Source organism: Mytilus trossulus, chromosome 7, assembly GCF_036588685.1.
Source record: "Mytilus trossulus isolate FHL-02 chromosome 7, PNRI_Mtr1.1.1.hap1, whole genome shotgun sequence".
NCBI classification, from domain to species: Eukaryota; Metazoa; Mollusca; class Bivalvia; order Mytilida; family Mytilidae; genus Mytilus; species Mytilus trossulus.
This window is the reverse complement of record NC_086379.1, coordinates 57020382-57163284: the sequence shown is the minus strand read 5'-3', so window position 1 is coordinate 57163284 and position 142903 is coordinate 57020382. Positions and strand designations below refer to the sequence as shown.

General features: G+C 31.8%; 7 protein-coding genes across 16 annotated transcripts; 5 read left to right on the top strand and 2 right to left on the bottom strand.

The window, feature by feature from the left end:
- Positions 1-696: 696 nt before the first annotated feature.
- Positions 697-19725, bottom strand: LOC134725389 (ras GTPase-activating protein-binding protein 2-like). Of its 3 annotated transcripts, none has more exons than XM_063589175.1 (12): positions 19605-19725; positions 16221-16336; positions 15457-15538; positions 9531-9632; positions 8878-9061; positions 8322-8406; positions 7608-7792; positions 6945-7125; positions 6431-6606; positions 5901-5974; positions 4173-4232; positions 697-3078 (listed from the first exon to the last, which is right to left on the bottom strand). In XM_063589175.1, the coding sequence occupies exons 2-12, from the start codon at positions 16313-16315 to the stop codon at positions 2836-2838; spliced, it is 1467 nt and encodes a 488-aa protein (XP_063445245.1). In that variant the 5' UTR covers positions 16316-16336; positions 19605-19725; the 3' UTR covers positions 697-2835. The 3 variants fall into 3 exon arrangements, with proteins under 3 accessions (XP_063445245.1, XP_063445244.1, XP_063445246.1); XM_063589174.1 differs by lacking the exon at positions 19605-19725 and adding an exon at positions 19260-19486; XM_063589176.1 differs by lacking the exon at positions 19605-19725 and adding an exon at positions 19260-19486 and having other exon boundaries at positions 5916-5974.
- An 8820-nt stretch (positions 19726-28545) lies between these two features.
- LOC134725388 (uncharacterized) lies at positions 28546-38266 on the top strand. 7 transcript variants are annotated; one of them, XM_063589167.1, is made up of 4 exons: positions 28546-28756; positions 32043-32125; positions 33762-33930; positions 37367-38266. In XM_063589167.1, the coding sequence occupies exons 1-4, from the start codon at positions 28661-28663 to the stop codon at positions 37400-37402; spliced, it is 384 nt and encodes a 127-aa protein (XP_063445237.1). In that variant the 5' UTR covers positions 28546-28660; the 3' UTR covers positions 37403-38266. The 7 variants fall into 7 exon arrangements, with proteins under 7 accessions (XP_063445237.1, XP_063445240.1, XP_063445243.1 ...); XM_063589170.1 differs by having other exon boundaries at positions 35930-38266; XM_063589173.1 differs by lacking the exon at positions 37367-38266 and adding an exon at positions 36835-36965.
- Positions 38267-45920: 7654 nt separating this feature from the next.
- On the top strand, positions 45921-77363 carry LOC134725387 (protein flightless-1 homolog). The gene is made up of 35 exons (XM_063589165.1): positions 45921-46017; positions 50151-50261; positions 50816-50968; positions 52401-52486; positions 53229-53305; positions 53925-54009; positions 54405-54508; positions 55152-55268; positions 56029-56087; positions 56680-56837; positions 57066-57150; positions 58245-58398; positions 58834-58916; positions 59333-59400; positions 60225-60307; positions 60708-60758; positions 63541-63653; positions 64269-64454; positions 64919-64975; positions 65266-65381; positions 65989-66115; positions 67015-67099; positions 67670-67757; positions 68068-68181; positions 68577-68685; positions 69194-69277; positions 69668-69764; positions 70086-70266; positions 71907-72123; positions 72586-72623; positions 73084-73207; positions 73460-73549; positions 73931-74023; positions 74645-74758; positions 75356-77363. The coding sequence occupies exons 1-35, from the start codon at positions 45943-45945 to the stop codon at positions 75488-75490; spliced, it is 3717 nt and encodes a 1238-aa protein (XP_063445235.1). The 5' UTR covers positions 45921-45942; the 3' UTR covers positions 75491-77363.
- Positions 77364-81978: 4615 nt separating this feature from the next.
- On the top strand, positions 81979-114800 carry LOC134725385 (gigasin-6-like). Of its 2 annotated transcripts, none has more exons than XM_063589162.1 (5): positions 81979-82354; positions 84102-84272; positions 85299-85559; positions 112585-112844; positions 114005-114800. In XM_063589162.1, exons 1-5 carry the CDS (start codon positions 82059-82061, stop codon positions 114637-114639), a joined length of 1623 nt encoding a protein of 540 aa, XP_063445232.1. In that variant the 5' UTR covers positions 81979-82058; the 3' UTR covers positions 114640-114800. The 2 variants fall into 2 exon arrangements, with proteins under 2 accessions (XP_063445232.1, XP_063445233.1); XM_063589163.1 differs by lacking the exons at positions 112585-112844; positions 114005-114800 and adding exons at positions 86306-86565; positions 89135-91615.
- LOC134726068 (uncharacterized) lies at positions 95167-111276 on the top strand. The gene is made up of 14 exons (XM_063590464.1): positions 95167-95459; positions 97667-97837; positions 98314-98428; positions 98530-98627; positions 100835-101005; positions 101482-101596; positions 101698-101795; positions 104003-104173; positions 104650-104764; positions 104866-104963; positions 107171-107341; positions 107818-107955; positions 110338-110508; positions 110985-111276. The coding sequence occupies exons 1-14, from the start codon at positions 95167-95169 to the stop codon at positions 111274-111276; spliced, it is 2217 nt and encodes a 738-aa protein (XP_063446534.1).
- A 21-nt stretch (positions 114801-114821) lies between the features above and the next one.
- LOC134725386 (uncharacterized) lies at positions 114822-120342 on the bottom strand. Its single transcript, XM_063589164.1, has 6 exons — positions 120140-120342; positions 118253-118366; positions 117349-117418; positions 116390-116522; positions 115739-115847; positions 114822-115021 (listed from the first exon to the last, which is right to left on the bottom strand). The coding sequence occupies exons 1-6, from the start codon at positions 120260-120262 to the stop codon at positions 114905-114907; spliced, it is 666 nt and encodes a 221-aa protein (XP_063445234.1). The 5' UTR covers positions 120263-120342; the 3' UTR covers positions 114822-114904.
- Positions 120343-122182: 1840 nt separating this feature from the next.
- On the top strand, positions 122183-140834 carry LOC134725384 (ubiquitin conjugation factor E4 A-like). Its single transcript, XM_063589161.1, has 19 exons — positions 122183-122292; positions 124656-124789; positions 125676-125780; positions 126367-126470; positions 127059-127226; positions 127654-127801; positions 128035-128246; positions 128720-128905; positions 129120-129237; positions 129730-129948; positions 130402-130659; positions 131029-131285; positions 131589-131746; positions 132208-132400; positions 136983-137096; positions 137528-137779; positions 139065-139316; positions 139826-139983; positions 140555-140834. Exons 2-19 carry the CDS (start codon positions 124672-124674, stop codon positions 140667-140669), a joined length of 3135 nt encoding a protein of 1044 aa, XP_063445231.1. The 5' UTR covers positions 122183-122292; positions 124656-124671; the 3' UTR covers positions 140670-140834.
- The last annotated feature ends 2069 nt before the right edge of the window (positions 140835-142903 follow it).

Genomic DNA, 142903 nt, shown 5'->3' with positions numbered 1-142903 from the left:
TGATGTGCTGTAACACTAGATTGTGGTTCAGTGGTTATAGTTGTAATATTATCAATTCATCCATATAGAAGTTCAAGATGAAATTCATCCAACTACATTTCATGTCCAGAATGGATGGATTTTAAAAGATGTTAATTTGACGGAAATTAACAGTTTTGTACTTTCTGACGTTCTTAGCTATATTTCTTGTGTGTTTAGTTTACAGGGTAAGATTGTATGAAGACGTGCATGGCCTCTCACAAAGACGGATTACAAATCCAAGATCAGTTTTACTGCAACTCTGTAATGCAACTTGCTTAGTTGAGAATTTCAAATATATCAACTTTTAAGTCTTTTGTTTGGCTTAGCCATGGTTCTCCAATAACATTGTGTATTCAAGGTGATTATGCTATGTGCTAGATGGTAGGGATGTATTAACTCTTTAAAAGTGAGAGTTTTAGCTAGCTATAAAACCAGGTTTAATCTCATTTTTTTTTTTACACAAAAATGCCTGTACCAAGTTAGGAATATGACACTTGTTATCCGCATCCATTTGTTTAATGTGTTGAGGCTTTGGATTTTGCCATTTGATTGGAGACTTTTTATTTCGAATTTTCCTCTGGGTTCTGTATTTTTGTGATTTTACTTTTTTCATTGTGATTCAAAAATAACTGTACAAATCATAAGAATATATTTATATTTATAAAGAAAACACAGTTTTAAAAATCCTAGGAATTTTTCAGTTTTATTTTGAAAACATGTGCAGGGAGACAATACAAATGAAACTTTACAAGTAAATTTGGAACCTATGATGTCATCTGTACATACAATCACAAAGCAGCTATACTGCTGCCATATGGTCATTATTTTATCTAGAGCAATAAGCTAGTAACACCACTTAACTAATTCTCACAGGTAAATGCATAAAAATCAAATAAATGCTAGTTGACACTGGCCAAATATTTAATTTAACTGAAAATTTAAATTGGTTAACTATTATGAATCTACATTTTTAATCTAGTATTAACTGTTAACTTTTTGAAAATCGGTTTCGTAAGCATATAAACATGGGTCTTGATATTTTAGGCAATTTATAACATGAACTACTGATCTTTAAAATACATGTACATGGTTAAATTTATAAATTTTTGCAGAAAACTTTTAAATCCAAATTTGAATGTTAGATGTTAGAAATCTACTTGCTCTAGATAAGTACTATATATATTCATTAAATAATGAGATTTTCAACATGAAAGACTAATGGCATCTGTTTGTTAAACGTAAAAAATATTGTTCCATTTATTGTTTGAAGAAGTCTTTGGCAAACACTGGTATCAGAAAAAACAGCTTATTTGCTGGTAGCACTATGTTACTATCGTAAGTTTTGAGTCTCATAAATAATTTGGGACTGAATATCACACACAGCTACCCTGCTGATAGATGTACAAAACATAAAAAATAGTTATAGGATTCCTGATAAGTATCCCAGTATGTAAAGTAGAACAGAACAAACAAAAACTATTGAGCCAGATTAAGCAATAAACCCGGTACACCCCCAACCCTGCACGTGTTGGGACTAGACAACCAGGAATGTAGCCATTTATACAATAATAAATTACAATAGGTATTAAAATACTGTGAACAGTTAATGATTATTTACATGTGATGTTAGATGGAGGTCAATGACTACTGTTTTATCCAAAGTACCAAATATATGTCTTCATGCTACCTACAGGCCCAACACTCAAAGATTGCAAGATTCCATCAGATCTGAAAGAATTACTATAAAAGACCAATAGAATCTGTACATTTTTAATGAATGTTAGTCCTGTGGCTGCAGGTGTTTATCAAGAGATCTGTTTAATATGTGAACAATACAGTCATATGTTTAAACCATAAAAATATACTTATTAGTATGACTATCTGGTTTAATGTGATATGGAATAAAATTTGTTATCTGAACCTGATTAATATAAAAAGATAAAAAAAAAATCCACCACAAACATTTTATTCAAAAATAAATCAGAATAATATGAATATGGAAGTGTTTGAATCTTTTACATTTCATGTTCTGACATCACACTATTCCATTATCTCAATACACATAAAACTGTACTATTCACAAGAGTATTTTACAGTATCTGCTAAAACCAAGATCTATATAACAATTCTATAACTAAAAACATAAATTATTGCTGCTACAATCATAAGACCTAGTCTCCTGATGTTAAACAGTCATCAGCTGTTCACAGAATTTTTCACCCAATTTCTAGTCCTTTTTCTGTTGTAAACAAGTTATGAACAAACCCATGATTCACTGAATATAAAATTTTGCATAGTTCTTGCTCTGCTATTGAAAAAACTAAACAAAATTGCAACTGAAATTTCTTCATATAAAATGAACAAATAAATAAAAAAAAAATAGAACAGAGAAAAGGATTTACGACAATCTTGATTTACACTTCAATGTCTGCATTGAATACACTTTCAGCAAGTCATACTCTTAGAACACTTAGAAAATATGCAATTCTGTAAATACAAAATAAATGATGGCATTACCAATGTTTGTTTCACCAACTGAGACCCGTTCTGTGCTCACGTATGTACAATAAGTCAATAAATTGGATATAACATTGATGAGACCATTTACAGGAATGATATAAATATATAAAGTCAAGGTCATGGGAACCCCAGCCCAACATTATCATTACAATAATGCATCTTCACGATTCTATAAATAAACACAACCAGTCACAAATATGACTAATCACACAATTAAGTGTAATTTTACTATGTTTTTGTGTGTTGTCAGAATTGCATACCTTCTGTAAGCACCAATGGACAAATTACAAATGTTCATCGCCTAGGGCCTGACATACCCCCTCTACCCCCCATGCTGCCTCTGTCTGACCTAGGACCAGGCCCAGGTCCACCTCCACTGCCTCGAATACCACCACGTCCACCACTACCAAAGCTTGTTCCTCCTCTTCCTCCACCCATTCCTCCTCGTGGTGGGCCTCCTCTTCCACCTCCTAGAGCTCCCCCTCTTGGCTTCTTTTCTTCTACATTAAGTCTGTGTTCACCATTAAATTTGATTGGCTATATAACAAAAAGAATACTACAGTTAGGACTTGCAAATCAATTGTTTCAAAGTTGTAACAATTTGTCTAAATACCTTTGGTACAAGATATTTCATACTTTCTACGGCATACTTTTAAGATCATACATATTTCTTAATCAAACCTTCTTGTAATTTACAATCTATTTAAATACAACCTCCCAAGTTTTGTACATTTTCTCATGTTCGTTGGACCCCAATTTCTTTAAAAATCTTATGTATTCTTGTGAGTATAGAGGAAGTGAAGATTGCTTTTAAATTAATTGAATTGTAAAATTAAATTATTTTGTAATTTAGTGTTTTAACTGGAATTCCATTTTATTTCATGACATTATGTACTTTCAAAGATAGTATCACAACGCAAAGAAAGAAACCACAAATTACTTTGGACTGTAAAGACTTTGTGAGACAAGACAATGCCACTACAGTTCGTTTTTGTTAATGGAATTGGGAAAATTGCACTAATATCGAAAGACCAAGTTCACAAATTCTGTTTATCTTAAAACTTTCTATAGTAAAAAAAAATCCAGTCAGAAAAGAATCATGCTATGGAATCTTAGATAGTCAAGACTTTTCTGCATTTTCTTGAATTTCAATGGACATTCCTCATTTAGAATGACTGTAAAAAAAAAAACTCCTATCAGGCTTTTTTCTTGTAAATTAAGCAATTATATTGGCAATAGTGTGAATTAAGTTATTTCCCTTTGTTCATAAAATAGTTAGATATAACATTTTTTGCAATTTGTGCAACAATTTATATTCTTGTACAATTAATGCAATAAATTGCTGGATTTTACTACGGATAAAATGTTAAGTATGTACCCACAAAAGTGGTGTGCATGAAATATAGTAACACAGCCAGTGCTCCTAAAAATAACTTGCCCATTCTATAACTATGCTTCACTTTTTCCAAACTGATTTACTCGAGTGCACATGAATTTGAAGATATGGAAAACTACAAATTGCTCAATAATGAATTTCTACAGTATATTCAAGAAAATGCAATATTCTGAAATGTTGGGAAAAACCCGGTGTTTACCATTTTGATATTATAAACATTACATATATTACCTACCTTTTGACTAAGAATACTTTGAACTGGCTCTGGACTATCAAATATCACAAATCCAAAATTCTATAATAACCAGAAATATGATTAGCTATCCTGAAAATCTAATTTATCACCAATCAACAATTAACTGAAACATTTTAAATTGAAATAGAAATCCCATTGGCTTTTTTTCTCTCTCAAATTTAACTCTTTAGTAACAATTACATTATTTATCTTTAAAACTGAACACTTCATGAGATAACATTAAAAACAAATCAAAATAATGAAATTGTCATGGAAAGTAAATGTAAAATAAATTATATCAAAATAAGGTCATATAAAATTAATTCTCTGGATCTTAAGATCGCTAGTATCGCAGTATTTTAAGTATCTATATGACTTTTATTTATTACGAAAAATCAGTTGTTTTTTTATAATTTTAATTCAAAATGACAATTCTGGAGAATGGAAGCTCAAATACATCAAAATTCAGAGCATCTAAATTTACAGTTTAGATAACAAGAGTTATCCCTAATGTGAAATTCCAACAAGCAGTTGTGATTGTAATTTGCATTATCACCATTTTTATGAATTTTTCCTTTGATCTTGCTGAATTGATCTCAGATGAGTCGAGTGATATGAAAATGATCGCTAGAAACTAAGGAACACATGCCATTGTCAAGGAAATTAACAACGTCTTCATAGGTAAAATAGTGATAAATAGATTATCATTGGTCATCTCAATTCGATTGCTATTCTCACTTTCACGGTATTGACAAGAAAATCAATCTCGTTGAGATACCCAATGATAATCTATAATTCCAGGGAGTCATTTCACAATATAAATACCTGAGAACCAGAGAATTAACTTTATATGACCTGACACATAAATGATGATGATGAATGAATGGACTGAAGGGAAGTGGTCGAAAATAAAAAGCAAAATGATCAGATATTCATTCTTTCAACATCTAATATAGCAAATACTTTGATCAATTTCTCTACTACTGTGAAAGTACTTTTATTCATGGGTACCAATTTTCATGGTTTTCGTGGATGACTTTATCCACGAATTTAAGTGTCCAACGAAATAAAACAACCTTTGTCCAAATCAAGACATATAAAGATCCCCATTCATGCCATGTATTGTGTTTCACAACTGATATGCTCTAGTTCGTATATTGAATATGGCCGAACTGAGAATACTACAATACATGTAGTAGTCACAGGGCAAATGTACTATAACTACAACTGCAGGCAGGATTGTACCCATTAAATCTTTAAAAACGTAAACTGTCCAACCTTTGACCTTTTAATTCTGATAAAATAATACTTTTGATCAATGAAAGTCAGATTCCCGGCATTAATATTCTATTATAAAGTGTTTATTTCATAAATTGTCGTAGGTATTATAAAAAATAATTGCATGCTGGGCTTGCTTTTGATAACTGTTTTACAATTCAAGATTCAAGAATTAAAAGTGGGCAAACCAGGAGTAAACCATTGTAACTTTCCTTTCTAACGCGTTAATTTTTTCATATTTCTTTTTCAAGAAAACTTAAATCTATGAATTTAAAGACCCACAAACATGTAAATGTTGCTCAAACCACGAAAAATAATACCCACAAATGTAAGTACTTTCACAGTATTTCCATTTATATGTATGACAGACATTGTATGCATCAATACACCATTGTTTAAAGACTGGAATGGATTGGGCTGGAGGTAATGAAGTATAATAATGTGATGTACCTTCTGGTTACTTACAGGAAGTTTTCCACCACTACTTTTGGTATTAATACGTAATTCTACAACATGACCGAATTCTGAAACAAGAGGTATATGTTATAATATACAATGATTAAAAAGTGTCAAAACATTAAGTTTACAATGCTAGATCTAAATGAGAAAATTTTGAAATACACAATGTACTTTCCAGATTACTGATGGTTATGATAGAAGAAAAGAGATTTGATAGCAACATTTATACAAACCCAAATCATGAATAATATTTATTTTGACAATTCTATATAATTCTTAGAAGATTTTGCAAGAAAAACACAAATACTATTTGATAAGACCCCACACAATAATTCTGGAACAGCCTTATAGTAGGTCCATCATAATCTGATAATATTTATATTTTTAAGTCAAGGAAGGGATATAAAACCATTGATTATATATAGTTCTGACATCAGTATCTTGACAAAGTAATCAAGATTCTGATTCTGTTTATGACACTTGCCAAGTAAGGAAATGAACTGAATCTTATAACAACTTACTTGTGAAAAATTCCTCTAATTCTTTTTCAGTTATATTATGCGGTAAGTTCCCAACAAACAATTGATGACTGTCTGGGTAACGAGATCTTGGACGCCCACTTTGACTATCACTATCACCATCATCACGTGACATGCTGACTCTTTCTCTCTCTCTTGGTCGATTATCTCTAGTTGGCCTGAAATTCAAAGTTAAAATATATTTAATGATAACAGTATAAACTGGAGCTATCAAACTCTGCATAAATGATTCATACAATCATTAATAAATGACTGAGCTGCTCCCTTCAACCTGTACATTTTTTTTTCATGATTTAAAATTAATTCTTCTTCTCAAAGTATCATTTAAATTAATACTGGGAAAATCTGTATAGCCCTAAATAATATTAATTCTGAAGAAGACATATTTTTTTTTAAATCTTTACATATAAGAAACAATAATGTTCCCTGCATCCTTAAATTGTAACACTTGATCCTTAAATCCAAGATAAAACACTGAACTAAATAAAAGTTGTACCTTGTTTGTCTCTGTGGTTGTGGTCCTGAACCAGGTGCTGAAGCTCCAATGTCTGTCTTCTCCTGTCGGTTTGGTATAGATTGTGGAACTTTACCAAATGGAGGGGATGTAGTATTTGACGGTACAGAGCTTGATGTAGCATTCTTACTGGCAATACCAGCCCAGGAGAAAGTCTTTGTTTCTGTTAAGCAAATAAGTAAATATTTAAAAATCAAGTACACATTTACAACTGACAATGCTCTCAGGGGTTTTAATGATTATAAATTTGGAAAAAAAACAGGATTCTGTTCAAGTTTTTGTATAGCCAATAAATACTATTTATAATACGACTGGTATAAAAAAATAAGTTCATCTATAATTATGGACAAAGGAAGATAACACCAATTTTAAAACTTAATTTAACAATGATAACATTGATATTGTAAAAAAGATCAGATTCATGTGCCATGAATGACTTCTTGTATGGTTCAACACATACACATCTTTAGTAATTTGAATATAAATAATTGTTTGTTGTTGAATTCTGTAAATTCTCTTTTTAGAGTGATAAAACTACAATCTGTTTTCAAAAATAAGCTAATTTGTTTGACTTCTAAACAGGAAAACAACAGAATAATGTGGGAGAAATACAAACAACATAAAAGTGAGAGAAGATGTTTATACCCATAAATTGGATGGTCATTTGTCCGGATGGATCAGGTTCAACATCTTCTGTCTGTGTTTCTAATGTTTCCTCTTCCTTCAGGTCAAATATTTCCTCTGTTTGTGTGTTGATGGGTTCTTCTTTCACATCTTCCTCTTCAGGAGATGGTGATGGGGTATCAACTCGATCATCATGTGTGCCATTGCTGTAATAAACAAATAAAAATATTGTTCAAGAACTTTTTAGGGGGATTTTAATCATTTTCTCAAGATGCTTAGATTAAAATTGTGTCCACAACTTTCACTTGAGAGAAAATTTTGGGACAAAAACCATAATTAATTTATAGTGGGAATGTCTACATCTGGATTCCTGCCATGTTCCTCGGACATGGAAGTGGGATGGAAGGAAGTGGAAATGATGGGGGTTGAAATGTTTTTGACATCTGTTGTTTATGGTTGTACGTATAGATATTCAAAGAAAGTATGTTGGTATGAGTTTTGAAATTATTCCTACTCGCACATATCTATCATGTCTATTTAATTGAATATTCTTCAGAACTGTTCATGGTCTTCTTGATATTCAACATTTTTCATAATTTTGTGTATTTTGTTGATGCTCAACTTGTAACTTTTGTTTGCCTTTCTTCTATAAAGAAAAAAAATTACTTGCTGAATCACTAAAAATGTAATTTGAACACTTAAGTTATTCATATGCAATTTTCATTCATTAATTACCTTAATTGTGGACTGGCATCAAAGAACTGTTGTACAGGTTCCTGACTATGATCCTGGGTTAGATCAACTGGGTCTAAGTCAGAATCTATAATAAAAATTTATAATGATTAATGTCAATGCTCATTATACCTTATTTACATTTAAAGAAGTATTCATAACATGTTGGAAAAAAAATTAAAATTTCTGTGATCATGGTAAGGAAATTAAAGAATAGACATATGGACAATAAAATGACTGAAATATCATGATCCTTTTTTTAAAAGGCAATAACAAACTTGACACATGTTCATTGTTTCAAGCAAGATGCCTGCCGTTTTGTAGTTCAATGATTTAAATTCGATATAAGTCCTTTACCAGTTCTCTTCACTCCAAAACCATAGTTCTCCAAAGATTGCAGAATCAACTAGCAATAAAACTTGAAAATTGTTTTCTGTGGCATAATTCTTTGTTTGGTAAGTGAAAAACAAATATATGTGCCCATAGACAATTACTTAATGCTCATTTTTTCTCAAGACCTTCCTCAATATCCTCTACTCTTTATGGAAATATTACTAACCAATTTCATCACCAAGGCCCTCTTCAAGATTTTCCATATCACTATCATTATCATGGAATACTTCATCCTGGTACCGGAAAATATCATTATGGACATAATATTTCTTTGGTGACTGTGGTGCTAGAACAAATGTCTGCATGAATCTCCTCATTGGCTGACCGCTATTTGATAGCTCTCCTGTAACCTGAGTCAATAATAATGGATGTCAGTTTTGTCTGAACTCCTTTCAGAATAAAATTTCTGATTTGTTTGTTCAATCTTTGAAGATGATAGAAATAAGAAGGTGTGGTATGAGTGCCAAAGAGACAACTCTCTATCCAAGTCAAAATTTCTTTTTTTCATTTTAGAATGTGGACTGGATTCATAATTAGATCTATATTCATAGAGCATTAACATTCAAATATCACTTAAAATATAAACATTGTCTTTGAAACATAAAATTAAGTACATTTCTACTATCATTTTTATCCAAAAAAAATTAAAGCCCAGAGGACAAGAATAAATCTAAACTCAACACAAAAAGGCTACTACTACTTTAACTGATAAACAGGTGTTCAACTGTGATTGAAATGGAATTAAAAGAACTGAAACTCTGGATCAATGCAAAAGCTGCCAAAAGATAAAACTGTGAGTTTTCTATGTCAACTACTTACCTGGACAACAACTGCATTACCGACAGTAGCTTGGCTGTCAACCTGTCGGATCTTGGCATGGCAATCTCTGAAGTTTAAAGACATTATCTTTTTGTGTATTTCCTGCAAAACAAACCAGTATTAGTTCAAAAAGTGCACAAGTTTAATTTAATCAAGTGGAAAGATACACATTGAAGTAAAATTTTAAATTAGGAGTTATCCTCCTTTGTTCATAATTCTAGCTAATATTGGTGCAGATTGAGTGTAGGCATGCACAACTTGATGTAATTTATAACTAATCATTTACTAATATACTGTGTATTCATTTCAGGTATCAGTCATCCTTATTATTAAAGCTATAAACCTAGGAAGATGTTGACTCTCATTTATGACTGATACTCAACTAACAGCTTAACCACAGTGAATTTACAATGCCAGTTCTACAGTGCCCTATTGACGGCTGTAATTGGAAATCTCAGGACCTGGATGAAGCATTTGCTGCTGCTCTAACCACTGCTCTACAGATTCATGACAGAACCGTCCACCCACCTCTGGCTCAACCGTCAACGCACAAGTTAAAATTAGACCCACCGTCTATAGCCACAGGATGTGATCCAGATCAATGGTCTGCATTCACCAGACAGTGGAAGATGTATAAAACAGGGATGGCGATCACAGACAATGTCTTGCCTACAGCCCTTTTCTACTGCTGTGACACTAATCTGCGTACAGATATTATGCGTGACCTTCAAGGTGATGTTGCTAGTATGCTAGAGACAGATCTTTTAAAGGCAATCAAAAGGCTGGCTGTCAAAGAAGAAAGCACACTAGTCCAACGCATAAAATTGAACAGGATGACTCAATCACCTGGTTCAAATATCAGAACTTTTTTGGCCAGTCTCAGAGGCCAAGCATCACTGTGCCAGTATAAAGCAACGTGTAAAGAATTAGGTTGCAACCATATATTTGACTATAGTGATGAGATTATAAAAGACAATTTAGTAAGAGGTATTGCAGACCCAGAAATTATGTCTGACCTGCTAGGTGACTCCAAGACAGATAGAACATTAGAAGAGACTGTGTCATTTATTGCTCAGAAAGAGCAGGGTAAAGTCACAAGGAGTGCAGTAGGAGATTCAGCTAGTGCTATGAGTGCCACATGTAATACTCAGAAGCGACCGCAAGCAGCTGGAGCCAAATGTTGGGCTTGTGGTGGTCCTGCTCATGGACAGAGGAATGATCGCAAGGCCAGGTCTAGATTCTGTGAAGCTTGGACATTCACATGTTCTAAATGTACAGTCAAAGGTCATTACACCAAATCTTGCAGCAAGTGCACTACCTGTGGCGTATGGGGCCACCGTGATGCATCTTCTAGAATCTGCACTCAAGGTAAGGGCCACAGGAACGTGTCCAATCAAGGGAAATCAACTAAAGATCAAGAACAAGAACAAGTTGGTTATATCTATGAGCAGCTGTGCACTACATCTGAACAGACGAACCAAGTATCACGTCTTGAACATCACATATTTGATGGACACTGGGTGGCTAGACCCTCAAAACCCCACCCAATGCTCCTGGTGAACATGACACCCCTACCTGAGGACCATTCATCGTTTGGACATCCCATTCAAGACACTTCTCAGCTTAAGACAATCACTATGTCCATGGTGGCTGATACAGGATGCCAGAGTTCAATCATACCTTTACAATCTGCAAACAGTCTTGGCATAACAGAAAAGGATCTCCTTCCAGTAACACTTGTGATGCGTGGAGCTATAAAGGAAGACCTCGGTGTAATTGGAGCAGTCGCAGTAAGTGTTACTACAAAAGACACTACTAGCAGTGCCATGTCAACACGTTTATTGTGTTATGTCTCTGATACCATGGAAAGAGCTTTCATTTGCAGAGAAGCACTCATATCTCTGGGAATTATTCACACCAACTTTCCTAATGTATCAACAGTCACATCTCCAAACATTGCTGCATCTATGGAAAGCTCTGAAGATGTAACCTGCTCTTGTCCTAGACGTCGACCTTCACCACCACCTATTCCCACATCTTTACCACCCCGTCTGAAGGCCACAGAGGAACATGTAGAGTCACTAAAAGAGTGGCTTCTTGATTACTATGGTGCTACAACATTTAATGTATGTGAACATCAACCTCTACCACTTATGAATTGTGAGCCTCTTCAACTCCATGTTGATCCTAATGCCACACCCGTAGCTGTCCACAAACCAGCACTTGTTCCTATCCATTGGCAGGATAAAGTTTATGCTGATCTTGAGAGGGATGTTCGCATTGGTGTACTGGAACAAGTAAGTCAAAACACACCTACAACTTGGTGCTCAAGAATGGTTGTAACCAGCAAGTCGGATGGCACTCCAAGGCGGACAGTAGACCTACAACCACAAAATCGACATTCTGTTCGGCAAACACATCATGTTCCAAGTCCTTTTCATCTAGCTGACCGTGTCCCTCAAGGTATGAAAAAAACAGTGACAGACGCTTGGAATGGGTACCACTCAGTGCCTATTCGTGAAGAAGATCGCCATTTCACAACATTCATCACACCATGGGGGCGCTACAGGTACAAGGTTGCTCCACAGGGATTTATGGCCAGCGGTGACGCTTACAATCAACGATTTGATGCTATAATATCAAACTTCAACGACAAGGTAAAATGTGTGGATGACACATGTATGTGGGCGAACTCCATTGAAGCAGCATTTTTTCAGGCATGTGAATGGTTCGACCTGTGTGCTCGTAACGGCATTACATTAAACCCAAAGAAGTTTCAATTTGCTCAAGACACTGTCAATTTTGCAGGACTTACAATCACCCCAACAAACATACGACCAAGTACTAAGTTCCTAGATGCAATTAGCAACTTCCCAACACCAACTGACATTACTGGTGCAAGAGCTTGGTTTGGGCTCATAAACCAAGGAGCATATGCATTTGCAATGGCAAGACAAATGAAACCTTTTCGTGCTCTATTGAAACCATCCACCACATTCTGCTGGACAAATGAATTAGACGAAGTATTTCACAAGTCAAAAGAGATCATTATCCAGGAGATGAAGGAAGGTGTTCGTCTTTTTGACCCTGCTCGTATGACATGCCTAGCTACCGACTGGTCTGTTGACGGAATTGGATTCTTTTTGATGCAGAAGTACTGTCAGTGCTCAAGTAAAACTCCTACCTGCTGTAATGACGGTTGGAAACTATGTCTAGTTGGCAGCAGATTCACACATCCAGCAGAAAGTAGATATGCTCCTATTGAAGGTGAGGCCTTGGCTGTTGTGTATGCACTTCACCAAACACGCTACTATGTTCTTGGCTGCAAAGACCTTCTTGTTGCAACTGACCACAAGCCACTACTACAGATTCTGAACGATCGATCACTCACAGACATCGACAACAGGCGACTTCTCAACCTCAAAGAGAAAACTTTAGGGTACAGATTTACAATTCTTCATGTACCAGGCAGAAAGAACCTTGGGCCAGATGCAGCGTCACGGTATCCTGTTGGACCACCAGATCGTCTGAACTTACCTGGTGAAGCACCTGAACTTGATTCCCTAGTTAACATGACTGCTCATTATCATTCAGATACACTTACCAGTCTATGTCTACATACAGAGGATAATGATACAGCTAATGACGCCTCCACAGTCGCTGCTGCCACTTGTGCCTTGAATGCTGTTATCACAGTTGTTACTTGGAACATGGTTCGTGAGGCCACTGCATCAGACCCTACATTTGTAAATCTAATCAGGCAGCTGGAAGCAGGGTTCCCAGAAGACCACAAGGAGCTACCAACAGACTTGCGTCCTTACCATCGCTTTGCATCCAGTTTATGCACCGTGGATGGTGTAGTTCTTATGGGCCAACGAATTGTTATACCTCCAGCTCTTCGCAAACCAGTACTCAATGCTTTACATGCAGCCCACCAAGGAGTCAGCGCTATGCGTGCGAGGGCCATGGACTCTGTATATTGGCCTGAGATCACAGTAGATATTGCCCAGGTGAGAGACCAATGTGTTCACTGCCATCAGATGGCTAAGTCAAACCCTATGCAGCCACCATCTGATATAACACCTCCAGATTATCCATTCCAGATGATTTGCAGTGACTACTTCACATATAACAGTAATGACTATGTAGTTATTGTTGACAGGTATTCAAACTGGCCAATGGTATACAAGTCTGAATCAGGTGCCGAAGGACTTGTCAAGAGACTTCGTGAGACGTTCGTGACATTTGGAATCCCAGAAGAATTGACGTCTGATGGAGGTCCACAGTTCACAGCAGGGAAGACTCAAGAGTTTTTAAAGGCCTGGGGAGTTCGTCATAGACTTTCATCAGTTGCAAACCCACACGCTAACTGCAGGGCTGAGATAGCGGTAAAAACAGTAAAACGCATGCTGGTGGACAACATTACTGCTGTTGGATCTCTGGATGTTGACAAATTCCAGAGAGCCTTACTAATGTACAGAAATTCTATTGACCCAGAGACAAAAGCATCACCAGCATTGATTCTGTTTGGACGACCCATTCGTGATGCCATTCCCATACTGATGGGTAGATATTCTCCACATGGAACATGGACTGAGTTAACGTCTCACCGAGAGATGGCTCTTGCCAAACGTCATTCAAGGGAACATGAACGGTGGAATGAACACACTCATCACCTGCCAACACTACAGGTTGGAGATCATGTATACATACAGAACTTGGTAGGCAACCATCCCAGAAGATGGGAACGTACAGGAACAGTTGTTGAAGTACGCCAATACCACCAGTATGTTATACGTGTAGATGGCACAGGCCGAGTAACTATCCGCAACCGCCAACACCTTCGAAAGTTCACTCCTTTTCAAACCAACCAAACACATGGTACTTTGATGGCACCTACTGCAGTTCAACATCCAGAAGTGATCTTGAGCTCTCCATCTACACTCAAGACAACACAGCCACAAGTACCCAAGATTCCAGTGTCTTTATCACCAACAAGAATCTTAAGTCAACCAGCTGCATTGAATGAGACACCAATTATAGTCCCTACTCAAAAACAGGGTACACAGACTCAGACAATTCAACAGCCTTCACAAATAGATTTGGACCAGTCATTCCACCAGACCCCTGAACCAGATGTACCTTCAATGTCTAGAGTACCACGTGCTCTATCCCGTCTTCAGCCACATAATAAAGCTGGAGAAAAGGAACTATTGACACCACGAAGACCGAGCCGCCGCAACACAACAGAACATAATATTGATGAATCAGGAACTGATTAATGAGATATGCAAAGACATTTATAATGTGAATCTAGAGACTTTGCGTTTAAAATTGTGAAAGGACACCATACACTTAAAATTGTGAAAGGACACTATATGTTTCAAATTGTGAAAGGACACCATACGTTTAAAATTGTGAAAGGACACCATACATTTAAAATTGTGAAAGGACACCATACGATTAATCTTGTTCGCTTCCGGATGACTTTAACAGAACATTCCTGAAGATCTATTTTCTAATAGACTTGACTTGGTTTAAGTTTTTTTTTTCGTATACAAAAAACTTGTCCCCCGGGGAGGAGATAACTAATCATTTACTAATATACTGTGTATTCATTTCAGGTATCAGTCATCCTTATTATTAAAGCTATAAACCTAGGAAGATGTTGACTCTCATTTAATTTAAAATAATATTGTTATATCACATGGTAACACACAAACACATACACTTTGTTAAAGTTAGCACCTGACTCAAATAAGGGGTTCAGCATACATGAGCTAATAATGTTGATCTGTGAAAAAAAATGCTATTGACAATTTACTGAATGTTTTACAATAACTATTTTAATACTCAAATAGATCTGACAAAATCTTTATCCATGCAACATCAATTAAACCCCAATGATCATAAATATATAACTCACAGCTTGTCCCATGACAGGTGGTTGTTCTTCTCCTGGTTTTTCAACACCTCCATGAACAAAACTAGAATTGTGACTGTAGAATCTGTAAAATACAATGCATATAAACTGTTAACAGAGATATGTTCCTTTTTTTTTTTTATTCAAAATGTTGAAATTAATTGCAAGAATGCGGAATTATTACATAGTTGAACCGTATCCGATTCGTGATTCTTATATTTATAAATGGCGGACAAAATTTACAAAAACAAACGTTGTTTGGCAAGCAATTTGTAAAGGAATATGACGTATTTGATCCTACAAATGGATAAAACATTGATAAAAGGCAATTTGCAACACGTTCTAATGAAGCAAAGAAATTATTTTGTGTAAAATCAGAATGATTTGTACGTTCTCAAGTAACAAATACCAGTATTGAAAGGAAGTATTTCATACAAAGTTATTAATCTTAAATAACATTCCATCAACCTGCAAATATTTATAGTCAATGCTTTTGTCACGTTTGTGAAGAAGGAAATTGTTTGTTTTTAATTATAGGATGTTTGACATTGTAATTGTCATCGACTGATATTTTTTGTAATTATTTGTTTGACTGGGCATATAAAACGCAAACGGTAAACAGACCAGAAGTTGATAAGCTAAAAGTTCAGAAAATTTAACGACAATCGATTATCCACATCGCCAGGCCCAACCAACTGATTTCTGACTTATTCCGATCATTGGAACAACACTAGCCATTTGACATGATTTCTACTTTGGATATTTACCTGTGAAGATGCAGTGGGGCCTCGTTTAGCAAGGTATAATATTGCCTAACGAATTCGCGGCCAACGCACTGTGGACTTGGGGTTTCCATAACCATGACTTTGTATTATCAAGTAATCTGAAAGATATAATTTATAATATTAAGTATATTTTTTCATTATTTCAGGTCTCTTTCATTTGATTTTTCTGACATAACCTTAACACTATTTTCCTAATGCAGCTTAATATTACTACACCTACAATAATATTAGGAAAATGTTAGGCCATAATAAATAATAGGTTTGTTTGCCCAAACGCTACCTACCCAGAAAAAAGCTGCCTACTCAAAATTCTTTTATTGTCCTGATTTGAAGAAGTTTTTTTATAATCAAATAGGCATGAAGACTAATAAACATCTGATACTTCAATTTCTTTTTTAGAAAAAAAAAAAGAAAATGCCTACCTACCTACCCACTGTCTCAACCTTGGGTAGGGTTTGGGCAAACCAAAATATTTTTAAGTGTGGCCTTATCAAAGAATAAATTATAAATGTTGCTGTACTTCTATAATTTCATTGTCATATATTTTTGTTCCTACTAGTAGTCTTAGTTTAAACATATTTATTTATAGTGGATTGGGAAACAAGTTTTGCAAGGCCACGTTTTTTTAATTTGTTGGTTTACGGATTTTCTACATGAAAAGTCGAGTCGGTCGGTCGGAAAAAAAAAGAAAAAAAAAAGATCTTTCAAGACAGAAAACTGATATGCAAAATAAAAATATATTTCATCTTTCTAATAATATGTATGTCATACTATTTTGTCATCGTTCTTGAATTTTAGTTTGATAAATTATTGCTCAGCTGTAAACATTGCATGCCATTGTCTAATAATTTCCCGTAATTTCCCGTTAAAAAAAGGGGGGTACACGGACAAAGACGAAATTAAATCGTCATTTCACAAACAAGAAAAACAGATTCACGTCAGTTAGTTGACTTAGCTTTTAATCAAAACTTGGTGAAAAATAATAAGCACGAAATCTGTCATTCAGATGAAGAAAAAAAAAGTAAAAACGTCGTACAAAATGTTGCAACACACGTGGAAAAAACGTAATAGACTCGTCCACTGGAAAAACGAGAATATCAGATTAAATAATCTGTTGTCATGCATTCCCGTTTTTTATCCAAATGGGCGATATTTTTTTAATATTTATGAAACAAGAAAATATCAAATGATTTGTTAAAATTCAGTACTTTAACTTGATGTCTTGAACTTCCACCTATCCACATTTGGACAAGTCTATTTCTATGAGAACATGCATCTTACGGACTGGTGACAAATAAGGGAAACGAACTTATTGTGTAATTGGTTTAAACACAGGTTTCGTTCCGCAAAATTATTTGCGCAAACAACATTTCAAGGTCATTAAAAATTGATTTGTCTATTTTTTGAAACGTAAACTGGAAGTTTCATTTTTTCACAACAGAAAGTGTCATCACTTCTGTTAGTGATTAATGCATTTCATTTCATTAAAAAAGGATATTTTAATTATTTTTCAGGGATAATGCATTTGTTAGGGTCAGCGAGAATAAAAAAAAGCCTGAAAATTCGATTTTATTTTTATTCTCGAAATCGGAAAAATCGGGTCGGCCGATCCGTAAACCAACAAATTAAAAAATCCTGGCCCAACTTCTATTAATCCTTTCCACTTAGAGGATGCGAGTGCTGCCTTGTAGCGGCATTAGCCTGCCTTTTTTTCGAAAATCTACAAGGGTGTCTTTAACATGCAAGAGATATGGCTCTCTCTTAACACTAGTCAGCTGTTTATCATCCCCTTCGGACAGACCATCATCGTTTCCTCAAGACCATACCTGCAAATAGTGTCAAGGGAGAGTAGAAAAGTGTTCCTTCTATGAACTTGAACTGTGAATCATTTGCAAAAAGTTGCAAACATGAAGGCACATAAACATGAATGAACCATTTTTAAATTAAAAAAAATCATAATTAGTTATGCCTGTTGAACCCAGTATTGTCACTATAGGTTAAACAAGACATCACTGAACAATACACCACTTCCTCGAATGTCTTATATATCAGAAAAGATCATCAATTTTTCATGCCTTCATGATGTCGTTAACCAGTAGTATCCCTGTCTAACCAAAAGTTCAAGCACTTTCGGAATCGCCATTCTGCAGGGAAATCTGTTTATAATTGATGTTTCCAAATACAGGATTTTCATTTCTGTACAACTTAGGGAAGGTGACCAACTTATTAAATTTCCCAAATATTTAAAAGAGGGACAAAAGATACCAAAGGGACAGTCAAACTCATAAATCTAAAACAAACTGACAACGCCATGGCTAAAAATGAAAAAGACAAAGAAACCAACAATAGTACACATCATCGTCACATGACACAACATAGAAAACTAAAGCATAAACCCCATGAACCCCACCAAAAACTAGTTTAACTTATAAGTTACAACTATAAGATCAACCTTTGTTCGCCTCATCCCTCCATATATGTTGGAAGTGACAATGTCTAGTTTGGTTACTACCTTATCCTGAAATATACTTTTTTCCCTTATATTAATATACATTATTGGCATCAGAATGTTCTGGAAAATGCACCAAATTATGTGAAAGTAACTATCCAACAAAATAAAAGTTAAATGGGAAAATTAATTTCAAAATAATCTCTAAACAAAACAAGAGAAGACTTAATTAAATCAATTTCAGTCGGCATAAAACTGTTTTTTATATATAAGATATACCTTTAATAAAATTAAATTTGTAGTTTCATGGAAACACTACAACAAAATAATTTGTATCATGCCAATAAACCACAAAATTCTGTTAAAGAATTTCTCCAAATCTGACAATAAAGTTTTTACTTATTTATTTCAATGGATCAAGGATATATTACAAAAAAGGAATATACATTCAACCGCTAACAAGATGTATATCTGAAAGTGAAAATAATCACGGAAGCCATGTCTGAACACACGAGGAAAAATACCGGTTCATAATTTCACTGTAAAATATCAAATTTTTGACGTAAACTTACCTCAAAAATGGTGAATTTTGGGTGATATGTGAATAAAATATTTACAAATACATTAGAATACTAAATATATGGATCTTAAAATGATAAAATATTGGATTTGACGTCCGTAAAAACTACGAAGAATTGCACATGCAGTGTGCGCAGTGAGTCCTAAATTTGTCAAAATTTGCGCACATAACGGGGACACCCTGTGTGCCAAATTGTATCCCCCAAATCGGAATAACTATGGTCAAAATTTCAATTTCTTCAAAGAACATACACTATTTTGTCATTTTAAACTTAAAATTCCTATTTAAAAAGTATAGTTCGCTTCTAAAAACTCAAAAACGACCACCGAAGTCTTACCTTTAACCTTCAATGAGAATGCATTTCTTTGTTTCTCTGCTAATAAGGATCGGAATGGGCACATAAAAAATAAAATCAGATTTAAAGAACGGTTTACATAGCGAAATTCCTGTAGTAACAAATCAGGTTATAAGATGGATAGCTTCATACTCTGACTTCTGATTTTGTTATTTGATAAAAGATCATAAAGGGCTGTCTGTTTTTAAAATTTCCTGCAGTTAGGTATTTTTGTTATTTCACTTTTTTGTACCTTCAAGTTGACGAATATCAGAGACATATTATAAGAATTGTACTACGTCTGACTCTCTGCAAATATCAAGGAGGGGGGATAGGCTCAGAGGTCCTGATCCCGAAATCCCGGGCTTAAAAACACGTTATCCCGAAATCCCGGATTTAAAAACACAAAATCCCGAGGTCCCGAAATTCAAACTTTTAAAATACTAAACCTAACGCGCAATTTTGATTATTTCACTTTTTGAAAGTTTGATTTTTTAAATGTTTGCTTAAAATATCAAAACAGAAAAGGGGCAATAAGAGGGATACCTGTAAAAAGCGAAACGAAATAAAAGCGGAACGAAACGAAACAATATGAATAAAAAACATACTGATACTTAAAAGTTTATGTATGAAATAAAACGGACATTTGTAAGCGGTGAAAAATTGGATGACAAAATTAATATTTCTTAAAAGAAGATAATCTATTTAAAAAACAGACGTACGGCTCTGATATTGACCATTTTACCTTCTGGTTTTATGATACTGAATGATGGTGTCCTAATTAAGGTTCTGCTAGTCCACAGCGTGGGAGGTTTTTAATATAATCTTATTTACGCTGAAATTAAGACGGTACTAAGATCCAATATCAGCAAATTGGAACCAAGATACTGTTACAAGGTATCTACAAAAACTCATCATAGATGGATACCAGAATATAAATTCTGCCGGTTTTTGCGCCAGACGCGCGTTTCGTCTACAGAAGACTTATCATTGACACTCGAACCGAATGAAGTTAAAAAGGCAAATAAAGTCAAATAAAATTGAAAAGGTCAAATAAAGTAAACTTTTAAATCCAAAGAATAGCTCTGGTTTTGTAAAAGTTGAAACCTTTCATATCATATATAAACGTATACCATAAACATTATTTTCACGAGCATTCATATTTATGTAATAGTTACCGCTGTACTACATCAAGCACCCAACTTGCATTCGTGTTTATGTAATAGTTGTCGCTGTACTACATTAAGCACCCATCTATCCAGTTGTAGGTGCCGGCATTTTGAAAGTTGAAAATTGTGTTCAAAAGTTTCTATCAGCGAAAAATGGTAATCTTCTGGGGAACCAATATTTAGATAGTCCCTGTTTTTTTACTTGATATTACCACTAGGGGCTTCGATGGTAATGGTACATTAAACTATTATGATCCCTAATTTGATGATATAATATTCTGTGCCAGCAGAGAACAACAGAAAAATTATCCATGCCTTTTAGTGTTAAATTTTGAACCAGACTGTCAGCTGCATGATGGATTTTTTCCATTTTTGGCCGTACACTTATGTTGCTCTCGAAAAAACAGTGCAATGTAAAACGCTGAATTTTTAGTAAAGAATTCACCTACAGAACGCTGAAACTGAAATTTGAAATTCAAGAAAAATAAGAACGAAACAATTAAAGAGGTGTTTGACCAATGTGAAGTTGATACATATTTAAATCCATCTATAAGAGAAACTTTGTCCTCGGAAGTTGAATCTTACGTTTCTTCGTAATTTGTATGTTAACAACCTATTTAAAAATTATCGATTTTTGTTGTTGCCAGTGAGAAATATTTCATGAATGTTCCGGAACAAATTAGCAATAAATGCAACAGGGAGAGAGTGTGCATAATGAAGACATATAAAACCTTTCAATTAGTTTATAAGTTGAGGTCTGAAGCTGGCGTATGATAGTAACTGCTAGCCTTATATAGTAGTCCTTTGTTATTTTATTATCATTGTCATGTTGATTAGTTTCTTAGTTTGTTTCCTATTTTGACATAGGACTTGTATTTCCTATTAAAGTGCGTTTTACTGTTCGTATTACTGTGTGTTTTTCATTCTTTATTGGCTAGAGGTATAGGGGGAGGGTTGTGATCTCACGAAGCATGTTAAACCCCGCCTCATCTGTGCGCCTGTCCCAATCCAGGAGCCTCTGTCCTTCTAAGTCTAGTATGATTTTGATTTTAGTTCATTGTTATATATTTCGGAGTTTAGTATTACGTCTATAATCACTGAACCAGTACATTTTTTGTCTAGGGGCAAGCTGAAACACACCTAGCACAACTTTCATTGCAACGCTATATATTAAGTATTCCTTCCGTATCATTTCTTGGAACTGAAATAAATCATAAAAGACAATATATTATCACCATGGCTTTTGTAATCGATAAACAAGAAAGGAAAACGTTTTAAGTTGTATACGACCGAAGCGCTTTTTCTGGATCTACCTTCATCAGGAACGTCAAAAAGGCGAATAATACTATATGGTTTACTTCGAGTTGGTCATTTTTCACTGATACTTCTAAATGTTGGGCACTGGGAACACAAAATAGCTTTGAATTATTTATCTCAAACGCTAAACCTTATATAAGAGATTTAAATCAACGTAGTTGATTCCGGTTTAAATAGGTTTAATTATATTTTTTTTTGATAGATGCACAACCTTAAAATTTCAGGATACTTTTATCCCATGTGATGTCTAATATGTTTCATAAAAAAAACCCGACTTCTTCTTTTCATTATTTATTTTGTTATTAAGAATGATTTGATATATTTCATGCTATTAATTTATAACTAAGAATAGTTCTTATCAGAGCCGTGTTAACATCAGTGATTACAGGTACCCCTCTTGTCGCCCCTTTATACTTTTGATATTTTAAGCAAACACTTAAAAAATTAAACTTTCAAAAAGTGAAATAATCAAAGTTGCGAGTAAGGTTTAGTATTTTAAAAGTTTGATCAAGTTTCTAAAATATCAAATTTATAAACGATATTTAGAACTTTGATATTTTAATAATTTGGTTAAAATTTCAAAATTTCAAAACTTAAACACAATTTGAAATTTTGATATTTTAAAACTTTGATCAAAATTCCAAAAATCTAAAATTTCAAAACTTTTTAAAACTTTGAATTGATAAGTGTTACACGGACCTGCTCCAATAGAATTAAGAAAGATTAATCAAAACTGAGACTACTATAACACATGTGTTATAGTAGTCTCAGATCAAAGTACTGAAATACTGAACATCAGATGCCGCAATTTCTTGTGAATGCGGGTCACAACGCACGTATTGTCTCAGAAATACCTGAAAGTACGGTAAAATTAAAATACAGATATTAAAAAAAAAAATCTGAGACAAGTTCGTGCGTGGATGGTGGATAAATGACAGGGAATTTAATTGATCTCACCGTAATAACTATATATTGTAGCGATACAAATCAGTATATAAAAAAGAAGATGTGGTATGATTGCCAATGAGTCCTTACAGTCTCACAGAAGAAAAATCCTTTTAAACATGACTATATCCTCCACAATCACAAACTGGAACTTGTCTCTTCGGCTAAATATCTGACACTCAAGCAAACTGGCCTAAAATGGCCAAAACATACAGACAACATCATAGCTAATCAGTGGCAACAAATCTCTAGGGCTTTTTAAAAAGAACTTAAACATATCATGTCAGAACATCAAAACTCAGACCGAAGAAAATAATCCTTAATTATTTTTTTTTAAAAGCAGTTATAAATTGTGCAAAAGACATTGTATAGCACTGAACACATTATTTCCCGTAGAACAATACCAAGATTTAGAAATACAATCATATTGCATTAGTGCTATACGGGAGGGATTGTGACTCAGTGGCGGATCCAGAACTTTCCTAAAGGGGGTGGGGGCGCTGACTGACCAAAGGGGGCGCTGACTGACCAAAGGGGGCCCGCTCCAGGCATGCTTCAATGATTCCTTATATAATCAACCAAATTTTTCCGCCCCCAGGCCCCCTGGATCCGCCTATGTGACTAATATTCATATGATAAAGACATAATTTTTCAATCAGTGTAATTGAAGTCTGGAGCTGGCATGTCAGTTAACTGCTAGTAGTCTGCTGTTAATTATGTATTATTGTCATTTTGTTTAGTTTCGTTTATTACATCTTCTGACATCCGACTCGGACTTCTCTTGAACTGAATTTTAATGTGCGTATTGTTATATGCGTTTACTTTTTTCACATTGGCTAGAGGTATAGCGTATATTTGTATATTTGTTCCATCTAACAGAAGTTCCAAAGGTAACTTTGTTATAAACATTGCCATAATATTTATTTCTATTGGAAAAAATATTCTATACCATTTATTCCGTTAGGAACATATACGGTTACTGTAATGTTTATTCCTATGGAAATAATATTCCAGAATATTTTTGTCTTTTTGGAACTTGTATTATGAGGGAACTTCTATTCCGTGACAGGTTGAGATCTTATAAACATTTTTAACCTCGCCTCATTTTTGTGCCTGTATCAATTCAAGAGCCTCTGGCCTTTGTTCGTCTTGTATTATTTTTAACTTTAGTTTCTTGTGTATAATTTGGAGTTAAGTATGGCGTTCATTATCACTGAACTAGTATGTATATCACCAGCTCTCTCCCAAAGTCCTGCGATAACAGTCAAATTTAACTTACCCTCAATTCTGTGATAACCCTGTTACGGCCAGAAATCGCCTTTAAATTATAGCCAACAAAAGACACAAATCAATAGTAAAATTTAACAATATTTAATATACAAAAGTTTACAAAAGGTATTACACAAATAATACTGTTAACTTAACTGTCAAAATATGAGTCCAATCTGTTATCTTTATCTGTATCCGGAAATCTTTCGGAATCCAATTTGAATATTACGTTCACTACTAATGTCACAATCCAGTATGATGTTGTTTGTAGAATAAAAGTGTCAATCCAAATGCTGTGAATACTAATGTCTATCAATGTCTATGTCCAAGTTTAATTCATGAGAGTTTAACTTTAGTGTCTGTATATATAGTGTTGTCATGGAAAATTCTAGAACACTCTATAATGGAACATTGTGGAAAATCCTGGAAAGTTACAACGGAAGTTTCTGGAATAACTGCACAGTTATAAGATTATTTGGTAAACAACTATCAGGCCATACAACACAAATTAGGCCAACATAAATAAACATAATAATTACAATATCATAACAACCCCAAGACTTGATACATCATGAGTTGTACCCTGTACAGCCAGGGAAGCTTTATAACAGTATCTTAAAACACCCAACTATAAATCATTGTTTAAATTTTTTTCTGCACGTGACACCTTTACAGCATAATGCATTGAGTATGTAGGTAAAGGTAATGAGTAGTCTAGTTTAACAAAAGGTAGATCGGTTATCTGTTGGACTAGTCTACTCTTAAAGGAGGGCAGTATATACGGGGCGCCGAATGGAACTCTTGTGGTTTTGTACAAAACTCGATTCTGTCATAACAAAATAATTTTTGTCTTACAAAACTATGTGATACAGACTTGTTTTATGAGAACTTCAATTTTGTAATAACAAAATTCATTTCTGTAGACAAAATTCATTTCTGTCATGACAAAACTCAATTTTGTCAAAAAGGTATGTAAATATAAACTTTTTTGCATACAAAATTGACCTTTGTTACCTGATATGGAAATTAAAACACAAAAGTCAATTTTGTTTCACAAAAGTCAATTTTGTCTCACAAAATTGAATTTCGAGTACAAAACTACAAGAGTCCCATTCGGCGCCCTGTAACGTATATACATGTATACCTAACATAATAAAGAGAAAATATAGCATTTATTTTATGTTTAGATTTATGTATTGTAACCAGGTGTGGACCCATGATTTGATGGTTGGAGCGCTCTTTAGAATTGTGAGATATTGAAACATATTTCTTTCGTACTTCAATCGGTATTTAAAAATATACGTTTATATAAATTGCATCCAACTCTATGGTCGCTATAGTCTGCATGCAAAATGCTCAATGAAACATCTCCCAATATCACACACGTATGTTCCTTCTGTATTTAAAAGTTTGCATGTCACGCGTAAAAAATACGATACCATGATAGTATATACACGAGTAACATCCCTCCACAATCTAATTAAAATATTGATCTCCGATTACGTTATACTTCATATGTATTTATAACGTAATCGGAGATCAATATTTTAATTAGATTGCATCCCTCCACAGCACTTTGGTCATTATCAGTTTTTTAATACAGTTGTATGATACTGAATTATTCAAATTTCGTGTGCAATATTTGGTGGTATATATGTTTTGTTTGTCTTTTCTTCGTTACTTTTCTTTTTGTCTGCTTTTTTCATAGCTTTGTTCTCGTCTATATTCTTCCAACTAGAATGCCATTTCTTATTAAGGAGAAAAATTTTACTAATATATTTTAAAACATTTACAAAACACGAATGAAAAAAACTCTTCATTAAGCACCCTCCAATTTGGGTCTAATCATAGTTTATTGAATTTTTGAATGTTCTGTAAAGTTTACATGTTAAAGTATTGCCAATTTTAATTTCAGCATTTGCATTATACATGTACTATCAAATTTACATAACGGTGATACATATATCTTTGTCAAAAATTTATCAAATGCCTTTACTGACATCTGACTCAAATTATTGATAAACTTTATTCATCATGTATTGATATGATTATATCTATTACATTTAATGTCTCAGCTATATAATTTTTTTTTATCATGGTTAAGTTCTTCGACAGTCAAATCTTAAATATTTTTGTTTTAAGTGTTTGCTTTTTGTACATAAAAAAATATACTGTCACAACTGGGGTGTTCCCCATACATTATGATATTGTAAAGTCAATTGGTATGGCTATGAAATCTTCAGTCTGAATGCAGCATTTTTTAAGATGCTAATATATACAGCAAAGAGCTTCACAAATCTAACTTCTTGGTTCTCATTTGTAAAGAAATTATTAGATTTATTTTTTAAAATTACACTAAAGTTAAACAAGTAGTAAAACATCTCGGACAATATACATTGTTGAATATATCTATAGAGGGTTCCAGATCTATGACATAATCCGAGTAAATATGACGACATACTATCCACTGATACTATCCTAAATGTATGGCAGATTTTTAAAAATCCTAATCTATTGCAGATTCTTGTTTTTTCCAAATCTATATGGCAGGTTTTGTGCAAATAAATAACAAGGCAATACAAATATGATCACTGACTTATCTTAAATACGTTGAATTGTACAACGGGAGCAGGTCTATTAATATTTTTGAAATAAATATTCCATATTGGTCAACCAAATCGTGATGTCAGAGAAGAGATATACCGTAATACAGAAACCAGGATTAAATCAGTGACCTTCAGATTTGAAATGTTTGGTGTTGGCAGAGACATATAATACATATATTGTATTTTATTTCATATCGGTTGAGAATAAGATTCTCTTATTGGATAAAAAGGGGTCACATGACATTCATTAACCTTCAGTAATAAATTTCATCGGTCATTAACAGAACAATACGGACCAGAAAACCGGTCGTTAATGAATTTTTACATGATATGGACCGGTGGGGCGTGGTTTACGTCTGATAATGACCGTTGGGGGGGCGTGGTTTCCGTTTGATAATGACTGTTGGGCGTGGTTTCTCTGTTAATGACCGGTGGGGCGTGGTTTCTCTGTTTAGAAAGATGTACCTTTTATAAAACATGTTACAGTTTTTAATATTACATTTAAGTTGTTGAATTGTTTATTACATTTTTTCGTAAATTGTGAAATTAAAGAGAACTTAATTAAGAATTTATATACTGAACAGTTGTGCTAAAATAAATGGAAATATTACTACGACTGGTCTTAACTCTTTGCTATAGAAATCGTACAACTACTCGAGTACGCTTTAGGCGTTTTGAATTTATGAGAATTTTCAAAAACATTGTTTCTCAATGAAATAAACATAATAGTTCTTGAAAAACTGGTCATTATCGTGATACATGGACTGCCCGTAGGACCGTCAGTCCATATATCACGCTAATGGATAACGACCAGTTTTTCAAACACTATTATATATAAATATATGTCTCTGGTGTTGGTAACGTCATATTTGCTATAGATTCGGAATTTGCCATAGATTTGGAACCCGCCATAAATTTGAGTCCTACATAAACTACATATCTAACAAATCATGTAACGGTCACTATAAATATATTAACAATTGGTAAGTTAGCCTAACAAATGCTTCTGATGGAAAATTGTTCGATTATTTCAAATTTAAACAAAATTTTGGCTATGAGAAATATATCTCTCTTCGGTTGAGAAGTTTGATTTTAGAAGAGCTATTTGGAAATTACGTGTATCTGATCATAAGCTTCAAATTAAATTAAGTCGTTTTTCTTATTTTCCATGAAATCAAAGATTCAGCCTCTTGTAAAAAATTCTCCTCTGACTGTTTTGAACCCAGGCACTCGTCTCAGATTCCCCCATATACGGCTTTTTACCTTTGTTATATTAAGGTAAATAGGAAAAAAAGTCTGAGATAAATGCCTGTGGTGTTGAAGATGACATCCTTTTTAAAGTTCAGTGACAAGAATTTGTATAGTGTGACTGTCGCTTTGTTTGCCATAAAAAACTGACTTTACTTTACCAAACAATCAGCAAAAAAATAACGTTTCATGTGTAACAATTTTAAGGACATATGTCCTGTTTGATTTCAAGTACATTTGATTTTCGCATAAATTCTGTTCTATCTTTTTTCCGTATTCTTTTTAAAAAAAATGGTTTAATATTGCATAGCCGGATTCAGATCAAACAAACAAATTATGCTACCCAGTATTAATCAAAGTTTTAGTAGCGTTTGAAAGATAGCCATAAACAATGAAATAAGTGAGCAGCTTTTGATTGAGAATGAATTGTCGCGCATGTGCGTTTCTTTGACAACACTAGAAGCCACTTTTCGTTCTTATTTTCATTTGAGGGCAGAATAACAGAATGGCAGAATCTGCATATCATAACGAGGCATTGAGACGGCAGAGAATTATAGAAAGGAAGAGAGATGCCCAAGTGCGCCTTTTAGAGGGACCTCAGGTAACAACTATATTTATATTTGAAGGTCGCAATTCCTTTTCAAGTTTTTGGTACGGTATCGGAGCCGTTCGATCCCAAAACACAATCGCACCCTACGGCTATACGTTCGCATGACAGCGGTCGTCAACTAAATGGAAATAGGTTAATGGGTAAGCTTAAATTAGAGACATATAATATATCTCTAAATGTAAGAAATCAGTTACGTCTTACGATGTTGAGTTTATCGTATATTGCATTTACCAAGAATTTGTATAGTAAGAAGGATAGAGTAGTCCTGTTGAAATTTGAGACTTCAATTAAGTTCATTACACATATTTACAATATTGATATTAAGCTCAATTTTGTCTACTGAATGACCTTAGATCTGCCTCCAAATAACCTGACACCAACTTCCTAGCATGGGTTGTATTCTTTATTTATTTTTATATATACTTTTCCAAGTGCTAATGCTAACAGAGACAAATAATACATATGTATTTTTTGTCTTTTATGGTAATAAGACCTGTCACGACCTGGCAGGGGGATTGGGTAGGCAAAAGCTCACATTAATCTTTGCTGATACAGGCTCCAATTTGTCCTAAATAGTAAATACATCATAACTTATGGAGGTGCTCCTAATTTAAGGAGGCTCATAAGGAAACAAGTGGTTGTAAATTTTGTAATGTTCTAAATGTATACTTATCATATCTGTCTGTCTATACCATGGCTTAAATCCTTGATAACATGGATTACATTACATTAACCTCATCTCTATACATATCCAGAAATCAACGCCACAGATCTCCTGTAGTTCGTGATCGCAATACTGGTAATTTTGTACCAGTATTGTAACTTTAAAAAAAAACAAAAAACAATATATATATATATATATGGAAGTGTTTAACGACCTTGACTGGCTTTTCAGCCCTCGCACGGTCGGTTAAAAAAAAAAAAAGAAATATACCAGTATTGTAGTTGTATTGTTGACTTTAAGGTGAATATAAAAGAAAGGTGAATTTTAAGCAAAATTAGATATTGATGATCAAAAGGTGATTAAATAAACTCAAAAAGATTATAGAGGATAATTGTGAAATCAATTACAACCAGTTAAAAATAATTACTATATACTTGACAAGTTGTACAAATAAACAAAAGATTAATGTATATGTACAAAATGTACCATGATCAACTCATACTATTCAAGCAATTGTAAATTATATAAAATAATTAGTAATAATTTTGTCACATTTCTATAATTTATTTGAATTAATTTACATGTAGATTAAATAGAATAAAAGCAAGCTTATTATTATCTGAGTTATTATTCAATAAATTCAAGCAAATTATTACAATCTTAACACATTAAATTCATCATGTACATGTATGCGCATCATATATTTTTTCAGATATTTTAATACTATGAAAAGATGTATATTAATTCATAGCAATTCTACTGGTACAAATACTAATACTAGACCAGCACTTCAACAGCAGAAATGCCATCTGAAGATGAAATAGACATTTATACCAATGTATTTATCTTGGGGGACGGGGGGACTACAGAAAAAGAAAAAAAAAAACAAAATTTCTAATAAATGCACATGATCTAGAAATTGAAAAAGGTCAACATTCTGGAATTAAATTTAATCAAAGATTATATAAATTATGCTCATTGGAAGTTAAAGATGAAGTTCATTTTCTTCTTACATGTCCTACATGTTTGTCCTATTAAAGCCAGATATAATAAGAACTTCAAATAAGCTTAAAATTTAAAAATTTTGATCTGCTAAAATGTGATGAAAAATTGATATGGTTAATGTTCTCTGAAGATCATTATATACATGTATATGATTAACTATATACAATAAAATGCAACTTAAGAAAGAAATGTTCAAATTGTTGAATACTAAAATTGAATCACTTCACTTGTAATATAAATATTTTATTTATAACTTTCTTTGATGACATTCACAATGTACCATCAATATGTGTTATCAGTTAAACATACATGCAACCATTCCTTGTAAAATTGTCATGTCATAGTGTAATTTCATTATGCATATATATACATGTATGGGACACCTTTGATTAAAATTAATTACCTTTATCAAGTTTATGTATTGTTTATTTAAAAAAACACAATACTGGTACAAAACTGGAATACAATGCTGGTACAAAATTTGTATACCAGTATTGCGATCACCAACTACAGGAGATTCAACGCCACTTTGCTCATTTGAATATAATACTAATAAAATCATATACGAGTCACGGAAATTATATTGAAATGATAGGGATTTTTAAAAAAATGTCTATTTTAACTTTAATTTTAGTGATAGACAGGTTGCCGGGTCAGAAAATAAATATACACAACAATTTACACCATTTAAACGAAACATAATGACTGTCGTTGCAAAAATCAAGGTTCCTGAGCTATTTTGAAAATCAGAGGCTTTTAACATTGCAGTATAAAATACAGGCTAAAATGGCTGAAACGTCAAATTTGCAAACTTCGTGTTGAAAATTGGCTAACAAGGTCATTAGAAAAAAAAGTTGCTGGAATGAAACTTGAAACTTGGATGTCCAAAGAATAAGCAAGTCCAAACCTTGTATGTGTAGTCGTTGAACTCTAGGTTCCCACGTAATGTTAAAATGCCAATATTTTAAGAAGAATAAATTTGACCGCCTGACAACTTTACGGAAATATCAGAATGATTATAAACAAGGACTCTGTGACGGGCAACTTATAATATTTGTGTTTTAAAGATTTTAACGATATCAAGCCAGTCTAGTTCAAACTATAATCACGTGGTACAATTCTCATTTACATATTATGAATATTAATTAGCAAAAGCACTACTAATTTCTGGCTATGAAGTATTTTTCTGCCATTACTGGACATCACAAAAGTTCCAGTAGAATTTTTACGTGGTAAAAGAAAATATTTGACACCACTAAAGTGATTGTTGTTTGATGTCCTAAGCTCAAGCGGGACAGATTCTAGGTCAAGAGTGACAGATTTCCAAAAATTAAAAAAAAATGTCTTCCTATACTAGTAGTGGGCAGTTAGCAAAATTTTGAGATGAGTACAGTTTCAGTTTCTAATAAAGGGGTATGGACATATATGAATGTCATAAAATTTCACTTTATAACTTATTTAAGTTTCTGGTAGTGTTATGATACACATGTTCTCACTTTTGTATATACTATCTCTGATAGAAATGTGATTCAGTGAAAAGTGATAATGTAAGAATAAATTCATCTTTAAGTTGATTGCATGGCTTAAGCTTATTATTGAACATTGCAGAGTAATGAAATGCCAGGATATGGAGGTGCTGATATGAAAGATACAGTTTTATATTCAGGACCTGGTCATTTTGACCAAAGCAGGTTAGTATTGTTATATATTTTCGAAAGTTAAAATTCTATAAATTAAAATTTAATTATTTAGTATTGTTCTGAGCCTTTAAAGAATATGATGAAAATATTCCATTGAATGCAGAAGTAGTTTTGACCATCAAATTTGATGTACTGCTATCTCTTAGGGAACGCCAAAAAATTGTGTGTGCTTTTATTCATGTACTTACAAAATATTTTGAACTTCTTGATATTTGTAAAAATAAAATGTGGCTAGAGGTTTGTATAATGCCTGCAATGCATCTTTCTTGCATGTTTTCTTTTTGCATGCTAAAAAATTAATTTGTTTTATTTAAGCATCAAAATGATCTCCCTGCAATATTATAAAACCAATAAGTATTTGACCAATAAAGTTTGAATTTTAATAATGTAACATACTAAAGACATGTTCAGACAGCTAGCAATAATAAGTGTTTGTCTTGCCTGTGACATTTCTTATGAAGCTTTACATGGATGTTACTTTTCTGTTGTTGGAATCAAGTTTACCAAAGTGTTAAGTTTTCTGACTAGATGGCCATTTCAAAGTTAAGACCTATCATGATTTATTTATGATATATTAATGATATTTGGTATACAGCTGCATTAGAACTGTTTATTCTGCCTTTTAAACTGCATGTGTATATATGTCAGAGGCTTTACTCTTCAATCATGATTTAGCAACGTCATTTTAATATTGTTCAAATACAGTTTCCTGGACTGGTACAGTACATGTGTTTTAAAGACATTTCTACGTTGTTCAGATGCTATTTTCTGGTTCGGTGTTAATGTTAGATAAATTTAGAATCATTGCAAGGTTATTAGGTATTTATGTTGTGTTTGGGTCATTTTAGCTTGTTGTTTAGAAAGAGGCATGGCTCTGAGATTAAGGCCACATATTTTGACCTATAGTTTTTAACTTTACATATTGTGACTTGAATGTAGAGTTGTCTCATGTGAACTCATACCACATCTTATTTCTTTGTCAGTCAGACAGTGTTAATCTGACCTATCATGCTTCAGTAATCAATGCTTTCACGATTAGGTCTGTTTCTAAACTACTAACATATCCAATAGTGACCACTGACCAGTAATAAGTCAACTTTATTGAATGTTCACAATGATTGTAAGATGATTTTTTTTGTCGGAAAGTGTCTATTCATCTTCACTAGCCAAGGGTTAAGCCAAAATTTGTGATTACAATGATGTGCCATCTACCTGTATTTATAAGTCAAGCCCATATATATATGTTAAAATAGAAATGGAAGCTTGCATATGCGATAACTTCTCCTTCAATCTTATTAAAATAAGTTCTCATCACTTGCTCCTCGATTTTTTATATGTCATATAAAAAATATAAAAATGAGATTTAATGCACCATCAATTAATGAACATTACATGAAATGATAAAGTTAATCACTGATTAAAGATGGCTGTCATTTCCCCACTGTCAGTCTACCTTACAACCTGACAGACTGATTGTTTGAATGAAACATTTTTGCTGTTAGACCGATTAATTTGAATGAAAAAAAATATGCTGTCAGGCTAAGTGTTTTGAATGAAACATTTCTTCCAGATGAGTTATTTCATAATTGAAGTAACATAATTATGTTTTATTTGTTATCATTTTTAGAGAGCATACAATGGTGAAAGAACCATTAAAATATCAAGAGGGTGTGGTTTTCAAGGAAGTGGTTCATGACCCCAATTTTGTTTATAGAGTTATGGTAGATCAGGGGAATCCTCCACTGCACGTTGACCCAATTTATCGTATTATGTATCCTGGAGCTGTTGTTAAAAATGTACGTTGATCATGTTTTCATTCATGTACATTTTTTTCTCTCAAAAATTTTCAGTGGAATTGGAATTATTTTGCTTGTTTTGCATTGACCATAAACTTTTATGGAAATTTTCTGTTTCAGAATGTTTCAAAAACAATCGACAATGATTAATTATATTTACCATTATACCTTACCATGCTTACTAGCTAAATGTAATTTTTCACGCATACTATCATTGTCATGGTTATTTAATTGATTTGCACATATTACCAGGACACAAAAAAAAACATGGTTTGAAGTCTGCAAGCTATATATGTGTGTGTGTCTAGGTATAGGTTGAAAAAGTGAATTCAGTATGATTTTAATTTTTTTAAGAGAATTAAAAGATTTTAAATACAACAGCCAAAAGAGAATTGAAGCACTTCACATACATATATAAACATACATTTTATCCTGGATTCATCTTTGATCTCACAGCATGCCAAGTTTTTGCTTGACATGATTCTTAGATATGCCTTTCAATGAGTGGTCTATTATTGTTTTAGGGTGTTTTTTCTCTTTATTTTTTTTGCTTGTTTTTTCTTTTTTGCTTGCTGAGAAGCTTATATACTACTGCTAGTGCAAATATAGATAGAAAAAAACCATTTTGTTATATGATATTCATTTCTGCATAACAATTGTTTCAATTAATCTTATTTTTTATTAGTATCAAAGTTAAACTCTACACTAGTTAGAAACATGACAAAAACTGTTAATCAAACTTACATACTACTACAACTTTGTTTATTCTCCTTCCAATTTTGGTAGAATCTAAAAAGAGGGGGGGGGGGGGGAGAAATCTGCCTAAATTTTGTTCAAAATTGATATACATGTACTACATGCATTTCCTTTTTATGACTTTTAAAAGAACCCCAAGACCAGTAAGAAAGAAGAACATCTCTTGAGGTGATCTCAAATATTTCATCTTCACGGTTGTAATAGCACACTGGTGGGATATACATATTTCATTTATATTGTTTTATTTTTGCTTTTCATGAGGTTGAAATTTGAATATTGAGTGTTTGGTTAAACTTCTTTTGAACTTTGCACTGTTATTTAAGTGTTATACAATTTATAAAAAGATTAAATAAAGGGAAAGCTTGAATATTATTTTCCTTCTTTAATCATGACAGTTTGTGAAGAAATGGGGCATGTCAATTTGTCATGAACTAATGAAAATTAAGAATTCAAGTCATGAATCTTTTTCAATTGACAATATCTGAGATTCTTGTGGATTTGGTAGTAAAATATATGTAGCAAAAATTAAGATGCAAGTTAATGGGGTGTTGTTTCTAGGCCAATCTCATGTTCACAATGTGAGAGTTTAAAAGAAGTTTTCTGACATGGTGTTTGTACGAGTGCGTTAGTTGGTTGTAATATTTATATATATATATAGAAAGTTTAGTTACAAGTCTTTAACTCATTGATAATTTCTTTCTTCTGGTAATGTTAAGTGATTACTAAATTTCTAACTGCTACAAGATCTAGTCCACTTACAATGTTACTAATAAGAGCTGGCTCTAGTTTTTACAAATATAAGTATTAATTTACATTCTAGATTTAATCTTTTATTTAACAATTGCTAAACTTGATATATAGCTTGCACCCTTTGAAAAATGTATAATTGTGCAATTTGGAAATTTCAGGACAAATATTAAGAAATTCAGACTTCATGAGGATGGTTTTAATATTCGATATCGCAATCGTGTTAATCATGCACCTCACTGTGATTTGGCATACAAAGTCATTTATCCACACAAAGAAAATACAACATACACAAGCGATGAAAATAGGAACAATCGTAGGATGAACCTCATGTCTGATAAATATGACATTGTCAAAACTGTCAATGGCGAATTCCCTCATAATCATGTAACGGAATCGGTGGACTAGATCTTGTATAAATACTTGTATTGTAGTTTATGTGGTGTGGGATGTAATTTTTAAAAGACCAATAACAACAACAACCTGATTTTTTCAGAGAAGTCTTACAACCAAATGATCACTTGACCAAGGCGAATAAACCAGCAAAGAAACATCAATTGAAAACTCCTAAACCTTTACCAGATTCAATAAGGAATATTGATAGAGATAACGTCTTTAAAATATTGCATCCATATGACTTTCACTAATGCATTTATCTGTTCAATTATGTAACTGTATTAAGATCAGTAAATAAGAATTAGTCATATTTTTTTAAGGGAAAAAAGGGGGGATATTTTATATGTGTTAGCACCTGTCATAACTTTCACAGATTGTTAAATTAAAGTTTGACCTTTGCACTTTTCAGTTCAGTGGTATCGGTTAACACTATTGTATGTCAATCAAATTGTCTATGCCTTAATATATTATTCATTTGTTCAAATTTACAATTCTAATAAAAATGCATGGTGCTAAGTAGAAGAATCATGTAAAATAATAGCTAGATTAGAAAATACTATTTTTAAAAGTTCAATAGAAGTCAGTTGTTCATTAGATGTCTTGCCTTACTCACAGTTTCCAGTTAAGAATTTTGTTATTCACATAATGTGATTTATGAGTAAAACCATATACTTTACTCGTTGGCTGTCATATTACTTGTATTTTTATTAATTTTTTTATCTATCTGCTTTTATATATATCTTTATTTTTTATAAATGTAAGTATATTTCCTAGTCAATTTTGCCGTTACAGTATTAATGTATTACTAATTTCTAAGGTATTAATATGCATATAATGTAATTTTACTATCATAGTTTTTTGGATGTCCCTTTCACAATGGTTGACACTGTGATGACTGTACCTGTTCCATTGGACTTTTGGTAGCATTTAGAGTAGAGTTATCTCCCTTAGATGCATGGTTAGTGGGTGGTGAATTTATAGAAATAAAACTTATTTCACTTGCAGATCAATTAATGGCGGAGTCCAAAGAATATATCATAGGAGAATTGACAACAATCCAGAAGATAAAGTCCATCCCCTCATCCATCCTAAGGAACGTCCACCAAAACATACTCAACTACCTCCTAGAAAACCACACCTGAAAGTCTGAAGTGTTTCATTTTTATTTTAATGATGTATTTTGAGAGAGAAATATTGCTACTTACTTCATATATTTTGATGTGTTCACCTAAATTTATATCTGATAGATTTTTTGTAAGATTACCAACATTAGTTTTCATAGAAACTGTATCATTTAGGATACAAATATAACCAAGACTATAGCATTCTGAGAAGTAGTTTTCATGCAGTCATTGTTTGTTTAGGATTTTGTTTGAACTATATTCAGCGTCATCATGAAATTCTTTTAAACTTATGTCATATTTCTCTCTTTAAAATATTAGAAAACAAGACGTTGGTCAAAACAATATAAATAAATATTGCTGTATCTATACAGATTGTGATAAGGGTTATATTCATTGTGAAATCTAAATTCTAGGAGCACTTACAACTGGTTAGGAACAAGACGAGATAGAAAACAATTTGATCACAGTAGAAATGGTCCTGTTGTTGCTAGTTCTTGGTATGGTTTGAGGAGTGAGCTGAATGGAATAGGACAGTGTACACCATTGAGTGGAAAGGGACATCCAGTCACATTTAGTGATCTACAACAAATACGTTATATTACACCTAGGCCGTAATTACTTAAAATTTCGTTAAAATTAAATGAGACATATGGTTTTAGGATTATTTTTCTATTGTTGCACTGTTTTTTAATCAAGAGTTATATTTTATTATCATCAGTATTATAAATGTTTGATGCAATAATTGTTTTACTCATGTAATGTTATGCTGTGCACCAAGTATTTTTGTTTATGTCTTAGATATTTATTGTATGATTATATGTTACCAAGCTATTTTTCTGCTGAAATAATCAGAATTGTTGATGGGTAAGAAGATGTCAGTATTATTAAAGAATCTCTTTTTAGTGTCCACACTGGGTTTAAAATTCACGATTGATTTTGTCACAATATAGTATAGGGATTTTAGGAAATCTAAAAAGCAAAAGACTCTTATTTATAACAGGTCATTCAATTCATTTTCAGTTTGGTCTGATTTTGAATTTAAATTCTTATTCTCTGTGAAATTTTGAAATTTGGACTTAAACAAAAACAATTTTCCTCATCGGTTAATATTCTGATTTTGAATTGTATTAAATTTGTCTTTTAAAAAAGCTTTTCAACAGGACTTGGATGTTTATTTTTTCTAAGAAACATATATCTTTGTGTGAATCTTGTTATTGTTTTCAAGATATCTTTATTTGTTATTTCTTGCTCAATGTTTATACATACACTTTATAGCATATTGTGATATTTGCTTAATAAAATATGAAAAATTCTTTTGAAATATCTGGGGTTTTTTTTCAGTATGACCATTGACAAGGACTAAGAATGATCAGTGACAATTGTTTCTGTCATTTTCTGTAAGTCATACTTAATTTAAAGTTATTCTTTGATGGTCAATTAATTAACAGTCACAAGGGAAGTTTGATTTTGTAAAATATTAATTGGCTGGGTTGCAGCTATAAAACCAGATTGGGCTGATCTTTGAAAAAAAAATGATCCCCAGTACTCATATAGGAACATTGACCACATAATATTTGAAATATAAGGGTTTTAGTTATACATGGATATGATTTCTGGACCTTTTCTTTGTGACCTTTTGCCAACTGTAAAGTAAGTTGTAAGCGAATATAAAGATTAGAGATGATGGCAATGGTCCAACAAAATTATCTGTTGTCAAGTTGATGGATTTGAAGTTTACAGAGGTTTTTTTTAAAAAAAAAATCTTTTGAGTCTTGTAAAGTTACTTAATTTTAAATGTCTGTGGATGGTTGGCTTATTGACACATTTCTCAATAGTCTACAATGAATTTTAAATTAATAGTGTCAGTGGTTTGGATTGGAAGATCTTATAGGTCTCTATAATTAATTGAAGACAGTCCAAAATAACAGGCCAAAAAATATATGCAATTTCATATTTATTTGAAATTTAGAAGGATATCTCTAAAATTTGAACTTCTAGACTAGAAAGATTAAATGCCCATATACACGAATAAGTTTAATTTTATTGTCTTGCATGCAATAAAAGTGGCACTTGGCAAGCCGTTATGACCCTAAATGATAAAGGTACAACAATTCAAACCAAAAAACTAATTGTCTGATTTGTAAATGAAATAATTAAAAAAAAGTACGATACAATACAATAAAAGACAACTTGACTTGGAGTCTGGCACTTACAGAAGGTGGTGGGGTCAAACTTGTAAGATGGCACCCATCATATGCCAGTGGTTCAACAGCACAACAACAAACTAACTACAAAATTCCAGAACAATAATTAAAAAAAAAGATAAAGGGGAACAAATGACAACTCAATTACAGGCTCCTGACAAGGGAATGGCACATATAGAATGTGGCCAGCCCATTAAATAACCTGATATACTGCTTTATAATTTCAAAAGGTAGAAAACCTAGATGTTTCATACCTTGTATGCAGATAATTTTATTCCTGGACCAATTTTCATAGATGACTATATCTTTAGAATATGTGTTCCTTGCAAGGTTTACATGTCCATCAGAAAGGGTTCAGTTGAACTAATTTTTATTGTCCATTGGTCAATTATGTTGGGTTTTTTTGTTTGGGGGGGGGGGGGGGTCTATTTTTCATTACTATAAACCAATATAGGACTTATCTTTGTGTGAAATGATAGTAAGATGTATGTTAATTTTGATTTATTTATTTTGTTTATCGTGACATCACTTTCAAGGTCATTGAACGATGTTAAGTGTCAATTTCTCGGATACTATAAGCAAAAGGTCCTCTGATTGGTAATGGGATTATTGTTAGGTCTACATGGACTTCTGTCAGATTTAAACTGATTTTGAGTTTTTTAAGAGTTCATTGGTCAATTTCTTGTCCAAAGTTCATTTTTCAATGTAAGAACTAAAAATAGTGTGTTGACCGAAACATCTGTGCAGTGATGTTGGGTATTCTTCAATTTTAAGCGAGCTTAGCCATATGCACTTGTTAAAAAGAGCAGAGGATCACAGAACAGAGTTTTAAAAACTATGGAGTTTCCAAAAACAGTAAAACTCAGTTTGAAATTAAGAAGTCCGATTCCGATGTCAGAATATAGGTAACAAATTAAGCTAAGCAAAATGGCAAATATTAAATACCATTGACCTAGCATTATTGGCACCTTACTCCATCTTGTTGGTCCCAAAGGAAAATGCATGACTTAGTCTCGCCAGTTTCTTGAGATAAAGCTCTGAGTTCACAGACGACAAAATAGTCGCAGAGGAATAACCTCGAATTTATAATCAACTAGTAACCAATGATCAGTGCAATATTCAACTGCTCATTTGGCTTTTAACTATTTGATTTGGGTGCCACTAAATATAAAAAAAAATATCTAGTATTGTTGTTTGTACTTCGGAGTATATTTCATTCAGAAACGTCATTGAAATTTTAGAAAGAAATATCTGTTATAGATTTTGTTCGTAGAGTAAAAGTGGGTTTCTTTAAGCTTATCAATCCTCTCCTTTTATATTATTTTGTGGAGTTATCAGTTAAGGCACAAAGAGGGGGGCTATACCAAATGGACATTCAGACTCATATATAAGTCGAAAAAAAAGACTGACAATGCAATGGCAACAAAAGAAACACACAAAAAGACAAACATTACTACACAAAACACAACATAGAAAACTAAAAAGTGAGCAATGCAAAGTCCACTAAAAAAACAAGGGTTATCTGATGTGTCCCGGAGAGATAAGATGGTCCTGCTCTGCATGTGTCATCCATCGTGTTGCTCATCTAAGTTCACACCCTGTATATATTTACAATTCAAAGTGTAAAGAGTACATACCAAAAAAATCAGTTTAGAAAAACACTAAACTCAGTAATACCGGTAGATGACGGTATTTAACTTGTTTCAATCCCTTTCCATTTTGCGGGTGAAATTTATGTTATCAAAAAACACATTTGAAGACACGCCTTTTATCTTGCCAAAGTATTATAACATTTGCCTATAGTCTACACTTAACACAAATATTAAACATTCCAAATAAAAGAATAATTGAAGAAGTCGGTTAAGCTTTGTTTCAATAAAAAGAATGACTAACGTTGATAGAAAAATCTTATGGAGGGAGGGATAAACCGTACTTTGCAAACAAATAACTCTGATTCAAACAAAACATTTTCTGAAACATACGCTTACAAAACGCTATATATAAACGACGAGTTCTCAACAAAAAATCGGCATTCCAATGGTAATAAAATTTGCTCCTTTTCTTGTCGACATGTTTTTTTTTCTTCATTTGAGTCTATCTTCATTTAGATGCTTTTTAGGAGGAATAAGTAAATAATGTTCCCTCACTATGGAACTAAAAGTTTTCTGACTATGTTAAACGCATGCATTCCATCAAATTTGAAAAAAATGGTACAACAGTAACAGTTAAGTTAGCAACATACATTGACTAACGTCTCGAACAATGAGGTTCAGTTGAGAAAAAAACTTTACGACGAAAAAGATGAGTTCAATTTCCCGACTGTGAACTGTCCATTTCTATGCAGCAACATTCCATCAGCGCCTGCATATGGAGTATATATATGGAGCACAGTTGCTGCGATATGCCAAGTCATGCATTTCCCATCATTATTTCCTTGACAGGTGTGTGCTGCTCAGTCATCATGACGAAGCTATTAAACATAGAGTTTGCAGTGAGGAGTTGAAGTCATCCCTTCGAAAAATTTACAGACGCCATCACAAGTTGGTTGACCGTTATGGAATATATAGATGTAGGAAGATGTGGTGTGAGGGCCAATGAGACAACTCTCCATCCAAATGACAATTTATAAAAGTAAACCATTATATGTTTCACAGATGATGTCTGAATAATCCTCGTTACGTAACCCCGTCCTCCTTTCCCCCGAAAGTGAATTAGAATTATCACCGGGTTTTACTTAAATGAGCAACGCGACGGGTGACAGCATGTGGAGTAGGATCTAGGACCCAGATCGCTTGCGACCACCCCCTTTTTTAGTGGCGTTCGTGTTGCTGTCTCAATATTTTTTGTGTGCTGTTGTTTGTCCGGCTTTTTGAAGTGTCTTTTGTTTTGTCTTCCTAGGAACGTACATATATTGTTTGATATACTGTTCCGAGGTCTTCCTTTTCCTTCTTGGCAGTGATTATTTTGTCGGCTGCTGCAAAATAGTCTATTAGGTGCTATTTTACCGGCTCCGGCAAAATAACGATTTTCATATAGGGTCATTGTCATTTTGCCGGTCTTTGTATTTTTTAGACTTTATGAAATCAAATGTTTATTTAAACTAAAGTATGCGGTTGATGACATTTTGTTGGTAGAGGAGGATCATCGGTAGAAACCCGCCATGAAATTGTTTCAAATCCATGTCCACACAAACTAGTAAATATAAAATTAATAAAGGGGAAATACCGCAGGTATTGTACAGACAATGCATGCATGGACATCTATCGACAGCACTTTAATCTATGAACGTTAAATATAACAGATATGGTTATATTTATAATAAAGATTGTGACTTAGTTTTGTTAAACTTTGCCCAGTAGTTTCAGAGGAGAAGATTTTTGAAAAGATTACAAAAATTTACGATTTTGTTTTGTTAAAAAAGACTATAAAGGGCAATATCTCCTTCAGGGATCAACTGACCATTATGGTCATGTTGACATATTTGTCGATCTTACTTTGCTGAAAATTATTGCAACCCAACAACCAGTTGTCCCACTCATAAGATCTGGACTTGATAAACAATTTCACCTCAGTCAGAGTTGTTCTAATTGCTTTGGATTGAGAGTTAAAAGCCAAAATCTACATTTCCCCCCTATGTTCTATTTTTAGCCATGGCAACCATCTTGGTTGGTTGACTGGCTCACCGCACACATGTTTTGAACTAGATACCCAAATGATGATTGTGGCCAAGTTTGGTTAAATTTGGCCCAGCAGTTTCAAAGGAGAAGATTTTTGTAAAAGTTACAATGACGACCGGCAACGCTGGTGTTATATAGCCATTCTTCCCCAATGCCAGTTTTCCCCCGGGGGAAAGACTGACATGAGCCAATGTTTCCCCTGTAGAAATTTTGGATCATGGTCATTCTTCCCCTTGGTATAAATTTCACTATATGTATATGCAAGTCTGGAAAGTAAACCGAACTGTGTTAAAATTAGACTTATTCATATACAAATTATGGTTTGTTGTTAGTTTTCATTAACACAAGTCTGTTTACACATTTATCAGTCTGTCTACATGTTTATCAGTCTGTCTACATGTGTATCAGTCTGTCTATAGGTCAACTTGTCTGTCTTTCTGTTCACCAGTCTTTCCATGTGTCCCCTAGTCTTTCTACATTATTAATTATTAATTATCTATAGATATTAGAAGATGTAGTATGAGTGCCAATGAGACAACTCTCCATCCAAGTATCAATTTAAAAACCATTGTAGTTCAAGGTAAGGCCTTTAACATGGAGCCTTAGCTCACACCGACAGCAAAGTATAAAGGGCCCATAAAATTACTATTTTTGTTGGTCAATGATACCAAGGGTTCACACAAGAGAATGGATGTATACGTAATTACCACATCAGAATGTGCTTCACGTGTATAATATAACAGGTATATATCTATTAATGCATATCAAATGTATAATATTGAGCTTTTGTAATATTAAACTAATACAAAAAAGTTACTTTTTTTTCTAAATTCTAGCTGACATCTCCAATGTTATATTACAAGGCAGAAAATAAAGCTTCTCACGCTACTAAAGGGAGAATTGGCCTGGTCCTGTTCCCCCCATACGCTGAGAGGAAAAAGAGGGATCATGTCAATTTTGCAGGGGATTAAAACAATTTTCCAGGGGATTAAAAAGGCTCACTTGGCCCTCTGGGCCAGGTGGGCTAAAACCTAGATATTAAATAAATAACTCTCCTAATGCTCAGATTGGTTGTCATCGTGCAACACAGTTAATAACACCACATAGGAAAAACATATAACTCCTTTTGTCATAAGACACTGTCAAATATCCAAACATGCTATCCACACTTGTAATATTACAAATATATTGTTTCGAATCTAATAAGTTAACAATTTTCACCTTTGAGCATATATCTTTGAAATAATTTAAATATAATGAATTCGAAATGTGACCCCCAAAAAAGTATAAGTGATGATAAAATTGAGAATAGAAACGGGGAATGAGTTAAAGAGACAAAAAAAACGACCATAGAACAGACAACAGTAGAAGGTCGCCAATAGGCCTTCAATGCAGCGAGAAATTCTCGCACCCTTTAACCTTTATGAGCCTTTATGACTAAAAACCGTTTGTAGTAGTAATGAAATGGACCGTCTTGATATGTTTGGAATCTCTTGAATTATATATTGATTTGTATGCTCATATTTGATTTGGAGATGATTTCTAATCTTTGATTGTGTAAACAAACTATCCACACCGATGTGTGTCTGTAACAAAAAATTTGTTCCGGCGTGACATTTGTTCCGCCGGGACTTATTTCATAGAAAATATGTTCCCTCAGAACTTATATCACAGAAAATAAGTTCCATCCCTGTACAATTTGTTCCGGAACAAATTTTTGAACCAAATGTGAAATAAGTTCCGGAACAATTTAAATATCATAGCTCTATAAATTTTGTTCCAATATAAACTGTTTAAAAAAAGTCAAATATATTCTTGTTATAAAAGTTTAAAACTTTGGAATTATCAAATTAGGTCGGCATATCTGTTGTTAGTAGACAATATGATTAAAACAAAAAATGCACAATGAAGATTAACAACGGTGATAAATAATTCAAACACCGTGACTATTTAATTTTCTAGAAATTCTGATACAAATTAACAAATATGTTTAATCGTAATATTCATATATAAAAGATTGGCGTTTAGTAGACATTTTGGCTCTTTTGGGTTTGCGTTGGACAGGAGTTGAGGTTTCAACTTGGCCTGATTCTAGAACATCTATCCTGTCATGATCAACAGATGTGTTGACAACAGACGTATTAGACAATGTTGACAAATTAAAGTATGTGTTCAGAGATTCCTCTGATGACATGTCATCAGTTAACACAAAATTGGCCTGGCCTGATGGAACATCAGCATCGGAATCTGAATAGTTCACATGGTGGACCTCTACTTCAGTGACAAGTGATTTGTTCATGATGGCACTATCATTAACAAGGTTTACATTTGTTATATTTATAAATTTACTGTTCACAAATTTTTGATTTTTTTTTAAATACAACGGGCTTTTCTACCTCAGGCATAGATTAGCTGAGCCGTATTTGGCAAAACTTTTAGGAATTTTGATTCTCAATGCTCCCCAACTTCGTACTTTATTTGGCCTTTTTAACTTTTTTGGATTCGAGCGTCACTGATGAGTCTTTTGTAGACGAAACGCGGCGTCTAGCGTATATACTAAATTTAGTCCTGGTATCTATGATGAGTTTATTTGTAACACTTAAAAAGCATTTTGAGGTTGCTTAATGTTGCTCTTAATTTATAAACTAAAAGGATATATAGTTATCACCATAAAAATCTGAACTAATAGTCTGACATGTAAAATCGCGGCAAAACTATATCTATAATTCGCTTTGCAGGCTCTGGTACTTAAGAATAGCACTAAGAAGGTTTTTTTTGCCGGAGCTGTTTCAAATAGAATTTAAGAGGCTAGTATTTCGGAGCCGGTAAAACAGCAACTGCCTTCTTTTTTGTCAAAGTCATTGGCATTGCCAGTCTATTTTCGACTGCTATCTTTCGCCTCTAGTCTTTTTTCTGTACATAGGCTACATGTTTTCGGTCGATATTTCAACATTAAACCTATGTATTAAATTCATTCCAATTTTCCAATTCATAACACACTAGACACTGGTCTCAACCAAACTGATCTTTTTTCTCTGTTTGTACTAATGTCAAATAGTAAAAAAAAAACCACGGAATTTAAATGTCCGTTGTTGTTTTTTCTAAATAATGAAATTCAACATGGCGGCCACTGGAGTGCTACCGTTCGTTCGCGGTGTTGATTTTACTCGCAATGACTTCCAGGTAACGCTTTTATGAGCCATCAAAATCTAAAAAGGTCTATATACAACAAGCAAACCCAGCAAACACTTTAGAACAAATCTCTATGTTAGAAAACCGGTATTTACGACCCCCACTGTGTCTGTCATATCCCTATGTTGGATTTGGTTTCATATTAGTGTTTACTACATTCATTTGTACATTACAATAACCATTTACACATTATGGTGTGCTTATTACTAGTTCTTAGATAAACACCTCCCCAAAACTCAGAAGAAATCACATAAGTTATTCTGCAGGGTTCACTTTTGATAAAAAATAAGAAGTGAAAGCTGCTTCAGACTCAGTTTATAATGTTTCCATGTCAGGCTTTTTTCTAAGTCTCGAAAGCAACATTTTATTACAAAAAATTAGAAATGAAATATTAATATATGTATGATTATGTTCAGTTGACATTGTTTTTTCACAACTGACCTGTGATCTCATTAATGGCTAAAATGACTCATCTGGAAGAAAAAGTTTTTACTTGAATAGCTCTGTGAAAACATTAAAACCAAATGTGCACAAGTTTTTTGATTAAATGCACAACATGTACAAAATGTTGTCTGGAATGAAATTTAGCATCATTGGCATTGCAAGTAAAGATTAAGACATATCAGGATGTATAAGTACCCGGCCAGGTCCACTTGTATTTTTTGTCTATCTGATGAGTTAAGCCTTTTTCAACTGATTTTTATAGTTTTTTCTTAGGCCAGGATTTTTTAATTTGTTGGTTTACGGATCCGCCGACCCAATTTTGCCCATTTCCAGAATAAAAATAAAATCGACTTTTCAGGCTTGCTTTTTTTTTGCAGACCCTAACAAATGCATTATCTCTGAAAAATAATTAAAAATCCTTTTTTTTATGAAATGAAATGCATTAATCACTAACAGAAGTGATCACTTTCTGTTGTGAAAAAGTTAAACTTCCAGTTTACGTTTCTAAAAATAGACAAATCAATTATTAATGACCTTGAAATGTCGTTTTGTGCAAATTATTTTGCAGAACGAAACCTGTGTTTAAAACAAATTACACCATAAGTTCGTTTCCCTTATTTGTCACCAGTCCGTAAGATGCATGTTAACTATTCTCATAGAAATAGACTTGTCCAAATGTGGACAGGTGGAAGTTCAAGACATCAAGTTAAAGTACTGAATTTTAACAAATCATTTGATATTTTCTTGTTTCATAGATAAAAGAAAAATATCATCCATTTGGATAAAAAACGGGAATGCATGACAACAGATTGTTCAACCTGATATTCTTGTTTTTCCAGGGGAAGAGTCTATTACGTTTCGGACACGTGTGTTGAAACTTATTTTCGTACGACGTTTTTACATTATTTTTCTTTATCAGTTTTCGTGCTTATTATTATTCACCAAGTTTTGATTAAGAGCTACTGATGTGAATCTGTTTTTCTTGTTTGGGAAATGACGATTTAATTTCGTTTTTGTCCCTGTACACCACCTTTTTTTAACGGGAAATTATTAGACAATGTCATGCGATGTTTACAGCTAAGCAATAATATTTCATCAAACTAAAATTTAAGAATGATGACAAAATAGTATGACAAACATATTATTAGAAAGGTGAAATATATTTTTATATTGCATATCAGTTTTCTGTCTTGAAAGATTTTTTTTTTTTTTTTTTCCTGACCGACCGACCCGACTTTTTCATAGAGAAAATCCGTAAACCAACAAATTAAAAAAACGTGGCCTTATGTTGTACTGTTATACCACTGTCCAAGATAAGGGGAGGGTTGGGATCCCGCTAACATGTTTAACCCCGCCACATTATTTATGTATGTGCCTGTCCCAAGTCAGGAGCCTGTAATTCAGTGGTTGTCGTTTGTTTATGTGTTACATATTTGTTTTTTGTTCATTTTTTTACATAAATAAGGCTGTTCATTTTTCTTGTTTGAATTGTTTTACATTGTCTTATCGGGGCCTTTTATAGCTGACTATGCTGGGTGGGCTTTGCTCATTGTTGAAGGCCTTATGGTTACCAATATTTGTTAACGTTTGTTTCCTTTTGGTCTTTTGTGGATAGTTGTCTCATTGGCAATTATACCACATCTTCTTTTTTTATATGATTATGATGATCATTCTAAAAAAACTGAATGCCATATAAGATCATGAAGATGTACAAAAATGACAATGTATATTACAAAATTCAATTGTGTATCCTTCAAAAATGTTAATCTGGCATAAAGTAACAGAATTTCAATGTTACCTTAATTTTTGCAATGATGGATAACTTCAAATAAAATTGCGAATGGAAATGGGTCTTCAATGTGGCGAGAAATTCCCACACCTACATGTAAGTAATTAGGATGATGACTACACAATGGGGTCTGTTGTAAGATGATCACATATTATATATGTTTTATCCTTGTTCAAGTTATTTTTATTTACTTGTAGAAGTAAAAAAGTCCTCCTATCTTCTTTTATTGAATTCTTATGATTTCTTTGTTCCAATAGAATTTTAAATGATCTGCCCTCTGCAGATACCTTTACTAATCATTTAAGTGTAATTTAATGATCTTTAATGGGCAATGAAAATCCCGTGTGTCTTTTTATTTTCAGAACATTGCTCATTTACGAGCCCCCAAGGAGCAATTTTTGAAGGCTTTGCACAAATACTTAAGATCTTTGTGCAATCAGTTTCTTTGTTGAATTAATGAGATGAAACATTGAACTCTAATAAAAAAGATTGAGCAAACCCGAGAAAAATCATTAAAGGCATGATTTTACATCTCAAAACTTGAGGACTTTTGTGGGATTGTAAGAAAAAATTTACTTGTATAAGTAAATTTTTGAGAAAATTTAGGGGAGTTTATTCAAACATTATTCATTTACTTATATATATGTATATATATTTTTTTACTTCTTCAATTAAATAAAAATAACTTGTACAAGTAGTACCCCTGACTGTAATACGGATAAATCAGCATGTACAATACTGATGACGTTCCACTGTCGATATAAATCAAGAGTTGATATTGCTTTTCGAACAGGACCAATACTGAAAAAGTCGTATTGGCCCATGGGTTAATATGTGACATTTACTTCAGGTTTCATTTTCTTCCACCTAACTTAACTTTGAACGTAAACATTTGTATTATATTTTTTTTTTTACTGAAAATTATTGAATAAAAAGTTCAGATATGAAATTAGGAATCTTATTCACGGTACGTTTTTTTAGATGATCATTTAATAAAAGTCTTATTAACTGGCTGTTTCTGGATTCTCGATCAGCTGTATTGGCCCTCAACTCTTTGAGTCTCAGATCCAATACAGCTAACCTCGAAAAAAATCTATAACTTGGTCAATACAAAAACAGCCAGTTAATAACACTACATTATTACAGGATATGGAATATAATAGGGTTATTGCATGAATATTGGGGAATATTGTCCCGCATACATGTAAAATTTTATATTGCTTGAGCTTGTGAGTGAAATAAATGTTCAGTTCTATGAAGGACTATATTCCCCAATATTCATGCAATAACCCTTTTATTAGTAAAAATTGGTTTAAACTAAGATTTGGTCGTTGATGACGTCATGAACTTTGACGATTTATTGCACTAGTGCAATATTGGAATTTATTGCATGCTTACTTTTGGTCACTTTCTGTCGAAAATATTAAATTGCTACATGTATGCAATAAAATGTAATATTCCAAATGAAATTGTTCATGTCCTAGCTTTTTGAAAAATATTCTTTGAATTGGAAATTTGCAACCAAACAAATTCCAAATGGATTGAAGAGAATGTTATAAAAACTGAAACTGTTATAAGCTTAAGATTGCTGATAAACTAATGATTCACCAACATTGAAGGCTGTATGGTGACCTTTAGTATGTTTAGATGTATAATTTTGTGGATGTTATGCAAAAAAACAAACATTCTTATATTTTAATGTGTAGTGATGGGGTGCTTTCTAATTCACATTAATTATATAAATTTACCAAACATAGATCTTTTGTTCACACTTTTAAAACTAGATACTCAATTTGTCCTTAATAATACATTCACACTGTTTGAGAATAGATGATGTGATACATGAACTTTACTTATATTTTGAACTTATTTAAGAATTGTTGTTTTTTAGGATGACAAGTTTCCAGTAGAGATTGCTGATATGTCAGGATTAAGATGGCTGAGACTTAATAAAACAAATTTGGATAAAATGCCTGAGGAAATTTACAAACTGAAAAAACTGGTAACTTAACTGTCTTTTTCAATATCAAATTTATCTTCATAATTTACAAACTGAAATTGTCTTTTTAAAGTTCCCATGAGTCTTATTTTTTTCATAAGAAGATTACTCTTTGAGTACACCAAAATGTACATATATTAAGTTTGAAGTCTAGAGTTTTACAAATGTATGCAACTTTTAAATCAACCAATACCTGAATAATTTGTTGGCTGACTGATGTAAGGGATTACTATTTAGTGTTATGGACATACAATGTCTTTAAACTTTTAGGGGCCTCAGTCCATAAGTGGCCTAAGTAGTTCTACTACTGTATTCACTAGCCAGTCAACTCTGAGGTTGTACTAAGGGCGCCCCAACTTCCTTCATCCATAAAAACTAACCGCCATGAAATAGCTCAAAAGTGGCATTCAAAAGTGGCATTAGAACAACAACAATCAATCAATCAATGTAAACTTTTTATATCTTCGTATTTATGTATAATTTTTGTTATGGTGATGTATAGTTATAAAATACATATTGTAAATTATTTTTATTCTTGATTGTTTGTATTTCCTTAGGAACATTTTTCGTGTATTAAAAACAGCATAAAAGATCTGGGAGATGAAATGGCAAAATTGAGTGCTTTACGGACAATAAATTGTCGACACAATCAAATTACAGATAAAGGCATACCTGGTAAAATATTTGATCTGGAAGATCTGCAAGTTGTGGTAAGTTTGAAAAAAAAAGGCAGTTGTTCAATACTTAGTTTAACTGATTTATATGATGACTATCATTAATTAAACAGTTTCAAAGTTTAAGTAAGTAGCAATTAGCACAGCAATGAATGATGTGTCATGATCCAAATGTATAAACAGTTACACTTATCCTGGTAAGTTTCTGTAAGGTATTATACATGTTTTTCATGTAGAAGATTTACACAGACCTGAACAACAAAGACTATTCAATTAGCATGAAGAAAACATATTCTGCATGTCCTAAAAATAATGATCTCTTCTATAAACATGATAAACAGTGCTTGTTGACAATGTGGTATTTTTTTGCCTTGTTCAGCACATTAATTCTATGTAATTAAAAACTTATAAGCCAACATGGATTAGTAGAGTTTGTTGAGTGTACTCAACTGACAACCGAACTCCATGAGTTTGACCTTTTGAACTTACCCCAGTTAACTCAACATCAGCCCTGGGTCAGGGCACTTGTAGTCGAGTTTCAAGATGGTGTCAAGTAATTACATTAAAAGATATTGATACAAAATACAGCATAAGAAAGGAACTATCTATTTTTGCCTTTGTTTTGGAATCAACAAATATTGTTCATGTGTGTATCAATTGTCAGAGATGATCATGTTTATAAATAAAACAGAAATTTTTTATTTTTTTTTTTATCTCAGAACAAATTTTTCCCACAATTTTTTTCACTTTCAAACTTTTTTTTGGAAAGCGTATATGATCAGGACTTTACTTTCTGAAACATAATATATTTTTCTTTTTTTTTTAAATGCTCAGTAGATTATTTTTTTTCCACTTCCCTTATGATAGTCATTTTGATGGAAAAGTTTTGACTTTGATTCGGAAAGGTTGCGCACATGAGCATTAACACTGATCTGTTAACTCGAGTCAACCAGAGTTGGACGAAAAGAAGTGGGCCATGATATTTATAATGCAATGATAATCATTGGTATATAGTAGAACTCAACTTATGTTTTAAAATATAACAGCAATGTTTCAGTGATATACTCATTTATCATTAAAAGGGCTTTAAAGGATACAATAAAAAAAGGTATACTTCACTTATTAAAATACCCAAAATGTCCTTTATTCATATTGCACATTTGAGTTATCATGTTTTATTTTTTTTTCTTAACTGGCTGATCACATAAGATTTGCAGTGCTTCAAAGCCAGGAGATCTATAAATATGTATGTAGTTTTGAAAGTAGGGAGATACATATTTTAAACAAATGTGAATTACAAATGTACATGTACCTCAGAAAATGAAAATCTGAGGCAAAATTGTTATTCGGTACACATAAATATAATTGTTAGTAACACAATTTGATGATTTATTTATTAAAAAATGGTTAAAAATAAAAAAAAAAAAAAAAACGTTGTTAAGAATAAATGTTACATTTTACTTTACAGGATTTGAGTCACAATAAGTTAGAAGATGTTCCACCACTTTTAGAAAATGCCAAGAATTGCATTGTGTTGAATTTGGCTCACAATAAGTAAGTATTGAGGGGAAATGTAATCAATTTACATAATAATCTAGTGTTTATTTTATACTTGATTTTCTGGAGCCAGGTTACTATCGAGGAATCTGCTATAATAAACCATGTGCACATTCAAGCAGAATTTTTTTTTGGATTAAAGTACAAAGTAACTCACTTACTGGACTCTAGATTTCCAAAACCATCTTTAACAACTATAAAGAATAATTGGTTTGATAAATTATCTGAATAAATTTTCAACTTGATTTATTAGCAGTACATCTAGTAACATGAGATTTTTCACAACTTAAGGTTCTGTAATAAACTAAGTTACGTTTTGAGTTTTGATTGAGGGCTACCAATGTTTGAAATATAACTTTTGAGAGCAATAAAGATTTTAATTTTAATTAAAGAGAACAAATTTGTCTATGAATTTAACAAGTATCACATGATTATGTATATTGTCTCAATAATGTTCCTTTATCTTGTTTAATTCCTGTTGAATCGGAAGAAGGTTTACACTTATCTTAACCTTGATGATTTCATAATAATCAAAAGGGCCATTTTGTTGCAAGAGAGACTCCTGTTAGGTTTTTTTCATTATTGATCTAAGGGAATTGGCAATATGAGCTTGCATAATAAGGGTCTTTTGTACATTAAGATAGGTTGTGAAGTTACTTTTATTATACCAGTATGCTGTATTTCTTCAAAGCTTTTGCACAAACATTCTTAGATGGATTATCATCATTGTTTATTTCAGTATTTCTATGATACCTAATCAGCTGTTTATCAACCTCACTGATTTAATATTTGTGGATCTCAGTGATAATGATCTAGGTAAGGTTACTTTATTTTCAGTTTTTCCCTTGGTTTCCAAAATGAAAATAGAACTTGTATGATTGAAATTATTAAAAGTTCTGGTGAATATGAGCTATTATAGCCACAAAGTTGGGAAAATGCTCAATATTATTATTTTGACATAAATGTTTTCTAATTCCTTTTGAAGTCAGGAAGTGATTATTAACATTTCCCTGTTATTTAAAATCATTATATAAAATCATCACCAATCTATGCTTAATAATCAGTTCATGAGGTTTCATTGTGTTTCCAATCTGAACAAAGAATCTGATTCACTCTCTGAATGCACACTGATACAAACAAATCTAAAGGTGCAGAATGAAGGGTTGGATTTTAATTAGATTGATGTGTTTCATACATTTATTTGTATTAGGATTTTTTAAACAAGTATTTTCATATTAATCCCTTCAAATGACGTTTCAGTTTAGACTTGACCATATCTTTCCTCCTAAAACAAATACTACCGTCTCATGGTGTCTCTTTAGTTGTACAGTCTAAACTGAAATGATGAATTTAACTGAATACTAACACTGAAATCATCTTCTATTATTTTACTATGTTTTTTGACAAGTTTTGTAGTTTGAATGTTTTATTTCAGAAACACTTCCACCTCAGATGAGAAGACTTACAAACTTACAGACATTAATACTGAACAATAATCCACTGATACATGCACAGCTAAGGTATGATTTGTCCTTTAGTGAGTGCTTTTACTACTAAAAAATATTCAGACCTCTGACACATTACATATAAAAACAACTGCCATGTTACATTTTTTTTAAATAACTAATTTTGCACAATATTATTATTTGAATATTAATGTTTTCATATTCCTTTTGAAAAGATAATTTACATTTTTCTTATATATTTGTATACCTTGTAATGTTTCAGACATGCTTAACATTAAACAAAGGAATGAAAACTACCAGTTCCAGAATGGTTTAAAATGGCAACTGAATGATTATTTCTATATTTTAACATTTATTATTACTTGTTGTATAATTATACAATGTATACTGAGAAGCCATACAATGATTTAAATTAAAATGAAATAAACTTTGTCTATGAACTTTTACAGACAGCTTCCAGCTTTGACATCATTAGAAACACTGCAGATGAGAAATACACAGAGAACACTGAACAACTTTCCATTAGGTGTAGACACACTAACTAACTTACAAGGTATTTATAGCAAGATTAAGAACTGCATACCAGCGGTCAATTAGTTGTGCCATTGAACAAGTCTTAGTAGTCTAACAAAGAAACATAACTTTTTAATGCTTTTACAAAAGGGAACATATAACTTTATTGTTAACAAACTATTGAATAAGTTTTTACACCATAAAAAGTAAAATATTTAGTACCAAATTTATCCACTTCATGTCCTTTCATATATCATCAAGTGTTTGAATATTATTCACCGCATACTAAAGCAGAGAGACATTATGTTTGCTGACATTATCTATCTAATATAATGTAAAAAAAGAAGCTTTTTGTAAGGTATTTTATCTTTATATCACCGTTAACTTGTATCATAGTACATTTTGCTAATGTTTATTTTGATGTGAACTTTTAAAATTATATGCCAAACTATGGTTTTTCCCTTATTTTGCAGTTAAATAAATATGGAAATGTGACATTGGGAATGTGGCATTGTGTTCTTTGTACACATGTTTTCGTTTTTCAAATAGTTCAACAACTATGGATTCACTATATTTTTATATTTTGTTGAACTATCTTGTTATACATAAACAAGGAAGTTAATTGTTAAAAGTAATAAAAAGTTTATAAAATATAAATTAAAAGTTTTGATTATGTTTTATAGATATAGATTTGTCTGGCAATGATCTGCCAAGAGTACCAGAGACTTTGTACAAACTGTCTCCATTGAAACGACTTAATCTGTCCAACAATCAGATCACAGAACTCTCTCTTGTTATAGGTAAATATATTGGTGAAGGCTTTCAAAATATGTACAATAATTGTTATTTTAGATCTAGGTTTTATTTGATAGTTCCCTTAGAGATATTTATCTTATTAGTCTTATTTCAAACTTAATAATGTATTTGGTAATGTTTCTTTATGTTTCACTGCATGAAATCACTTTTTATGCCCCGCCTACAATAGTAGAGGGGCATTATGTTTTCTGGTCTGTGCATCCGTTTGTTCCATTTGTCTGTCCGTCTGTCCCACTTCAGGTTAAAGTTTTTTGTCACAGTAGTTTTTGATGAAGATGAAGTCCAATTAACTTGAAACTTAGTGCACATGTTCCCAATGATATGATCTTTCTAATTTTGATGCCAAATTAATCTTTTGACCCCAATTTCACGGTCCACTGAACATAGAAAATGATAGTGTGAAGTTCAGGATAAAGTTTTTGGTCAAGGTAGTTTTTGATGAAGTTTAAGTCCAAACAACTTGAAACTTAGTACACATGTTTCCTATGACATGATCTTTCTAATTTTAATGCCAAATTAAAGTTTTGATTCCAATTTCACTGTCCACTTAACATGGAAAATGATAGTTCGAGTGGGGCATCTGTGTACTATGGACAAATTCTTGTTTCACATTTAAATTCTTTAATAGCTAAATTTTTCTTTGCAAGTTATTGATTTCACTTCCCATATGAAAAATAAGGAATTAAGATATAGTTTATTTCATTTACCTGTCATATGATTTACATCTTTTTTCATCTATTATAGATACTTGGGTGAATTTAGAAACACTGAATTTATCAAGAAATAAATTGACAGCATTACCAGTGAGTTATATTTGATAGTTAAGTTGACACTGATTCCAAAAATATATGGTTGTATATATTTTTACATTACAATAAGTGCAAAAAATAGCTACTTTCAGTTTACACAAGGTCGCAGGACCACAAATCAAAAGACTCTATCACTGATCGTTTAGCAGTTAGAAATGCTTATCACTTATAACAACTCCATAAAGGGGAATAACCCTCAAATGGAGTCTTTGGTCAAAAATTTATCAAATTATCCTGTGAATATAAAACAAGCAATTTGGTAAAATAAATTTGTAGATTTCTTTTTATTTACGAAGGAGATGCAATGGCAAGGAAAAGACATTTTGGGAGATAACTCCTACAATGAAAAGTATTTGGTTAAGCATGGTCATTTATAAAGGCGCATAAACTGTGCAATATCATATACCAGACATCTGAGCGATATCTTGCTTAAACAAAATATATATGCAAGAAATAAAAGTGATGGAAAAATTACAAACAAAAAAAAAGTGGAAAGACCTAAATATGATGTTACATCAATTTCATGTTGATTATAAATTTGTGTTAAGGTTTAACAAAATTAATATATTTTAATTTTTATTTTTAGTCTTCTTTACATAAACTAGTAGCATTAAAGAAGTTGTATATAAACAGTAACCAGTTAGATTTTGAGGGTATTCCTGCTAATATTGGTAAACTACACAATCTAGAGGTGTTTAGTGCTGCTAATAATAACCTTGAGATGATCCCTGAGGGTTTGTGCAGGTAAATATATGTAAACATGATTAAAGGATTTTTTATAAGAATTATAATTCAGATTACTAAATGGTTTTCAGTTTTTAAGGACTGAAGAAATCTTTGATATTCTGCTTCAAATTGAATATGCAATAGCAGACAATAATTAGATTAACAAGAAACTTTGAAGAAAGGCTTACAAATGAAAAGTGATTACAATGACTTTGGAATTTGTATCTAAAAAAATTATATTTGCAGGTGTGGAAAATTGAAAAGATTATTATTGAATGGTAATCGCTTGGTGACACTGCCAGATATTTTGCATTTATTACCAGAATTAGAAGTAAGTTTTGAGATATATTTGTAAAACAGTTTTTCATGTGAGAAGTATTTGAGGAGGATTTTTTTTATTTGAGTTTTTAGTTTAAGTAATTTTTTTCCCATGATTTCATTCTAAATAGAATTTTTTTCAAGAGTTAAAATGAAACACAATTAATGTTCTGTTTTTATTGATTTGGCTTTTGGTGCTTCTGTTTTTACATCTAGAGAAAAAGTAGGATTTGTAAGGTTTTTTTTATGGTTTTAAAAGAACTGCTTTATCTAATCTTTTGGAAAGTATTTTCTTTTATAAAACTTTTAAAATCTTAAATGATGACATTGGCCATAAAAACCATTTAATTTTTACAAAAGCAGTAAATTATAGAATTTTTAAGTTAGAATTAAATTTTGAAAAATCTTTCGATATCTTGGATATGCATGAAAGTATTATTTTATGTAGATATAGAACCACAAACCACAGACTCCCAATAGAGACAGGGAGGTGGAATAATGTTAATAGAAATGATAGAAAATGTCATATTTGTTATTTTGGTAGTATTGGAGACGAATTACATTATCTGCTAGAATGTTCATTTTTTAATGACAGCAGAAAATTATACCTTAATAAGTACTATTTGGCTCGTGTTAATACACTAAAATTTGGAAAACTGATGAGCAAACTAAACAAAAAGTCAGAGTTAAAAAGATTATGTAAGCTTATAAAGTGTATAAATAAACATGTAGGTCCTCCTGGCTAAAATGTATATTATTTTGAAACCACTGTATTTTATATATGTTTTGTAAATAGATGCAAATTCATGTACATATTTTGCACTCTCTCTGTACCTATGTATCTGCAATGGTTATGAGAATAAAGACATTGTATTGTTGTGGCAGTTTGATATTTACTGTTCAATAGTTATTTCCCTGTATTATATTACAGTGTGCTGCTATTGTAATGATCCTAACTAGTAGTCACTGTGGGCTGTTGAATGAGGTTCACTTGATCCCCTTCAACTAGTAAATAACAATTTGAAAATATAAGCTTGTATTAGAATTTGGATTGATTTTGTAACGAAAATATTCCCTTTACTAAATATCTTTTTTCCATTAATTTAGACCTTAGATGTTCGAGAAAATCAAGGATTAGTAATGCCACCCAAGCCAGCTGATATGAAGAAAGGAAATGAATACTACAATATTGACTTCTCTTTGAATACACAACTTAGATTAGCAGGTGCCCCTGCCCCACCAACAGCAGACCAGTCTCCACGTAATAATAATCATTAATTTTCTATGAGCTACTACTTATTCACCAGCAACTCCTTTAACAAAAAATCTAACAAATGAAATTGATCTTATGTTAACCTGAAGGGTTCATGACACAAGTATTTTTGCTCTTTAATTTTTTTTGTGAAAAGAGTTGCATTCTTTAGGTTTATTAATAAATACACAACTTAAGCTAGAAGTAGTGAATGTATATAATAGCAATACTAAAAGGCTATGAGCATGTCTTCTCAACTATATCACTGTCTGTTTTACTGCTATATAAACTCAAACATGTAATAATCCCTGGTATATTTCTGAAAATTGATTACAGTATGGTACATTGTTACTTATATAAATATTTTAGATTTCAGTTCATTTCATTAACTTAACAATTAGATACTTGAAAATAAGAAAGATGAAATAATGATTCTTATTTTAGCACAAAAAGGAGATGCAGTCGCAAGAAAATTGAGACTTAGAAAGAGGAGAGATGGAGAGAAAGAAAGTGAAAAAGTGTTAAAGGTATTTATTTAGGTTAATACTAATGTCAAGCCTTATAGCTAAGTATGTACAATCATAAGTGTCTATTGATTCCTATGTATGGCTGTTGGGATGCTGTTTTAAACATATTTATATTTAGTGGTAATATGATTGGCCCTGTCAAAGGAACTGTAATTGTCTGTAGTATAAAGTTGAATACTTTGTTGAGATTTGTTTCTGACTGTGTCATCTATGAGTTCTAGTATCCCATAAATTAACAATCTGCATTACGAAATGAAATGTCTTTTGATTGAGAACCTGAGAACCTGCAGGTGAAATAATTCAATTTCCTTTATAAATATTCATTCTAATTTGATATACAACCCACAATTTTGTAAAAATGAGGTATACACAATAACAGGAAACTATTTATATTTAATTTTGACTGTTTATTTTAGGGTATGAGAGATGTAGCCAAGGATAAGGCAGAGGGGAGTATAGATTTAGAAGATGACAATCCACTCAGGTAAGATAAACTATATATAATATTGATTACTTAGATGCCTATATGAAATACTTAGTCTGATGAAATTCATAACTGACAAAATGTATATAATTTAGGTATGTCTGAGCTGTTCAGTTCGTGTAAGGTTAAACAATTAAAATTTGTTAAAAACATCATTTAAGGTGCATGTGCTGTTTGACTAAATAAGTCAATTTTATTCTTTTATATTAGAACCTTAGAATAATTACAAAATTAAAATATTTCTGATTGTAATCTACAAAAGTTTTTAGCTTTGAGTTTATGAAATTTCTTTCAATTTAAAAGAAAATAACTGATTTTGTTCTGACACCCCATTTCAGAGATTTGAGCTTGTATGCTCCATGATAGATTGATCATTATTTGTTTAACGTCTTTAAAGAACTTGGTCTTACAAAATCCAAAGTAGTTTACTATTGTGCATATTATTCTATCTCTTATTGTGTTTCCATCTGATCAGTAGAGGAGCTCTTTGGTCTTGGTAAGCATTTCAAATGTTTTGGTTACAGTTTTTGAATACTTTTAAATTCCTGCATGGAAGATAAGCTTGGAGTGGGAGATTTCAAAAAGGGTTAGCCTTTCAATGATTGTAATAATATAGTTTGTTATGTTTGTTTATTTCATAAACTAGATTTTGTTTCAAAATTTCAGTCAATGAATAATAATGATGGTTAATTGTATCATAAATGAAGTTAAGTTTCTTTTAGAATTTATATAAGATTTACAATTACTGAAACGAAGACTCTCTGCTTGTTATCGTTAGTTTTATTGTGATTCATTTACATATGAGTTTATTTTCTGTACATCAGGCCAAAGAAATGGAATGAGAATTTAGAGAGACCACATTTAGATTACAGTGAGATATATGATGAAGATGTGGGTCAAATACCAGGTATATTTATAGATTTCATAATGAAGGAGAATTGGATTTATTGCTTGATATCAGTTTGAGTTTTTCTTAAAAGCCTGTTCACCATTTGAATAATTTGTTTATACCATTATCTATATTTAAAAGCTGAGGCATTAAAGTTTTTTTTAAGCAATTGTATACATACTTCAGGATCCAGATGTGCTTATTTTTTTTGTCATCCAGCTCTTAAAAAAGATTGCAGTTTGATTTTGAAAGCTAAAGACACATGATTTCATGCAGATGACCATTTGTAAGTGCATATTTTCGAACTGATATCTGTTAAAGTCTATGTTATTGTCTTGTTATCCTTTAGTTCAAAGGTTAAAATATCTTATATGGAATTGCTAGAAAACTCATACATACATCAATTTTTCAATTCCAGGAATTCAGTGTTGGGAGATAGAAAACTTTCTACCTAACCCAGTAGAAGAAGGTATAGTATTATATATATATATATTATGATTGCTGTCTTGGTTTATAGCCCTCATTTCAAGTGCTACCGAAAAAAATCATTTTATAAACGTCAGTCCATACTGAATATAAACTTAATATTTAATTGCAATATACGATTCTTCAATTTAAAGTATGGTTTGACCATCTACCAAAGTTCAAATGAATATGTTATGCAGCCCATTTAAAACATAAAGCATATACACAAATATTTTATAAGCAAATGTATGATTCATAGTTAGACTATAAACTCTGAACAGTAGAATGCTCTGTGAGTGAAAGATTGTTGAAATGAAATATACAGAATATACAGGTTTTTGTCGAGCCTTCGACTTTAGTCGAAAAAGCGAGACATAGCGATCCTACATTCCGTCGCCGTTGGCGGTGGCGTCAACAAATATTCACTCTGTGGTTAAAGTTTTTGAAATTTTAATAACTTTCTTAAACTAAACTGGATTTCTACCAAACTTGGACAGTAGCTTGTTTATGTTCATGAGATAGTATGCAGAAGTAAATTTTGTAAAAATAAAATTCTATTTTTTCCGTATTTTACTTATAAATGGACTTAGTTTTTCTGCCATAACATTACATTCACTCTGTGGTTAAAGTTTTTGAAATTTTAATAACTTTCTTAAACTATACTGTGTTTGTACCAACTTATACAGAAGCTTGTTTATGATCATAAGATAGTATCCAGAAGGAAATTTTGGAAAAATAAAATTCCATTTTTTCCATATTTTACTTAAAAATGGACTTAGTTTTTCTGCCAGGAAACATTACATTCACTCTGTGGTTAAAGTTTTTGAAATTTTAATAACTTTCTTAAAATATCCTGGGTTTGTACCAAACTTGGACAGAAGCTTGTTTATGATCATAACATAGTATCCAGAAGTAAATTTTGTTAACAAATAAATCCATTTTTTGTGCATTTTACTTTTAAATGGACTTAGATTTTCTGCCAGGAAACAACGCATTCACTCTGTGGTTAAAGTTTTTAAAATTTTAACAACTTTCTTATACTATTTTGGACCTGTTCCAAACTTGGACAGAAGCTTGTTTATGATCAAAAGCTAGTATCTGTATTTTACTTATAAATGGACTTTTTAAAAAAGTTTAAAAAACATACTGTATTTTTACCAAACTTGGACAGAAGCTTCTTAGAATCATAAGACAGTATCAAGAAGAATATTTTTATTGATTTTATTCCTCTTTTGTTGAGCCTGCAATTAACAGCATAAGTAGGTGAGACACTGGGTTCCGCGGAACCCTTAAGAATTTTTTTTCAAAACCAATTCAGAATTTTAAGTTGTTAGTTTTAAAGAAAACCGAAGCTGATTTATGTAGATTAATTTTCAGTTTTTACAAGAAGGAAGTGTAAGTCTAATTGTAATGTTCTGCATTTATGTACAAGTCTTCTATTTGAGGACTTGTATTATCAGAGTTTGACAGAATGGCTAAAAGCCTTATATATTATTAACACGTTCTTGCAGGGTTAAAAGCTAATAATGTAAAGTGTTGTGGGTCAGCCACTTATACATGTATTTTTTTCAGTTACTTTTACATGTATTTTTTTTTAAGAATTCTAAATTTGACAAGTTTACTCTATATAAAGCTTGTAAACAAATATGATACGATATCTTTAAATGGAATATTTTCTGTAGAAGTTTATAATTACTCAGTATGAGCTGCCAGTAAAATTTCAGACTGAAGTGGTTTCTTAACATAGTGTTTAATGGACTTTTTTTATCTTCAATAGTTTTTATATTTAAAAAAAAAAAATACTGCATTCTCATATTCAAATAATTATTATGACATCTTTGACATTGTTGAAATAAATCATGGTAAAAGCACACATACATATCTAGGAATAACACTTTATTTGCTTTCTGAGCATGTTTTCAACATTCTTGTGGATTTTCAAGTTAGTTCTTTGTGACTGATGCATGGCTTCATCATCATCAATTTTACTAGCAACAAAAGTCAAGTAATAGGTAAAAGAATCTAGTTATACATTTCAACGTGAGATAATAATAGCAAAGTATATGTTCCAAGTTTAACCTTTAGTAGTATTACTTTGATCATGAACATTCACCTCTTTTTGAACTACATTTCATGCACAAGTTATTTTAAAACAAAATGTTATGTTTATTATTTCTGAAAAACCTAGACGATACTTCAATGATTTTTCAATGTTTCATTCTCTTATGCTGTACAATAACTGACTGTTAAAACATTTCAACAGACAATTCTTCAAACTCTTCTGGATCATTAGAAATAGGGGTTCCATAGTTTGTGTATGTTTTTGAAACTTTAGCTTTTGGTGTTGCAGTTTTCCTGGAAAGCATGAAGGTTCCATTTTATGGATTGCCTGGTATAATCTTGTCGTCCATGCATGGTCCTATTTTTTTTAAAAACATTTTAAGATAAGGTTCCTCTTTATAGTATAACTTACATCATGTAACATTTAGAGATGCATCAGCCATTTTACAAATAGTTCAGTGTTAAATTTTGAATACTTTCAGCACTCCTCAGCAAGCGCGACTAATTGTGCGCAGACCAACCCGTCACATAATAGCCGAAAGGAATCTGTGACGTACCCATCCTAATTACACAAGTGGGAAATACAGATACAGATACTTGACTACTCTAAATAGTTGCAGTGATTGTTTTCACATTATTGATATAAACTTATCCATTATAAAATAAAAATGATGTCTTTATTCCTAGGTAATAAGAATTATACTAACTCTGGCTTTATTTTTCAGCATTGATTGGAAAGTTTTATGAGAGAGATTGTTATATTGTATTGAAAACATTTATAAATGAATCTAATGGTCTGGATTGGCAGATTTGGTATTGGATAGGCAAAACAACAACGGTAGGTTTTACACACTACAGTAAAATGTGTCAGAACTTAACCTATTCAAGACTGAACATTTTGTTTTGATTAGACAAGTGTTGGGTTAAGAAAACTAAAGAATATTTAATGTATGTGCTGATGCAACAGTTATCTTGACACAGTTTTTCTGGTTTTGTTGAAAACTTAGAAAAGTCAAGGTATTTTGCCAGTCTAGGTGTAATTCCTGTTTTTCAATGCTTTAACTTTATTGAGTTGAACTTAGATAATTCAAAATCTCAGTCAACTCAAGTCTACTTCAAAATGCACTTGCAAAAAAAAAAATAGAATTTGATTTAAGTCGGCTATGTTGAAAGTTCAAGTTCAAGCAATCTGAAAAGAAAAGAAGACATATAAGCAATTTTGCAATGGTGATTTTCAAGTTGATCATTCCTTTCCTTTCTTATAATAAAATTAACGGTACCAATTTTCTTGCACCAGATGCGCATTTCGACAATACATGTCTCTTCAGTGATGCTCGTGGCCAAAATATTTGAAATCCAAAGCTTATTTAAAAGATGAAGAGCTATAATCCAAAAGGTCCAAAAACTATTGTGATGTTCATACTCTGTAAAATGAATAATTATATCATTTTAGCTTGATAAGAAAGCTTGTTCAGCCATACATGCTGTAAACCTCCGTAATTTACTGGGAGCAGAATGTAGGACAATTAGAGAAGAAATGGAGGATGAATCTGAAGAATTTATGGACTTGTTTGAGAATGGTGTGCATTACATAGAAGGTGGTAGGACTACCAGTGGTTTCTTTAGTGTAGATTCTGTTGTAAGTCATTCAATATTTTTTTACTTTATAAGAAGAAATATTCGTTTGAGATTATTTATCAACATTACAAAATTTTCTAATTTTCAGCTTCTGTACAATCTGCTAGTTTTTACACACACAAAAAAAGACCAAACATATCTTTTTGGGTTGTTTTTATAAGAATTCTCTTTCTTCTGCATGACAAAAACAACAATACAAATTTAAGACATTCCTTATAAAGAAGGTATACATGAGATAGTATGAAGCTTCCACAATTTTACTGGCACTCTATGAAGTTGGTTTTTTTTGTTTTTTTGTTTTTTTACCTCAGATTTCTTTTAAACTAATGATGTGTTAATAGAATTTAAAAAAAAAATTAACAATGTTTTAAAATATCAAAATAGTATGTTTGCAGTGGCATGTAAATTTGAACAATAATTTAATGCAAAGAATTACTACAAATAGGATTTCCCAATCTTTTACAGGAATATGAAACTAAACTCTACAGAGCTTCAGGGGCACATGCTATACACATGGAAAGGGTAAGCATACATTGGATTTTAGACATGCATCACGTTTTATTATACACTAATTTTAAGTTAGTTTAAATTATGGTAAATTTGATTTAATACTGAATTAAGTTCAAGCAACTAAGCCACGTTTCCATCTTGAATTATTTTTGAATCCTTTATAAAAAGTAGATCAAAGTGTTTTCATTTATGAATGTAAAGTTCCATCATAGTTTGTTGAATTTCTTACAAATTTTCTCAAATAAAGCATGTAGTTTTTGTTGAATATTAATGCACTATGATTAAATGATGTTTTCTTTCAGGTTGATGTCAGTGTCAGGTCATTAGACAGAAGATTTGTGTATTTGTTAGACAATGGCAATGATATATTTGTATGGGTAGGCAAGCTGGCACGAGGTACAATTAGGACAAAATCAAGGTAAGATATTATGGAATGCTGCATATAATTTTGTCTGACCATCTTTAAATGGCTGGATTTTCTCAGAACATGAATTAAACCTGATACATGTCCAAAATAAATTCCTTTTCTGTCTTTTTATAGTTGTTATTCATTGGAATAGTCCTTATATTGTACTAGAGATATGTTATGTGCTTGATAACAAATGGTTGATTGTCCACATCATGTATGATAACTCCATATAAGTTTCACCGCATGTTTAAACTGAAGGTTATTAAAAACTGAAGAATAACCACATTTCTGACTATATTTAAAGTCTACTGTCACTCATTATAACAAAAACTGATTTAATCTCAACATTCAGGAAATTTCATAATCAAATGACCAAGTTATGGGGTAAGGGGTCTCCACATACAAATTTGGGTACAGATGCAGTACTATGGTTTAGTGTATATTTTATATAGGAAGAGACACCCAATTCCCTTTGTCCAAGTTCAGTGGCATAGAAATTTAAAAAAAATAACAAGAGAAGACAAATGGAATATTGATAATAGTTGAAAATGAAATTATATAACACTAGTATGTGATCTGTTACATAAAGTAATATTAAGCATATACATAATTTCAGATTGGTGGCAGAAAAGATCAACAAAAATGAAAGGAAAAACAAGGCAGAAATACATATGGAGTCCCAAGCAAGAGAAGAGGCAGCATTTTGGAAAGCTTTAGGAGCACAGGCAGATGGATTTATTGGGGTAGGTCAACAGTTAAATTATAAAATTTTCACCTGTTCATTTCTGATAAACAGGGGATGTGTTATAGTACCCCAAACAATTATATTAACCAAAAGTAATTCACAATTTAAACACAGAGATATAGAGTATGCCATTTATTGAAAACTAGAAAAGTTTGTTCATGTTCAGAGGTGTTCCATCAAAACATGCATGAATCCAAAGTAAGGCATCTTATTCATAGATTACAAACCCATATAAGCAATTTATAGACCTGAATACATTTTAAAACTGTACATTTTCACATCCATTAATAGTGGCAATTTCAAGTTTGCATCTCTAGAACCCATGTCTTGTTTTATGGAACATTCATAAGAAAATTAGAATTTGTACATTTGATATTATTTACTATAAAAAAAAAAAAAGACATCATCACTTTGAATACTTGTGTATTTTTATGCCCCACCTACGATAGTAGAGGGGCATTATGTTTTCTGGTCTGTGGCTCGGTTCGTTCATCCCGCTTCAGGTTAAAGTTTTTGGTCACGGTAGTTTTTTGATGAAGTTGAAGTCCAATCAATTTGAAACTTAGTATACATGTTCCCCATGATATGATCTTTCTAATTTTAATGTCAAATTAAAGTATTGACCCCAATTTCATGGTCCACTGAACAAAGAAAAAGATAGTGTGAAGCTCAGGTTAAAGTTTTTGGTCAAGGTAGTTTTTGATGAAGTTAAAGTCCAATCAACTTGAAACTTAGTACACATGTTAACTATGATATGATCTTTCTAATTTTAATGCCAAATTAAAGTATTGACCCCAATTTCACGGTCCAGTGAACATGTAAAATGATAGTGCGAGTGGGGCATCTGTGTACTATGGACTCATTCTTATTTACAATATTTCATTGATATATTTTAAGGAAATTGTGCCAGATGATTTTGAGCCAGCAGAACCCAGGTTATACAAAGTAGGATTAGGAATGGGATACTTAGAATTACCACAAGGTAAGAATGAGAATGAAAGAGGATGTTGCATGTCTATATAACAACAACCCAACCATTTGATTAAAAAATAACAAAATACAAGAAAGAAAAAGCTAGAAATAATTGTTTTAAATGATTATATATTAATGGTTTATACAAACTGGGTTTTAATATATAGTCTAAGTATAATGTTTTGTTGAAAATATCATGAACAGACATTCGTTTACTTATGACACTGGCTAATTTTATTTTAATAAAGAAATATATGAGAAGTTAACAAAACATTTTAAAAGTGTTACCCCACTTTTCTAAGAATTTTGTACTTCAGATTGGTTTATTTGTCTGACAAGTTACAGATATTTTAAAAAGACATAACTAAAATGTGAATCATGATGCATTACTCCACAATCTTAGCAAAACTGTTGAAGCTATAAATTATTCAATGTAACTAATTTATTTTGCATTGAATGGCTTGGAAACTAATGATGAATTAGACTGACTAATTAAAAGATGCAGAATTGAACAAGTCTATGCATGGATTTAAATAATTTGGAAATGTTTATGTTCATTTTTTATGTTCATTTTTTCCAGTTGAGATTCCAAAAGGAAGGCTAGTTCAGAAATTACTGGACACTAAAAATGTGTATATACTGGATTGTAAATCTGATCTCTTTGTATGGTATGTAGCCTTTTAATACAGTTTAATACCATATGAATGTAGTTATATATTTTATCAAATAGTTGAAAATTTTAAGTGGTTGTTGTGTAGGGGAAAACATAGCTTTATGTAACTTCCATGAATACAATGTTGATTTTATTTTAAATTGAAAAAAGAAAAATGATAATACTGAGCCTTTATTATTGAAAGATTCAGATGGATTTTCAAAAATAGCTTAATCAGCATGCTGTACCTTGCTATCATATTTTTAACCACAGAATGGACATGATGTGCCGAAAGAAAACAAGTGAAAATGTTTTGTATATTACAGGATAGGAAAGAAGTCAACAAGACTAATCAGAGCTGCAGCCTTAAAACTGTCATATGAAATAAACTCCATGATAGATAGACCAGATTATTGTACAGTGACCAGATGTTTACAGGGGTAAGTAAAATCTGAAAAGAAAGGATTTGAGTGGATGTGAAGGAATGAAAACAATCAATTCACCTTATCTCTATTTGGAAATCTGTGCTGGTTGTTGAAGAATCGTCACGGCTTGAACTTTTGATGTCCTTCAACTATCACTTTTCCATTGTAGCATCAAAATTTTTACAGGAACATTTGTGATGTCCAGTAATGGAGGACAACAAGCTATAAGGTGTATGAAACACAATGAAAAGAAACAAAACCTTTTATATCTTTAAAAAATGTTTTTATTTGTCTCATACTGAGTAATTACATGGTGATTCATATCTCTATATAATAAAGATAAGAATTAAAAACAAAATATAGCAAAAGAAAAATCAAGCCAATTATTAGAATTAAACGTTTGATTTTAGGACAGAATCTCAGATATTTAAAACAAAATTCTTTGGTTGGGATGATGTATTACCTGTAGATTTTACAAGAACTGCTGAGTCTATTACCAGGAGAGGAGCTGATCTGAAGGTAAACATGCTACACTCATTGCTGTTTTTTCTCCATAATTTTCTGAATATGAACATGCATCTTCAGGGCAGAAACTTGATATATGTAAATTTAAGAAATTTGTGTGTATTTATTATTGTAAAGATATTCAAAGGGGGGGGGGGGGAAGTAAATTTTAATATTGTGAATCTATGGTGCAAATAAAAAATGCAATCAAATTTAAATTGATATAGATAATTAGATAGATTATAATAAACCTTTAATCAAAGAATAATATGCATAAAGAACATGAATCTGGTCATGCAAGTTTTTTTATGTAGATAAATGTACTTTTATATTCTTTAATAGTTATCATTGGTTGACAAATATAACCTATGTAAACATAAATTGATGGACCTATGTGAACTGTAAACAAATCAATATGATGATATGCAAATAGAAGATTACATTGGTTAAAAAAAATCAATGCTTTACCAATAGGCTGTGTAAAAAATCTTGATATTTGAAACATTGTTTTGATATAATTTAGGTGATTATGGAACGAGACAAGATGAAGACTGATCTGTCAGCATTATTTATGCCCAGACAACCTCCAATGCCTATGGAGGAAGCAGTAAGTTAAAATATATTTTCTAGTCTTATCCTAGTAATTTCATTTCAGAGAACACTTTAAATTGATAGTTTTGTAACTGTTAAAACATTTGAAAGTCCACTGCTATTGTATCCATAATTATTTTGTAAACTTAAAGCTTCAGTTTTATAATGAATTTTCATTTTAAATACTTTTAAAGAGAGAATTCTCAATTTTATTTTTTGTTAATTACAAATTATATTAGAATTGACAAACCATCAAAACGCTTTACTATCAACCCTTTAAGAGTTTAGATTTTTCTCCCATTTTCAAAATATAAACAACCAAATAAAAATGCAAGTGCTAAGAATTAATTTTTGATTAGATCTTGTTTCAATTAGACACTTTATATTGACCTTTTACTTTTAACAGGAACAGATGATGCAGGATTGGAATGAAGATTTAGATGGAATGGAAGCCTTTGTATTAGAAGGGAAGAAATTTGTCAGATTACCTGATGAAGAATTGGGTAATATATGTATTGCATTACTTTCATGAGTTTGAAATAATTTAATATCTTTTATTATCATATAAGATCTAGAGGTGTTGTGTATTTAAGTGGAAGTTTATTAACCTACCATTACATCTGAAATATGATTTGAAACAAATAGTTATCTTTTTTTACTTTGAAATCTAGTCTGAATTTAATGACTTATTTCTCTGGTTTGATGACTATGACAATTAGTTTGGTATTTAAATTTAAGTCAGTTTTCAACAGTCTTCAACAGTACTAACATATATAGTGAATCACTTCAAACGTCTAATGTATTTATATGAAATATTCTTTCAGGTATTTTCCACACAGAAGATTGTTATGTGTTTCTATGTAGATACTGGTTACCTGTTGAGTATGATGATGATGATGAAGAAGATGAAAATGAAGAGCCACCAGAAGAAGATTTTAAATGTGTGGTCTATTTCTGGCAAGGAAGAGATGCATCAAACATGGGATGGCTTACTTTCACTTTCAGGTATGTATATTAATGTACAGTACATTCCGGTTATTTGCATAGCCTATTTGTCAGACGAAATTATTCAATAAAGCGGAGTATGCTTATATCCGAAATGACAAATTACGGAGTCAAATAACATCGATAGTGCAGATCAGCAAAGAAGAAAGATGTACGTCCATAGTCCACTTACAACATAATGAATGCTTATTTATTCTAATAAAAGTTATTTGTCTACTGTCATACATTTTATTTCATTGTGTATTCTTTCAATAAAGTTTATAAACTCATTTTGTTTTAGTTTATTTATGTACCGACTTTTCCTTTACCTGAGATACGAAAATAAAATTGTTCTAAAAATAGATTTGTTTCTATGACCCGGATGTACAAATTAAATTGTTACGCTTTGTATAAAATAAACTGTTTAACAATACTACACAGTTTATAATCATTGTAAACAATAATTGTGCAATGAACTGCCTTTGATATGCAGTATTTACCACAGTTTCGTTTATGCAAAGCAGGTAACAGATTGGGGCCATGCACGGGTTATTTGCTGGACACGAGTGTTGAAAGGGAGAACATATAATAATCAGAAGTTAATTTTCTTTTAGAAAAATATTAAAAAAGGAAAGATTGATGTATAAAATTCTTCAACCATATATAAATGCCCTCTAATATTTAACATAAATGTAGATCACCCAAGCTGAATTACTAAATTACACATTGGATAATGATCGATAATTAGCAGGCGTTAATGTTTTAAAAATTCACCAAAATATAATCTATGAACAATGTTTGAAATCCAATCAATAATTAACACCTTTTGAGATAGAAGATCATAGAATGGTTGTGTTTTTACAACAATCAGCTGATTGACATTTTTATGACCTCGAGGCTTAAAATAGAACATGGGAAACTTTACCTGTGTACACATGGAGGCCTTTTCTATAATTATATAAACACGAATGATACTGTTTTAAAACTTTATTTGAATAACACACAAGTAAATGTGAAATAATAATGAAAATTATGATGCATTCAAGCAAATTATACTTACTAAATTGCCGTTTCCGGTCAAAAATCTCGTCAGTTTTAACTGAGCATATCTAGCTGGCGATTATTTTCTATGCAATAAACCGAAATGCCACTTGTAAGGCTATGCATATAACCGGACAATTTAACATTAGATGAATGGGAAATGGTTTTGTGCAGGAGAAAAGTATGCAATTAACCGAATTATGCTATTAAGCGGTATGCAATTAAGTGGAATCGACTGTATTTTGAAGTTCCAGGATGAAAAATACCTCAAACATGGGTTCACATTATGGTGTTTTTATGAATGTGTGGTCTAGTTCTAGCAGGAAGGAAAAAGATGCTTTGAACATTTGATAGCTTAATGTAAACCCACTAGTTTTCGTGACTTTTCTGAGTACAGAAAATGAAGTGAATATGAAGTCATGAATATGAGAACTTGAATATTTTTTTTAGAAGAACATATCAACAAAGTAAGAAATAACAAAAATAAATAGGCACAGAGCTGCATGCGAAAATATTAAAGTGTTAAAATGTAGTTACAGTTAATGGCTTAATCTTCATATTTACAGTAAAGATATTTGTAGTCCTTTATGTACATAAGGTTCTATCTTTGTCTGTTTCAGTTTACAAAAGAAGTTTGAGGGTTTATTTGGTGACAAGTTAGAAGTTGTGAGGACACACCAACAACAAGAAAACTTAAAATTCTTATCCCATTTCAAGAGGATGTTTGTAATAAGATGGGGAAAGAGGAAGTTGCCAACACAAGAAGCTCCTAAACCAAATGTAGAATTGTTCTATTTAAGAGCTAATGGTAGTCCCATTGCTACAAGATGTATACAGGTAAAATTCTATTGTCCATGCTTTGACATCAATGTCCTTTATTCTTATGATTTTTTTTTTTCACACTTTTGCACCTCCAAACTGGAGATCCTATCCATTATACATATCATATTGACATTGAATGATGATTTAGTCATATCAAATGCTTTCACTGTCCTAATCTTAATCATCATGACTACTTAAGTTAGCTTAGATTTTAGTCTTTATCCTGTCTTAATCAATAGATGCAAAATATCACATTAAAAATGCAATGACAAAACCACAGTAGTATATGTAACAAGTCAAGTTGTCCGTTTTACATTTCATCAATAAAACCACCTTCTTATTTATACTGCAATTAAGTTCATATGGATACATCCTTCTATAAATAATGATTACCTTTTTCTTCAAAATATTATAAATGCATAATTTGCATCAAGCAGTCTTAAATAAATATCATTTATAATTTTATATTTATTTTAGGTAAAACCAGATGCATCACAGCTGAATTCTTGCTTTTGGTAAGTAATGGACTGATTTAAATATTGATGCTTAGATAAAATGGGTTTTATTTATTTGATGCAAGAAAAAGATGATTCAAATTAGACATTTTGAGATAATATAAAATATATGCGACACAATATTGTTTTTTAAGTGAATGACACACAAAAGGTCTTAATATTTTTCTTGACAAACTCATGTACATATTCAGCATTACTTTGTATATTTTAGATACAATTTTATGAATAATTTTTCACTAAGTCATAAATTTGGACAAAACTTTAATTTCATCTCTGATATAGCAATCTGCAAAAGTATTGTAAGATATTTAGCAAGTGATGATGTCAAGTTATATTTCAGTCTTTCCTGTGTTTGTTAAAAAGATTTCTAAATTATGGATTGAAATTGTTTATAACCCTATTGAACATTCATTTAAATGTTCTGGATATATTTAATGACTTCTGACATATTTGATTACAGTTTTATACTGATGGTGCCATTTGACAGTGAAGATTTGAAGGGTGTTGTATATGTGTGGATAGGTGGTAAGGCAGAACATGAAGAAGCAACTCTAGCAGAAAAGATAGCTTATATGATGTATGCTGTAAGTAGTAGTTAATATGTTTATCATCTTTTCTGAAATTATAAAAAATAAAAAGCTCAACATATCACATTAAAACACAAGAGGATAAGCTGCTTCTTTTGCACAATGTAGCTTTCAATTATTTATAACTACTTCATAGTTTTATAAAAAGTTTATTTCTGTAGCTAGTACACTGTGAACAAATATAATCTACCGACTCATGAATGTATATGCTAAGAACTCTTTATAATGCTGAATTATTTATATTTGTAGGATAATTACACTGTGCAGATGATAAATGAAGGAGAAGAACCAGAAAACTTTTTCTGGGTAGGAATAGGTGGCAAAAAACCATATGAACATGTAAGTTTGATGTTGTATTGTCTACAAATAGTGGGTATTTGACTTGTGAACATTTTTCTCAAAAGATTCCATTTGATATCACATTTAAGGTTTCTGGAACAAAAGTATTGATTTATTTTATTTGCACCCAGATTGCAATTGTGCTGTTTATTTTTAATCATTTTATTTTATTTTGATTAAATTTATAGTATATTTCCCCCCATAGGTTTAATTTAAATATTTTTTAATTAAACATACCTTCAAATAAAAAGTTTTTAGGCTTATTAACAATAAATATAACTGTAATGCATTAGGTGATATTTGATACTGTACTAGAAAAAGAAAACTACTATTTCAAAGGTTTAATTTTTGTGATGTATCAAATTCTTTGTTTATTTAAAGGATAATTCATTTATGAACTGTGCCAGATTGTTCAGATGTTCAAATGAGAAAGGATATTTTACAGTCTCAGAAAAATGTGCAGACTTTTGTCAGGTGAGATATTAAATAGATTAGACGAATATTGTTTTTCTCAGCTTTGTCATTTTTGCTTAAGTCAATGTATTCTGAAAACTCCTCAGTTAAGTGTTAAAGAAGTCTTCAAGATGTAAAAGTAAGAAATAAAAGACCTTTTATTTTAATCATTATAATGAAGCAATGTAACAAGTAAAGATTTCTAGTTTGTCTTTCAGAAACTGGTTTGTTAGCTATCTCTTTTGATTAAGCTACAAGATACAAGAATGAATACCAATATTATCAAAAGATTGGCAAACCTGGCCACTAATCTATTTTGTGGAGGATTATTCTCATATTTGTGTTGTGGAAACAATGTAAATTGAAACCTTAGCCGTCTTAAGAATTTTGCATTCAGTCTGATGAATCATTAAGGATCTGATAAAAATTCTTCAACACAAATTTGATGTATTCAATTGGAATCATACAAAATGTATTTTTTATTAGTCTTTGAAATATTATGTTTTTGGGTAAAATGTTAATGCAAAAGAAAAGTTCTTTAAGGTTTGTCATTGTTCTATCTAAAAGAATAGAAAAGATTTAAACAACTCAGCTTGTTAATATTTCTCAAATGAACTACATGTGTGTACTGAATGTTTGTAGGATGATTTAGCAGATGATGACGGTATGATATTAGATAATGGTGAACAAGTTTTCCTGTGGGTTGGTAAAAAGACTAGTGATGTAGAAATCAAATTAACATTTAAAAGTGCACAGGTAAATCTTCTGACCATTCATTTCTTCTCATTTTATAGTGTATATTTGAAAATGCTTTGATTTGTTAAAGTTATTTTGTCTAACCTGCAAATGATTTAGCCGAATGCCATGTATGGGTATATTGTTCCGATGACAGCTATGCTGGCTTTTTGTTAAAAGTTGATATTTCTAGATAATCTAGATATGGTATAAAGATGCATTTATAGTTTGAATTTCTGTCTCTGTTTCTGTGATTTCCATGAATTTTACTATCATCAAGTGCAGGAGATTAGAGTTCGATCAATGGGTTGGTAAACCAAAGACTAGAAAAAAGTATTTTCTCTGCTAAGCGAACAGATTTGTTGCAAAAACTGGTTAATTTGAAGTATATATCATGATATAGATTATTAAACTTTGAAAAAGCACCTTAAATATTCAGCTCAGTGAGTCAGAATTGTACAAAGCAGGGTAAATACTATTATTGGATTAATATCTGATTCCCTAATATGCATGTTATATTAATTGCTGGATATAAATTTTAAATAGTATGTATAGATGTTTAGTCCAATATGATTTCACACAATGTTATATTTATCCATTGCTATATTTCTATTACAGGTTTATATTCAGCATCTAAGGAACAAACAACCAGACAAGCCAAGGAAGCTACTACTTGCCATGAAGTACAAAGAACATAAGAAGTTTACTAAGTGTTTCCATGGGTGGGGACTTTACAAGGAGCCAATAGAATAAACATAAGCTTATGTGATATCTTTATAACTGTCTTCCATGATAATAATTTATTAGATTGCTGTCCCAAGTATGCTTGTTTATGATAACTTAAGATTATTTTATGATAACTTGCAGCTGTGTTTTCTAACTTGAGGCTTGTTTATGATAACTTGATATGGCTTGATCCAATTCTTTTAATAGTTTTGATATGTTGTTTCTCATGACAAAACAGAGGTCACAACAGATTTTAGTGATTTACATTTTAGTTGTTCATGAGTTATTTCTCTTGATTATTTTTTAACAATGGCACTTATAAATGTTTTTGGTGTAACAATTTTTATAGTTTCAGTAAACACTAATTATACTTTATTTGACCATTCATTCCACATTTGTATTTGTAACTTCTCCTGAATTGCTTTACAGAATTTTTGAATACCTTCACAGACATCTAACAAGCATGCTCCTATTTAACTGTTTCATGAATTGATTTTGGGGTTATCATTTTGCATGACATGGACTGCAATATTTTAAAACTACACTTATTTTTGTCCTGTCCTGCTAATCTCTTGATCAGAATTTATTGAAATTTTCTCAGAATCTTCATCAGATAATGTCAAGAAGAGTCTCCTATTTCATTTATTTTCTTTTTCACTTTTTGGGTTTCCCTAGACATTTCATGGATTTTTCAATGGGTACTCATTTTTGTATCAGCAACTCTTAAACCCCAATTTTTTGAAATTTTTTCAGAATTTTAATTGTATTGTGCCATTGCATAATTGGTTTCGTCATCTGAATTATAATGTGATTTCCCGTAACAAATCATAAACTTTGCCTTTTACCTATTTTTGGAAATATGATTTTGTGAGTGTTGCTCACAGTACCTCTTAGTAGTTTTGAAAAGACTGCCTAAACCACAGACCAATGTTTATTTTTAAATGTTAGAACTAGTCTTTAATGCTGTTTAAAAAAATGAAAATACAATACATTGTAACTAAATAATGACCAATTGCTAAGAAATGTGTTCAAGTCAAGATTTATTCTTACAAAAGTGTCAAAGGAGCTGGTTATTAATGGAATGAATAAAAATTAACATTGTGTGAATGGTGCTTTAAAGCTGAAGTATAAATATTGCTTTATAAATCTTCTATTTCCAAATTTGAATATGTTTTCAAATTATAGGATATGTTTAAAGACAATTTATAATATTTCTTAAATAGATGTAGTAATGAATTTCATAGAGTACAATGTACTTTCTAAGCAAATAAGAATTAAAGTTCATGTACTTATAGTCTTTGATTTAGGCATTTACAGCTTAGTCTTTAATACTTTTCTTGATATGACATAAGTGGCATTACAATTCTTTGTAAAATAAGCATTTTGTTTGGTATCAAATTTCATCATTGAAAATACCCACAAAGGCTATGACAAGTAAAATAAAGCAGTAATAAACTGTGCTGTAGATTTTCGAAATGAGAAAAATCTAAATTTGCACTTGCATACAGATACTTAGTTTCATATGTGAAACATGATTATCAATATTTCTCATATCTGAAAACTTATATAAATGAAATAAAAAAATCTTGAGAGTCAAATTATGCCTCAGAACTATAGTTTCCTGCTTCCTGACCTACCCTAATACACTTTATTGACATATATTGCAACATCTTTATTATTATGTCCAAAACATCTCCAACAAATTTAAACCTTCTCTCCTTTTTTCGGCAAGGAAGCAGGAAACAGCTATATAGTTTGGTGCATTAAGCTTATAATCGAATACCATACTTTACAATATTTAATGGTGAAGTGCAATACATGTATGTGTCAGTGTGTGTGTTTGTGTTTGAAGGATTGTTCATGTTACCTGTTATATTGTGTCATCCTTCATAACATGTATTCTCATTCCATTTTATGATAAAATGGCTAAATAAATAATATATAAATATCTAGACTTTGTCTGTTTTTATTGCTTATTTTTTCATATATGAACTAAAGTTCCAAATAGTGACACTGACAATAACAATCAAAACCAAGGAGAAAGCAAAGACTTACAAAACCAAAGGACATTTACATCAACAGTTATAAATAATAATTAAGAAACAACACAAACTCCACTAAAAACCAGGAGTGAAATCAGGTGCTTTGCATAGAGATTTTTTTCTACCTGAATAGGTAAACAGATGTGTTGATACTCATCTACGCAAGGTTGATTTCTATCCAATGCAGCTCATATTGTGGCCAGCTTCTCTTACTATAATTTTCACCCAGGTTATTTTATAAACTTGGCTGTCCTGTATAAATGTAGAGGACAAATTACAGTTTTGGCTAATATTTCATAGACTAGAACGATTAAAGAAAATCTACCAAATAAACTCATCCTAGATGCCAGGATTGAACTTTTATATTTATGCCAGACATGCATTTCTTCTACAAAAGACTCATCAGAAGACTTTTCACCCTTCGGGAATTAAAACTTGTTTTGGAGTTATTATTCCTGAAATATTTATATTTTATTTATTTTTTTGGCATTTTTTTGGCAATAACAATAGGAGATCAGTAAAAAGTGTAAATTTGGTATTCACCCTAAAATTTTAGAAACAAAAGCAGTTGACCCGAGTTTGAGTAATTGCCCTTGAAATATCATTTTTTTGCAGTTTTTATACGACCGCAAATTTTGAAAAAAATTTTTGTCGTATATTGCTATCACGTTGGCGTCGTCGTCTGCATCGTCGGCGTCGTCGTCGTCGTCGGCGTCCGAATACTTTTAGTTTTCGCACTCTAACTTTAGTAAAAGTGAATAGAAATCTATGAAATTTTAACACAAGGTATATGACCATAAAAGGAAGGTTGGTATTGATTTTGGGAGTTTTGGTCCCAACCTTTTAGGAATTAGGGGCCAAAAAGGGCCCAAATAAGCATTTTCTTGGTTTTCGCACTATAACTTTAGTTTAAGTTAATAGAAATCAATGAAATTTAAACACAATGTTTATGACCACAAAAGGAAGGTTGGTATTGATTTTGTGAGTTTAGGTCCCAACAGTTTAGGAATTAGGGGCCGAAAAAGGGCCCAATAAGCACTTTCTTGGTTTTCGCACAATAACTTTGGTTTAAGTAAATAGAAATCAATGAAATTTAAACACAATGTTCATGACCACAAAAGGAAGGTTGGTATTGATTTTGGGAGTTTAGGTCCCAACAGTTTAGGAATTAGGGGCCAAAAAGGGACCCAAATAAGCATTTTTCTTGGTTTTCACACCATAACGCTAGTATAAGTAAATAGAAATCTATGAAATTTTAACACAAGGTTTATGACCATAAAAGGAAGGTTGGTATTGATTTTGGGAGTTTTGGTCCCAACAGTTTAGGAAAAAGGGGCCCAAAGGGTCCAAAATTAAACTTTGTTTGATTTCATCAAAATTGATTAATTGGGGTTCTTGTATATGCCGAATCTAACTGTGTATGTAGATTCTTAACTTTTAGTCATGTTTTCAAATTGGTCTACATTAAGGTCCAAAGGGTCCAAAATTAAACTTAGTTTGATTTTGACAAAAAATGAATCGGTTGGGTTCTTTGATATGTTGAATCTAAAAATGTACTTAGATTCTTGATTATTGGCCCAGTTTTCAAGTTGGTCCAAATCTGGGTCCAAAATTAAACTTTATTTGATTTCATCAAAAAATTGAATAAATGGGGTTCGTTGATATGCCAAATCTAACTGTGTATATAGATTCTTCATTTTTGGTCCCGTTTTCAAATTGGCCTACATTAAGGTCCAAAGGGTCCATAATTAAACTAAGTTTGATTTTAACAAAAATTAAATTCTTGGGCCTCTTTGATATGCTGAATCTAAACATGTACTTAGATTTTTGATTATGGGCCCAGTTTTCAAGTTGGTCCAAATCAGGATCTAAAATTATTATATTAAGTATTGTGCAATAGCAAGTCTTTTCAATTGCACAGTATTGTGCAATGGCAAGAAATATCTAATTTCACAATATTGTGAAATAGCAAATTTTTTTTTAATTAGAGTTATCTTTCTTTGTCCAGAATAGTAAGCAAGAAATATCTTATTGCAAGATTTTTTTTTAATTGGAGTTATCTTTCTTTGTCCAGAATCAACTTAAATCTTTGTTATATACAATGTACAATGTATATTTACTTTTTACTACCAACTGATAAATCTAAATGATCTTTACCATTCAGTGATAACAAGCAGTTTTTTTTACATCTTAATATTTTATGATGTATTTAAATGAGTAGTTATTGTTGCAAACTCCATTAGAATATTTTAATTGAGATTAGTTTTGGAATAAGGGAAAGGGGGATGTGATTAAAAAATTGGGTTCAATTTTTCTCATTTGAAATTTCATAAATAAAAAGAAAATTTCTTCAAACATTTTTTTGAGAGGATTAATATTCAACAGCATAGTGAATTGCTCTAAGAGAAAACAAAAAATTTAAGTTCATTAGAACACATTCATTCTGTGTCAGAAACCTATGCTGTGTCAACTATTTAATCACAATCCAAATTTAGAGCTGAATCCAGCTTGAATGTTGTGTCAATACTTGCCCCAACCGTTCAGGGTTCAACCTCTGCGGAGCATCTGGTTGGCTGTTGTGAAAAATATAAGAGCTAGGTTAAATGTCTTACTTGCAAAAACTGAAGTACAACAAGATCTTTAATAAACCTGAGAATTTCGAAAAAATATGTCAACCTGCTTTTGTCCAGAAATAATCATTTGTTTCATGCAAATTGTTATAATGTTTTGCATTGGTTTGTTGTTATTTTGACAACTATAGAAACAAGGTCAAAAGTGTTACTGCAAAAATTATCAGCATGACAAGATCTAGCTACACTGTAAATTTCACAACCTAGCTTAAGAAATTGCACCTGAAATGTAGTTTTGATGGTTTTTGGCAGTTTTTACGGTAATCTAAAAAACTATAAAAGCTTGGTTATTGAAATGAACAACACATAGATTTGCTATAGAATGTTAGTGCGAGTGATACAGACACATGTGTATCTTTTGTCTTGAAAATGATGGTTTTCTACTAATATTTGTGTGCCTACATACTTCCTGATTGTGATTCCTAAAACTATCCAAATCTTATATTCATAAAGTTTTCTGCAATATAAAATATCGAAAGCATTAGAATAGTACTAGCCTAGAAAAGAATAAATTTACCATTAGTAGAAAATATGCAGTATGCCTACAGCCAGCCACCAAATAAGGTTCTTGGCTCAAGACACATATGGAAAGTTGATGAGATTAAGGTACTTGCACTCAAAACTCTTCATGTAAATCTTGAACATTTAAATAATAAAATGGACATAGAAGAGGTTACATCTAAAGTCAGTCTGGAAAGTCATGTAATCCTATGATATTGGTGGCAATAGTTATCAAAGGTACCAGGATTAGTAGGCCAAACACGCGTTTCGTCTACATAAGACTCATCAGTAACGCTCATATCAAAATATTTATAAAGCAAAACAAGTACAAAGTTAAAGAGCATTGAGGATCCAAATTTCCAAAAAGTTGGTGGCAATTGTAACAGAATGAAAGATGCATGCAAAAGAAAGGAAATAATACTTTATCAAGAATGTTCGCAGTTACTGATATCAAACTAAAATATTATTATATATAAAACCTGCTTATATAGTTGTTAGACTGTGCTATACTCTTACATAAACAGCTAATCTTCAGATGATATTTGATGCAGCAGCAGCATTACACCATTGGAAGACATATACACCTTGTCTAAGACAAAATGTTCGCTATTTCAATTTAAAAAAACAACAACTGATATTAATACCCCAAAATGTCAACTTCAATGTATAACAACAAATTATAAAGTTCAAACAAAAGATGTCAGGAGCAATTCTTAAACTTTATAGATACTTTGGCTATAAACAAGATACTAGCTACATACTGAGACATATATTTGTGTGTATATGTCTTTGGCAAAATACTAGTAGTACAGGGGATATGTGTAATATAAATATCTGTAAGCTGATATTCATTTGATAATATATTAATACCTGAGATTTAATTTGAAAACAATATAATTTCCAAAAAAATTGACTAGATACGATCGTCGGTACATACCGGTTGCTAAAATTAAGCCCTTTAAAAAAAATCTGGATCCACTCCTGACATAATAGCAACAACAATCCAATTGTTGACAATTCCTATCTTATTTGTGCATTACGTCTAGCAGTTCCATTTTTGTCATATGTTCTCTTTTGACAACTAGTTTAATACGTTTGAAATATGTAAGTTAAATGTAATAGTAGTCACATTACTATTGTTATATGTCAAAGCCATTTGGTTCCAGAAAATATTTCCACGTCTAAGATGCATTTTGCAAACATCAAACTGTTGCTGTTAGCTTAAAAATAGTATATTGTCCACTTGTCTTATTTCATCTGATATGACATAATGCGATATCCTGTGAATGATAATATACAAGTACTTATTATCATTTATAGTTATTAATAGTTACAAGAGATGCATAAATACATGACAGATTACCGCATACACATTAATTCATTCTTGCATACTGATGAAAACTTTGTATACTACGCTTCAAAATGTTTCGAGTTTTACTGTTATTATATGTTTTCGTTGCCTGTCTTAGTGGACAAGAAAATGTCAAAATCGACAAACTACTGAAGGAAACTTTTGATTGCAAGTTTAAATACAACAAAACCGTGGGTCTAACAGTGTCTGTTGTCAAATCTGACAAAGTTCTGTTCGTTGGAGGATATGGCTTTGTGAACATAGAAAAGAAGACTCCTGTGACAGGGGATACACTTTTTCAAATAGCGTCACTGTCCAAAGCATTCGCAAGTGTTCTGCTTACAAAGCTTATAGAAGAGAAAACAAAGTAAGTTTCTAAATAATTAAGTCAATATTAGAAGATTAATTTCATTTATAGTGGACCAGTCAGTGAGCTATTGTCTCTATTTTGTGTCACATAGTAACATATAAAACTAAAACTACCGCTTTAATAATAAACTCATCATAGATACCAGGATTAAAATTTGTATTTACACCAGACGCGCGTTTCGTCTTCAAAAGACTCATCAGTGATGCTCGAATCCAAAAAAGTTAAAAAGGCCAAATAAAATACGAAGTTGAAGAGCATTGAGGATCAAAGTTCCTAAATTTTTTGCCTAATAATCTATTTCTGAGGTAAACATATATTAAGATAATTGCATTCCCACAGTCGTATCCCTTAGTTTTACCAAATAGTTTCTTATCTATTTGGGGGAAAATTCGATGAAGGCATAAATTCTTGGTTTTAATTTTCTGACATATTTGTTTTTTTTTCAACTGAAATTACACGAAACCCAATTAAGGTAGCATTTCTGATAAAATCTATTGATTTTTTTATACGAAACATACAACGTTAACATACTTACTGCAGCACATTCTGAATATTCGTATGTTTTTTGCTTTTAAATGTAATAATACCTAGAGTTATTTTAACCTCGAAAGATTGAATAATGTATGTGTTGTTTGCGTTCTTAAGCAAATATATAATGCTTATTTATTATTGTAAAATTATAAAAATATAAAAAAAATAATGTAAAGTTTATAGCAAAACTGCTCTGAAAATAGAGAAATAAAGAAAAAACGACCAACCATTTTTAAGACAATGGTCAAGTTAGTTTAACTTCTGGTCTGGGAAGGGACAGATTGATCATGTTAACATAGATGAACAACAAAACGTAAAGGCGAAATAAAATGTAAATAGAGGATTTGTTCGAGATAAAACCTAATAGCAGATATTTTGCTGCAATATAATATACAAACTATGTTATTATACTGAAGATAACTACGCTTATTCACAAACTGCCCTTCGAATGTCAATCTTTATTACAATGATTGAGCAAACATACTAAAAAGTTGGCAAGGAAGTAAACATCACCTTTGTATTTGAAGTATCAGCTATATAACAACTCTTGTTTGTGTCAACTGTACAATAAACAATAGCACTGTTAAGCACAAAAGCCCGATGTTTTATATACATTTTCTGGTGTTAAAATATCTTGTAACTAATAAATACTTTTATGCTAGAAAACATTTCATTATGAATTTTTCTTTAATTAGCTTTAGAACAATCTTTTTATATTATTTGTTATAAACAAATAGTCCTTTAATAGTGTTTAATAAGATATTGCTATGGAACTCATACAATCATGAAAAGACCAGTATTAAAACTAACATAACCCACATTTTTTTTCATGTTCTGTACCAAGTCATAAATATTATCAAATAGTTCTTTTCCATGCATGTTGCGTTTGCTTATGTTGCACTTAAGTGTTCCTGTTGTTCCTATTTTCCCTCTTATAGTTGATGTATTTCCTTCGGTTTTAGTTTGTAACCCTGATTTATTTGTCTGTCTCAATCAATTGATGACATTTATACTACTGTTGCATTCATTAATATATGCGTCGTTAACGGACGACGGGTTCCTAGTGATGAGAACGGTGAGTTAAAAACGTCATACAGTACTAGTATTTCGAAAAGTCCTCATTAAATTGAATTGGAAAACTATTTATGATATATCATTATGGCAATGTCAGATGAATTAATGTACGACACTTTGATATAATTCCATTTAACAGCTATACACTGGATACAAGACTAAAGAAAATTCTACCTGGGAAGAAGATTTTCTACGACAGTTTAAGATCCGATTACGCCACACTACGAGATTTACTTTCCCACAAACTAGGTATCCCGAAACATAATGAGATGAGATTTGACACTGAACTTACCCGGGAAAATGTTGTAGGGTTAGTATAACATTATGATAACGAAAAAAAGGACAGACAACAAAAGTCCACTTCTAGTATTAAACGAAGGTTTGGTTCTTAACCTGTTAAATAAGTTTCAAAGGATTGTAACACAATTCCATATAACAGTCGTAAGTATGAAATCGCCAAATTATAGTTGTATATTGTTATTTTAAATTGTTTCCCAAAGTTTACTGCCTTTTAGATAATAAAATTCAATTTAAGTCAATATTGCAGTAATTCCGAATACAATTTTGGCCCCAGTTCTCATGCTATAACTGAAGATCCTAACATCATTCATGAACTAGAGTTGAAATCATTCATTTATTGCTCACTAAAGAACAGCTACATGTTGTCCCCGTCAATTGTTAATTGGAATGACTGTTGTAATATCACCTACGACTCACTCCATGCTTACTGCTCACAATGGAGAAACAAGAAAAGGCTGACAATAAACTCATCATCGATACCAGGATTGAAATTTTATATTTGCGCCAGACGCGCGTTTCGTCTACAAAAAACTCAATAGTAACGCTGAAAAAAAAAAAAAATGCCAAAGGCCAAATGAAGTACGAAGTTGAAGATAAAATAAACTCATTGATGACCAAAAATTAGACAAGCTTTAGTATTTAAATTTCGAAAATTCAGTTTTGTTAACAGTTTTTTTTTATAATTATGACCATATCAATGATCATTCATGTCAACACAGATGAGCTGACTAATGGGCTGGTGATACTCTCGAAGAAATCCTTAGATTTTTCTTTCATTTTCAGTTTATTATCGTTTAAAACTTATTGGCAAATTTCCAATTGCCATACTCAAATTTTAGGAGCAATTACCTTTTTTCTTCTTCATAAAAATACATTGATAACAAAAATTTATGGAAAAAAAACCCATTTAAAACAAGAATGAAATTATAAAAAAAATACACATACTATCATCTCTGACATTTACGTACATTTAGACTCTAGCGGATTTGTAAGTAAATCAATAAGAAAAATGAAATAACCATGCTATATTTTTCAGTCGACTGAAATACTTAAAACCAGAGGGTATTTTTAGAAGTAGTTACATGTATAATAGTTTGATGTATGGAGTCGTCACTCGCCTTGCTGAGATCATAGGAAAAGACACATGGGAGAACTTAGTTATCAAGCACATATTTAAACCGTTAGAAATGAATACATCAACATTTGCTTCAACAGCAGACCTAGAAAATATTTTGCTAGCAAAAGGATACGTAGAATATTACGGTGAACTCCATCCGGTCGAATATAACTTTACAAGGCAAGTACTTTTATCTTTTCCTAAAATTTAGGTGACATCAGCTAGACCATAGGTAGTTTGACTGATGAGTAGTTTCATCGGCAGATGCATGATTTAGAAATTGAATGCAGCTGAGCACCTTTTTATTTTCATAAAAAAAAAAAAAAAAAAAAAAAAAAAAAAAAAAAAAAAAAAAAACAAGTATGAAAACCCGTACCGCATAGTCAGTTACAAATAAACTCATCAGTGATACCAGGATTGAATAAGACCACGAAATGACAAATGTAAAACAATTTAAACGAGAAAACTAATTGCCTTATTTATGTACAAAATAACAGACGAAAAGTAAATAAGATATGAAGCAAAAAATTACAGCACCTTTTTATTTTGATAAAAATTAAAAAAAAAAGATATATGAATGACAAAATGCTTGTGAATTAACCATAAAACCAAGAAGATTTGGTATGATTGTCAATGAGACAGCTCTCCCAAACAGATCAAAAGACACAGACGTTTACAAATATTGGTCACCGTAAGGCCTTCAACAATTAGTAAAACCCATACTGCGTAGTCGGCTGTAAATGAACTCATCACAGATACCAGAATAAAAGACCCTATAATGACAAATGTAAAATAATTAAAATGAGAAAACTAATTTATGTAAAAAAAAATAATGGAACAACATAGGTTTATGAGATGTGAATGGAATAAAAACAGAAAGTTGGGAAACTAAATATTGACTTGTTGAAATACCTAATCTGTTTCAGGCAATATGCTGAAATATGTGGATCAGGGTGCGTACTTTCTACTGCCAATGACATGTCTAAGTGGACACGTTTCTTTCTAAGTGGGGGAAAGCTGCAAGACGGCAAACGATTAATTTCAGAACAGGCCTTTAAAGACATAACTTGTCCTGTTAATACCATACCATATACTTACACACACAAATACTTCTCCAGGCCGGACATTCCAGTCACCAATATTCAAAGCAACTACGCACTGGGTTGGAGAACTGGATATTATAGAGGCAAGTATTCCAAGAAATATAGTCTAGATAGGTCATCTTATGTATAACTAGCTAGTCAACACTGAGGTTGTCAGTTCAAACTCTAGATCGAACCCCACATGTGGCCGCACACACTTGTCTCTATGCCTGTGCAAGTAACAAGTACTTTCGACTACAGCCCAATCAAACATGTTTACCAGTTTTCCTGTCAAAGGTTGTGGTTCTCCGGGCACGACAGCTTCCTATTAAAATATCTGGCCACCATGACATGGCTATTACTAGTAATGCTAAAACTTGCGTTATTTAAAACACCAACAAGCAAGCTAGCAAACATTACAGAAATATGCCAAATACTAGGGTAGTTTGTTTTATCCCTTTGCTTAATATGTTTCGGGCAATAAAAGATAGATGGAGACAGTAGATACCAAATAGTATCAAAGTACCAGGATTATAATTTAGAACGTCAGACGCCCGTTTTGTCTTCATAAGACTCATCAGTGACGCTCATATCATAATATTTATAAAGCCAAATAAGTACAAAGTTGAGGGGCCCTGTATGAAACAATCCGTATGGAATGTACACGGAATATAGTAGGAAAATTGCTTTGAATTCCTACTAAAAAAGAGGGATATTCTAGTCAGACAGTAGTAGGAATCCACACGGAAAATAGCCGAAAAAATTAAATTAGCAGGAATTTCTTAGTAGGAATATTGTATATTACCTACCAGGAATATGCAAATTAGCAGGAATAATTTGGTAGGAAAATGAAATTCCTACTAGAAATCCTGGTAGGAATTTTTAAAATTCCACCAGAAAAAAATATTTTCTGGTAGGAATCTAAAAATATACAAAATGTAAGTGTATATACAAAAATACACAAAACTGGGTCAATGATAAGTTTGAATCTCAACAACAAAGAGCAAAGGAATTTCATGGAATCAATTCCTTTTAAAAAAAAATGACTTTTGAAATTTTTAAGGAAACTGTATGCAATATATGCAAGCTATAGAAAGTGTTATACATAAACATGTAGTTCTAAATTAGTTTAAAGTAAAGGCAACAGTAGTATACCGCTGTTCAAAACTCATAAATCCATGGACAAAAAACAAAATCAAAAACAAATAATAAGTAAGATTATGCACTTTTAATGATTATTAATTGATTACTAAATATTTTTGGCAGGTAAAAAAAATCATCTTGAATGTATAAGAATTACCTTTAGTCTTGATTAGCCATATTTTCTTACACTTCTATATTGTTACGTTGTGTGACCCTAGCTTGCAGCATTGTATTCCAACACAACTTTTCAATCTTTCCCCTTTAACTTTTGAATTTGGGAACTGGAACTTGCTTGCATTTAACATTGCAAAATGTGTGTCATTAGCAAACAGGAATCCAGTACAAGATAACTTTCCAGATAGAAAGATTTTCTGGTAGGAATTTATAAATTAATTCTGGTAGGAATCTTAAACATGTAGTAGGAAAATACATAATCAAATCAGATTTTCAAAACAGAAAAAAATCTATACAGACTTTAACAATTCCGTCTAGGTAGTAGGATTTCTAAAGTAGGAAATTTTTTAAAATTCCAGTCAGACTTTTGTTCATTTTCCATGTCCGTCTACTTTCTATATGGAATCTATGAATCTAGGTGGATTCATACTTCATTCCTACTAGTGTCTAGGTGGAATTCATACTACTTATTTTGTACGGGGCAAAACCTGATTAGCAGTTCAAGATCTACAAATCTTCAAATTTGACTGAAACCTTAAATCTTTCTGTTAATTGAGATATTTACAAGTAACTACGGTTTAAACTCCTTTACTAGAGTTGATCTGAGGTGGAATTGGTTATTTTTTATTGCTCTTTTCAAATATTCACTCACTTTTTCGGTTTTTGATAATTTGAGTTGCAGTGTTTTAGGTGAAAGTAAATACAGCAAAGCGCCAAGGATGCACAAAATTTACAATAAGTCATTGGAAGTTATTATCCTTACTTTTTATTTTATCAATTTGCAATATTCCTTAGCTTCAAGAAAAATGTATACATCCACTTATATTTTTTGTCTATCTGATGAGTTAAGCCCTTTTCAACTGATTTTTATAGTTCGGTCTTATGTTATACTGTTATACTACTGTCCCAGGTTAGGGAGGTGGGGGATCCCGTTAACATGTTTAACCCCGCCACATTATTTATGATTTTGCCTGTCCCAAGTCAGGAGCCTGTAATTCAGTGGTTGTCGTTTGTTTATGTGTTACATATTTGTTTTTCGTTCTTTTTTTTACATAAATAAGGCCGTTGGTTTTCTCGTTTGAATTGTTTTACATTGTCTTATCAGGGCCTTTTATAGCTGACTATGCAGTATGGGCTTTGCTCATGGTTGAAGGCCGTACGGTTACCTATAGTTGTAAATGTTTGTGTCATTTTGGTCTTTTGTGGATAGTTGTCTCATTGGTAATAATACCATATCTTCTTTGGACAAAAAACCGAAATAAAATGCTTTGTAACATCAGCTAACATCACAATACACAACCTATAGACATTATAAAACATTCCACTTCAAATTTATTTTCAATTTTTCTTTTTTAGGGTACAGAATGTTTGTCCATACTGGCTCCACATGGGGATATAGAGCTATGTTATCCTGGTATCCTGAGGCTGATACTGGCATTTTTGTAGCATTCACTGGAAATGATCCAAATTACTTCTACAGACTAACATTACATAACTATTTATTTGATGTTTACACTGGTCAGGTTCCATATCTAAATACATCAACCATATGTTCCTATCCTGAACCGTGGTTGAAATCTGACATACCACTTGTTAAACCTAACTATCCAAAAGACAGAAACACAACTAGAAACAAAAAAGAATACATCGGGACATATAAAAATCAAGCATATGGTAAAATTAAGATTGGCAAACACACAGAGAAGAATAAACTGAAATTGATTTATGGTTATTTGACATTTGTGCTTTATCCTTCAGAAACTAAGGATGCGTTTTATGGCGACACTACAGGAATATCTCTAAAATCGTTTGATTTTTACAAATTCAAATTCAAGTTCCACAATGATAAGGTGACATTAAAAGCTTTGAGCTTTCAGGAAAAGCCAATCTTTATAAGAAAAAAACAACGGAGCAACGATGCTAATCCTATTTATACAACTTCTATGAGTCTTCCTATTGTGATCGTATGTATCTGTGTTATATTGGTTTGAATCAAACATCTGCTTTTTGTTTTGTTTTAATGGAACATTAGAAATAATCATCTGACGAAGAATTTCTTATATATATGTAATCGCTTGAACTAGGGGTATTAGTTACACTTCAAATGAGTTCATTATGATTATTTCATATTGCAAGTTTATTCGTATTGCATTTATTACTTGTTTTAAATGCCTTTGAGATTGTCGGTACTGATTGGTACCAAAAATAAGGATTATTAAAAGACAACAGTAGTATACCGCTGTTCGAAATTCATAAATCGATAGAGAAAAAAACAAATCCGGGTTACAAACTAAAACTGACGGAACTTGTCAGCTAACAAAACATATCATAGAGTTTTCTTAAATGAATACACCTATATTAGCTGCGGTACCGTAGCTCTCATGTCCTTGTGTTATTTTTTACTATTGGCGGACCATGGTCCGCAAAATAAAAAATTTATAAAAAAAGGCCATAAAAGGTACGGTTCCGCAGCTACACCTATGTGTGATCGTATCGAAAGAGTGTTAATACATATATGATACAACTGGTTAAGATTAATGTCATATATAATATACAATCAGACATTAAAAAATAATTGAATTTTTAAACAAACATGTTGTCTTCTCATGAACATCTTAACAAAAATTCACCATTAAAAAAATCAGAAAGAATACAAACAAGGAATGGTGCTATTACATCCTTCAACTGTAAGGAAGATTTTTCCTTAAAAAAGATTGTTTTTGTTATTACAAACATTGTACTAAAAAATATTTTCATAAAAACATATATATTTAAATCTGTGTTTGTGTTCACTTGTATAAAAAAAAATATATGTGCATGCATGCATAGCATCATTAGTATACAGCTGGTGAGAATATACATCGGTCGTTTTGTTTATCATCTGATACAAAAAGTGAAAATAAAACACATTAGCTAATTCCATGCGATTGGCGCACTTTTACTGATTTACTGTGTCGTTTGTTTTCTCTTATATTTGAGTGTGAATTCACATTACAGTACTATAAGACGTGTTACGGTACTTTTGTATCCAAACATCATGTATTTGGTTTTGATGTTACATTTTTTATTATTCTCATCGGATTTTGTCTAATGCTTAGTCCGTTTCTGTGTGTGTTACATTTCAATGTTGTGTCGTTGTTCTTCTCGTATATTTAATGTGTTTCCCTCAGTTTGTTTGTTATCCCAATTTTGTTTTTGTCCATAGATTTACGAGTTTTGAACATCGGTATACTACTGTTGCCTTTATTCACCATCATTAGAACGCTCAAAGCCGAATATTTACCAAGGATTGGAACGTGGTCTGTAATGATGCTTACGTACTAACTTATTATGAAGTATTAAAAATAAATCATACAAAAAAAAGTCTGAGACATTTTATCTTAAAAATGAAATGTCGTTTACTATTACAGAAAAAGGGTTTGCATAGTGGTGTATATCTTTGATTGATTAGTCAGTAATTAAAACCCATTTGCTTTGGAAATTACATTTTTGTTATTAACAAGACAAAGAGCAGTAGTTGATTTATAAATACCTTAAGCCATGTATACGTATTTTCAAATATTTGATTTATTTTCTAGCTTTTATGACATTTTTGTATCATAAACATTTTAAAATGGATACCAATTACATCTGATTTGAATCTTTTGTGTGTGCAATAACTTACTGCTCTTGAAAGAAAAATTCAATTGCATATTTGAAATAAAAAAGGCAGTTAATAAACAAAGTGCTTGAACAATTGTAATATGAATAAAATCATCATAGATACCAGGACTAAATTTTGTATATACGCCAGACGCGCGTTTCGTCTACAAAAGACTCATCAGTGACGCTCGAATCCAAAAAGTAAAAAAAAAGCCAAATAAAGTACGAAGTTGAAGAGTATTGAGGACCAAAATTCCTAAAAGTTTTGCCAAATTCAGCTAAGTTAATCTATGCCTGAGGTAGAAAAGCCTTAGTATTTCAAAAATTCAATTTTGTAAACAGTTAATTTATTAATGTAACCATACCAATGATAATTCATGTCAGCTCAAAAAGTGCAGACTACTGGGCTGGTGATACCCTCGGGGAAATAAATCTCCACCAGCAGTGGCATCGACCCAGTGGTTGTAAATTAACTCATCATAGATACCAGGACTAAATTTTGTATATTTCGTCTACAAAATGTAATATATGACAATGGGCATTAAGCAAGCAACACTCCGGCAATAAGACATTATCTAAATTGCAAACATGTAAGTATTTGTATAGCACGGCTGATTGAATAAGAACTAGAGGTTCTGAAGATCCTGTGTCACTAACTCTAATCTCTACAAAGGACACTCTCAAATATGTAAACGATAAAAGAATTCAAGAGAAAAATCTCTGTTTTGTTGATCTTGTATTGCTGATCATTTATTCTGTTTAGTTTATCTCTGTCGTCTTTAATTTTTGCCCAAAACACAATAGTGGGTAAACACATCTTTATTTAAGATAAATCACACCCATAAAAAGTGGTACTTTACTTAATATATCGCATGCCAAACCTCACACTTAAATGGCAATGTTAAATATAACATTAAAATGACAACATATTATTACAGGACTACAATACAAATAAATAGAAGAACATATTAGACAAAGAAACACATTAATAATAGCTAACAAAAGGCATCAGGTTTAACATTCAATACGCCAGAAACGCGCCTCGTCCTCACAAGACTCACCAGGGACGGCCGGATATAAAAGTTCGAAAGTAAAAAAATTGACAAAGTTGTACAGCACTGAGGATCAAAAGTTCAAAAAAAGTTGTGCCAAATACGGCTAGGGTTTTTCTGCTTGGGATAAGAACATCATTATTATTTAGAACAATTTATGCTATTTCAAACAGTTAATTTTATCAAATGAATATAGATATCTATACAATGTTCAATACAAACATACTTACGTGGTCTTTTGTTGGTTTAAAAAATTAACGTTCAACTGTATTTCATTTCCCTAAAAGAGGAGTAAAAGATAACAGAGGGACAGTGAAACTCATAGATCGAAAATAAACAGACAACGCCATGGCTAAAAAAGGGAAAAAAACAGACAGACAAACAAATAATAGTACACAAGGCACAACATAGAAAATAAGAGACTTAGCAACATAAACCCAGCAAAAACTGGGGTGATCTCATGTGTCCTTGAAGGATAAGCAGATCCTGCCCCACATGTGACACCCGTTATGTTGCTCATGTTATCACAAACCCGATAAATAGTCTAATTCGGTAGGTAACATTCGTGAAAAAGGAAGTGGATCGTAGTAACGACATAAAGAACATATCCGATATTATCTGTGAAACGTATATTCCATAGCGGTCAACCAACTCGTCATGGCGTCCGTAAAATTTACGAAGGGATGATTTCAACTTCACCTTTTGGAACTAAAATTGTGCCCTAATATTTGGCACTTTCTTTTAAGCAATTGAACTTTTTTCAATATGTAGAATTAGTTTTTAAATAATATCTAGACTTACACTGGTGTTTAATTATCAAGGTACCGGGCTTATATATTTTTACGCCAGACCCGTGATTCGTCTACATAAGACTCATCAGTGGCGCTCATATCAAAATAGTTATAAAACCAAACAAGTACAAAGTTGTATAGCATTGAAAACCAAAAATTCCAAAAATTGTGTCAAATACGGCTAAGGTAACCTGTGCATAGGATAAGAAAATCCTTAGTATTTCGAAAATTCATACTTTTGTAAACAGAATATTTATAAATATGACCATTTATTTGGTATGTATGTCAACATACTGACTACTGAAATGATGATACCCTCGGGGAAGAAACGTTCACCTAATAGCATAGATAGTTATTAAAGATACCGGGCTTATACTTTTATACGCCAGACGCGTGTTTCGTCTACATAAGACTCATCAGTGGCGCTCAGACAAAACACGTTTCAAGACCAAACAAGTATAAAATTGTATAGTATTGAAAAAAATAAAATTCCTAAAAGTTGTGCCAAATACGGCTAAGGTATTCTATGATTACAATGATTATGATATCTTACCTTATTGTATAGTAGTATAAATATTTGTAAGGGTTCCGCGGAACCCGTTGTCTCGCCTATTTTTGCTGTAAATAGCAGACTCAACAAAATTGAGGAAAAAAATCAATAAAAATATTCCTCTTGATACTATCTTTTGATTGTAAGAAGCTTCTGTCCAAGTTTGGTGAAAATCTAGTATAGTTAATGAATCTAATAAATGTTTTAAAAACTTAAAAACTGTTAACTGGAAGCAAATCTAAGTCCATTTAAAAGTAAAATACAGAAAAAAAAATTGAGTTATCTTTTTACAAAATTTACTTCTGGATACTATCTTATGATCATAAATAAGCTTCTGTCCAAGTTTGGTACAATCCCAGGATAGTTTAAGAAAGTTATTAAAATTTTAAAAACTTTAACCACAGAGTGAATGTAATGTTTCCCGGCAGAAAAAAAATAAGTCCATTTAAAAGTAAAATACGGAAAAAATGGAATTATTTTTTCACAAAATTTACTTCTGGATACTATCTAATGATCATAAACAAGGTCCTGTCCAAGTTTGTTACAAACCAAGGATAGTTTAAGAAAGTTATCAAAATTCTAAAAACTTTAACCACAGAGTGAATGTAATGTTTCCCCGCAGAAAAAACTAAGTTCATTTATAAGTAAAATACGGAAAAAATGGAATTTTATTTTTACAAAATTTACTTCTAGATATTATCTTATGATCATAAACAAGCTTCTGTCCAAGTTTGAAAGAAATCCAGTATAGTTTAAGAAAGTAATTAAAATTTCAAAAACTTTAACCACAGAGTGAATATTTGTGGACGCCGCCGCCGCCGACGACGACGACGACGGAAAGTAGGATCGCTTAGTCTCGCTTTTTCGACTTAAGTCGAAGGCTCGACAAAACTGTCTGTGGGTCTTATTATATCGAAAAAAGGTACTGTGTTGCATTCATCACATGGTCATGCAATATAATACATGTATTCACTTTATTGACAAATAGTGTAATATGTTTAAAATCTGTAAGCTTAATCAGAGATTATATGTCTCTGGTTTAATATTATAGTTTTTCAAAATGCCAGTGTTTTATGCAAGCTATTTGGTGCCAGAAATATGTCCACGTCTGCTCATTTTGCAGACATCTACCTCTCTTGCAGTTAGCTTCACACAAAGTACATTGTACTCCTGTTTTGTGTCTGATATGACAATGCGATATCAAGTAAATTATCATATACAAGTACCAATTATTATTGATAGTTATTTCTAGTTACATCAGATGCATGAACTATAAATGCTTGGCAGATTATCACATACACCTGCTTTTATTCTTGCATCGTAATGAAAACGCTGAGTATATATTCATAAAAAATGTTTCGAGTTTTTCTGTTATATTCGTTCGTTTTCTGTCTTAATGGAAATGAAAACGTCCGAATCGATCAAGTATTTAAGGACACTTTGGATTGCAAGATTAAATCTAACAAAACTGTAGGACTAACGGTATCAGTTGTCAAATCTGACAAAGTTCTGTTCGTTGGAGGATATGGCTTTGTGGATATAGAAAAGAAGACTCCTGTGACAGGAGATACACTTTTTCAAATAGCATCACTGTCAAAAGCATTTGCAAGTGTTCTGCTAGCAAAGCTTATAGAGGAGGAAACAAAGTAAGTAATTAAAGAAATTATTCAATATCAGAAGATGACTATCATCTACAACGAAAAGAAGGCAACAGTAGCATACCGGTCTTCGAAACATAAATCGATTGGAAGAAAACAAATCAGATAACAAACTTAAATCGAGGGAAACACATCAACTATTAGAGGAAACAACGGAACATCAGGAACACTGATGTGCAACAAAAACAAATTCCAATATACATATAAATGAACTATTTTAATCAGTCGGTGCACGATCGCCTTCATTTTGTGTCTGTCGTCTTCAACTGTGAGAAACTATGATTTTAATACAAGATCTATATGTCAATCAGCCATTTGGTGCTTAATTTCAAAACTATATAAGACGGAAACAAAGTTCGTGATAGATCTCATTTTACCCATGTGATTCCAATTACAACCTAAACCGATGAAAGTTATGCACAGACCCTCATGTGTAGTAAATGTCATTTAACAACACAAAGCGGACTTGGATGTTTATCTTTATTACAATGATTGAGCAAACATCCTAGAAAATTTGGCAAGTCGAAGTAATTATTAACCTTTCCTTTGTTTTTGAAGTTATATAACAACTCGTATGTGTGTCAACTGAACACAATAGCACTGTAAAATCATTGGGAAGTTTATATTTGAAATTACAAGGCTGTTTAACTCGCCGGTAATATAGGCCGATGATGTACATGTTTCTAGGGTTAATAGATCTTGTAACTCATAAATCGTTTCGTTTTGAGTTCATCGATTTTGCTGTTAACCAAGCTTTTTATATGTTAAAACCATCAACAGCTTATTAATAAAGTTGTTTAATGATAACTATGAAACTCCGACAATCAGAAAAAGGTGGTGTTAAACTAACGCATTACTTTATTATATATGCATAGTACAGCATAAATTTCCTCAGTGTAAGGATAATTTAGTATCATTAACGACAAATGTATGTGACGTATAAAAAAAATCTGACGTCAGACACTCAAATCAATCAATGTGTTCGTAGATAATAGATGTTTTTGTGTTGTGTTAAATTGTTCCTTTTAAAATTGTTATACGATGATAACTGATGTAGCCATATTTTGACTATTTTATTTAGTATGTCTGTTTATTTAACGCATCAATGTAAATGTAACGGAATTTGATGAGACTGTCATTAAAGTGAGAGGATTAGCGCTATAGAACCAGGTTTAATCCACCATTTTCTACATTTGAAAATGCCTGTACCAAGTCAGGAATAAGACAATTCTTATCCATTCGTTTCTGATGCGTTTTGTTATTTGATTTTGCCATGTGAGTATGGACTTTCCGAATTGATTTTCCTCTAAGTTCAGTATTTTTGTGATTTTACTTTTTCATTAGATAGAGTGAGCTTTGATTTTTTGTGTGTGTTTTTGTATCTGTTTTGTTCTTTCCATTGTAAGCCACAATTGCTAATACACAGTAAGTATCATCATTGCTTTTAAAAACCAAAGACCTTAAATAATCCGCGACACTCATCATAACCGTTATCTACAGTGTAGATTAGAGACCCCCATTAGAATACAATCATGACAAATACATCTCTGTTTTGTTGATCTTGTCCTCATCAAAATTTGTTTTATTCCAGATCTAGTTTTACTGATGATTTTTGATATTCAAAGTATCTGTCTATCTTTTCAGTTTTCGATAAAATAAGAGAGGGGACAAGGGGGGTCCCAACAACATCAAAACAGCAAATTGATTTGGCTCGTAACAGATAACAAGGAATTAAAACAGACAAAAACAGATAACAGTAAATGAAATATTAAAATAATTCGGTTTTTGACAGGGGTCAAATAAGCAACACGTCAAAAAATCTAAAATCGTTATTGAAAAGTAATATAATTCCAATTAGGATTCGACTGATGATTTCCGTCATTTGACCTCTTTATAGATCTTGTCTTACTGATAATTTTTGCTATGTTTATTGGCCGATAGGGTCAACGGACAGATTTTAAAAACTGAATACACACGCAAATGATGATTGTGGCCAAGTTTGGTTGAACTATGCTGAGTAGTTTCAGTCGAGAAACATTTTCTAAAAGTTATGACCGCAGCGACAGACGACGGACGCTACATTAATGGGAAATGTGGATTTGAACAAGTTTCGTTTTTTTTTTATAGGTGATCTTATCGTTGTGGCTTGTACTGCACTATATTTGTAAAAAAAATGATTGTTTTCCTTTGAATAGCTATACCTTGGATACAAGACTAAAGAAAATTCTACATGGAAAGAAGATTTTCTACGACAGTTTAAGATCCGACTACGTCACACTACGAGATTTACTTTCCCACAAAACAGGTATCCCGAAACATAATGAGATGAGATTTGACACTGATCTTACCCGGAAAAATGTAGTAGAGTAAGTATAGCATTGATGGTTTGAAAAATTAGCGGACAATAATTCCCAACTTTTCGAAAAACTAAGGATTTTCTTATCCCAGGCATAGATTACCTTAGCCGTATTTGGCACAATTTTTTGGAATTTTGGATCCTCATTGCTCTTCAATTTTGTACTTGTTTGGCATTTTAACTATTTCGATATGAGCGTCACTGATGAGTCTTTAATATGCAGACGAAACGTGCGTCTGGCGTACTAAATTATAATCCTGGTATGTTTGATAGCTAATTAGAACATAGTACCAGAGATTTGAAAAAGTCATCATTGATAGGATGTGAGAATTATAACATAAAAGTAAGAACAAAACGTTTAATGAAAAAAAAATGATAAGGGGAAAAAAAATATCAAACAAAATCCCGCATTGCATCTCTTACATCTACATACATTTGGTCTCATTGGCACTCATACTACATCTTTTAATTTCTATATATTTGCAGTCGACTTAAATATCTGAAACCAGAGGGTATATTTAGAGGTAGTTACATGTATAATAATTTGATGTATGGAGTTGTCACCTACCTTGCTGAACTCATAGGCAATGATTCATGGATTGCAAGATTAAATCTAACAAAACTGTAGGACTAACGGTATCAGTTGTCAAATCTGACAAAGTTCTGTTCGTTGGAGGATATGGCTTTGTGGATATAGAAAAGAAGACTCCTGTGACAGGAGATACACTTTTTCAAATAGCATCACTGTCAAAAGCATTTGCAAGTGTTCTGCTAGCAAAGCTTATAGAGGAGGAAACAAAGTAAGTAATTAAAGAAATTATTCAATATCAGAAGATGACTATCATCTACAACGAAAAGAAGGCAACAGTAGCATACCGGTCTTCGAAACATAAATCGATTGGAAGAAAACAAATCAGATAACAAACTTAAATCGAGGGAAACACATCAACTATTAGAGGAAACAACGGAACATCAGGAACACTGATGTGCAACAAAAACAAATTCCAATATACATATAAATGAACTATTTTAATCAGTCGGTGCACGATCGCCTTCATTTTGTGTCTGTCGTCTTCAACTGTGAGAAACTATGATTTTAATACAAGATCTATATGTCAATCAGCCATTTGGTGCTTAATTTCAAAACTATATAAGACGGAAACAAAGTTCGTGATAGATCTCATTTTACCCATGTGATTCCAATTACAACCTAAACCGATGAAAGTTATGCACAGACCCTCATGTGTAGTAAATGTCATTTAACAACACAAAGCGGACTTGGATGTTTATCTTTATTACAATGATTGAGCAAACATCCTAGAAAATTTGGCAAGTCGAAGTAATTATTAACCTTTCCTTTGTTTTTGAAGTTATATAACAACTCGTATGTGTGTCAACTGAACACAATAGCACTGTAAAATCATTGGGAAGTTTATATTTGAAATTACAAGGCTGTTTAACTCGCCGGTAATATAGGCCGATGATGTACATGTTTCTAGGGTTAATAGATCTTGTAACTCATAAATCGTTTCGTTTTGAGTTCATCGATTTTGCTGTTAACCAAGCTTTTTATATGTTAAAACCATCAACAGCTTATTAATAAAGTTGTTTAATGATAACTATGAAACTCCGACAATCAGAAAAAGGTGGTGTTAAACTAACGCATTACTTTATTATATATGCATAGTACAGCATAAATTTCCTCAGTGTAAGGATAATTTAGTATCATTAACGACAAATGTATGTGACGTATAAAAAAAATCTGACGTCAGACACTCAAATCAATCAATGTGTTCGTAGATAATAGATGTTTTTGTGTTGTGTTAAATTGTTCCTTTTAAAATTGTTATACGATGATAACTGATGTAGCCATATTTTGACTATTTTATTTAGTATGTCTGTTTATTTAACGCATCAATGTAAATGTAACGGAATTTGATGAGACTGTCATTAAAGTGAGAGGATTAGCGCTATAGAACCAGGTTTAATCCACCATTTTCTACATTTGAAAATGCCTGTACCAAGTCAGGAATAAGACAATTCTTATCCATTCGTTTCTGATGCGTTTTGTTATTTGATTTTGCCATGTGAGTATGGACTTTCCGAATTGATTTTCCTCTAAGTTCAGTATTTTTGTGATTTTACTTTTTCATTAGATAGAGTGAGCTTTGATTTTTTGTGTGTGTTTTTGTATCTGTTTTGTTCTTTCCATTGTAAGCCACAATTGCTAATACACAGTAAGTATCATCATTGCTTTTAAAAACCAAAGACCTTAAATAATCCGCGACACTCATCATAACCGTTATCTACAGTGTAGATTAGAGACCCCCATTAGAATACAATCATGACAAATACATCTCTGTTTTGTTGATCTTGTCCTCATCAAAATTTGTTTTATTCCAGATCTAGTTTTACTGATGATTTTTGATATTCAAAGTATCTGTCTATCTTTTCAGTTTTCGATAAAATAAGAGAGGGGACAAGGGGGGTCCCAACAACATCAAAACAGCAAATTGATTTGGCTCGTAACAGATAACAAGGAATTAAAACAGACAAAAACAGATAACAGTAAATGAAATATTAAAATAATTCGGTTTTTGACAGGGGTCAAATAAGCAACACGTCAAAAAATCTAAAATCGTTATTGAAAAGTAATATAATTCCAATTAGGATTCGACTGATGATTTCCGTCATTTGACCTCTTTATAGATCTTGTCTTACTGATAATTTTTGCTATGTTTATTGGCCGATAGGGTCAACGGACAGATTTTAAAAACTGAATACACACGCAAATGATGATTGTGGCCAAGTTTGGTTGAACTATGCTGAGTAGTTTCAGCCGAGAAACATTTTCTAAAAGTTATGACCGCAGCGACAGACGACGGACGCTACATTAATGGGAAATGTGGATTTGAACAAGTTTCGTTTTTTTTTTATAGGTGATCTTATCGTTGTGGCTTGTACTGCACTATATTTGTAAAAAAAATGATTGTTTTCCTTTGAATAGCTATACCTTGGATACAAGACTAAAGAAAATTCTACATGGAAAGAAGATTTTCTACGACAGTTTAAGATCCGACTACGTCACACTACGAGATTTACTTTCCCACAAAACAGGTATCCCGAAACATAATGAGATGAGATTTGACACTGATCTTACCCGGAAAAATGTAGTAGAGTAAGTATAGCATTGATGGTTTGAAAAATTAGCGGACAATAATTCCCAACTTTTCGAAAAACTAAGGATTTTCTTATCCCAGGCATAGATTACCTTAGCCGTATTTGGCACAATTTTTTGGAATTTTGGATCCTCATTGCTCTTCAATTTTGTACTTGTTTGGCATTTTAACTATTTCGATATGAGCGTCACTGATGAGTCTTTAATATGCAGACGAAACGTGCGTCTGGCGTACTAAATTATAATCCTGGTATGTTTGATAGCTAATTAGAACATAGTACCAGAGATTTGAAAAAGTCATCATTGATAGGATGTGAGAATTATAACATAAAAGTAAGAACAAAACGTTTAATGAAAAAAAAATGATAAGGGGAAAAAAAATATCAAACAAAATCCCGCATTGCATCTCTTACATCTACATACATTTGGTCTCATTGGCACTCATACTACATCTTTTAATTTCTATATATTTGCAGTCGACTTAAATATCTGAAACCAGAGGGTATATTTAGAGGTAGTTACATGTATAATAATTTGATGTATGGAGTTGTCACCTACCTTGCTGAACTCATAGGCAATGATTCATGGATTGCAAGATTAAATCTAACAAAACTGTAGGACTAACGGTATCAGTTGTCAAATCTGACAAAGTTCTGTTCGTTGGAGGATATGGCTTTGTGGATATAGAAAAGAAGACTCCTGTGACAGGAGATACACTTTTTCAAATAGCATCACTGTCAAAAGCATTTGCAAGTGTTCTGCTAGCAAAGCTTATAGAGGAGGAAACAAAGTAAGTAATTAAAGAAATTATTCAATATCAGAAGATGACTATCATCTACAACGAAAAGAAGGCAACAGTAGCATACCGGTCTTCGAAACATAAATCGATTGGAAGAAAACAAATCAGATAACAAACTTAAATCGAGGGAAACACATCAACTATTAGAGGAAACAACGGAACATCAGGAACACTGATGTGCAACAAAAACAAATTCCAATATACATATAAATGAACTATTTTAATCAGTCGGTGCACGATCGCCTTCATTTTGTGTCTGTCGTCTTCAACTGTGAGAAACTATGATTTTAATACAAGATCTATATGTCAATCAGCCATTTGGTGCTTAATTTCAAAACTATATAAGACGGAAACAAAGTTCGTGATAGATCTCATTTTACCCATGTGATTCCAATTACAACCTAAACCGATGAAAGTTATGCACAGACCCTCATGTGTAGTAAATGTCATTTAACAACACAAAGCGGACTTGGATGTTTATCTTTATTACAATGATTGAGCAAACATCCTAGAAAATTTGGCAAGTCGAAGTAATTATTAACCTTTCCTTTGTTTTTGAAGTTATATAACAACTCGTATGTGTGTCAACTGAACACAATAGCACTGTAAAATCATTGGGAAGTTTATATTTGAAATTACAAGGCTGTTTAACTCGCCGGTAATATAGGCCGATGATGTACATGTTTCTAGGGTTAATAGATCTTGTAACTCATAAATCGTTTCGTTTTGAGTTCATCGATTTTGCTGTTAACCAAGCTTTTTATATGTTAAAACCATCAACAGCTTATTAATAAAGTTGTTTAATGATAACTATGAAACTCCGACAATCAGAAAAAGGTGGTGTTAAACTAACGCATTACTTTATTATATATGCATAGTACAGCATAAATTTCCTCAGTGTAAGGATAATTTAGTATCATTAACGACAAATGTATGTGACGTATAAAAAAAATCTGACGTCAGACACTCAAATCAATCAATGTGTTCGTAGATAATAGATGTTTTTGTGTTGTGTTAAATTGTTCCTTTTAAAATTGTTATACGATGATAACTGATGTAGCCATATTTTGACTATTTTATTTAGTATGTCTGTTTATTTAACGCATCAATGTAAATGTAACGGAATTTGATGAGACTGTCATTAAAGTGAGAGGATTAGCGCTATAGAACCAGGTTTAATCCACCATTTTCTACATTTGAAAATGCCTGTACCAAGTCAGGAATAAGACAATTCTTATCCATTCGTTTCTGATGCGTTTTGTTATTTGATTTTGCCATGTGAGTATGGACTTTCCGAATTGATTTTCCTCTAAGTTCAGTATTTTTGTGATTTTACTTTTTCATTAGATAGAGTGAGCTTTGATTTTTTGTGTGTGTTTTTGTATCTGTTTTGTTCTTTCCATTGTAAGCCACAATTGCTAATACACAGTAAGTATCATCATTGCTTTTAAAAACCAAAGACCTTAAATAATCCGCGACACTCATCATAACCGTTATCTACAGTGTAGATTAGAGACCCCCATTAGAATACAATCATGACAAATACATCTCTGTTTTGTTGATCTTGTCCTCATCAAAATTTGTTTTATTCCAGATCTAGTTTTACTGATGATTTTTGATATTCAAAGTATCTGTCTATCTTTTCAGTTTTCGATAAAATAAGAGAGGGGACAAGGGGGGTCCCAACAACATCAAAACAGCAAATTGATTTGGCTCGTAACAGATAACAAGGAATTAAAACAGACAAAAACAGATAACAGTAAATGAAATATTAAAATAATTCGGTTTTTGACAGGGGTCAAATAAGCAACACGTCAAAAAATCTAAAATCGTTATTGAAAAGTAATATAATTCCAATTAGGATTCGACTGATGATTTCCGTCATTTGACCTCTTTATAGATCTTGTCTTACTGATAATTTTTGCTATGTTTATTGGCCGATAGGGTCAACGGACAGATTTTAAAAACTGAATACACACGCAAATGATGATTGTGGCCAAGTTTGGTTGAACTATGCTGAGTAGTTTCAGCCGAGAAACATTTTCTAAAAGTTATGACCGCAGCGACAGACGACGGACGCTACATTAATGGGAAATGTGGATTTGAACAAGTTTCGTTTTTTTTTTATAGGTGATCTTATCGTTGTGGCTTGTACTGCACTATATTTGTAAAAAAATTGATTGTTTTCCTTTGAATAGCTATACCTTGGATACAAGACTAAAGAAAATTCTACATGGAAAGAAGATTTTCTACGACAGTTTAAGATCCGACTACGTCACACTACGAGATTTACTTTCCCACAAAACAGGTATCCCGAAACATAATGAGATGAGATTTGACACTGATCTTACCCGGAAAAATGTAGTAGAGTAAGTATAGCATTGATGGTTTGAAAAATTAGCGGACAATAATTCCCAACTTTTCGAAAAACTAAGGATTTTCTTATCCCAGGCATAGATTACCTTAGCCGTATTTGGCACAATTTTTTGGAATTTTGGATCCTCATTGCTCTTCAATTTTGTACTTGTTTGGCATTTTAACTATTTCGATATGAGCGTCACTGATGAGTCTTTAATATGCAGACGAAACGTGCGTCTGGCGTACTAAATTATAATCCTGGTATGTTTGATAGCTAATTAGAACATAGTACCAGAGATTTGAAAAAGTCATCATTGATAGGATGTGAGAATTATAACATAAAAGTAAGAACAAAACGTTTAATGAAAAAAAAATGATAAGGGGAAAAAAAATATCAAACAAAATCCCGCATTGCATCTCTTACATCTACATACATTTGGTCTCATTGGCACTCATACTACATCTTTTAATTTCTATATATTTGCAGTCGACTTAAATATCTGAAACCAGAGGGTATATTTAGAGGTAGTTACATGTATAATAATTTGATGTATGGAGTTGTCACCTACCTTGCTGAACTCATAGGCAATGATTCATGGATTGCAAGATTAAATCTAACAAAACTGTAGGACTAACGGTATCAGTTGTCAAATCTGACAAAGTTCTGTTCGTTGGAGGATATGGCTTTGTGGATATAGAAAAGAAGACTCCTGTGACAGGAGATACACTTTTTCAAATAGCATCACTGTCAAAAGCATTTGCAAGTGTTCTGCTAGCAAAGCTTATAGAGGAGGAAACAAAGTAAGTAATTAAAGAAATTATTCAATATCAGAAGATGACTATCATCTACAACGAAAAGAAGGCAACAGTAGCATACCGGTCTTCGAAACATAAATCGATTGGAAGAAAACAAATCAGATAACAAACTTAAATCGAGGGAAACACATCAACTATTAGAGGAAACAACGGAACATCAGGAACACTGATGTGCAACAAAAACAAATTCCAATATACATATAAATGAACTATTTTAATCAGTCGGTGCACGATCGCCTTCATTTTGTGTCTGTCGTCTTCAACTGTGAGAAACTATGATTTTAATACAAGATCTATATGTCAATCAGCCATTTGGTGCTTAATTTCAAAACTATATAAGACGGAAACAAAGTTCGTGATAGATCTCATTTTACCCATGTGATTCCAATTACAACCTAAACCGATGAAAGTTATGCACAGACCCTCATGTGTAGTAAATGTCATTTAACAACACAAAGCGGACTTGGATGTTTATCTTTATTACAATGATTGAGCAAACATCCTAGAAAATTTGGCAAGTCGAAGTAATTATTAACCTTTCCTTTGTTTTTGAAGTTATATAACAACTCGTATGTGTGTCAACTGAACACAATAGCACTGTAAAATCATTGGGAAGTTTATATTTGAAATTACAAGGCTGTTTAACTCGCCGGTAATATAGGCCGATGATGTACATGTTTCTAGGGTTAATAGATCTTGTAACTCATAAATCGTTTCGTTTTGAGTTCATCGATTTTGCTGTTAACCAAGCTTTTTATATGTTAAAACCATCAACAGCTTATTAATAAAGTTGTTTAATGATAACTATGAAACTCCGACAATCAGAAAAAGGTGGTGTTAAACTAACGCATTACTTTATTATATATGCATAGTACAGCATAAATTTCCTCAGTGTAAGGATAATTTAGTATCATTAACGACAAATGTATGTGACGTATAAAAAAAATCTGACGTCAGACACTCAAATCAATCAATGTGTTCGTAGATAATAGATGTTTTTGTGTTGTGTTAAATTGTTCCTTTTAAAATTGTTATACGATGATAACTGATGTAGCCATATTTTGACTATTTTATTTAGTATGTCTGTTTATTTAACGCATCAATGTAAATGTAACGGAATTTGATGAGACTGTCATTAAAGTGAGAGGATTAGCGCTATAGAACCAGGTTTAATCCACCATTTTCTACATTTGAAAATGCCTGTACCAAGTCAGGAATAAGACAATTCTTATCCATTCGTTTCTGATGCGTTTTGTTATTTGATTTTGCCATGTGAGTATGGACTTTCCGAATTGATTTTCCTCTAAGTTCAGTATTTTTGTGATTTTACTTTTTCATTAGATAGAGTGAGCTTTGATTTTTTGTGTGTGTTTTTGTATCTGTTTTGTTCTTTCCATTGTAAGCCACAATTGCTAATACACAGTAAGTATCATCATTGCTTTTAAAAACCAAAGACCTTAAATAATCCGCGACACTCATCATAACCGTTATCTACAGTGTAGATTAGAGACCCCCATTAGAATACAATCATGACAAATACATCTCTGTTTTGTTGATCTTGTCCTCATCAAAATTTGTTTTATTCCAGATCTAGTTTTACTGATGATTTTTGATATTCAAAGTATCTGTCTATCTTTTCAGTTTTCGATAAAATAAGAGAGGGGACAAGGGGGGTCCCAACAACATCAAAACAGCAAATTGATTTGGCTCGTAACAGATAACAAGGAATTAAAACAGACAAAAACAGATAACAGTAAATGAAATATTAAAATAATTCGGTTTTTGACAGGGGTCAAATAAGCAACACGTCAAAAAATCTAAAATCGTTATTGAAAAGTAATATAATTCCAATTAGGATTCGACTGATGATTTCCGTCATTTGACCTCTTTATAGATCTTGTCTTACTGATAATTTTTGCTATGTTTATTGGCCGATAGGGTCAACGGACAGATTTTAAAAACTGAATACACACGCAAATGATGATTGTGGCCAAGTTTGGTTGAACTATGCTGAGTAGTTTCAGCCGAGAAACATTTTCTAAAAGTTATGACCGCAGCGACAGACGACGGACGCTACATTAATGGGAAATGTGGATTTGAACAAGTTTCGTTTTTTTTTTATAGGTGATCTTATCGTTGTGGCTTGTACTGCACTATATTTGTAAAAAAATTGATTGTTTTCCTTTGAATAGCTATACCTTGGATACAAGACTAAAGAAAATTCTACATGGAAAGAAGATTTTCTACGACAGTTTAAGATCCGACTACGTCACACTACGAGATTTACTTTCCCACAAAACAGGTATCCCGAAACATAATGAGATGAGATTTGACACTGATCTTACCCGGAAAAATGTAGTAGAGTAAGTATAGCATTGATGGTTTGAAAAATTAGCGGACAATAATTCCCAACTTTTCGAAAAACTAAGGATTTTCTTATCCCAGGCATAGATTACCTTAGCCGTATTTGGCACAATTTTTTGGAATTTTGGATCCTCATTGCTCTTCAATTTTGTACTTGTTTGGCATTTTAACTATTTCGATATGAGCGTCACTGATGAGTCTTTAATATGCAGACGAAACGTGCGTCTGGCGTACTAAATTATAATCCTGGTATGTTTGATAGCTAATTAGAACATAGTACCAGAGATTTGAAAAAGTCATCATTGATAGGATGTGAGAATTATAACATAAAAGTAAGAACAAAACGTTTAATGAAAAAAAAATGATAAGGGGAAAAAAAATATCAAACAAAATCCCGCATTGCATCTCTTACATCTACATACATTTGGTCTCATTGGCACTCATACTACATCTTTTAATTTCTATATATTTGCAGTCGACTTAAATATCTGAAACCAGAGGGTATATTTAGAGGTAGTTACATGTATAATAATTTGATGTATGGAGTTGTCACCTACCTTGCTGAACTCATAGGCAATGATTCATGGATTGCAAGATTAAATCTAACAAAACTGTAGGACTAACGGTATCAGTTGTCAAATCTGACAAAGTTCTGTTCGTTGGAGGATATGGCTTTGTGGATATAGAAAAGAAGACTCCTGTGACAGGAGATACACTTTTTCAAATAGCATCACTGTCAAAAGCATTTGCAAGTGTTCTGCTAGCAAAGCTTATAGAGGAGGAAACAAAGTAAGTAATTAAAGAAATTATTCAATATCAGAAGATGACTATCATCTACAACGAAAAGAAGGCAACAGTAGCATACCGGTCTTCGAAACATAAATCGATTGGAAGAAAACAAATCAGATAACAAACTTAAATCGAGGGAAACACATCAACTATTAGAGGAAACAACGGAACATCAGGAACACTGATGTGCAACAAAAACAAATTCCAATATACATATAAATGAACTATTTTAATCAGTCGGTGCACGATCGCCTTCATTTTGTGTCTGTCGTCTTCAACTGTGAGAAACTATGATTTTAATACAAGATCTATATGTCAATCAGCCATTTGGTGCTTAATTTCAAAACTATATAAGACGGAAACAAAGTTCGTGATAGATCTCATTTTACCCATGTGATTCCAATTACAACCTAAACCGATGAAAGTTATGCACAGACCCTCATGTGTAGTAAATGTCATTTAACAACACAAAGCGGACTTGGATGTTTATCTTTATTACAATGATTGAGCAAACATCCTAGAAAATTTGGCAAGTCGAAGTAATTATTAACCTTTCCTTTGTTTTTGAAGTTATATAACAACTCGTATGTGTGTCAACTGAACACAATAGCACTGTAAAATCATTGGGAAGTTTATATTTGAAATTACAAGGCTGTTTAACTCGCCGGTAATATAGGCCGATGATGTACATGTTTCTAGGGTTAATAGATCTTGTAACTCATAAATCGTTTCGTTTTGAGTTCATCGATTTTGCTGTTAACCAAGCTTTTTATATGTTAAAACCATCAACAGCTTATTAATAAAGTTGTTTAATGATAACTATGAAACTCCGACAATCAGAAAAAGGTGGTGTTAAACTAACGCATTACTTTATTATATATGCATAGTACAGCATAAATTTCCTCAGTGTAAGGATAATTTAGTATCATTAACGACAAATGTATGTGACGTATAAAAAAAATCTGACGTCAGACACTCAAATCAATCAATGTGTTCGTAGATAATAGATGTTTTTGTGTTGTGTTAAATTGTTCCTTTTAAAATTGTTATACGATGATAACTGATGTAGCCATATTTTGACTATTTTATTTAGTATGTCTGTTTATTTAACGCATCAATGTAAATGTAACGGAATTTGATGAGACTGTCATTAAAGTGAGAGGATTAGCGCTATAGAACCAGGTTTAATCCACCATTTTCTACATTTGAAAATGCCTGTACCAAGTCAGGAATAAGACAATTCTTATCCATTCGTTTCTGATGCGTTTTGTTATTTGATTTTGCCATGTGAGTATGGACTTTCCGAATTGATTTTCCTCTAAGTTCAGTATTTTTGTGATTTTACTTTTTCATTAGATAGAGTGAGCTTTGATTTTTTGTGTGTGTTTTTGTATCTGTTTTGTTCTTTCCATTGTAAGCCACAATTGCTAATACACAGTAAGTATCATCATTGCTTTTAAAAACCAAAGACCTTAAATAATCCGCGACACTCATCATAACCGTTATCTACAGTGTAGATTAGAGACCCCCATTAGAATACAATCATGACAAATACATCTCTGTTTTGTTGATCTTGTCCTCATCAAAATTTGTTTTATTCCAGATCTAGTTTTACTGATGATTTTTGATATTCAAAGTATCTGTCTATCTTTTCAGTTTTCGATAAAATAAGAGAGGGGACAAGGGGGGTCCCAACAACATCAAAACAGCAAATTGATTTGGCTAGTAACAGATAACAAGGAATTAAAACAGACAAAAACAGATAACAGTAAATGAAATATTAAAATAATTCGGTTTTTGACAGGGGTCAAATAAGCAACACGTCAAAAAATCTAAAATCGTTATTGAAAAGTAATATAATTCCAATTAGGATTCGACTGATGATTTCCGTCATTTGACCTCTTTATAGATCTTGTCTTACTGATAATTTTTGCTATGTTTATTGGCCGATAGGGTCAACGGACAGATTTTAAAAACTGAATACACACGCAAATGATGATTGTGGCCAAGTTTGGTTGAACTATGCTGAGTAGTTTCAGCCGAGAAACATTTTCTAAAAGTTATGACCGCAGCGACAGACGACGGATGCTACATTAATGGGAAATGTGGATTTGAACAAGTTTCGTTTTTTTTTATAGGTGATCTTATCGTTGTGGCTTGTACTGCACTATATTTGTAAAAAAAATGATTGTTTTCCTTTGAATAGCTATACCTTGGATACAAGACTAAAGAAAATTCTACATGGAAAGAAGATTTTCTACGACAGTTTAAGATCCGACTACGTCACACTACGAGATTTACTTTCCCACAAAACAGGTATCCCGAAACATAATGAGATGAGATTTGACACTGATCTTACCCGGAAAAATGTAGTAGAGTAAGTATAGCATTGATGGTTTGAAAAATTAGCGGACAATAATTCCCAACTTTTCGAAAAACTAAGGATTTTCTTATCCCAGGCATAGATTACCTTAGCCGTATTTGGCACAATTTTTTGGAATTTTGGATCCTCATTGCTCTTCAATTTTGTACTTGTTTGGCATTTTAACTATTTCGATATGAGCGTCACTGATGAGTCTTTAATATGCAGACGAAACGTGCGTCTGGCGTACTAAATTATAATCCTGGTATGTTTGATAGCTAATTAGAACATAGTACCAGAGATTTGAAAAAGTCATCATTGATAGGATGTGAGAATTATAACATAAAAGTAAGAACAAAACGTTTAATGAAAAAAAAATGATAAGGGGAAAAAAAATATCAAACAAAATCCCGCATTGCATCTCTTACATCTACATACATTTGGTCTCATTGGCACTCATACTACATCTTTTAATTTCTATATATTTGCAGTCGACTTAAATATCTGAAACCAGAGGGTATATTTAGAGGTAGTTACATGTATAATAATTTGATGTATGGAGTTGTCACCTACCTTGCTGAACTCATAGGCAATGATTCATGGGAGAATTTAGTAACAAAGCACATATTTGAATCTTTAGGAATGAATACATCAACATTTGCTACAACAGCAGACCTAGGAAAGATATCGCTGGCCAAAGGATACGTGGAATATTACGGTGATCTCCATCCGGTCGAATACAACTTCACAAGGCAAGTATTATTATGTATTTATAAAATTTGAGTGGCATCAACAAGGCAATAGTTATTTTTACTAAAAAATTTAGTTGCTTCGGCGGATACAGAATTTGAAACAGGAAGAGAGCTGGGCACCTTTTAGTCTTCGTGAAAACAAAATATGTATAAACTGCGACTAGTTAAGTATAATAGTCCCAGGTATAAATAATAAAACGCTATGGCGTCAACCATTTTTGCTTTCAACCTGAAAACGCACCATTGAATTTTAACCACTATGATACGGTGTGTATATCTCTTTCATATTCCTTTGATAAAATTTACTGTTTGCAATAGCATGAATTGTTCTATATAATAATAATGTTCTTATCCCGGGCATAAAAACAATGCCGTATTTGGCGAAACCTTTTCAACTTTTGATCTTCAGTCCTGTACAACTTTGTACTTTTTTCACTTTCGATCTTTTATATCTGGGCGACACTGGTGAGTCTTGTGTGGACAAGACCACAGGCACTTGTCTCAGAATTTTTTTTTCCTATATACCTTGTTATAATAAGGTATATAGGAAAAAAAATTCTGAGACAAGTGCCTGTGGACAAGACGCGTTTTTGGCGTACTAGTATTGAATTTTAAACCTGATGCTTTTTGTTATCTATTAATCATGTTTTTCTTTGTCTAATATGTTCTCCTATTTATTTGTATTGTAGTCCTGTAATATTATGTTGTCATTTCAATTATGTTATATTTAACTTTGCCATTAAAGTGCGAGGTTTGGCATGCCATAAAACCAGGTTCAACCCACCACTTTTATTCCCCTTTAAAAGTGTCCTGTACCAAGTCAGGAAGATGGTCATTGTTATAATAGTGTTCGTTTCTCTGTGTGTTGCATTTTAACGTTGAGTCGTTTGTGTTTTCTCTTATTTTTGAGATATTGAGATAAGACGTGGCACGGTACTTGTCTATCCCAAATTCATGTATTTGGTTTTCATGTTATATTTGTTATTCTCGTGGTGTTTTGTCTGATGATTGGTCTGTTTCTGTGTGTGTTGCGTTTCGGTGTTGTGTCGTTATTCTCCTCTTATATTTAATGCGTTTCGCTCGGTTTTGGTTTGTTACCCCGATTTTGTTTTTTGTCCATGGATTTATGAGTTTTGAACAGCGGTATACTACTGTTTCCTTTATTTAACTGAAGTCCTAACATATATTAGGGCATCCTAGGTTCATAGCATTCAACGTTTGTGATCGAATATTGTTTTTTACTATCACATTAATGGTAAAAATAAAATCCGATAAAAAAACGTTGATTTCAATGAGAATAAAAAAAGAAGTTGTGAATAGATATCGACCTTTTTTTTAGGCAATATGGTGAATTGTGTGGATCAGTGTGCATACTTACTACTGCCAATGACATTTCTAAGTGGACACGTTTCTTTCTAAATGAAGGAAAGCTTCAAGACGGCACGAGATTGATTTCAGAACAGGCCTTTATAGACATAACTTCTCCTGTGAATACCATACCCTATACCTACACACACAAATACTTCTCAAAGCCAGACATTCCAGTTACGAACATTCAAAGTAACTACGCACTGGGTTGGAGAACTGGATATTATAGAGGCAAGTAATCAGAGAAAATGTGTCAACAGGTCAGAAAAATCATAAACAAATTATGTCTATTTCTTACCACTACACTTTCAAAAACTACCTAATTGATTACTGTGTACATAACTTCAATACGAGAATCAAATTAAAAATAACATGAACAAAGTTTGAAAACTCAATATCTCTTTTCAATGTACCTGCTGCAAGGATCAGACCATTACTATTTTATTTAGTTTTATCCGTTCAATACCCAGTCGATATTTTTGGCATTCATTAATTTCGTCATTCTAGCAATACAAACCTTGGTTGATTGATAGTTTTGCATCTAGCGTCCAATATCAAATGCATATTCATGAGCATAAATGTTTATGAGATATGAATATACCATGTATTTATGAGGTTGGCTAGCTACAAAACAAGTTTTAACAATCTAATATTTTCTGCATTAGTCTACAGAAAAATATGCCTGTATCAAGTCGTTTGGTGTATTTGAGCTTTTCATTTTTCCATTTGATGAGGGACTTTTTTTTAAATTTTCTTCAGAGTTTGTTATTTTACTTTTTGACACATTCAACAGTTTAATTCATTCTATGTGTGCCCATGGATGTTGCTGAATAGTCGGATTCTCATTCAGTAACACTCTTACATCAAATCATTTCATTTTTAGCCAAACTTAATAAACTACTGAGCAGAGGTAAATTTGACATATTTAACATTTTTCAATACTAAAAAAGGGTCGTAAGTGATCGAGTTGTACAATTCGTTCATCTATCACCACTGATGTTCTCTGATTGAAACCCCACACGTGACAGGGGATTTCAACTGTAATCTTAATCGACTAGGATTACCAATTATTTATCAAAGGTGGCGATTTACTGGGCACTCCAATTTCCTCCACCAAATAAAATCTGGTGGCCATGATATAGCCAATAATGCTGAAAGTGGGGTTAAACACACAATCAATCAAATACTAGTACTGGAGTATTCCCATGACTAGGGCAATTTGTACACACATACAACGGGTTTGTCATTGTCTTATATTTTTAAGACTATAGATAGTTGGAAACCATTAATGACAACTGATCACAATACACAACCTGCAGGCACGGATCCAAAGGGGGGACCTGTAGCTATTATAAAGCATTTCACTCCATTCTCATTTTTTCTTGTTTTAGGGAACAGAATGTTTGTCCATACTGGCTCTACATGGGGATACAGAGCTATGTTATCCTGGTATCCTAAGGCTGATATTGGTATTTTTGTAGCATTCACTGGAAATGATCCAAATTACTTCTACAGACTAACATTACATAACTATATATTTGATGTTTACACTGGTCAGGTTCCATATCTAAATACATCAACCATATGTTCCTATCCTGAACCGTGGTTGAAATCTGACATACCACTTGTAAAACCTAACTATCCAAAAGACAGAAACACAACTAGAAACAAAAAAGAATACATCGGGACATATAAAAATCAAGCATATGGTAAAATCAAGATTGGCAAACACACAGAGAAGAATAAACTGAAATTGATTTATGGTTATTTGACATTTGAGCTTTATCCTTCAGAAACTCAGGATGAGTTTTATGGTGATACTACAGGGATAGCTACAAAATTGCTTGATGTTTCCAAATTCAAATTTAAATTCCACAATGATCAGGTGACCTTGAAAGCTTCCACCTTTCAGGAACAGCCTACTTTTATAAAAAGGGGACAATTAAACAGTGGCTTTCACCCAATGTATACAACTTCTATGAATCTTCCTGTTTTGATCCTATCTATCTATTTGACAAGGTTTTGAATTAGACAACTGCTTTTTGTTTATCAAATTGATACCTTTCAAGCCTTTATCTGATTTTAAGAATAAATAGGTACATCTGTTTAATATATTTGTATAATAATGATGTATATGTAATTGCACTATTACATCATTTCACTGAAGGAAGTTTTTGGCTAAGAGGATTGTTAAAGTATACAATGTAATAAAAAACATATTTTAATAAAAACATATGTATAATTTCTAGTGTGTTAACTTATAAAAAAATAGATTTTCAGCCTTTGTATCCTTAGTCTATAGCTTGGTGTGAATATACATTAGTCATACTGTTTCTCATCTGACAGAGGGACTGGAACGTGGTCTGTAATGATGCTAATGTACTACCTAATTCTGTAAGCATGTTATCCTGAAAAAAAAATGTCTTTTGTCATAACTAATTGTGCTTGAGATAGAATTTTTGTATGCCAAAAAATGTAATAAAAATCTAAATCTCTTTTATCTATTCTACAAGTTTTATACTGTTCTATCATTTGCAAGCATAAAATATCATGGCAATAGTAATTCTCCATAAGATATATGAATTTAGTATGAATAATGTATGCTACAATTATTTTATTTTAACAATGATATACATGTGTACATGCAATATTATCTTAATTTATTTGAAATGGTAGCCAAAACATTTTATTCACAAACAAGTACATGTATATTCATTTGTAGTTTTATCTTGCTTACTAATTCTTTTAAAAAAGTCTTCAATTGATAAAAATAAGAAGGTGTGGTATGATTGCCACTGAGACAACTCTCCACAAGAGACAAAATGACACAGAAAGTAACAACTATAGATCACCATACATCCTTCAAAAATGAGTAAATCCTCTCTCAAAAGCAAAAAACACTTAACTTGAGTGTTTTTAATTTGTTCATCTTAATTTTTATTTATAATTAAAACAATTTTATATGACTAGCGTATTCTTAACAATTTGTTTTTAAGATACAATATAAAATACAATAACTAATACATTCATGTCGTAAAATTTTACAGGATTTTTTTTTACAATTATAAATATTTTTGATCAGTGTACAATGTTACATGAAATATAATTGCAGGATTAATACTTACCATTTTTGAATCGGGCAAGTTCAGAAATTTCATCCATGATATATTATCTAAATGTGTACTAAGATCTGCTAGTAATGGGGCTATCTCTGGAAGAAATTCACTTGCATATCTGAAATACAAAAATACAATTTATTACAGATTTTAATGATTTGTAATCAATTTATAATCATACACCAGTGGTTTAAATTACTTTCATTGTTTATGTTCCTGCTGACACTAGTTGTAAAGCATGTAAAAATCCGCATGATTTTAGGATCAGCTTACACTCACAGTCAAACCTGCCTCAATGGTCAGCTTGTTTTAGCAGTCATCTACCTCTAAGGTTCATTTTCTGATCAGCTGCAATATTTTCTATTTATAATTGAACTCTTTTTAGCAGTCACCTGTCTCACATGGTCAGAGGTCATCTAAAATTGGCAGGAAATCATCATTTCAACTTTAAACATGGTTCTAGCTACCAATTTAATGACAATAAATAACTGTTGAGGACCGACCTCTACTGATGAGCATGCCTGTCTTAAATTTTGACTTCCACTTGGTGGCATTTGTTTTCTCCATTTTCCTCCACTAATAAAAAAAAACAGGTCATGAAATAGCCATCTTCAAATATATAGTATAGTGCAACAAAGAATCAATCTAATTATAACATACCTGTGATACTGTGCTTCTAATTTAATGAATTCTCCAACATATGGCTGTTGTAATCTGGTCAGTAGCTGTGCCTTGCTGTCAATGATGGACTGCATATGTGAATTTAAACTTTGAACTTTATCTATCTTCTCACCTAAAGAAAAAAATAATGCACTTATTTTTCATATTATAAAATACAAAAGTTCAAAGTATCTGAGACTATCAATTTTCAATCAAACCATCTTGACATTTATCAGCACTAATACAATTAGCAGATAATGATCATGTAAGCATTATGTGATTTCATTTAACAATTGTGTTTGAAACATAAGCACTTTCTAAAGGGTTTATTTATCAGAAAGAAGTTTTCACCTATGCTGGTTTTCATACTCCCTAGCTCTTTATCTAAATTCAAACATACATGTTATAATCTAATATTTCTGAGAAGTTAATGCAAATAATGGTCATTCTTGGCTGTTTAGAGCTTGAACTGCTGTATGATTGTATGATGTTAATCTTTTTATCTTTTGTGTGTAAATGTGTAGCTATTTAGACCTTCAGCTGCTTTATGATTGTATGATGTTAATCTTTTTATCTTTTGTGTGTAAATGTGTAGCTATTTAGACCTTGAGCTGCTGTGTGATTGTATGATGTTTACTTTTTTTTTTACCTTCTGTGTGTCAAATGTCTTTGCTTTTTAGACGTTGAGCTGCTATATGAGTATATGATGTTTAGTTTTTGGTTTATGTAAGTTGATGGTCTGCAGTCTCATTGATGTTTCACTTAAAGTTACTTTTAACTCATGCTAATAGGACATACAGAATTTCAACTATGTCATCAGTTAACTTCATGGTATTGTGTGCTGAGATGTTGAAAATGGCTGATGAAAAATACAGTTACCACTAACACAGCACAGTTAAGTAGCAGAAAGGGGTGTGCGCATAATAATATAAACAAAGAACAAACTTTAGATATATTACCTAAAACTTTTAAATGTGTTAAATCACTTGTTTCTTTGTCTTGCATTCTTGCTTGAACTTCTAAATTTATCTGGAATTAAAATTATAAAAGGTCCATGTTACTTTATCGCATGAAGTGCCATGAATATAAAACATATCATTTCTGGTAACATTCACAGATGCTGACCATCTCCCATTAAAAAATGAAATTTCCACAATAGCCAAATTGTGCATAAATATTTTTTATTAATGTTTTTAACAACTACATGTTAGTGTTTAATAATTATGCACCATTTTTAAGACAATACCCAAAATTTACATAATTAAAATTTTTGCTAGAAATATACAAGCAGTAATATAAATAATGAAAGATACATGTAATGAATAATGCCTGCAATGTCATGAATGTTATCCAAGCCCTAGGAAATTTAGGGTGTGAGATCTTCTCCTTGAGTCCAGTTAAAAGATTAACAAAAAAAAAGACTGACAACTGACATGTGCTTGATGGTACTTCATGGAAATTAAAAAAAAAAGAAAGAGCGTAGATGTACCTGTGTCTTTACACTTTTTAACGTAAAGCAAGACCAAAATATCAGATTTAGATAAATTTGAAGATAATTTCACACTCCAGCCACTTTCCAATTTATTTCATTGTAACATTTGTAAACAGTAGATGTGTTCAATGATTTACTGTGGATTCATTTTCATAAATTTCCGTGGGTATCAATTTTGCTGGATTGAAGAAATCTTGCGTTATCATGGGTATTTGATTTCGTGGTTTTGTCAATCTCTGCATACAAAACCTATAGAAAATTTGTTATTCATCGAACTTTTGATTTGTGGTTAATATGTACCAATAAAACCTACGAAAATTGGTACCGAATGAATAATATTGAATTCACTGTATTCAAATAAAATTTAATACCTTGTGGTGTTCTTTTCTCATTTTAGACAATGACTTGAGTTGTGATATAAGTTTTAAAGATGGCAGCTTGTGATGGTAGTCATCTTGAAGTTGATGTACATCAAACCCTATTCTCTGAAATACATTAAAAATTGTCATTATTATACAATAATAAACTTGTTTTAAAAGAGATCTATTGTTTTACATTGTACATATAGTTGCCTTTGAATATCATATGTGCAGTATAGGTCTTGCTCCTTGTTGAAATTATGCTGCACTGTGACCAATAATTACTAATTTCTACTTCATTTGGTTTCTCTTCTCCTTTAGAACAAAAATATGTCAACTATTTTGTAGACCTGTTGCATTCAAATGTTTCTAACTATCATATAACTTTAAATGTTTTAATTTTTCATATTAATATTTAATATAAAAAGAACAAGCACATTTCAGTGCTGAAGGTCCCAAGTTCTATTTTCACTTGCGGTAAAAATAAAAATATATCAGTACACGATTTTTACCCTCTCACACACATCTCTGGTTCCCAGTCCGGAGTTTAAACTAGAATGGGTACTTTGGGGTTGTCAAAGTTGCTCCTAACTTTGACTTGGTATCGGGATCGTTTACATTCGCCCTGATTACATGTTCGCCCTAGGTTCATTCACACTGAGTTTGTTCGCCCTGATAGTCCGTTCGCCCTATATTCATTTATGATATGTATATGTTACATTAATGAACGAAATATATATATATTTATATATATTAGAAGTAAAATACAGAATATTTGCCTTGCCAAATTTATATTAATTAAATAAACTTCTTGGCTGTATTGTTACACTTTATTTCATAATTACTTTTAATTACTGTTGATTGAATTTTGATTGCTGATAAAGTATTATTTGAAATCTTTGATCACTGATTATTATATGAATTGTCTGTGATGGATTAATAATGAAAATAACATTTTTCTCAAATAAAATAGTCAGCTTGGATGGGTAAAAACACTGATGACAAGTGATCAATGTACAGCAGTATGACTGTACATGTGTTTTTGGTATTTGTTTTACTAATAGTAATATTTCAATTTAGTGAATGTACAGAAACTTATAACCTAGTCCTAGTAGCAACTAGCAATAAACAACATGATACATTGTAAATATTGGGCCAAATTGTAGACTGACTTCAACACATTCAATTATACATGTATACACACAACACATTTTTTATATAAATGTACAGTTGTCTGTTGTGTTTTAAAGTGTCTCATAAGTCTATTCTAAGGCTGGATATTTGATCTTTGTTTGTATTATGAATTGTTGTATATATATATATTGTCTGATCAAATATGTGACACTATAATAAACTAATTATTTATTTAATTTATTTATTACTATACTAAAAAATAAAATCAGGGCGAACGGACTTGGGGCGAACAGGTATTAGTGCGAACAGAAACTAGGGCGAACCAGAATCAGGGCGGACCCAGATTCCTTTGACTTGGAGATCAATCTTCTGATATCTCTTCGGTTTGTCTCTCCTCCCAAGCGAGTATTTTGGCTTCCTCCGTCATAATAACAGATTTTGTCCAGTGTCCTAATACTCACTGGTGTTGGGGTGGGGATTTTCCTTGTAAATATTGAACATTGTAAATATGTTAGTGACACATCTCCATTAATCCACACAGGATTCCAATGTACCCATGCAGCTCTTGACAGGTGCTCTGTAAACAGGGTGATCAACCTGCATACATACATACCACATCTTATTTTCATATCAAGTGTCCCATACTCATTACTGTGAAACATAAGGTTTATTGAGCATATTCTATATGATAAAACAGACACAATTATGTATCTTTAATTTCTAGCAAGTTGTAACAAGACTTGTTTTCAGTGTTCAAATCCTTACCTTTCTAATGTGGCCTGTATTTTCTGCTATTTTCAACGCATTTGTCAATGGAGCCAGTGTGCTTCCAGTAGCACTCCATGGATTTTCTGATGAAAATGAACGAAAAGATGAGGAAGTATCCATTTGATACTTATGTTGTTTCTTTAAACTTTCCGCCAATGTTTACATGATCTTACATTAGTTTTTCAATCTCAATTTAGAAGAGCGAGGCGTATGGATATGATAATGAATATTTGTCACTATAGTGTTCATTCAGTGCAGTTAGCTTGCAACATTTGGTGAAAATCTATGGCTGTCGATTTTGCAGTCCAGTTTTGATTATTATTTAAAATGTCAGTAACACAAGCAGCAAACATTTTAAGTCCATGTAAATTGGATACTGTACAGAAAGAAAAAAAAATACAAAATATATATTTGGAAAAAAAAACCCACACCAAAACGGAATAATAAATATATTTTAGAAAATCTTTCCGACGAGAAAAATCTGATTGCTTTTGATACCTTTATGCCTTGAAACTCATTTCGGAAAGTTGTTTTTTAGGATATAAAATGTATAACAAAAAAATATATAAAACAAACTCTCGTTGAATTCAATAATGTAGTGGCTTTTATCGCATGACCGAAATGGCACATGACTGCCGGGCTATATGACCGAAACGTCTTGTTTGCTTTCGAGACTTTTCTGTCATGGAACCTGTTCGGCCATCTGTCGTTTCCATATAAGGCACAAAATGTGCACCTGAATATAGGTATCTTGTTTTGAAACCCCCATTCACATAATGGTTACATTGGTTACATTGGTTACACCCATACAAACTATCATTGATTATTCACAACTTCTCCAGCTTGTTTTTTATTATTTTCAAGCTAAAACCTTATGGTCAGACTTGTTTAAAAGATCTGCCTTTCCGAGGACTTGACTTTCATCATTGACATAGAGCTTTGATTATAATTTTTTTAATTTTTTTATTCAAAGAAAACAATCTTATCTTACTATAGTTATCGGAATATTTTATACTACAAATGTAGTATATCGTAATCCGAGATCTTTCTTTTAATAAGATTGCAAAAAAAAAAAACTTCGTAGGCCTTTCATAATGCTTTTGATCGATCATTCAGACAAATTAAACCCGGTTAATGATGGACCTTTCAAACGAAGATGAAATGCGGCGAATTTTATCCCGCCAAATCACGATTTGCGTGCACAAGTGCATTTTACTGACTCCCATCCCCTCTAAACTTAATTTGAGGAAAAAAAATGATCGGCCACTATGGATATATGTAAAATCGATTTTGGATTAACAAAACTTGCAGCAATTTTTACCCCCACTCCCAACCCCAAACTATTTGATATAAGTTTTTTTTTTTTTGATCTTTTGATGTCGTCCCTAAATTTAGATAAAAAGTTTTAAGGCCGTTGTACAGGTTGCGCAGTTGGCAAGTTTTTCATTATTATTTTAGCAAACGAGTGGGAGCTTTTAAAAAAAAATGTAAGATGAGATTTCAGAGTGGAACTTTTTTGTGGTGATGATTGAGAGAGAAAAGCATTTTCTTTTAATGATCGTAAATCTAGAAAATATGAAAATTATCATCAAAATCATCGTTTTTAAGATATGTAAGATATAGCGGTTGTATTCAGTTCCGTATCCCAACTTTTGACATTTTTACCCTATGTGTTCGTTTGTTTTGCCAAGGATTTGTAGAGTATACAAATCCTTGGTTTTGATCAGATATTATTGTCAATATAATGGAATAATATGTAATAATAATAGTAATAATATTTTATTATTTTTTTAATATCGAATATTATTTTTTTCTCTTTTGTACATATTTTCATGTCGATTTTAAACTTGCACATTTCCGGATATATAAATTAGCGAAAAGGTGAACTCGATTTCACTAGACGAAGCGAGCAAATGATCACTTCATAGAGCACTGTTTTCCTCTATTGGAATAAAAATTAAATGTTTCTGAATATAAGCCATGGAAGTAATAATTGAAGTTATTCAGAGAGTTTTCAACATAATTAAGTTGTTATTTAGGAAAATATAGAAGAAATAACGGGTTTTTATTGGGGGACTACTTTTGTTCGGGATGATTTCCTATGGAAGTCCTTAGGTCTGTCATTTAATCTGACGTGTCTTTGATTCTAGGTATATTTATATTTAATTTTAACTTAAGAAAGTAAAGAATGAAATATAAAAACGTAGCAAATATTTCAAACGAAAGACGATTCTTTGGTCCAGGCATTGTAACACTATTTGCAACATTACATAACAATTGGACATTGAGCTACTGACTGAAGGATCAACACACAACAACAAACGACAACCACCGAATTACAGTCTCCTGACTTGCACAGGCACAAATGCATGCTTTTCCAATGGAAATTGCAACATAACAATGCATTCTATGTAGCATTCAATGACATGTCTTGCTATTTGGAAGGCTATTTATAAGTTTATTTGCATTGACACTCAGGGATCTTAAAAAATTGGATTTGTCCTGTGTTCGTTTTTAATAGAGTTTAGTTTAAACATATTTGATTTGCTTAAATGTGCTAAAGGGATGAGACACAAGTTAATCAAACTTATATAGTCTTCTCCCATAACAATTTATAACAATAGAATACATTCAAACAACACCTTACAGCTATATATTTGTCTGCCATTACTGGATATCACACACATGACACAGGTTCCCATAAAATTTTAATGTCATAAAACAAAATATCTGTAGCCACAATGGAAAAGCGATTGTTGCTTGCGTCAAAAGTTCAAGCGCCCTGGTCAGCATGGATAAGGGTAGCTGCGGAACCGTAACTCGTATGGTCCTATTTTATTTTGTTTTGAATTTGCGGACCATATGGTCCGCAAATAGTCAAAAAATAACATCAGGACCTAAGAGCTACGGTTCTGCAGCAAGGATTAGGGATAAGGTGTATACATTATATATATATATATATATAAAATATTAGAACTGTGAAAAGATGGTGTGTGATGATGTGAATGGTTAAACACAATATGCATGTATTTGCACTTTATAATGTGCCATATTACACAATTAGAAACCTCTTTACTAAGAATCTTTAATAATTCATATACATTCTTTACAATTCTTTCATTTTCAACATTAGTTTAAGACGTAGCGCCTGAGGTTAAGATATTCAAATTTAGTTGAGAGTTCTCTGGTAACCAATATAGATTATTTAATAATTTGGTTCTTATTTTCACATAATTAGGATAATAAAAAAAGAAGTGACATGAATCTTCGCACTAAGCACCACATCTACAAGAATAAGATGAATCTAAAATAATGTTGACTCTGTTAAGATCGTAATTCAAAAAAAAAAATGAGCACCTAAGTTGTGTCAAAATAATATTGAGTTTACGATTGCCAGAGTCATAATGTTTTGGTACTTGCGCTTTTGAATTCAATTTAAGATTTTTTTGTTTGGTTTTAAATTTACCAGGAAAGAGTCAAAATAATTCTATTACTTGTAAAAATAGGAAGACCTGTTACAATTCTGGCTGCCTCTAGCTGCAGCTGTTCTAATTTTTTACAATTATCCCACACCCATATTATCCCAAACTTCACATGCATATTTGAGTAGTGGTCTAATAAAACTCAAGTAAAGCTTTTCAAAGCTACTCCTACTTATCTTGTACTTTAATTTTCTAAGTACATTCAAATGTTTAGACACATTTTTTATGATATTTTCCACATTGGTGTTCCATATAGCATCTTTACTAAATGTAACACCAAAGTGTTTGTGAAAGTCTGCAATTTCAATTCTCTTACCATTGAAAGTGAAATTAATTTCTGGAGTTTCAATGTATGAAAACAGCATTATTTCTGTTATTTCTGGGTTAAAGGACATAAGCCATTTCTTAGACCAATCACTCAGCTCACTCAGGTCATGACTGATCACTGATTGATATCATAGAGTAGGTTAACCCTGTGTTTGTTTGCCCTTATGGCCAATTGCATTGAGTGTGAAGGTAAAGGTAATTATTCCCAATCTGTTTATCTTCGCTATTGCTTGTGTGTCTTTTGAAGGCTTTTCCGTTGTTTGATACTTTTTTTTTTTCAATTTTAACAATTTCAATTCAACTATCTGTTTTAGTTATCTTATTAGGCCTAGAAAATTCCTTACCGCCATTGCCATCTGCCTTTATCTTCCCCTGATTAATAAAAGCAAACATTGAAATTTGTTGACTATCGGCCAATTTTGTCAATGCAAACAATCAGGAAGGCACGATTAGTATTTAGATTTTTACAGTGTGGAACCAAAAAAAATCCAGGATTTGAAAAAAGTCACCCACCTCCTCAAATGGAAAGGTGGTCGGCACACCTGGCTTAAATGCCGAATGAAAAACACTGATTAGTGAGATTGTGTCGTAATTTGTAATTTTCATATCTTAATTCTTTTACTGAATAGCAAAGGTTTGATATGAATTGATGAATACCTTACACAGATCTCCTTTTATTCATGCTTTTAATTTAAATATTACAGGATATCTCATGAAAAGATGACAGAACAAAAAGATTTATCAAACAATCCATTTGCAGCTTTGCTGACAGGTGGAGATGTGCCCTATAGCTTCCAGTCTTCTAAGGAAGAACAGGAAACACCTGAATCACAACCAGGTATGGTCATTTAATTTATAGGTATTAGGATCTACATGTAGTCATGTTTATCATGGTTATTGAAGTTATGTTTGGCTTGCCAGTGTAGCAATTTTATATCTTATCTTGTGACAGACTTTTTCATCATGTTTATTTTTTTGATTATTTTTACCGAGTTGTATTGAACATTATCATTATATTTTACTTTTGTTAATGCTTTTTCTATGATTAGGACCCAAGGGAAGATAAGTTATATAGCTAAATGTCAAATAAAGGATTGTTGTTGACATTTTTGATGCAGAAAAAATGATCATATAAATATACACAGTATTTAAATCATTTGCAAAATGAATCAACAACAAATGATAAGTGCACAGACTGAAAGATGAAAATAAACGACTAACATAAAAGTATTCAATAACTGATAACTTCTCCCTCCATTTGGAGACTATACTGTTTTAACATCTCTATTTGTTTTTGTCTGTCAGTCATAAACATTTTGATGGCAATTTTTTTCAAATCAGAGCTTCCGAAAATTTGGTACCAAGTGCATACATATGATATTGCCTGATTGTGTGATGGAGTTTAAAATGTTGCACTCACCAACATCAATAATATACTTTACACATTTATCAATAAATGCCAGATTATAGGTTCCATTTCTACTGAATGGGTAGTACATGAGATTTTCTTACATTATGGAACTCAACCTATATATGAAGTTCATGTCATAAGTTAGTTTTTTTATCAACATTAAACAAGCTTCTAGTTTCAAACTTATCTCCAGATAAGATAGCCTAATTTTATTCATTAAAAAATGAAAGAATATTTAAATGCAGTTTAAAGTTTTGAATACAAAATTATACAAGTGTTAAGTATAGATAAACATTATCAAAATATTTTGTAGTTATAGCAGTAGAAATGAAAGCTGAAGACTGGAAATCTGTGGCAGAATATAAACTAGAAATCAACAATCTCATAGAAACCATTTTTCTACTAACACTTGAAAAAGGTCAGTATTATTTGAATCCAGTTTTAAGGCAATAACAAACTTATCCCTTTGCATTTGAACGTGTGAGGTACAAGGAAAAATACCATCCAAATTTTTGTGATTTTATTTACTGAAAGTTATTTTCAAAATTCATTAATTTGTTTTATAAGATTTAGAATGGAAATCGGGAATGTATTTATAAATATGTTTAATTTGATTATTTATAATTGATTATGACCTAAAAAATAAATTGGATGTTTTTTTTCTAATATTTGTAGTTACATCACTGCTAGGCTTTATACACTATTTACAAAATGATTTCTTAGTTTTATATACTACAATGATTAAAGCTACTATGGATCCATTTATTTTTGTGGGTACCAATTTTCGTGGATATAGGAAAACTTGTATGTTCATGGACATTTAATTTCATGGTTTTGCCAAGGTCTGCATACAGGCGCATAGAGAATTTGTTATTTATTGAACAGTTAATTTCGTGGTTAATCTGTACCAACGAAAATTGGTATCAAATGAATAATAATGAATCCACAGTAAGTGAATTTGATTGTAAGGATAAATTTTATCCATGATATTTCTAACATTACAGACCCTGAAGCCTATATAGAAAGACCTTCTAGATGTGTTTTTATGACAGATTTAGCACAAACTTTAGAAGGACAAACATGGTTGGATATGGACTGTTTAGAACAAGTTAGTATCTGATGAATGAACAGGTTGTTTATTTAATCTTCAAATATTTACTTCTGAAACAAACTCTCTAAGCCTAAGTTAATATATAGGGATGGTAATGTTGTTGCCCCAAATTAACAGTGTCTGTTGATAATGATACGACCTGACCTGTTTCCTTCCTAAACAGACCTTCTTTAGAGGAAGAATGAAGTGATGACATTTTTTACACCCCTTACAATATCTGCATGTGGTCCTTTACTGAATTACAGTCTGGATATATATCCAAAATTATCCATTCTTGATAATATCTTATCCATTGTTGTGTAATTTCTGTTAACGTTGTTACCTGGCCCATGCAATGGATCCATCGGCTATGTTATTCAGTGAGTACATTATCCTGACGAATCATCCAGCTGGCTTAGTAATCTAGAGATTTTCAGTAAAGTTGAAATCAGTCTTAAACTTTTTTTTAATTACCTGTAAAATATAAACATCACAAAAAAAATATGAGGAGTCAGTCAATCCATATGAATTTCTAGATGCTTCTTATTTTTGCAAGGAACTTATAAACACTACTTGTACATTAAATTTAGTATGTTCTATCAATAGGCTGTATTTGAGAGATTACTAATGAAAGAGCCAGGATTATATATAGTAACACTAACATCAGCTAAAACAGAAGATGCTGAGTCAGCAAGAATAGCTGGAGAATCACAAGTTCTTCATTATCTGTATCAGTGTTATGTTAGAGTAAAGAACATGGAAAGTCAAAATAGGGTATGTACATGATTTACATTAGATATGCCCTTGGAAATGTAGAGTAAACGTCATGGAAGTTGAAAACTATCTTGTTATTGCCAATAGGCTTAGATTAATAATTCATTTGAAAGAAATGTATAAAAGAAAATATTACAAATATTATAGTCAAGTAGAAAAATTAGTGTCTGTTAAAAAGTGGATGCAATGATATCTGCATGATAGTCAAATATTGTAAATTGTTCTCATTGTTTCTTCTCTAAATGATCTTATTATAAATTATACGAAAGAATTGTATGCAATATCTCTGTCAAGTTTAAAGATTAGTTCTGCTTAAAAATTTAAGTGGGAATTATATCATTACCTTAATGCCTTGTTTTCAAACCATTCATTTCATTGTACTGTGTTTTCTTAAGGCTATACACATACACCAAAAAAATCATTTCAGATGCCAAAGATGAAAGCAGAAATGAACAAATGTAAGGCAGTGATTGTTATGAATGCTAAGACCTGTCTACAACAACCAGATTTATATGAACAGAACTTGTCCAAACAGTTTGTTGATATTTATCAGTCAGAGGACAGTTTCTTATCATGTAGGTAGAAATAAATGATGATTGATTGATAGTTGCTTCTAAAAAAATACATGGTTAATCTGGTATGTTGGAAGTCCTGAATTTACTTTGTTTTATAATTGTTATGTTACTAAACTTGATTTACAAAAGTGACAAATTCTTAAAAAATACCTCTTTTGGTTTGAGGGACCAAAATTTCAAAAATACTTGTGGTATTGAAAGCATATAACATTTATCTGTTTTCTACATTACAGCATATAGTCATGTGATTATGGTAGAATTTTGTGATCGTGTTGTGGAAGAGATAGATAAAAGTAAAGAGGATGGATCTTTGAATGATGTATTCAAACCAGTTCTAGAATCACTAAAGAACAATATGATGAAAGATAGTACCTTGATGAACCCAAATGTTCTCAGAAATATAGATTTTATGGTATTTTTTACAAGACATCCAGAAATGTCTAAGGTATGTCTTATAATCAATATGATTATTTTTATTACTGACTGTTGTAAAGTTGTTTTACTAAAACTGCATATGTAATAAGAAAGACGACTAAACTGTATGAATTTGTATTGATGACTGAAGTACAAGATAACGTCAAGTAAACGATGTTGGATATACAATAAAGCTGCGTTACATTAACATTTTCTTCTGTGCGTGATTTTCATCACTGACCAATCATTAATCAAGTTAACTGATACATTTTAGCAATTTTAAATTAATTGAATTACCTTATTGATTGGAAATTATGACAGTTGTTTATTTCTTTAATATGTATCTGTGTACATGCATTCATGTGAAGAAAACCAACATAAATATCTGTAGCTCCCTATCTACACATAATCAGCTTCCTTACTAAAAGTTACATTAATTATATTGCTTAAGTCATAATACATGTATTAAAAATATATTTATACTATTTTATATGGTGTTTATAGGTACTGCTGGATCACAGTGCACCAAGAGATTGGAACAAAGGAAAGACCTATGAACAGACTTTACTAGGCTCATTATTCTGCTTTAGTTCTATTCCAAGGTCAGAACTTGGTCCATGTGAATTTTTCTCAGATCCAGCATCGAAATCACAAAGAGATATTGATGCTATGGAGAACAATATTCATCAGGTATAGTTTATACACTTCATATGTTTTGTTTTTATCAAGTTTGAATAGTATAATTTTTTGAAGAATTTGATCCTTTTCTTGGATTGTAAAAATAAGCAAGAAACATTTCAGCCATAACTTTTTACAAAATGTATCTACCTGAATCAGGTGTCCACAGTTTTTTCATTGTTTATTAATTCTTTATTAAGTAACTGTATTGTAATTTTTATTTTAGCCTTTGACAAGAATTGGAGATAAAGTTCATACCTTCTTCCTAAGTTTGATCAAATCATCTTCTCAGGCAAAACATGGTACACTACTGTGGCTAGGTAGATGTATATCTGCTAACTCAGGTGGGTCACAGATTTATTGTGTACTTTGTGTTTATAATTAAACCACATATTTGAATGTTGAACAAAGTAAATGTTTTCATTAGACTTGTTAGAAGGTTTTGGAAAATCTAAGCAAATAGAGTTGTCCCTCAATTCCAATAATGTCTGCCCTCTAAAATGAAAGATAAATCCACAGTATATCAAAACAGTATCCAGTTTATTTGATAAAACCAGCATCAAAATTAACATATGTACCACGTCTTTTAAACATTGACCTCAATTTGGGCTATTTTCATCACTTGATGTAAGTTTTATTCTGTTCTCGTCTGTTCAATAAGTCAAAAATGTTTTTGAATTCAATGGATTATCTCATTCTTACATTGCACCATTAAAAAGAGGTAAAAAACTTTTTTGAAGTCCATAGATTAACTCATTCTCCAACTCATGTACCATGGACAAGTGGTTAAAAAGTTCATTAGTTAAAACCTTTTTATACCTCTTTTTTTATTGTAGGTAAATCTAAGATTTGGTCAGCTCAGATGCCTCAGTTATTCAATCAGATGTATGCATATGATGGATTCTGTTTAAATTTATGTTATTTAATGTTAAAACTTTCTGTGCCTTTCTCTGAACCACAATGTGACAAACTTCTTAAAGTACAACCCACCTATTGTTCCGTGGACATTAATAATGACAACGACAAGAGCCAACAGAGAAATATACATGCTTTTGGTAAGTAAGGTAATTGTCTCCCCTTAATTGAAATTTGAAAAATATTTTTTGTTTGTTTCATTTAATTTTTGATTAAAAGACAAATAATTAGTTGGATTCAATTCGGTTTTCTGAATAATAAAGCAAGGCTGCCATTTTATCTCGTGTTGCATAGGAAATCAGTGATATTACTACATCAATTATCATACATATTTTGTTTTTGCATAAATCTTAAGTTGTAATTTTAGGATTGTTTGATAAATAATCCAGATAAATCTTCTCTTGATCCACATTTGACATTTTCAAAAAACAATTTTCTATCAATGAATTTTGTTTTAAATGCATGATACTTTTCTATTTATGGAAAGGCAGGGATTTCAAAATGGCTACTAAAGGCAATTTATCTACTAAAAATTTAAGACTTACTTTTATATTTACTTTGTATTGACATTTCTTATATTTGATTATTTTCAGGGTTGAATAAAGAAACATGTTTGATACCGATGCCAGAAAATGAACAGTTGGAACCTTTAGAGTCTTACAATTTTATATCAGAGTGTTTTTTCTTGACTCATCAATGTTTAAACATGGGATTCAAACCTTTGAATGAAAAGTTTGTAAAACTAAATCAAAGTTTAGGAAGAATACAACGTTTATATCAGGATGCTACAAACCAGGGAGGCAACGATTCAATGGAACCAGTCAGACAGCTTAAAAGTAAAATGGAAGAAGGTATGAAGCATCAGAAATCATTACTGTAAACAATCTTATTTTGAGTGGCAATTTATTTTTGTGTATAGATAAAAGAAGATGTGGTATGAGTGCCAATGAGACACATCTCCATCCAAGTCACAATTTATAAAAGTAAACATTATAGGTCAAAGTACAGTCTTCAATATGGAGCCTTGGCTCACACCAAACAGCTAGCTGTAAAGAGTCCCAAAAAATGACTAGTGTAAAACCATTCAAACGGGAAAACAACAGTCTAATATAAATAACAAACAAAGACATGTCCATTCATATTACACAGTTTTTAGTTTAAGATTATCTTTTCTTCAGTTATTCATTTTACCTGTTATTGTATATATTTATATATTGCAGGAATGACTATTTATTTAAGTATTAGGGCAGCTGTAACAGAACCCAAATTTTTAGAAATGTCTTTGAACTTTCACATATCAACTGCAACATGGATGTGTCTTGTTGCTGTGAAGGACAACCCACAATGCTTCAGTGATATCACACTTCCTCTTCCTGATGAAGCACCAAAATGTCTAGCATGCATTCCAGAGTTTATTATGGGAAATATTACAGACTTTACACAATTTTTGCATAGATTTAAAGATCAAGTCTTTGAGGTATGTTAAATAATGTTGTTCATGGGCTATAAAAGGAGAAAGTAAAATATACCAAGGTCTTAATCAAGGTAATTTCATACTCCCAAATACCATTGACATGTTATTCATAAGCCATCTCTTCAACATCTTTTTAAATATCTTTACATTGTAGTAACTCTGAAAAAATGGGAAAACAGTTACACTTCAATTAGACAGCAACCCAATAACATAGATTAAAGAAATATACTTTATCTTGATATAGTATTTATATAGTATTTGTATGAAGCAGCCAATAACACACAATCGCTTATCATATACTTTCAGTTTGTTGGTGAGAAACTAAGCCATTTTATGACATTGATATTGGTTTATATGGGTAATCCTGATCGTATGAAGAACCCACATTTGAGAGCAGAATTAGCAGAAACTTTAGCTATGTTATTACCTAGTGACCAAACACAAAACAGAGCGCTAATGTCAAGGTAAATTAACAGGATTTATTCTTATTGCACATGATTGTTAACTGGTGGTAAAGTACAGACATACTCATTTATCAAGGTTAATACATCATTTATGATTTTGTCTGATTTAGTTGAAACTTTGAAATTTATAATTTTTATTTGCTCAGCTAGTAAATATAATTGTCTGAGCTGTAAAGCTAGAATTGTTAGATAATGTCAGATACACATTTATATCTAGATGTATATGTTTTTTGTGATCTTATCTGCAATTGCAAAGAATAAGCAAGAGATTATAATATCTGCAGTAACAATGTCACAAAATCCCTGTTTAAATTTTTTACGCTAACTGAAAAAATGAAATAAAAAAATAAATGCAAATTTAAAAAAACCAAACCTGAACAATTACAAAACTGCTGCCATATGAAAAAAAAAGATTGATAGTTGTTTTGATCAGCCTGTAGATTATTCTCATGTTTTTACAGGTATTATAAAGGACAGTTATTTGTACAGCATCCATTAATTGACCATTTAGCAGAAAAGTTACTACATGTATTTGTTAGTATAGAGATGACAGGCCAAAGTGTACAGTTTGAACAGAAATTCAATTACAGAAGACCTATGTACCAAGTACTAGAGCATATATGGGAAATAGAATCACATAGAAATGCCATTAAGGTATGTTGGTTAAAAGAAGAAACAAAACACAAAACTAATCACAACATAATAGGAAATAATAACTTGCTTTATATAAATATCTGTTTGATAGATATATTTATCTTTATTTCGGGTCCTTACCTCTTTACATAACTGTTTTTTGATGTGAAATGTTCAAATTGATATTTCTTTATAAACACAATTTCTGTTTACATAAAAGATGAGTACCAAAGTCATCTGAGACTTCACCAGTTATTATTCAATATTTTAGTCCGGCGGCTACAAGCATATTTCAGACGAATTGTGCACATCCTGTTACAAGCATGAAATTTGGCATAGACCTTCCTCAACTATTACTCTTTAATTTCAGATAGGGAGGCATTTGAAAAAAAATGTCTCACTTCCGGTAAAATCCAAAATGGCGGACATCATACTTAAATCAGCCCAATATCGAAGACTAGTGTGTAAAAATGTGTTATTATCATGCTACTATCATAATATTTGGTACAAACCTTTGTTTTTTACTACTGTTGGATAAATTAGATAGATAAGATGTCTTCAGAAACCCTTCTTCCGGTTAAAATCCAACATGGCGGACATTGTACTTAAATTAGCTTACTTTTTAGAGAGGGTAATTGAAATGTGTTTTAAAGTATTGCTTCTATCATTACATTGTACAGGAACCTTTCTTTGGTGCTTGTGATGGATACAATGTATAAGACAAATGTCTTAAAAACCCTTACTTCCGGTAATATCCAAAATGGCGGACATAGAAATATCAATTTATTATTAAAATATTCAACTTTTTTCAAGATGTAAAGAAAATGATTTTTTTTTTGTGCTGGTCATTAAACTTTTGGCTTTAAGTAATCCCCAAAACCACTTATTTGATCATGTTGTAAATGTTTAAATATAAAGTTGACACTTCCGGTAAAAATATGACGCAAACTTCAAAAATGAGTCCTCAATCCATTTCTTCGATTTAGAGTTTTGGATAGATTGATTAAAACAAAATATAATCACTATAGTACTAAAACATATTTAAAATTACTCCTTTATGGCCAAGAATACATATTTATTCACAGTCACCACCACATGCACACAAGGTAGTTAACAGGAGAACCGATTTTCATGAATAAAAATGACCGCGGCATCCTTTCTTACATCCACAATGCACAAGCATCTGAAAAAATGATGAGGCCTCAGAAAAAGTTTTTTTAAAAGGGACCCTCTTTGTCCCTTCGCAATTCATTAGACTAGGTAGCATAAGAGCCAATCCCAAGCTCGTCTCACTAAACACCTGCATTAGTATATTGCACATTTTACATGCTTGAAAAGACTAGACCAAGTTGTGGGCCTCACTTATAGTTAGCCTTCCGTTTTGTGCAAAAAAATGATTTTCTTGCTTCGTTAATCATGTTAGCTCCATCTGATAAATTTGTGCGATCTTACAGTAAAACCCCGATGATTTAGGCTGATCAGTCATCATTCTTTATGTTACCATTAATGTCTCCTACGCATTCGTTTTTTCCTTTTCAAGCAAAGAGTGAACCGTATCACAACCGGTAAAGGTATAGGTCTGAAATAAGTGTGTGTGATCACTCATTGCCTAGTGCATTTAAAAGGCCATGATAGATATTAATTAAAAGATTTTTGCCTCCCTAAACACAATCCATAGTTCGTTTGCCCCTATGTTACGGAAAAGGGAAATAGTATTGACAGCATCATCAGTGACTGTTAATCATGACTCGTTCAAGTTCGTGTTTCACTGCATCAGACATATGCACCATGATTTTAGTTCCTGTCTCTTTATGTGAACATGGTGCTACTCTTGAAATACATCACGTGGTGGAAAAAATTGAATATCGTGAGCATTTGTTGCTACAACTACCATACTCATCAAAGACTTCATCCACTCTTGTTACAGTTTCAAGGTATTTTATTAAGGTAAGGACATAATACCCAATCATCATACTCGCTAGAAAACACCTTGAAACTGTAACAACAGTGAATGTAGTGTCGGATGCGAACATAGACAATACTGGTAGTTTGTAAGCTGCTAAAAAAAAGCAAGAGCACCATTTAGGGGTAAGGGGATACACTGACGAATCCAGGGTTAAAAACATCCTCAAAATTGGCAAAGTTTTCTGAGAGATGACGACAATAAGAAAGAACTTTTTAAGTTTTTATTCACAGGAGCTTGCTCAATACAATTTTGTGTACAAGGTAGTTGTAGCAAAAATTGCTCAGAATGTTCAGTGTTATCCACCATTTGATGATGTTTCAAGTTTAGCCCCATGTTTACACGACGAGACTGACACCACAATCAAGATCGATGTGCCTGATGCAGTGAAACACAGACTTAACTGAGTCATGACTCGAACAGTCGATACTGATGGTATTGCTGTTTCGCTATTCCGTGACATAGGGACAGACAAACTTTGGTGTGCATTTGGAAGGGGAAAAAGCATAAGATATATATCAATCCATGACCTTTCAAATGGTCTAGCCATAAAAATATTGTGAATTGCGGCCTAACAAGTTTGCTGATTGGGTATTATGTCCTTACCTTAATAAAATACCATGAAACTGTAATACGAGTGGATGGTCTCTTGGATGTGTATTGTAGTTATAGCAACAAATGGTCAGGATATTCTATTTTATCCACCACATGATGTATTTCAAGTTCAGCACCAAGTTCACATTTAGAGGCAGACACTAGAATCATGGTGCATGTGTCTGATGCAGTGAAACACGAACCTAAACGAGTCATGATTCAAACAGTTGTTAATGATGATGCTGTCACTACTGTTTCGCTATTCCGTGACATAGGGGTAGACGAACTATGAATTGTGTTCGGGAGTGCAAAAGACTTTGGATTACTATCTAGCAATGGCCTTTCAAATGCACTAGGCAATGAGTTATCTGACACATTTATTATTATCCATGCCTTTACCTATTGTGATATGGTTCTCTCTTTGCTTGAAAGAGAAAAAAAGACTATATGGGAGACATGGATTGCATTTGAAGCTGTGACTTTAACATAAAGAATGAAGATTGATCAGACTAAATCACCGGTAATTTACTGCAAGATCGCACAAACTTAACAGATGGGTATACCATGGTTAACGAAGCAAGAAAATAACTATTTGCGCAAAAAGGGAAGGCTATTTCCTCAACTTGGTCTAGTTTTTTAGTCTTTTCCAGCATGTAAATCATGCAACATACTTAGGTAGGTGTTTAGGGAGACGAGCTTGGGATTGGCTCTTATGCTACCCACTCCACGCGGGGACAAAAAGGAAAACTTTTAAAAAAACTCTTTTTGAGGCCTTATCATTTTGTCAGAAGCTTGTACATTGTGGAAGTATGAAAGGATGCCGCGGTCATGTTTAATGTGGAAAATCGGGTATCCCGTGCACTGCGATGTGTGCATGTCGTGGTGATCGTTATTTTTGGCCGAAAATTGTAGTAATTTTAAATATGTTTTAGTACTATAGTGATTTTATTTTGTTTTAATCACTCAATCCTAAACTCTTCATCGAAGAAATGGATTGAGAACTCATCTTTGAAATTTACGTCATATTTTGACCGGAAGTGTCAACTTTATATTTATGCACTTGCAACATGATAGAATAAGTGGTTTTGGGGATAACTTACAGCCAAAATTTTAATGACCAGCACAAAAAAAAATCATTTTCTTTACATCTTGAAAAAAGTTGAATATTTGAATAATAAATTGATATTTCTAGGTCCGCCATTTTGGATATTACCGGAAGTAAGGGTTTTTAAGACATATGTCTTATACATTGTATCCATCAGAAGCACCAAAGAAAGGTTCCGGCACAATGCAATGATAGTAGCAATACGTTAAAACCCATTTCAATTACCCTTCCTAAACAATAAGCTTATTTAAGAACAATGTCCGCCATGTTGGATTTTAACCGGAAGAAGGGTTTCTGAAGACATCTTATCTATTTAATTTATCCAACAGTAGTAAAAAACAAAGGTTTGTACCAAATATTATGATAGTAGCATGATAATAACACATTTTTACACCCTAGTCTTAGATATTGGGCTGATTTAAGTATGACGTCACTATTTTGGATTTTACCGGAAGTGAGACATTTTTTTCAAATGCCTCCCTATCTGAAATTAAAGAGTAATAGTTGAGGAAGGTCTATGCCAAATTTCATGCTTGTAACATGATGTGCACAATTTTTCACAAAGCCACCATACTATTTTAGTGGAATGCTATACGTCAAATAATTTAAAAAAAAAGCTTGTTTTATGCAAAAAAATCAATGTATATCAAAATATATTCATACCATGTTTTCTTTCAGTCTAGTTTACATTTAATCTATTTTGTCTCTTATGAACTGTTAGAAAATTTTAGTTGTAAATATATGACATGTAATATCAAAGTACAATAGAATTTATATTTAAGGGGGAGATAACTTTTGACTGTTAAAAATATTATTTCATGAACAAAAATCCCAAATACAAAATCTATGTATAAAAAATTTGAAGTAATATCAAAATTAAAAAGAATCCTAAGAAAATACCCAATTTTCCAATTATAGAATTTTCCAAAACTATATTTCAGAGTTTATCTCGATTTGCAGAAGAGAATATAGAAGCTACAGATGCTCCATTGTTCCTGAGGTTTATAAATCTCCTCATTAACGATGCTATCTTCCTGTTAGACGAGGCATTAGATGTAAGATTATTAATATTGATATTGTTAAAAAAAGAAGAGTTGTGAAATACTTTAATCAGATATCTAGCTAAAAACAAAAGTTAATAAAAAAATGTATATGGTTTGTCACCTACATTGAACTATTAACACGTTATCAGATATTTATCGCTATCTGACAGCATGAATGTAACTTTATGTGTCTGGTGCAGTAAATTTGGTATACTAAATATAAGTATCTTGTGATACACCCTTTATAACAATTTATCTTTATTCATCTTTGAGGAAATGGGATAAAACTTCAATATTTTTTTCACCAATATCTTACTTTGATTTTGAATATTAACAGTTCTTATATATTTGTAAGAAAAAGATGGCAGATAAATGAAATATTTTAAAAGAGAATGCATATTAGGAAGGTAAAAAAGATAAATTTTCACTTATTTTCTATGTAGTACATGAGTCAAATCAAAGATAAAGAACAAGCCAAAGAACAAGGTGAATGGACCAACATGACACCAGAACAACGACAGGAAGCTGAAATGAGTCTACGACAACTCAGTATGATAGCTCGTTATCACAATGTGATGGGAAATCATACTATACATATGTTAGAACTATTGACTAGAGAGATTAAATCAATATTTTGTCATAATTCCATGGTTGACCGAATCTCAGGAATGTTAAATTATTTCTTGGTCAATTTAGTAAGTATGAGTAAACACTTTATTGAAATATTTATGAAAATACAATGAAATATAAATGGGGATGAAGTCTAATTTACCATTTGGTAAATGAGTAAAATAAATAGTTCTACAATAAACAGTGCATAAGAGGGCACGCTTAATTGTTCTGATCCCTGCAGCCAAGTCAGAGCTATAAGAAACATGGTAACCCATCATTCTATACTCTTTACTGTAAAATAAAGATCCCTGATTTAATTAGTGCATTTAACTTGTCAATTTGTTATACAGTTAGTTAAGTTGCTTTATTATTACACCATTGTTCCAAGTGAGGGAAGGTTTTAGCATTCACCAACGTTTTAGACCCTGCCACATACATATAAATATGGAAGCCTATAAGATAGGTTTATTCTTTTGATATTATTGATAGTTATTCATTTGGCAGTAACACACAATTTCTGTATTTTGGTTTCAACTTTTACTACAAACAATCTAAATGCCCAGTTATGATAAAAAAGACCTTGATTTTATGTCTGTAATTAAAGCTTTCAACATATTCAAAGTGAAAAACCTTACTTCAAAGAGATGAAAAAGAAAGAAAGGACATTTAAACTGACAACTCCATGGCTAAAAGAAAAAAAACCAAACAGACATACAACAGTACACAAAACACAACAAAGAAAACTTAACTGAGAAACACTTTCCATGAAATATTAAGGTGGTACCCAACACTTTCACTTTGGTTTGATTTGGTTTAATTTTCATAAAATTTTGACATAGTATTTACTTTGACCCTTTAACAAAAATATAAAAGTTTCAAAAATTTTGTTCCAACCGTTTTATCAGAAAAATTACACTGGTTATATAGCAGTTTGACAAACACCAATTTTGATCACTGAGAAGCTTAATATTCCCTTTACAACACAATGTAAATAAAACTTTTAGCTGACTTTACAGAGTTATCTCCCTGTAATTTTAGGTACCACCTTAAATGAAATGAAATTTTATGGGGTTTTCTGTTACAATAGTTTAACTATCTCATACTTGCCATAGGAAAGTATTTTAAATGTTCACAGAGTTTTTCAATAATGCGCAGCTCAGTATATAAACATCATTTATGGAAAAAACATTACTCACAGCAGTGAATACTACAAAAAGATACATCATTAATCCAAACGCACATACTACTGATCTTTACTTGCTTATCATAAATGTCCTCATTATAGTCTCTTGAAAGCTAAGATGTCTTAAAAACCTTGTAATTCTTGAAATTTATCTCAAATTAATATGCATAAATATTTTAATTCAGGTTGGACCAAAACAGAGGAATTTCAAAGTAAAAGATAAAGATGAATATGAGTTTAAACCTCAAGAGACAGTATCTGACATATCCCAGATTTATCTGAACTTAGAGGAGGATGTTAACTTTTGTATTGCTGTTGTAAATGATGGAAGATCTTACTCTGATGATCTCTTTCCTAAAGCTATTAATGTTCTCAAGAAAATACATAAACCTGCTTCAATGTTAGAAAATATGGAGAATCTTCATTTAAAAAATCAGGTAAATTAATTAAGTTTTGAAATGTATTTTACGTTTTCAAACTACCTTCATAAAAGAAATTCAATGGCCTAAATTATACCATTACAACAAAAAAAGCAAACAAATGCATTCTAACACAAATAGCAACTACATGATTTCACGATCCTAGCATGTGAAGGCCTATATGGAACATAAAGGATGTGGATTTGTTAAACTTGTTTGTGAATGTTTAACAACTCTTTTCATCACCATGGACAATGTTGGTGTTACAACTCAAGATAAGATAAGAAAAAAAATAAGCTGAAAAAGGCTCGACTTATCCAATTTGCATTAAACAAAAAAAATAAATAGCCGAAAAACAAGGACTCAAAGTACCATTCCTTACAGTACACACAAAACGCTACCTCAACTAACATATACACCTGTTCTCCCAGACTAAGCTATCAATCTTAAGGTATTTGTTCGAAAATGTCGTAAGCAGTTTGTGAAAGCATGCAAGATGATATGACTCAGAAATGATATTTTTTTAGAAACTAAGAGTACAACAGAAAGCAGATGAAGAACTTTTTGCTGATCCTCCAGAAGAATTCTTAGATGAAATCATGGGAACATTAATGAAAGATCCTGTGATATTACCTTCTTCTGGGAATATAGTGGATAGATCAACCATAGCCAGACATTTACTCAGGTATGTGCTTCATGTTGCAGATAGATTTATCAAACTCAGATTCTAAATGTTTTAGATCTACTTGACACTTACTAAGGTGCTCAATTTATTTGATAAATCTACCAAAGACTACCGTAACTAGACACTTACTCAGGTACTCAATTGTCATAGATTATTCCTTTACTCAAGTGCCCAATTTTATATATATAGATTTAATTTTCTCATGTGTTCAATTTTATTGATAGAATTAATTTACTCATGTGCTCAATTTTGTAGATATATTTAATTTACTTGTGTGCTCAGTTTTGAAGATTAATCTAATTTACTCATATGTTCAATTTTATATATAGATTCATTTTACTCCTATGCTCAATTTAATATATAGATATACCATAACCAGACAGTAGTCAATATGATGCATCATAAATACAAGTTCTATGATACAGGGTCGATAACCCATCAGTTAATCATTGTTATGCATTTTTTACTTTTAAGAAATAGAGGTCTTTTCTTTTCTTATTTATAATGGTAACATGTTATGAGTTGTAAATTTGACAACCTTTGAAGTAATTTGTATTTTCTTTTTTTTCAGCGATCAGAATGACCCATTCAACAGGGAGGCATTATCATTAGATATGGTTATACCACATGCTGAACTCCAGGAGAAGATAGAAGCCTGGAAAGAAGAACATCGAAATAAAAGTTGATAAAGTTGATGAATAGAACTATTAAAGAGACAAATAAGTTGAATTCCAGAATATTGAATCGTATAGCACTGTCTACAAGAATATGAAACCATATATTTTCTGTGATAGAAACCTTTATTAAACTTGTGTTTATCATAACTGTATGTTTGTGCAATAAGAAGTGAACATTTGTGATTTATACAGAAAACCTGCATTGAGAGGAGAATGTGATTCAGTTCAATTGACTGGGTCTATTTGTAATTTCAGTCATTAAGTGTTCTCACAATACATGGTGTTTAACACATTGAAATGTGTTTTTTGGGTAATAATTATATTTGTTCATGCCTCAAAGTCTTTCCACTGACTTTCATGGTGATTTGAATCAGTGGACATTATAGATTACTCTGCATCAGTTTAAACCCTTACAAAATACTTCCAGTATCTCATGTTCAAAAAGTGTGTTCAATTCCAATCTAAATTTGCATGGGTAACTGGTTGCTTGAAAAATATTGTGGTTCCCTTTGGGCATTCTGGCTTCCTCAATCAATATATGCTGGCTTGCATTTATTGCCAATATTCATGATATTGCTGAAAGTGGAATTAAACACCAATAATCAATCATGTTCAGTAAGTTAAAAAAAATAAAATTTATCACATGAATATATTTACAGAGAAGCCAGATCTGCTCAAAAGTTATTTGTCCTAGTAGGTTGTTTCCATCTTTGTGTCTAACTTGATATTTTGATGTTATCATTGTTGCCAATTATTTGTGAATAAATGTTTTATAATTTTTGTTTTCTTCTGATTTCAATGAAATTTTCATACAATGATCTATAGTACAAAACAAATTCGTAAATTGATAATTTTAGTCAAAAGGTTCAAGAATCAGTTTTCAATGTTACAAATTATTTGGTTGATATTGATGATGGAATTAAGACCTTGCAAATTAATACAGGGACTAGCTAAAATCAGATTTTTTTGGGGTAATTTTCTTCAGAGGTTTATTAAAACAACAACTGATCTGTTAAAAAAAGGTGGTAAAGAAAGGTGGTATTGCATTACTGAAATGCTTCAAATTATTTTAAATGTTGTTGAAGGCATTTAGCATTTATAATACTTCTGTTGTTGTTTATTATGTTATTTTGTTTTATTTAGTCTATATTGTTATATATGTAAAATTGTTAATTTTTTGTTAATCACTATCATGTCATTTAAATTATTCAATCATTTTCTTGTTTATTTCATATTCAGATGAATCATGTGTTTAAAATAGTCCATTTGCCAATTACCTATTTGATTCTATTATAACACACTTTTAAAACAAATTACTTCCCTTTGTCAATCGTAGACAAATTTGGCTTTTGCTAATGCAAAGCATGATGAATTGAAAGTGATGTATCAGCGGTTAAACTAATTTTTCATGAAAAATTATTTCTGATGTCAAAAGCATTTAGCTTAACAACAAATTAATGTAATAAAAAGATTTTAAAACCTTATAGATTACTCACATTATGCACAGGTAAATTTGATCTTTCTGCTAGCTCTCCATTGTAAATAAAAATTAATGTCCCCCATAAAGGGAGACAACAAAAATAAAGGTCCCTTATAATAGGGTCAATTACGGGAATTGGGAAATAGCTTATTGTATGATTATTTGTTCAATTGTTTCATATTCATATAAATCATGCAATATTCAAAACCAGTGAACATATATTCAGAACATATAGGAAATGAATTAGGTAGTAAATAACAAAAACCATTCATCTTTTATCGTACATAATATAAGTTATGCAAATTGTTTTATGGTAATGACCAAAGAGCAAGATTTTAATCAATCAGGTATAAAATATTTTAAAGTCATAAGAAAAAGGTGCAAATCCTATGATTTGAATCATTAATATTTGCATCAAGGTATAACTTGTGATGTAACATTATTCTTTTATTATTATAGAAATAAGGTTGATAGCTGATTAGCTGCATCAAAGAAAAAAAAGATAGTGTTTTATGTTCTGTAAATGTTACATGTTTTAAGTGTTCTTACTGGGGCTTCTGATATCAGGATTTGTTTATAAAGTTGTTATATATTTTGTCCCCCCCCCCTCAAAATTAAAACAATATTCTATTTAATAATCAGTTATATGATTTAGATGTGTGTTTTTTTCATTCCGGAGACAAGACATAGGTTTGACATTTCCATTTTTAAATTAATCAAGCTTTTAAATCTTGTTCTTTTAAAAACCAATTCTGATGATAAA

Coding starts and splice junctions, on each gene's coding strand:
- LOC134725389 (XM_063589175.1), bottom strand. CDS start 16,315: ATGGTTATGGAAACCCCAAGTCCACAGTGCGTTGGCCGCGAATTCGTT. Junction 15,539..16,220: donor GCCCCACTGCATCTTCACAG/GTAAATATCCAA, acceptor TGTATTTTACAG/ATTCTACAGTCACAATTCTA. Junction 9,633..15,456: donor CACCTGTCATGGGACAAGCT/GTGAGTTATATA, acceptor TTTGTTTTGCAG/GAAATACACAAAAAGATAAT.
- LOC134725388 (XM_063589166.1), top strand. CDS start 28,661: ATGGCAGAATCTGCATATCATAACGAGGCATTGAGACGGCAGAGAATT. Junction 28,757..32,042: donor GCCTTTTAGAGGGACCTCAG/GTAACAACTATA, acceptor TGAACATTGCAG/AGTAATGAAATGCCAGGATA. Junction 32,126..35,594: donor GGTCATTTTGACCAAAGCAG/GTTAGTATTGTT, acceptor TGGAAATTTCAG/GACAAATATTAAGAAATTCA.
- LOC134725387 (XM_063589165.1), top strand. CDS start 45,943: ATGAAATTCAACATGGCGGCCACTGGAGTGCTACCGTTCGTTCGCGGT. Junction 56,838..57,065: donor ATCCCTGAGGGTTTGTGCAG/GTAAATATATGT, acceptor TTATATTTGCAG/GTGTGGAAAATTGAAAAGAT. Junction 63,654..64,268: donor GGATAGGCAAAACAACAACG/GTAGGTTTTACA, acceptor ATATCATTTTAG/CTTGATAAGAAAGCTTGTTC.
- LOC134725385 (XM_063589162.1), top strand. CDS start 82,059: ATGTTTCGAGTTTTACTGTTATTATATGTTTTCGTTGCCTGTCTTAGT. Junction 82,355..84,101: donor CTTATAGAAGAGAAAACAAA/GTAAGTTTCTAA, acceptor TCCATTTAACAG/CTATACACTGGATACAAGAC. Junction 85,560..112,584: donor GTCGAATATAACTTTACAAG/GCAAGTACTTTT, acceptor CCTTTTTTTTAG/GCAATATGGTGAATTGTGTG.
- LOC134726068 (XM_063590464.1), top strand. CDS start 95,167: ATGTTTCGAGTTTTTCTGTTATATTCGTTCGTTTTCTGTCTTAATGGA. Junction 101,597..101,697: donor TAGGCAATGATTCATGGATT/GCAAGATTAAAT, acceptor GATATAGAAAAG/AAGACTCCTGTGACAGGAGA. Junction 110,509..110,984: donor ACCCGGAAAAATGTAGTAGA/GTAAGTATAGCA, acceptor ATATATTTGCAG/TCGACTTAAATATCTGAAAC.
- LOC134725386 (XM_063589164.1), bottom strand. CDS start 120,262: ATGGATACTTCCTCATCTTTTCGTTCATTTTCATCAGAAAATCCATGG. Junction 118,367..120,139: donor ATACAGGCCACATTAGAAAG/GTAAGGATTTGA, acceptor AATGTATTTCAG/AGAATAGGGTTTGATGTACA. Junction 117,419..118,252: donor TGAGAAAAGAACACCACAAG/GTATTAAATTTT, acceptor TTTTAATTCCAG/ATAAATTTAGAAGTTCAAGC.
- LOC134725384 (XM_063589161.1), top strand. CDS start 124,672: ATGACAGAACAAAAAGATTTATCAAACAATCCATTTGCAGCTTTGCTG. Junction 129,949..130,401: donor GAGAAATATACATGCTTTTG/GTAAGTAAGGTA, acceptor GATTATTTTCAG/GGTTGAATAAAGAAACATGT. Junction 130,660..131,028: donor TAAAAGTAAAATGGAAGAAG/GTATGAAGCATC, acceptor TATATATTGCAG/GAATGACTATTTATTTAAGT.